Genomic DNA, 144,179 nt, shown 5'->3' with positions numbered 1-144,179 from the left:
TGCACAGTGTTGCCAGATTGGGCGGTTTTAAGTGCATTTTGGTGGGTTTTGAACATATTTTGGGCTAGAAAACGTCAGCAGTATCTGGCAACACTGCATGTGCAAGTCAGTGTTTATATAGGCTTAAATTCTGTTACTGAAAGTGTGTTATGTTTACAGTGAAGGACTGTGTGCACTTTACATTTTTTTTTACTTAATACAAGAAATTAATGGATGCCAACATTTTTGCCAAAATGGTATTTTATTTTCCATTGTTTAGGCAGCTTCAGCATCATACTGTGAGATTCTGTTCAAATTGTTTTTTTCTTCTATGAAGCCTGAGACATTTATTTTATTAGTTTATAATTATTGTTTAATTTAGTCTTCAGGAGAGACTGCCTGCACACAGTACTAGTATTAATAGTTTTTTTTTTCTTACATGAAAGCTGAGGGGGCGGCACGGTGGTGTAGTGGTTAGCGCTGTGGCCTCACAGCAAGAAGGTCCGGGTTCGAGCCCCGTGGCCAGCAAGGGCCTTTCTGTGTGGAGTTTGCATGTTCTCCGCGTGGGTTTCCTCCGGGTGCTCCGGTTTCCCCCACAGTCCAAAGACATGCAGGTTAGGTTAACTGGTGACTCTAAATTGACTGTAGGTGTGAATGGTTGTCTGTGTCTATGTGTCAGCCCTGTGATGACCTGGCGACTTGTCCAGGGTGTACCCCGCCTTTCGCCCGTAGTCAGCTGGGATAGGCTCCAGCTTGCCTGCGACCCTGTAGAACAGGATAAAGTGGCTAGAGATAATGAGATGAGATGACATGAAAGCTGTGGCATTTATATTATATTTTAAGATAACTTCATGTTGTGCTGTGAGGTTCTCTGCACTTTAACTTTTGAACCAACAGGTGCATTTGGATAAGTAAAGCCTATTTTTCTGCATTTTTGTAGTCCTGGTAATCTTTTATATTGGTAAAGTTGTTTATAGGACCATTTCTAAGTGTCTTTGTTTTTTTAATCAATAGTTTTTCAGTAATAACTTAATATTTAACATATCACTCAATTTTAATCACAAAAAGAGAAAATCGCAACAATTTCTCGCAACTTTCACTTCCTCCCGCAATGTAATCGCAACAAAAACCTAAAAAACACCGCAACTTTCATCGCAATTTTTTAGAAACCCCCCCGCAACATCAGACATTTTAGCCCGCAACAATCACAAAAAAGGCCCGCGGAATCCTGAGGGGACTGACTTTAACCAGAGCTGTCTCTGTGCTATGTTGAGGGCTAAATCCTGATTGAGACATTTCATGGATGTTATTCCTATGTAAATATGAGCATAACTGCTGTGCCATAACTTTTTCTAGGCTCTTGGAGATAAAGGGGAGGTTTGATATTGACCGATAATTGGACAACTGACAGGGATCAAGGTCAGGTTTTTTAATCAGGTGTTTGATAACTACTTCACCTGTTGCACTATTATCACTTCTTTTGTGGTGCCCACCTTGGACGGCACTGTCCAACACAGAAGTGCTGATTAGACTGAGCTATTAATGAGCATGATCCAAGGCTTTCATTTCAAATATCAAATGATTTAAGAAGTATAAAGCCTTTCTCTTTCAAAAATAGACTCGACTTCTGACACCAACTTTCTCTTAGCTGACCTGCACCAGTGGTGGAAGAAGTATTCAGATCCATTACTCAAGTAAAAGTACTAATACCACATGAGGAAAATCCTCCATTACAAGTAAAAGTCCTGCATTCAAAACTTTAAGTAAAAGTATTTAAGTATGATCAACAAATCTTTTACTTAGAAATGTACTTTTTGAAAATTATACAAAAAAGAGGTGTATAACGAAGAAAATACATGACCAGAAAAAGAGATTGTATAACCAAAAACATCACATATGCACAGAGATCTATATAAAAAAAAACAACAACCCAATAACTCTCCAACCTTTTTTCTGGAAGAAAAGGAGTGAGAGAGAAAGAGAGACATTGAGAGTGAGAGACAGCAAAATATATAGGAACAGAGAGACAGAGAGAGAAGATGAAGGACACAGAGATAGACAGGTATGAAGAGACAGAGAGAGCGAGAGAGAGAGAGTGACAGACAGAAAGAGATACAGAGAGAGAGAGAGTGTGAGAGAGAGATCTGTAACAGCACAGTCATGTTATTAATGTAAATTAATGACATGTATGGGGAAGGTAAGCATCTGTCAACCTGAACACACACACACACACACACACCAGTGCCCAGGAGAGACGCTATAAGGTAAAGAACATTATGCTAATGTGTGATTATATAACAGAGCTGCAGGTGATGAACTCAGTGACACGTCACACAGCAGCAGCTGTAAAAACATCTGTTTTAAATAAAATTCATGACTTATTTAAAATAAATAAACTTTTTATTTTCAAGAAATTAAATGTAATGTTATTATATGTATGAATGTTGTACAAATCTCATTTCCAGAAAAGTTGGGATATTTTCCAAAATGCAATTAAAAAAAAACTAGAAAAGCACTCGGAGAGCGCAGACCTCCGCCAAGAATCCTTTAAAAAATTCCGGGATCCAGACGGTGATCCGGATCATCGCCAAAATTTAATGGATTGTTACTTGTGGCCAGTCACACCTCGGGAAAAAAATTCAGAGCAATCCGTTCATAACTTTTTCCGTAATGTTGCTAACAGACAAACCAACCAACCAACCAACAAACCAACACTACCGAAAACATAACCTCCTTGGCGGAGGTAAAAATCTGTGATTTGTTAATTCACGTGTGCCTTTATTTAACTAACAAAAGTACAAAGAAAAGATTTTCAATAGCTTTACTGACCAACTTAATTGTATTTTGTAAATATAAACAAAGTTAGAATTTGATGCAAGACAGTCAAAAAAAGTGGCAAAATACAACCAAGACTGAAAAGTTTATCGGATATTCAATGAACACCATTTTGGAAGATTCCACAATCAGCAGGTTAACCCTCATCCTACCATGCTATTTTACACCTTAATCTTACCATGTGGGGTCCGTTTGGACCCCAATACTTTTCTTTAAAATTAAAGCTTATAAAGACAAAATCACCAGATAAGTTTTGTTCAGAACACCTTGTATTAATAACAGCAATACACTAAAGGGCCCAAGGCATAAAGAACACACTTAACCTTCATCCTACCAGCCAATTTTACATACACAAACTACCAGGCGGGGTCCGTATGGACCCCAGGAGGGAATACCTTGAAATCAATGCAGTAAGAACCAATTCAATGCAGCAAACAGACATAACTTTATTGAAGAACAAAATCCACTATGGCTGAATATCAATGATGTATTATAAATGCAATAAAATTGCAATAATGTTGCAATAACTAGCATACATGTAGCAAATTATAGCGCCACAAAAAAAAAATTGGCATTATATACATGATTTTTGCAGCTCATGCAGCTATAAAACATTCTGGATTACAACTTAGGTCTTTTCTTACAGAATTTAAAACAAAAAAGTAATTGTAAAATAATTTAGGGCTTTTGTTTTGCAGCCTGTGCTTATTGCAGCAGTGGGGTCCACACGGACCCCAAGAAGGAATGCCTTGGTAGTTTCATTATGGAACATAAAAGAAATAAAAGAAGTTAACTTTCAGTGTGCTATTCAATTATAAAATGAAAGACAGATAAACTTTACTCTGGGGTCCGGTTGGACCCCAGTAACAAATTAATTATACCTTCACAATGCAAAAAGTTGATCTTCCGGTGCTTTAGTGTTTTAATTAAGACATAAATTCCGACAAATTCATAAAACGGTGAGGCAGTATGTCACATATTTTTAAAATGGCAAACAAACATATAGGTGCGGGGTCCAGATGGACCCCACTTGGTAGGATGAAGGTTAATTGGGAACATGATTGGGTATAAAAGCAGCAGCACCAAAGGCTCAGTCTGTGTAAGTAAAGATGGGCGTGGCTCACTGCTTTGTGCCAAAATTCATGAGATAATTATTCGTCAATTCAAAAAGAACATTTCTCAACGCAAGATTTTCGGTTTTTCAAAATCTACAGAACATAATATTGTGAAAAGATTCAGGGAATTCAGAGGCATCTCAGTGCGTAAAGGGCGGGGTCAGAGACCACTGGTGAATGTGTGACCTTCGAGCCCTCAGGCGGCACTGCCTGAGAAACCATCATGTTAATGTGACAAATATAGCCACATGGGCTCAGGAGGACTTCAGAAAACTGTTGTCATTTAACAGTCCGCCGCTGCATCTAGAAATGCAACCTGAAACTGTGTTACACAAGGAGGAAGCAACTCATCAATTCTACACAGAAACACTGCTGATTTCTCTGGGTCTGAACTCATCTCAGATAGACTGAAAGACAGTGGAAACGTGTGCTGTGGTCAGATGAGTCACATTTCAGCTCATTTTCAGGAAAACCAGATGCCAAGTTCTCAGTGCCAAATGCAAACACAACCATCCAGTTTATTATCAGAGAAAGGTGCAAAAACCAGCATCTGTGATGGTGTGGGGGAGGATCAGTGCCCATGGCATGGGGGAGTTACATGTGTGTGAAGGTACCATTGACATATTGAGATTTTAGAGAGACATATTCATCAAGGTGATGTCTCTTCCCAGGAAGTCCATGTTTATTTCAGCAGGACAATGCTAGGCCTCATTCTGCACGGGCTACAACTGCGTGGCTTCGTAGATACAGAGTGCGTGTGCTTGACTGACCTGCTGCCAGCCCAGATCTGTCTCCTATGGAGAATGTATGGCGCATCATGAAGAGGAGAATCAGACAACGGCGACCACAGACTGTTGAGCAGCTGAAGTTTTATATCAAGCAAGAACGGAGAAAAATTCCAATTGCAAAACTGCAACAATTAGCATCCTCAGATCCCATACATTTAAAAGTGTTATTAAAGGAAAGAAGATGTAATACAATGGTAATAATATTTCGATTGCGTTCATTATGTCTTATATTAAATATAGTTAGTTTTTTTTTTCCTTTTTTATCAGACATCTAGGTTTTAGGTTTGTTTACCTGACATGTTTCGACGTACGACTGTCGTCTTCCTCAGAGTGTCACCGGATGTGATTGGTGACGCATCTTTTATCAGCTGATGTTTCCGAAGGCGTGGCCTTCCTGTCTGGATTGACAGGTCGGTCACGCCTTCTACTGTCAGTTCGTCCCCTGCAAGATGGCACTCCAGGTATGGGAGAGCATGTATGCTCCCTCATCCCGGTTGATGGTCCTCGGGCTTCGCTTACGGATCTCCATGGCCTCCCTGATCCAGCGCTGATGTTTATCATCTTCTGTGTAAAAGAACGGATACGGTGCACAACGGACAAACTAAATAATATCAACAGTGAACTACACAGGGAGATGGAAACTTTCAAATGCCGGTTTCCCCAAAACAAGGAAATGGAAATAGCAATACACGGACACTTGGCAGACATACACGAGCAGGAATTCACCAAGACAAAAACCCGACAAATCCGAAAACTGGACAAACTCATCGCACAGAAAAAGAAGGCAGAACCGGAGCACGCACACATCAACGACAAATGGATTCATAACATATCAAGGTACAAACTCTCACAAGCAGAACGCAGTATACTAGCAAAAGGACTCAACTACGCTGTCACACCGAACAACATACCACACGACGAATTCATTCTGGCAACTGAATTAGCATGTGAGAAAATACAGGATCAGGGACAAAAAGCAGCACTAAGAAACGCAATAGCTGGTATATTGAAAACGGCCAAACCACCACCCAGTAACATCACCAAACAGGAAGCCAAAGCCATGAGAACATTAGCAAAAAAAAAAAAAAAGATATCACAATCCTCCCAGCAGATAAAGGTAGAACAACAGTTATTATGGACACTGATGAATATGAATGGAAAATGATTGAATTACTCAGTGACAACGCATTTGAAATATTAAAAAAGGACCCAACAGAAGACAAGAAAAAGAAACTTAAAGCACTACTCAAACCACTACTCGATGAAAATAAAATAGATAAGCAGGCATACAATCATTTAGTACCCACAGCCAACGTCATCCCCAGGATTTACGGCACACCAAAGATACACAAACCAGGAACACCATTACGCCCCATAGTAGATAGCATTGGTTCAGTCACATACAACTTATCAAAAGCACTCACCGGAATAATTAAACCATTACTAGGACTCACAGACCAACACTGCAAAAACTCAAAACAACTGGCAGAAGAACTAAAAGACATCAAAATGCAGCAAGACGAAGTTTTCATATCACACGACGTCATATCTCTTTTCACCAGAACACCCACGGAAGCCACCATACAGATAGTACAAGACAAATTAAAAACAGACAGGATGCTCAAGAAACACACAAACCTCACTGTGCAAGACATCACTCAGCTCCTTCAATTCATCGCCACATCCACATACTTTCAGTTCAGGAATACAATTTACAGACAGAAGGAAGGTTTCGCCATGGGAGACCCACTATCAGCCATCATGTGCGGCTTTTTCATGGAAGATCTGGAGCAGAAAGCACTCACTACAATACCAGCGGAATACAGGCCAACACTCTGGAAACGTTACGTGGATGACATACTGGAAAAAGTAAAGAGGGGACACACTCAACAACTCACCGACCATCTCAACACCATAGACAATACCGGCAATATAAAATTCACACATGAAGAAGAAACGGAGCAGTCAATAGCATTTTTGGATTTAAAAATACATCACACAGAAGATGGGGACATCAAAATAAAAGTACACAGAAAACCCACACACACCGACCAATATTTAAACTGGACTTCCGAACACCCCATAATGCACAAAATATCAGTAGTTAGAACATTACATGAACGCACAGCAATAATTACAGATCCACAGGACAAAGAACAGGAGGAACAACATCTACAACACGCACTGAAGGCATGTCAATATCCACAATGGGCAATATCCAAAGGGGCGGAACAGGTCAAAAACAGTAAAACACAGAAAAAAGAGAAAAAACAAACCAACAAACAAGAACACAGGGGAGTAGTGACATTACCATACATCAGAGGAATAACGGAACGCATTCAAAGAGTAATGAGGAAACACAACATTAACACACCTGTCAAACCACACACAACACTCCGTCAGATCCTGGTTCATCCCAAAGACAGAATACATCCGGACAACAGATGCAACACCATATATGAGATTCCATGCCAATTATGCAATAAAACTTACATCGGGGAGACAGGAAGGAGTTTCAACACAAGAAAAAATGAACATAAGAAAGAGTGCGAAAAGGAGACAGCTACAAGACAAACCCGAACAATAAAAGAAAAGGCACAACAGGAAAATTATAAGTCAGCCATAACGGATCACTGCAAAAGGGAAAATCATATTATGGACTGGGGGAATGCCAGAGTCATCCGCACAGAAGATAACAAACATCAGCGCTGGATCAGGGAGGCCATGGAGATCCGTAAGCGAAGCCCGAGGACCATCAACCGGGATGAGGAAGCATACATGCTCTCCCATACCTGGAGTGCCATCTTGCAGGGGACGAACTGACAGTAGAAGGCGTGACCGACCTGTCAATCCAGACAGGAAGGCCACGCCTTCGGAAACATCAGCTGATAAAAGATGCGTCACCAATAACATCCGGTGACACTCTGAGGAAGACGACAGTCGTACGTCGAAACATGTCAGGTAAACAAACCTAAAACCTAGATGTCTGATAAAAAAGGAAAAAAAAAACCAATGGTAATAATGCTGCTGTCCCAACTTTTTTTGAGTCTGTTGCATCAAATTCTAACTTTGTTTATATTTACAAAATACAATTAAGTTGGTCAGTAAAACTTTTGAAAATCTTTACTTTGTACTTTTGTCAGTTAAATAAAGGTTCAGGTGAATTAACAAATCACATATTTTTGTTTTCATTGCATTTTGGAAAATATCCCAACTTTTCTGAAAATGGGATTAGTAGATGTATTTAATTCTTAATGATTTCTTAAATGACAAATAACGTGTTGTTAGTAGAAACTAAAGTAGCAACATTTTATGTTGTTTTTCTGTTTTTTTTTTGCTGTTGTTAATTTATTCATTTTTATCCAGACTCTAATGCGATACTGTTACTCAGTAATCATTGATGATCTTTGTTTTTTCTTTTGCAGCAGCTAAAGTGGAAGTGAACACAGTGTCTGAGAACGTGGAGGAACAGAATAAGAAAGAGAAAGAAGGAAAGAAGTCGAAGGAGGGCAAAGGAGAGGAGAAGAAAGGCGAAACAGAGGAGAAGGGTGGAAAACCCAAAAAATCTGCAAAGAACTGATTGTGCTAAACATTTTTCTACTGCAATGTTTCATTTAATTACTTTTTTTTTTTTACAAAAACTTTACTTTAAAGATGTGTTTTTGTATTTTATTGTAAATTTGTAAATATATGTATATATAAAAATTAAAAATACTTTCTGAAAGCTTGTTGATTAAACACTTGATGTTCTGCTAATACAGGAGCACAGACCCTCAACACTAACCTGGTGGCCTAGACTGTGTCTGAGTCCCGAACACTACCTGGAAGGCTGTTCCATAACTGTGGGGCTTTGTAAGAATAGGCTCCACCCCCTGATGTAGCCTTCACTATAGGTACCAGCAGATAGCCTGCACCTTTTGATCTAAGTATGCGTGGCGGGTCATAGAGGAGCAGAAGTTCACTCAGGTACTGTGGTGCGAGACCATTCAGTGCTTTAAAGGTCAATAGTAGTATTTTATAATCAATACAAAATTTGATTGGGAGCCAATGCAGTGTGGATAAGACAGGCGTGATGTGGTCATATTTTCTAGTTCTAGTAAGGACTCTTGCTGCTGCATTTTGAACTAACTGGAGCTTGTAACATCCAGACAGTAAGGCATTACAATAAACCAACCTGGAGGGAACGAAAGCATGGACTAGTTTTTCTGCATCATGTAGTGACATTAAATTTCTTATCTTAGCAATATTTCTGAGATGAAAGAAAGCTATCCAGGTGATGTTATAAATGTGAGTTTCGAATGAAAGACTGGGGTCAATAATCACTCCGAGGTTTTTTACTGCTGCACGTGAAGAAACAGAAAGGCCATCCAGAGTTACTGTGGAATCAGAAAACCTATTTCTAGCTGCATGTGGTCCGAGTACAAGCACTTCAGTCTTGTCAGAGTTCAGCAGAAGGAAGTTAATAAGCATCCAGTGTCTAATGTCCTTCACACATTCCTCAATTCTATTAAGCTGGTGTCTCTCATCAGGTTTTGCAGAAACATACAACTGTGTGTCATCAGCATAACAGTGGAAACTAATACCATGTTTACGAATAATATCACCCAGAGGGAACATATATAAAGAAAAAAGTAGTGGGCCTAAGACAGAACCTTGTGGAACACCAAACTTTACCTCAGTATGTCTAGAAAAATCACTACTTACATCAACAAACTGATAGCAATCAGTTAAGTAAGACTTGAGCCATGAGAGGGCTGCTCCCTTAACTCCAATAACTTTTTCTCATCTATCAAGGAGAATGGAATGATCAGTGGTGTCAAAACCTGCACTAAGGTCAAGGAACACACTGAGTGGAGGGAGACAGCCCTAATCAGAGGCCAAAAGAAGGTTGTTTACTACTTTAACCAGTGCCGTCTCTGTGCTATGATGAGGTCTAAATCCTGATTGATACATTTCATTCCTATGTAGATATGAGTATAAATCCTGTGCCATAACTTTTTCTAGGATCTTGGAGATAAAGGGAAGGTTTAATATTGGCCCATAATTGGACAGCTTACAGGGATCGAGGCCAGGATTTTAAATCATGGGTTTGTTAATTGAGCATAACGTAGTTCTGGCAAGCCATGAAGTCAAGCTAAGCCTTCAATCCCAGCTACATCAGCTGACTGCAGCTGATTTCAAGCCAGCCCACATCAGCTATCAGCTCAGCTGATTCTTGTCTATGCATTCTATTAGCATATCTCTCATAGGGTGCTTTATTTAAGCTGCTTTAAACTGCCTATATTTGCTGCTTCCTCTGCAAGCCATTTTGCAAGACAGCACCATTTCCATTCACCAGAGCTCTTGTTTCACAAGTAGCAGACTTCTGCTCCCAGGATTAATGAATGGTGTGTGCCCAGGCTCCTGGATATCTTGTTAAAAAATAGCATTGCAGCTCTAATTGGAGCTTCCCTTGAGGAACTGTTTGCATTGTCGTGGGGGCATCCACATTGAGCCCCCAGTTGCAGATCTTTTCAGTTCCTCTGCTCCTAGGGAAGTCGCCGAAAATGAAAACACTGTGTGGAAGTGCGGGCAGTCCCAGTTCTGGCTGCACCACCACCCAAGAGATCATGACTCTTAGCCCCAGCAGCTGCACCTGTGGACCCAAATAACTTTCTTCTCAGCCTTGTCCAGCATTCAGCATCACTTGCCACCATTAACTCCAGAATCCAAGCCCTGGAGTCTGGTTCGGCTCCCTCTGCAAGTTTGCATTTCCCGGCAGCAACAGGTCTGTTTACATCCCTCCATGCTCCCAACTGAGCCACAGGGCCAGCTCCTGCATCACAGAATGATGATGTCACCACCCAACTACTCAATCTGATGACTCACATTAACCCTATAGGTATAGCTCCCCGTAAATATTTTGGGGGGAGAGAGAGAGAGAGAAAGAGAGAGGGAGGAGAAAAAAGCCTAATAATTGATTTATCTGCTCCTCATAATGACAAAGCTCAAAGCATCAATAGTCTCATTTAAATCATGCCTCTACACCCTTTGCATTAGCATTTATTTGGCTAAATGGAGAGATGGGATGTATTTCTCAGTTAGGCTCACCTTCACTTGTCCAAACAGTGTTTGACACCTTGTCAGAGGCTCTTTGCTGGAACCCTCTTTAACCTTCATCCTACTAAGTGGGGTCCATCTGGACCCTGCACCTATATGTTTGTTTGCCATTTTAAAAATATGTGACATACTGCCTCACCGTTTTATGAATTTGTCGGAATTTATGTCTTAATTAAAACACTAAAGCACCGGAAGATCAGCTTTTTGCACTGTGAAGGTATAATTAATTTGTTACTGGGGTCCAACCGGACCCCAGAGTAAAGTTTATCTGTCTTTCATTTTATAATTGAATAGCACACTGAAAGTTAACTTCTTTTATTTCTTTTATGTTCCATAATGAAACTACCAAGGCATTCCTTCTTGGGGTCCGTGTGGACCCCACTGCTGCAATAAGCACAGGCTGCAAAACAAAAGCCCTAAATTATTTTACAATTACTTTTTTGTTTTAAATTCTGTAAGAAAAGACCTAAGTTGTAATCCAGAATGTTTTACAGCTGCATGAGCTGCAAAAATCATGTATATAATGCCATTTTTTTTGTGGCGCTATAATTTGCTACATGTATGCTAGTTATTGCAATATTATTGCAATGTTATTGCATTTATAATACATCATTGATATTCAGCCATAGTGGATTTTGTTCTTCAATAAAGTTATGTCTGTTTGCTGCATTGAATTGGTTCTTACTGCATTGATTTCAAGGTATTTCCTCCTGGGGTCCATACGGACCCCGCCTGGTAGTTTGTGTATGTAAAATTGGCTGGTAGGATGAAGGTTAAGTGTGTTCTTTATGCCTTTGGCCCTTTAGTGTATTGCTGTTATTAATACAAGGTGTTCTGAACAAAACTTATCTGGTGATTTTGTCTTTATAAGCTTTAATTTTAAAGAAAAGTATTGGGGTCCAAACGGACCCCACATGGTAAGATTAAGGTGTAAAATAGCATGGTAGGATGAGGGTTAAAGGAGATACGCAAAACCTTTATTTTTAAATACATTTCTGAGTGGATAATATTTCCATCCTTGACTCTTGTATGCTGCATAAGTGGAAATAAAAATATATATATTTTTGAGAGTTAAAATCAACTGCAGTTTTCATTGGAGCTGCCTCGCTGAGCCAGCCAGCCCTGAGTGCGTGACGTCACAGCAGGAACCGGTTTTAAAGGCCCGGTCCCACTGCACTTACGGATGCAAAGAGGATGTAAAACGTAAAAAAATCTTTGCCATCCGTTGGAAAACGCTATGCATCCGTTGTGTACTCATTGCATACGTGCTTCATACGCTCTATCCATCGAGCATCCGTCCACTGTGATTTCATCCGCGCAAAAAGTTTTGAGCTGCACAAAACTTTTAGAACGGATGAACTTTCCGCCGTGTACGATGTAAATCCGCGACATATACGAGCAACAAACGTTCTATGTCCGTTATCATCCGTTAAACGTCTGCTGTATCCTCTCTGCATCCTCTGGGCATCCTCGCAACTCACATCCGCTGCAGCTGAAAACGGAAGGAGGGAGGAAAGATAAGGTACATGAAACGTCTATTCATCGTTAGTAGCACGGAAATAGAAAGGATATAAGCGTATGCATCTCGTATATAAAGTATTCAAAACGGACAAAGCGTTTATATCTGGGATGTATCTCGTATATTGAGGATGTCTGGAGTATGTCTAGAGTATGTAGAAGGACAACTAGCGGACAATCGGTCTGCATCCGATATACATCCGCGCAACATCCCCTTTGTTTCCGTTAGGCGTACGTGATGCATCCCCTTAATCCGCTATGCATCCGCTCTTTCTGCTATGCGTCCGCTTCTCAGTTATCACCGGTAACCCCTTCGGAGCTGTCATCCACTTCCATCCGCTAGGCTTCCTATGAACATGCGTTTAACATCCCCGCTATATACTACCCACGTCTGTTCTTTTCCGTTCCGTTTTCGCAAATTTTCGCCAATTTTGTCCATTTCTGGAGCGGATGAAAACGGATAGAGCCACCCCCGAAATTTTGCTCGTCCGCTGTGTCCTTTTTGCATACGTTTTGTGTCCATCGGCCAGTGGGACCGGGCCTTAAGGCCGAGGCCTTTTACAGCTAAGTCAGATCAATAAAAATTTATGGTGAAAGTAAGAAATAGCGTTACCGACTTGCTCAACTAAGACTGATTTGACTTCATTGACTGTGGGTTGACTCTCATTAAAATAGGATGGGTGTTATAACTTATGCAACATACATGTACATGCATGCATAATCAGATGAACTGAGACAATCACATTCTGAAGCAAATTAAATAATCTTATACCGCTAACTTAAACACACAATACAAGTTACATGGATTAATCTAAATGCAGGTAAACAACATGTTTTGCTGTTTTTGTTGTTTTGTATCCAAATGAGAGTCAGAGTTTACCCGTCTGTGTTCTTGCTTCTTGAAGACTGACCTTGTGGCTGATTGTTTTGAAACAATCTGACTTTCAGTTGTTCGTTCAGTTCTCTGTTCATTCGCTTCTCCCATGTAAGGGTTAGATATCGCTGCTGAGGCGAGCATATCCAGTGGAGAAATCAGACGGCTGGTTCACTCATTCTCCATTTTCTCCATACTGAGTACTCTGCCATTACTGCTCAGCTCAGGCAATTACTAAAACCCGGGACGGGACGTCACCGGTTTTAGCAACAACCGCAGGGAGGTCACTGCCTGAGTGATAATGTCACATCCCATTCCATCCTGGGTTTTAGCAACAATCCTTGGCTCATGCTCTGGGAGAACTGGTGCAACTGAACTTACTTTCCTTTTCTTGTAGTTTTCTTTTTCTTTAATTGTTGGTACTGCACCCTCTTTCAATACGGGCTTGTAGTCAACATTCCTCAACAGATCAATGGTCTCGTACGAGTCCTCAGTAAAATGTGCAGAGCAGAGGAGAAGCCACTTCATAGGTGCCCAATGTGCCCGTGAACTTCTCACAAAAGTCATCCAAATCTTTGCAGTTTGAACATTCTTGGGCCATGAATGCAACATAAATCCACCTTCTGTTGTGTTGCTGCACCCGCCAGCAACACATCTACGTGGCATGGCGATAAATTAGCTCAAAATGGAAGCTCGAAGTTGCAGTCAGCTCTGTGTTTTAGTATAGCGGAAATGGCGATGAGACCGATAGTTTTCCCACTGTGATGTCACAGATGTCAAGGTCATTCACTTAGACCACTACCTATATGAATCATTTTAATCATAAAAATTACTATATTAGATTTATTGTTAACGCTTTAACCTATTCCTGTGCCATTCGTGAGGCCTCAAGGCATTTATAAACAAAAAGTGAGGCCATGGTTCTGCATATCTCCTTTAACAACTGTAAATTGCTCTTTGTGCTTCACCTTTTAGACAAATTTTGTTAGTGGACTACGCAATTCAAAGCCAGACTGATGTATCTCAGTGCTCAAACATACAAAATTGGGTATTCCTGTATCTGAAGAGAAAACATCAGGCCATCTCCAGACTATAGAATTTCTAGGCATCACTTTAGACAGCAACCTGACGCAAGCTTCACTGCCTCTCAGAAAAATTTAATTGCATCAGAGAGAGGTCATGAGAAATGCAGGAGGCAATAACAATTTCAAAAAGGGATTGCTTCTGTGTTTGGGCATCTTAATTACACAATGCATGTTACTCTCCAGGAACACTCCTTTATATCCAGGCTTCTTGACCTCTCTAAATCTGCAGAGAACTCCATGATAGGGTGAGCTTGGATACAGGCTATGGTGCAAGGACAACAATCTCCGTCTGAACGTGGAGAAGACGAAGGAGATTGTTGTGGACTTCAGGAGAGAACACACCCAGCATGCTCCACTATCTATCGACGGTGCTGCAGTGGAGAGGGTGAGCAGCACCAAGTTTCTGGGTGTGCACATCTCTGAAGGCCTGTCCTGGAGCAACAACACCGCATCACTGGCCAAAAAAGCCCAACAGCGTCTGTACTTCCTCCGCAAACTGAGGAGAGCAAGAGCCCCGGCCCCCATCATGCACACATTCTACAGAGGCACCATCGAGAACATCCTGACTAGCTGCATCACCGTGTGGTACGGCGCCTGCACCGTGTCCTGCTGCAAGACTCTGCAGCGCATCGTGAGAGCAGCTGAGAGGATCATTGGTGTCTCTCTCCCTTCTCTAATGGATATTTATAACTCCCGCCTCACCCGCAAAGCCATCAGGATTGCAGGTGACCCCACCCACCCATCTCACAGCCTCTTCAGTCTGCTGCCGTCGGGGAGGAGACTGCGGAGTCTCCGGGCCAAAACCAGCAGGCTCAAGGACAGTTTCTTTCATCAGGCGGTCAGGAGGCTCAACTCCCTCCCTGTTCTGCCCCTCCTCCCCCCTCTGCCCCCTGCCACAGATTCTGCCCACACACACCCCTGCCCCCGCTTCAGCATCTGACATGTCATCCTCACAGTTCCCCCCCAAACACACACACACCACACACACACACACACACACACACACACACACACACACACACACACACACACACACATCTCATCATTCATTAACGCACTGAACTCAGGGACCGCACATCTCACTTTACCTCGCTCATTTGCACTATTCCGCACTACCTCACCTTAACAGCTGCCAGTTTGTTTATACTGCTTATTTCATGTTTACCTGCTGTACCTCAAGTGCCCTTGACTGTTTGTTTATTTGCACCAATTTACGTGTGTGTGTGCGTGTGTGTATATATATGTATGTATATATGAGTGTTTAGTCTATGTCTAGTTCTTATCTAGAGTGTTTATACTGTTTATATTGTTTGTCTGGGTGTTTAGTCTTTGTCTAGTTCTTATCTAGAGTGATTATACTGTTTATATTGTTTGTTTGTTTTTTTCAATTATTGTTTTTATTTATTGCATTGCCTGTTTGCACCGTGGGTCAGAGAGGACTGATATTTCATCTGTGCTGTATGTCGAGCATGTATAGCATATTTGACAATAAAGTTGACTTCACTTGACTTGACTTCTGTTGGGTAAATGGAATGGTATGGATTTGATCAACTGGTCACTTCACACAATGGACACAATCTTCTCGATGAGAAGTCTGGGTTCGGGGGAACCTGCCTGTCCTGCCGGAATGTTTGCAGCCAGTTACACCATGGATGCCTGGGAGAAGTGGCGTTTGGTGTGCTTGGCGATTCTTTCTGTGGAGGACATTGAGGATATTTACCTATTCGGAACCATGATCACAGGATTTTTGCTGATTGGACTTGGCATTGCCCTGGTGTATCGAGGAAATCAGATAATGGTGGCAGCTGTTCAAAGCCCCACAAAGCTGCCCGACATGATTGAGGCGGTGGGCAGAGCTGTCGGCACTCAGACTGTGGCTGTTCAGAACTTGAGTTGCAACATTGATAACATCATGGAGAAGTTGATGGCTTTGCAAAGAGAAATGGATCATTTTGGTGGCCAGAATGGACAAGCGGGTTAAGCGAAAAAGGACACGTCTACCCATCTTAAGTCTAAACAAATTAGGAATTCAAGAGGAAAGCCAGTCTGGCTAAAATTAAGTATAAAGACAGCGTGGAGAAGAAATTTACATCAGGAAATGTGAAAAAGGCATGGCAGGGATTAAATATCATGATGAGCAGAGCATCCAAACCTGCAGTGGTTGCCTGTTCAGATCCCGCCTCCCTCGCCGAACAGCTAAACTGCTTCTTCACCCGTTTCAACAACAACGGTACACCAGTAACTTGGACTCCTGAAACCCTCAGCTCCCCCCTCCAAGCTTCCACCATTGATGAGCAGCTGGTAATCTCCATCCTGCATAGAGTAAACCCTGATAAAGCCGCTGGCCCTGACAGGCTTAGAGGCAGGGTGCTCAAGGAATGCTCAACCCAGCTAGGTGGGGTGTTAACTAGGCTGTTCCAGCACCTCTTGGACACTAGCAGCGTCCCCGACCAGTGGAAGGAATCCACCATCATTCCAATTCCAAAGAAGACATGATCAAAGGATCTGAAGGACTACAGGCCAGTGGCCCTGACATCGATCCTGTGCAAGTGTATGGAAAGAGCAGTGTGCACATTATTGTTAGGTGAGCTGTCAGACAAACTGGATCAAAGCAAAGCAAAATGAGGCACTGAGGATGCAAGCCTCATGCTTCTCGACACAGTCACCAAACAACTGGACTCTACACACCCATACACACGGATTTTATTTATGGACTTCTCATCTGCTTTTTACACTTAACACCAGCACTCTGCTGCACTGCCTCTCTGATCTCCTGGTCGACCCTGCACTTATTTTATGGATAAAGGACTTTTTAAAAGACAGACCACAGCATGTGTTTTTAAATGGTTTTAAATCTAACACAATGGTTTTAAAGACAGGGCTGCCCCAGGGCTGTGTTCTGTCTCCCATTCTCTTCTCTGTCTATACCAACAGCGTCTCCTGTAGCAGAGAAGGAATGTGACTCTTAAAGTATGCGGATGACATGGCCTTGGTAGTCCATCTGACTGACTCCCAGGCAATGCAACATTATCAGCAGGAAGTTCACGCCCTGGTCCAAACCTTTGCTGAAAGCTCATTAGAGCTGAATATCTCAAAGACAAAGGAACTGTGCTGTGGGTCCAGGGGCAAAAACACAGAGCACTTGTTCCAACCGCTCAGCATCCACGGTCAGGTGGTGGAGCAGGTACAGACTTTTAAGTATCTTGGGACAGAGATCGACACCTGCCTGTCCTTTGCACAACATGCTGACTCTGTCTACAAAAAGGCACAACAGCGTCTCTACCTGCTCAGGAAATTGAAGACTTTTAATGTCAGCGAAGACATTTTAACACTTGTTTATAGATCACTCATTGAATCCACTCTCATCTACAATATTTCAACCTGGTTCAATTTCCTCACTACTACCACCAAAACAAAACTCTCCCGCATAATAAATCAGGCCAGTAAAATAACGAGAACAGCCCAACTACCTCTGACTGAACTGTACAGGTGCTCAGTGACGAGGAAAGCCACCATCATCACTGAAGACCCCTCCCACCCCCTGCACCACTCCTTCATGTTGCTGCCATCTGGCAGACGATACAGAATCCACTGGCCCGGAAAAACATCTATAAGAAATCATTCATCCCCTTTGCAATAACTGTTCTAAACAGCACAAAATAGGTTGCACTATTTGTTGTTGTGTGTGAATGTGTTTGTGTTTTTAATTTCTGTTGAAGCCGTGTCTAAGACAAATTTCTGGTTTTTTTACTGAAGAACAGACAATAAAGTTTCTAATCTAATCTAAAAATCTAAAATCACCTTACCATATTTTATTTTGGTTTAACTTGCTTCTTACTTAATAGTTCAGCAAGCTCCTTCTGCTGGCTCTTCCATGAAAGTACATACAACCCCGATTCCAAAAAAGTTGGGACAAAGTACAAATTGTAAATAAAAACGGAATGCAATACTTTACAAATCTCAAAAACTGATATTGTATTCACAATAGAACATAGACAACATATCAAATGTCGAAAGTGAGACATTTTGAAATTTCATGCCAAATATTGGCTCATTTGAAATTTCATGACAGCAACACATCTCAAAAAAAGTTGGGACAGGGGCAATAAGAGGCTGGAAAAGTTAAAGTGACAAAAAAGGAGCAGCTGGAGGACCAAATTGCAACTCATTAGGTCAATTGGCAATAGGTCATTAACATGACTGGGTATAAAAAGAGCATCTTGGAGTGGCAGCGGCTCTCAGAAGTAAAGATGGGAAGAGGATCACCAATCCCCCTAATTCTGCGCCGACAAATAGTGGAGCAATATCAGAAAGGAGTTCAACAGTGTAAAATTGCAAAGAGTTTGAACATATCATCATCTACAGTGCATAATATCATCAAAAGATTCAGAGAATCTGGAAGAATCTCTGTGCATAAGGGTCAAGGCCGGAAAACCATACTGGGTGCCCATGATCTTCGGGCCCTTAGACGGCACTGCATCACATACAGGCATGCTTCTGTATTGGAAATCACAAAATGGGCTCAGGAATATTTCCAGAGAACATTATCTGTGAACACAATTCACCGTGCCATCCACCGTTGCCAGCTAAAACTCTATAGTTCAAAGAAGAAGTCATATCTAAACATGATCCAGAAGCGCAGACGTCTTCTCTGGGCCAAGGCTCATTTAAAATGGACTGTGGCAAAGTGGAAAACTGTTCTGTGGTCAGACGAATCAAAATTTGAAGTTCTTTATGGAAATCAGGGACGCCGTGTCATTCAGACTAAAGAGGAGAAGGACGACCCAAGTTGTTATCAGCGCTCAGTTCAGAAGCCTGCATCTCTGATGGTATGGGGTTTCATTAGTGCGTGTGGCATGGGCAGCTTACACATCTGGAAAGACACCATCAATGCTGAAAGGTATATCCAGGTTCTAGAGCAACATGTGCTCCCATCCAGACGATGTCTCTTTCAGGGAAGACCTTGCATTTTCCAACATGACAATGCCAAACCACATACTGCATCGATTACAGCATCATGGCTGAGTAGAAGAAGGGTCCGGGTACTGAACTGACCAGCCTGCAGTCCAGATCTTTCACCTATAGAAAACATTTGGCGCATCATAAAACGCAAGATACGACAAAAAAGACCTAAGACAGTTGAGCAACTAGAATCCTACAGTAGACAAGAATGGGTTAACATTCCTATCCCTAAACTTGAGCAACTTGTCTCCTCAGTCCCCAGACGTTTACAGACTGTTGTAAAGAGAAAAGGAGATGTCTCACAGTGGGAAACATGGCCTTGTCCCAACTTTTTTGAGATGTGTTGTTGTCATGAAATTTAAAATCACCTAATTTTTCTCTTTAAATGATACATTTTCTCAGTTTAAACATTTGATATGTCATCTATGTTCTATTCTGAATAAAATATGGAATTTTGAAATTTCCACATCATTGCATTCCGTTTTTATTTACAATTTGTACTTTGTCCCAACTTTTTTGGAATCAGGGTTGTAGAAGGCCAGGGAGGTCTGCCTGGTGTGGTAGTTTTGCTTCTGCTCTCCCTGCTTTAACCTTTCCATGTAGGCACATGGTAGAGCAAGGAGGTGTGCTCTCCCTTCCCCAAGGCTTTCCATGTATGCACGCGGAAGTGTAGGCAGGTCCCAGAATGGAGCCACCCACCAAATACAACTAGTTGCAAATATTGCAAATGTAAATAAATTTTCTTTGACTAAAATGGTCCTGACTGAACTGCTAGTTTAAAGGATTTGGGTATTTAGCCAGTACTAAAGGAAAAACTGATTATTTTTAGAAGTGGTTAATACACTTACCTGAAACTCATGCAGGACTCCATCAGACTACCTTATGTCACAAAAGAGAGGGATGCAGCTCTTCAGGTGACTGTCTTGGGAAAAGGTTCAGGTTGGAAGGTGAGGCTAATAAGGTGTTGAATTGCAATCATAGGTCACAAACACAGGTATACTGCATGTGTTACAAAGCTTGGAAAAGCAGGACAGAGGGCAGCATGTCCCTGGGTCTACAAATGTTATTGATTCGCTAGCTAGTTAGGCTAGCTTTTTTTTTTACACTTCAGAAGTAATTTTTTTCAAATATAGCTAAATTAAGAAGCTAGCATAATCGAACAGACATTATCTCATCTCATCTCATCTCATCTCATCATCTCTAGCCACTTTATCCTGTTCTACAGGGTCGCAGGCAAGCTGGAGCCTATCCCAGCTGACTACGGGCGAAAGGCGGGGTTCACCCTGGACAAGTCGCCAGGTCATCACAGGGCCGACACATAGACACAGACAACCATTCACACTCACATTCACACCTACGCTCAATTTAGAGTCACCAGTTAACCTAACCTGCATGTCTTTGGACTGTGGGGGAAACCGGAGCACCCGGAGGAAACCCACGCGGACACGGGGAGAACATGCAAACTCCGCACAGAAAGGCCCTCGCCAGCCACGGGGCTCGAACCCAGAACCTTCTTGCTATGAGGTGACAGCGCTAACCACTACACCACTACGCCACCCTAAAGATGAAATACAGTGTCAAAATTGACCCTTTTTCTTAAATTACATATAAATAAATCGATAAATCACATTGTTTCTATTTTACACATGCATCTTTTTTTTTAATTATTGTGTGAATTTTTTTGTTGAACAGCAATCAGAGATCGGACTATTTAAAAATATTTTTATACAGTCATTTCTTGAATTAATAATAAAATAACATCTTTTGCCTGGTCAATATAAAAGTCCTCAGCTAGCTAACATGCTAATTTAGCTACTTAATAAATTAGATTAGTATTTAGAAGAGGTGTTTCTTTAAATTTAAAGAATATTAATGTCTGTAAAAAGTAGTTAACACGGTGAGCCAGTCTTTAGGATTACAGTTAGTAATCTCACTAGTAACAATCTCACTAAACACCTTGTGATATGGTGTTAAAATTAAGGTTTTTTTTTTAATTAGAAGAAGCCTGAAGAAGAAGAAGAAGAAGAAGAAGAAGAAGAAGAAGCCTTTATTTGGTCACAAGCACAGTGAAATTCCTCCTCTGCATTTAACCCATCTGAAGCAGTGAACACACACGAAAGTGAGCAGTGAGCGCACACACACTAAGAGCAGTGGACAGCTATGCTACAACAAATCACGTTGTCTACATCTGTACATTTATTTCTACTTCACAATATAATCACCACTAACATCATCGAGTTCCTCCATAAAACCAGGTTCATAGTGTTTACATTTACAGAAACAAATCAATACTGCAGACGTCACGCTGCAATCATACAGACGGCTGGAACACACATTATTACACAACAAGAAAGGAGAGAAGGAAGGAAGATAGATAGATAGATAGATAGATAGATAGATAGATAGATAGATAGATAGATAGATAGATAGATAGATAGATAGATAGAAGAAAATTAAATGGAATTAAAGAGAAAGAAACAAGTTAAGACATTAAAAAGAAAGAAAAGACAAAGAAAACCATAACAAAAAATAAATTAAAAAAGAAAGAAAGAAGTCAAAGATTAAGGTGCAAATATTAGGGAAAGGAAGAACGAAAGAAAGAAAAGAGAAAGAAAGAAGAAAAGACAAAAAGAAAAAAATAACACAGTATATACTTAAGACAATTAGCATGTACGGTACCATGTAGGCCAGATCTTACATGCTAGCCACTGATTAGCTGGTTTGCTAGCTGATTAGCATTTAGCAGCTCATTGTGATGATTCTAATAAACACTCTTGTTTTAAAGCACTAGAGTTTGGGACTGAAGTGAATCAGCAGTGGACAAACAGCTCAAAGGACGAAACGCTGGAGTTTACGAGGAGGGAATTAAATAAAACCGAGAGAAATAAAGAGAAACATCACAGCGATTTTACACTCAACTCTATTCACCTGAACATCAACACATCCTCAGTATCATCCGATTTATCAACAGTTTATTCAGTTATATTTATTTAAATTGTTTAGTTATAGCTCTCAAGCTTTAATTTGTAGAAAGAGGCAAATTTATCTGCAAACAGACAATTTCAAGCTTGTAATTATTTTAAAAAGTCCAGAAATAATATATCTATACTAGCCCAAACACTACAATAAACTATATTTTAAACGAGATAAATTTAACATTGAACTTATATATTTATTTCCAGACCTTTCAAAAAATAATTACAAGCTTTAAATTTAAGCATCAAAATTTTTCCTTTTAAAATTTTCTCATATTTACTTTAAGCTTTTATTTTTAGAATGAAGCAAAAATTATTTGACAATTCATCCCAATTTCTAACTGTAAATGAGTAAAATATTTTCAGAAATAGGTTTAAAATTCTTGGTTATTTTATATTATCATTTAAAATATTAGATAAATTTGAGACAAATATATATATGTTTTGCATTGTCATGACGATGAACAGAATTATGCGATCACTTCTTCAGCTTTGTACAGATTTAATTTATGTACACAACCTCCACCTGAAACATATCACTGATTATCGGCACAATCACAATCATTAATGCCCCACAGATTAAAAAAAAAAAAAAAAAGCCAAATAAACAAAAAACACATTTTAAACATTTAATTCCTTCATTATTTTGTGCAACTTAATTTTTTTTTATACTGGTCAATAAAATAATTCTAGCTCACAGTGAGATCACACACACTCATACATAATGTATATAAACATTACACGTATGGAAACACATAAGGTGCTAATACTTTATAAGGTGATGATATTTTCAGGATTACTTTAACTGTCATACAAACAATTTAACTTCAGTAAAAATATCGGGAGGGAACGAGGAGATATAAAACACAAAAATTACAAAAAAAAACACTCAGAAGAATGTTTTACATTTTAAAATAGTTACAGGAAAAATAATTGTGAAAAACGACATTTTTACAGTTAAAAAGAATACCATGAGACATTTGATGTTTTTTTTTTTTTGTAAAATAAAGCACAAGAAAATAGGAATGCTTTCAAACTTGCTAATTTCTGATAAGATTTCGGTGTAAAAATAAAAACTCACATTTTAACTTTTTAAAGCAACATTGCTAATAATTTAATGAATTAAAATGCAATAAAATTCTTTCAAAAATTATATTAAATTTTCTGAAATTCAAATAAGATTATTTAGCAGCTAAATCTATATAAAAGTCTTCTGGGTACAGCGTTAGCTAACACGCTCAGTTAGCTATTTAGCAACTGAAATATTTAGGTGGCGTTTCTTTAAACTGGTACAAATTTTGATACACGTACTTTGTGAACATGAGCAGATAGCTACAGTTGTGCTCATAAGTTTACATACCCTGGCAGAATCTATGATTCTTTGACCATTTTTCAGAGAATATGAATGATAACACAAAAACATCTTTTCCACTCATGCTTAGTGGTTGGGTGAAACCATTTATTGTCAAACGACTGTGTTTTCTCTTTTTAAATCATAATGACAACCGAAACTACCCAAATGACCCTGATCAAAAGTTCACGTACCCTGGTGATTTTGGCCTGATAACATGCGCAGAAGTTGACACAAATGGGTTTGAATGGCTACTAAAGGTACCGTAACATCCTCACCTGTGATCTGTTTGCTTGTAATCAGTGTGTGCGTATAAAAGCTGAGTGAGTGTCTGGGATCCAGACAGACTCTTGCATCTTTCATCCAACCACTGATGTTTCTGGATTCTGAGTCATGGGGAAAGCAAAAGAATTGTCAACGGATCTACGGGAAAAGGTAGCTGAACCATATAAAACAGGAAAGGGATACAAAAAGATATCCACGGAATGATGATGCCAGTCAGCAGTGTTCAAACTGTGATTAACAAATGGAAAATCAGGGGCTCTGTTAAAACCAAACCACGGTCAGGTAGACCAACAAAAATTTACACCAAACAGCACAGAGACAAGCCTCAAAACTTCTGGAACAAGGTAATTTGGAGTGATGAGACCAAAATTGAACTTTTTGGCCACAACTATAAACGTTACATTTGGAGAGGTGTCAACAAGGCCTATGATGAAAGGAACACCATTCCTACTGTAAAGCACGGAGGTGGATCGCTGATGTTTTGGGGATGTGTGAGCTACAAAGGCACAGGAAACTTGGTCAGAGTTGAAGGAAAGATGAATGCAGCACGTTATCAGCAAACACTGGAGGCAAATTTGCACTCATCAGCCCGGAAGCTGCGCATGGGACGTGCTTGGACGTTCCAACATGACAACGATCCAAAACACAAGGCCAAGTCGACCTGTCATTGGCTACAGCAGAACAAAGTGAAGGTTCTGGAGTGGCCATCTCAGTCTCCTGACCTCAATATCATTGAGCCACTCTGGGGAGATCTCAAGCGCGCAGTTCATGCAAGACAGCCCAGGAATTTACAGGAACTGGAGGCTTTTTGCCAAGAAGAATGGGCAGCTTTACCATCTGAGAAAATAAAGAGCCTCATCCACAACTACCACAAAAGACTTCAGGCTGTCATTGATGTTAGGGGGGCAATACACGGTATTAAGAACTGGGGTATGTAAACTTTTGATCAGGGTCGTTTGGATGTTTTTTGTTGTCATTATGATTTAAAAATAGAAAACACAGTTGTTTATCAATAAATGGCTTCACCCAACCACTAACCATGAGTGGGGAAAAAAGTTTTTGTGTTATCATTCATATTCTCTGAAAAAAGGCCAAGAAAGCAAAAATTTTGCCAGGGTATGTAAACTTATGAGCACAACTGTAGCTTGCCAGCTGAGGATTATGTTTAACTTTGGTTTTTATAAAAGTCAGCTAGCAATGTTGCTTTAATAAGTCATTAAATAAGATCCCTTCATAGTTACCATCATGTTACACAATGACAGTTAGCACAACGGTTGCTCTTTTCACTCACAATACGAACATTTTTCTCTTTTTGTTTTTTTTTGTAAACATTTTGACCAACACAAATACAAACGTTACGATTTTACACACCAAGTGGATTTATGCTTTTTACACTTTTACAATGCTTTAAAAAGATCAAATAAATATAACTCATTTGATTTGAGATGAAGGTTTATCTGTGAAAGGGAATAAAATCATTTTTAAGTTACAAGGAAACACTGGACATTTAATCTAATCCATTTTCTAAAATAAAAAGAGAAAATTTCCAATTAGTTCTTTGCTAATTCAACTGGTTAAGTGCTAACTATTGCTCGTGGAACAGAGGGTTTGCTACGTTAGCTAGCTATATGACAAAAAAAAAATCTGTTAATGAATTCAAATTAGCATCAGTTTTTTTGGTCACTCGGCTACTAACGTGCTAGCTAGAGTTAAGTTAGTCAAGCTAGTAAGAATAGCTGCATCTCCCTTTTTTCCTGTAAGTTTATTTCCTAAACTGTTTGAATGTAAAGAGTGAATGTGCGGAATGTTAATTAACCTTCATCCTACCAAGTGGGGTCCATCTGGACCCCGCACCTATATGTTTGTTTGCCATTTTAAAAATATGTGACATACTGCCTCACCGTTTTATGAATTTGTCGGAATTTATGTCTTAATTAAAACACTAAAGCACCGGAAGATCAGCTTTTTGCATTGTGAAGGTATAATTAATTTGTTACTGGGGTCCAACCGGACCCCAGAGTAAAGTTTATCTGTCTTTCATTTTATAATTGAATAGCACACTGAAAGTTAACTTCTTTTATGTTCCATAATGAAACTACCAAGGCATTCCTTCTTGGGGTCCATGTGGACCCCACTGCTGCAATAAGCACAGGCTGCAAAACAAAAGCCCTAAATTATTTTACAATTACTTTTTTGTTTTAAATTCTGTAAGAAAAGACCTAAGTTGTAATCCAGAATGTTTTACAGCTGCATGAGCTGCAAAAATCATGTATATAATGCCAATTTTTTTTGTGGTGCTATAATTTGCTACATGTATGCTAGTTATTGCAATATTATTGCATTTATAATACATCATTGATATTCAGCCATAGTGGATTTTGTTCTTCAATAAAGTTATGTCTGTTTGCTGCATTGAATTGGTTCTTACTGCATTGATTTCAAGGTATTCCCTCCTGGGGTCCATACGGACCCCGCCTGGTAGTTTGTGTATGTAAAATTGGCTGGTAGGATGAAGGTTAAGTGTGTTCTTTATGCCTTGGGCCCTTTAGTGTATTGCTGTTATTAATACAAGATGTTCTGAACAAAACTTATCTGGTGATTTTGTCTTTATAAGCTTTAATTTTAAAGAAAAGTATTGGGGTCCAAACGGACCCCACATGGTAAGATTAAGGTGTAAAATAGCATGGTAGGATGAGGGTTAAAAAAAAATCCTTGAGAGGAAGTGAGGTCATGGCAGGGACTTATGTCCATTTTACCTCCAGACAGATTAGCAAAAATCTTCAAACTACAGAGGAAATTAGCAAGCCAGTGTTTCAATGCTAATGCAACAACAACAACGTAGCTATAAGTAGGCGACGGACACACGCAGGCTATGAAACACCGAAATGGAGGATTCCATGAATGAGTTGGACTTTCTGAAACACTGTCAGCCTGAAAAGAGCACATGTTCTTTAAAACATTTTGTACGTTTTTTTTCTTAAGAGATTTTTTTTCCTTAAAAAAATAAACAAAGTTTGTTGTGTTGTAAGTACAAGTTACGACTTCCACGTGAAACATCAAACTCCTGCAAGAAACCCGACAACAATCAACATGAACCTGAATAAACCTGAATTTTTTTCTGTTACTTCAAAAATTACAAAAGATCATAATTTCCTTAAAAAGCTTCAGCTGCAACGACAAAAAAAGAAGTTTCCTGTAAAATACTAAAGTCACACGAGAAGTTCAATAATGAAGACGTAAAAAACAAACACCTGATTTTTTTTCTAAAAAAAAAAAGCACCACGTCATCACATATTTCACTTTACAGAATATATTTATACAATATGTTACACGTTAAATATGATCTTCATCTGAAAGGAATGGAATAAATTGTCTTCTGAATTCTGCTGGAGGTCCAGAGATCCTAAGCCTTTTAAATGCTAGGCTGTTAGCTTATTTAGCAACATGCTAACCGAGAAACTCCTCCAAGAGCAGATCCTGAGGTTCTTTGTAACATCCAGCAAGTCACATGACTGTTTCCCGCTCTTCCTCGATCAACGGGGTGGGTTTTTCATCTGTTGCTATCTTGGATGGCTCGTCCTCCTGCATGTGGAGTTCGTGAGCAGATGACGGGATGGACTGGTCCGACACCGAGCCGTTCTTCACATAGCCCGGAAGGTTACGGTGCCCGTTTGTGCTAGCGTTAGCATTAGCAGGCGTGAGCCGCATGCCAGCGTCACGCTGCCGTGACGTAACGTTGGTCACGCTGGTGTGGGAAACCATTGGCCCGTAGCTGTACGTGCTACTACCGCTGCGTGCTTTACGCTTAAAGTCCAACGCCAGCGTCCTCCGGCTCCATGACTTCTTAATCTCTGCCTGGACCTGGACACGACATAACACCCGAGTTAGCGAGTTAGCATTCACGTTACAGTTTAAAAAACATTACGAATAATTCATTCCAACTCTAACTGATTTATTTATTTTTATCTATAAAAATTGTAGCTGTTTGTGTTTGTGCAGAATCTGATTTGGGGTTTAGCTTCCATCATACGTCGACAGTTTACTCGCTAACTTAAATAGTCAGCGATTTAATGAAGATTATGCTGGCTAACACACCTAGCGAGCTAACTCACCAGGATTAAACAAAGCTAAACAAAGCTTGTGTGGCCTCTTATTGAACAGAACGCAACCATATTGAATTTCTTTAATTAATTAATTAATTAATTAATTAATTAATTAATTAATTAATTTTTTTGTGTGTTTTCAGAGTATTATAATCATATATTTTAGTTATGAATGTTTAAATCTATATATTTTTAAATTAACACAATGCAAATATCACGTCACATAAATTTTTGTATAAATGTCAACCAAAATAAATAAATAAATAGGTACACTACCGTTCAAAAGTTTGGGGTCACTTTGAAATGTCCTTATTTTTGAAACAAAAGCACTGTTCTTTTCAATGAAGATCACTTTAAACTAATCAGAAATCCACTCTATACATTGCTAATGTGGTGAATGACTATTCTAGCTGCAAATGTCTGGTTTTGGGTGCAATATCTCCATAGGTGTATAGAGGCCCATTTCCAGCAACTCTCACTCCAGTGTTCTAATGGTACAATGTGTTTGCTCATTGCCTCAGAAGGCTAATGGATGATTAGAAAACCCTTGTACAATCATGTTAGCACAGCTGAAAACAGTTGAGCTCTTTAGAGAAGCTATAAAACTGACCTTCCTTTGAGCAGATTGAGGCTACATCCACACAACAACGGCAACGAGATTTAAAAAAAAAAAAATATCGCGTCCACATGGGCAACGGATCAGTAAAATTTCAGGTCCATATGGCAACGCAACGCTTGCTGAAAACGATGCAATACACATGCCACACCTCTAGGGGCGCTGTAAGACGGTCCCATCGGAGACACCAGAATAATAGAAGTAAGGACGCATGCACATAAACTATTATGCGCGAGACTTCATATTAGCCACAGTCAGAAAAATCTGTTCGTAAAATTACGTTATAATGACCAAATACAATGAAAAGTATTTTTCCAGTCTCACCTGTGAAAGGTAATCCCATGTGATCTCGTTTGGATGGCAAACCTGTTGGTACAGTTAAACGCAGCACATGAATGAGGCATCTTTATTCTCCGCTTTGCCCCATCCAATATGGCGGCAAGGATGACGTATGATTCTACGCGGAAGGCGGCGTCTTTAATGGTCCGGAATAAATTGAATGCTCCACATTGATGGATTAATTTGTTCTTCTGCACCCTTTTTGAGGAATGTATTGTAGGACTTAAACCAACATCTGAAGATCTTTCGATTACCTTCATTATGTCATATATTAAATATAGTTAGTTTTTTTTTTCTTTTTTATCAGACATCTAGTTTTTAGGTTTGTTTACCTGACATGTTTCGACGTACGACTGTCGTCTTCCTCAGAGTGTCACCGGATGTTATTGGTGACGCATCTTTTATCAGCTGATGTTTCCGAAGGCGTGGCCTTCCTGTCTGGATTGACAGGTCGGTCACGCCTTCTACTGTCTGTTCATCCCCTGCAAGATGGCACTCCAGGTATGGGAGAGCATGTATGCTCCCTCATCTCGGTTGATGGTCCTCGGGCTTCGCTTACGGATCTCTATGGCCTCCCTGATCCAGCGCTGATGTTTGTTATCTTCTGTGCGGATGACTCTGGCATTCCCCCAGTCCATAATATGATTTTCCCTTTTACAGTGATCTGTTATGGCTGACTTATAATTTTCCTGTTGTGCCTTTTCTTTTATTGTTCGGGTTTGTCTTGTAGCTGTCTCCTTTTCGCACTCTTTCTTATGTTCATTTTTTCTTGTGTTGAAACTCCTTCCTGTCTCCCCGATGTAAGTTTTATTGCATAATTGACATGGAATCTCATATATGGTGTTGCATCTGTTGTCCGGATGTATTCTGTCTTTGGGATGAACCAGGATCTGACGGAGTGTTGTGTGTGGTTTGACAGGTGTGTTAATGTTGTGTTTCCTCATTGCTCTTTGAATGCGTTCCGTTATTCCTCTGATGTATGGTAATGTCACTACTCCCCTGTGTTCTTGTTTGTTGGTTTGTTTTTTCTCTTTCTTCTGTGTTTTGTTGTTCTTAACCTGTTCCACCCCTTTGGATATTGCCCATTGTGGATATTGACATGCCTTCAGTGCGTGTTGTATGTGTTGTTCATCCTGTTCTTTGTCCTGTGGATCTGTAATTATTGCTGTGCGTTCATGTAATGTTCTGACTACTGATATTTTGTGCATTATGGGGTGTTCGGAAGTCCAGTTTAAATATTGGTCGGTGTGTGTGGGTTTCCTGTGTACTTTTATTTTGATGTCCCCATCTTCTGTGTGATGTATTTTTAAGTCCAAAAATGCTATTGACTGCTCCGTTTCCTCTTCATGTGTGGATTTTATATTGCCGGTATTGTCCATGGTGTTGAGATGGTCGGTGAGTTGTTGAGTGTGTCCCCTCTTCACTTTTTCTAGTATGTCATCCACGTAATGTTTCCAGAGTGTTGGCCTGTATTCTGCTGGTATTGTAGTGAGTGCTTTCTGCTCCAGATCTTCCATGAAAAAGCCGCACATGATGGCTGATAGTGGGTCTCCCATGGCAAAACCTTCCTTTTGTCTGTAAATTGTGTTCCTGAACTGAAAGTGTGTGGATGTGGCGATGAATTGAAGGAGCTGAGTGATGTCTTGTACAGTGAGGTTTGTGCGTTTCTTGAGCGTCCTGTCTGTTTTTAATTTGTCTTGTACTACCTGTATGGTGGCTTCCGTGGGTGTTCTGGTGAACAGAGATATGACGTCGTGTGATATGAAAACTTCGTCTTGCTGCATTTTGATGTTTTTTAGTTCTTCTGCCAGTTGTTTTGAGTTTTTGCAGTGTTGGTCTGTGAGTCCTAGTAATGGTTTAATTATTTCGCTGAGTGCTTTTGATAAGTTGTATGTGACTGAACCAATGCTATCTACTATGGGGCGTAATGGTGTTCCTGGTTTGTGTATCTTTGGTGTTCCGTAAATCCTGGGGATGACATTGGCTGTGGGTACTAAATGATTGTATGCCTGCTTATCTATTTTATTTTCATCGAGTAGTGGTTTGAGTAGTGCTTTAAGTTTCTTTTTCTTGTCTTCTGTTGGGTCTTTTCTTAATATCTCAAAGGCATTGTCACTGAGTAATTCAATCATTTTCTGTTCATATTCATCAGTGTCCATAATAACTGTTGTCCTGCCTTTATCTGCTGGGAGGATTGTGATGTCTTTATTTTTTGCTAATGTTTTCATAGCTTTGACTTCCTGTTTTGTGATGTTGCTGGGTGGTGGTTTGGCCGTTTTCAATATATAACAGACCACTGCAAAAGGGAAAATCATATTATGGACTGGGGGAATGCCAGAGTCATCCGCACAGAAGATAACAAACATCAGCGCTGGATCAGGGAGGCCATGGAGATCCGTAAGTGAAGCCCGAGGACCATCAACCGGGATGAGGGAGCATACATGCTCTCCCATACCTGGAGTGCCATCTTGCAGGGGACGAACAGACAGTAGAAGGCGTGACCGACCTGTCAATCCAGACAGGAAGGCCACGCCTTCGGAAACATCAGCTGATAAAAGATGCGTCACCAATAACATCCGGTGACACTCTGAGGAAGACGACAGTCGTACGTCGAAACATGTCAGGTAAACAAACCTAAAACTAGATGTCTGATAAAAAAAGAAAAAAAAAACTAACAACATCTGAAGAGGTGAGATCGCTCCTTTTTTTCCCTATTTTTGCTGGCGGGATTGACTCTGCCCTAAGGGCTATTCTCTCTCTCTCTCTCTCTCTCTCTCTCTCTCTCTCTCTCACTTTGCACCATTACACAATAAATATTCACAGTGAAAATATTTTGTAAGCGGGTTTCATGAACCAAGTTATAGGATTTGTTGACAACTCGCATCGAGTTCGTTACACTTCTAGCCGGAGTGAAGCACATGTGGTTGTGACGTCATCGTAAACAAATCCGTTCTACTCATCCAGACGACTTCGCAACGGCGCCGTTGCCAGATCTTTCCACTCTGGAACCCGTTCTCAAAAGATTTCATTTTGGGGCACCCAAAACGCCGGTGCCGTGTGGACGCAAGGCCGAAACGATACACCTGAATCCGTTGCCGTGTGGACAGGGCCTGAGTTTCTGGAGCATCACATTTGTGGGGTCGATTAAATGCTCAAAATGGCCAGAAAAATGTCTTCACTATATTTTCTATTCATTTTACAACTTATGGTGGTAAATAAAAGTGTGACTTTTCATGGAAAACACAAAATTGTCTGGGTGACCCCAAACTTTTGAACGGTAGTGTAAATTAATGACTAAATAATTAAACAATTCGTCAGATTAGACATGTAGACACTTTGATGCTCTGAAAATAAGTTAGAAAAAAGCCTGATGGTGTTTTAATGCGTTAATGTTGAACTGTGAGGCGAAGTGATGAAGGGTGTGATGATAAACACAGTGATGGAGGTGATCTTACCTCTCCGTTACAGAAGCAGTAAATAATCGCAACAAAGAAACCCTGCAATGAGAAAAACACTCAGTGATGAATTCCTGACGAGGGCACTGTGAGCTTTACACGCGTTTACACGCGTTTACACGCCACTGTACTGTGAACAGTTACGTTCTTACGCATCCTGATTTCTTCAAAAGGGGGTGGGGCTTAACTTACACTTTACATCAAAGAATAGTCGAAGGTGTCACATTGTACGATGATATGGATTTATTGTCTTTAATAAATCCTCCCTCTTCTTTGAAGGACAATGAGAACTTTGTTAACAAAATATAAAATAAAATTTTTATGGGCGGTTACATTAAAAAATGAATAAGAAAGGAGGGAAAACAAAAGTAAATATTACACATATGCACATAATATAGTATCGCGTTTATCACTGTATATCATCAATATATAAAGTTTATATCGACTATTAAAGCCATTCCTAAAGAAAGGAAGAAATAAAAAAAATCAATAAATTTTTTTTTAAATACTTTACATAGATCAAAATCAATAAAACAGGAATGAACAACAGTAGCTATAAAGAAGGAAAGAAATGTAAAGAGAAAATTAAAAAAAAAATATTTAAATACTGTTAATTGTACTGCAGTATTGTTTTTAACTTGCTCCACCCCTTTTAGAGGACAAGACGTTGTTTATTATTATACAATTTAAAGTTATGGACAATTAAAGCCAGTTCTAATACAAAGAGAGAGAGAGAGAGAAATAAATGAATAAAATAATACGATGTCAATAAAAGAAAATTCATTGGTGAAACAGGAACACATGAAAATGAGAAATAATTTAAACAGTGAATTAAATAAACATTTAATGGGGAGGAAAATAAAAAAGAACAAAACAGAAAGAAAAAAATACATATAAAAAAATAAGAAAAGGTGAAAAAGATTTAAAAAATACAATAAAGATAAAAATATATATAGTCTGTAACTGAAGCAGGACGTGATCACATGATTAGCAAGATTCTGTTTCAACGCTAAACAACGACAAATGGCTACGTGCAAGTTTGTCATGATGAAGCTCAAAAATTTCAGCAAACTCGGTACCTGGAAGGAGTTAATGAGCATCTCGCAGTGCATCTGAATCTGCCAGGGCACTCCAGACACTTCTGTGTATGGCATGGCCATGAACACGATGTAGTGAACGCCGAACAGCGGCATCAACACCAGCGTCGACTTCAACAGCTTCCTGCACACAAGCAATCACAATAACAAAAACAATAATAATAATAATAATAATAATAATAATAATAATCATCATCATCCTCATAGCATGGCCACAAGAAAAAGAAAATTAAATGAATAAATTTAAAATAAGCAAAAAATAAACAAACAAATAAATAAATAAACAAATTTTGTTAATTTCAAAGTCACTTGTTCAGTAATTAAATATTTAACATCAAACGTCATGCTAAATTTGCTAAAAATTAATAATATTTAATAGAATAAATGTGCAAAAAACAAGAATTTGCATAAAATTAAAATTTAAAAAAATTAATTATACCAGTGTCGTTTATGTAAATTAACTAATTAATATTCCTAACAAACTAAAATTAAATTTAAATGAACTAAATTAGCTTTGAAACTTCAGACAAAAAGTAAAACCTTCAGTAATTAGCCATTCAATACTTGTTATACAGAGTAACAGAAGCCCCCAAACCAAAAAAGTAATAAATAAATAAATACATTTATTTATTTATTTATTCATTAATATGTTAATGTAACTGAATGTTATTATCTAATATTTTTAAAAGCTGTTGGTCCAATTAATTAAAAAAAACAAAAAACCATGAACGCGCAAGTGAAACAAATAGCAAAAATAGATGAGTGACTGATAAAAAATGAATTAAAAATGGTAAAAAGATATAAGCACCAAAACTAACTTGTACCTTGCAATGTTCATACAATCCCCCCTCCCCCCCAGTAAAAAAAAGAAAAAGTTGGGATGGTGTGGGAAATACAAATAAAAAAGAAAGCTGCGATTTGTAAGTTTACTTTGACTTGTATTTCAGTGCAGACAGAATGAACCTGAGATATTTCATGTTTTGTTGGTCAACTTCATTTTATTTGTTAATATCCATCCATTCCTGCATTTCAGACCTGCAATACATTCCAAAAAAGTTGGGACGGGGAAATTTAGGGCGAGTAACGAGGTAAAACAATTAAATAATGAGGTGATTTGAAGCAGGTGATGTCAACAGGTGACTGTAATCATGATTTGGGACAAAATCAGTCTCCAGGAAAGGCCGAGTGTTTGAGGAGTAAAGACAGGCTGAGGATCTCCAGTTTATCAACAAATGCGTGAGAAAATTATTGAAATGTTTAAAAACAATGTTCCTCAAAGAAAGAGAGGAAGGGATTTGGATATTTCACCCTCTATGGTGCAGAATATCATTAAACCATTCGAGAAATCTGGAGGAATTTCGGTGTGTAAAGGGCTCAAGCCTAATCTGAACCCCCGTGATCTCCGATCCCTCACTGCATCAACAACCGTCATTCATCTACAGCTGATAGAACCACATGGGCTCAGGATTACTCTGGCAAACCTTTATTAAGCTACAATACGGAGTTACATCCACAAACACTAGTTAAAACTTTACTGTGCAAAAAGGAAGCCTTATGTTAACTGTATCCAGAAGCACCGTCGACTTCTCTGGGCTCGGAGGCGTCTGGGATGGACCATCACACAGAGGGAATGGGTATTGTGGTCAGACGAATCAGTATTCCAGGGCTTTTTTGGAAGAAATGGACACCATGAGCTCTGAACCAAAGAGGAAAAGAACCATGCAGACTGTTACCAGGAACAAGGCCAAAAACCAGGGTCTGTCATGGTATGGGGTTGGGTCGGTGCCCTTCGCAAAGGTAACTTACACTTCTGTAATGGAGCATTAACTTTTTTGAAATGTGTTGCAAGAATCAGAATTGAAATGTGTTTATTTTGGCAAAACAACAAAATTTACAAGCTAAAACAACAAATAATGTGCTGTTGCATTGTTTTGAGTGCAATACAGGTCAAACATTATTTACACATCACTGTTTTCACTTTTAATTTCAATTTCAACTTCAACACACCGTCCCAACTTTTTCAGATTTGGGGTTGTATAAGAAAAAAAAAGTTAATTTAGCAAAGTAAACTGATTAAATAGAACTCCATCATGTTCTAAGCGTTTTATTTATTTTGTATTTTAATTACTTTATGAATATTTGAGTTTAAAAACATCAACGAATCAGTTATGCTGTTTGAAACACTAAACAAGACAAAATGCTAAAAAATAAACCCATAAATAATTAAAATGAAATATAAATTAAATAAGGAAACTGCAACAGCCAACAGTGCACAAACAAACAATAAAAAACTAATTAAATAAATAAAAAATAAAAATAAAAATATTTCTCCATTTCAACCTTTGAAAAACAATTAAGAATAAATAAATAAATAAATGAATAAATATCAGCATGTCAGTAATATGCTGCTTTACTAAATCAACACTAAATATGAAAATAAATTATATCATAAAGTAAAATAAAAAATTCATTAAAAGAAAAAGGTAAGACGTGTAATTGCTGTAACTGACTCTTGATGAGGTTATTGTTCACCTGTACTGCTGTCTGCTGTCACAGCGGCCAGCGTTACTTTCTCTCAGCTTCGTCGCCAAAACTCGGATGATGTTCAAGAAGAGCAGGAAATTAATCTGTAAAATAAAAAAAAAAAATAATCAATGTTTATACATTATCCATTTAAACGTAGTTAGTTAGAAATGCATCATGTCTGTTTGTAGTGAAACGCCAGAGTGCTACAGTAACAGTAATAAGAATCCACCCTGACTCCACCCTGACTCCAGAGTTCTGATTGGTCAGGGGGTGCTGAAGCTGAAAATCACAGGTTTATATTAATGAGTCTGTTCTAATATACAACCCCGATTCCAAAAAAGTTGGGACAAAGTACAAATTGTGAATAAAAACGGAATGCAATAATTTACAAATCTCAAAAACTGATATTGTATTCACAATAGAACATAGACAACATATCAAAAGTCGAAAGTGAGACATTTTGAAATTTCATGCCAAATATTGGCTCATTTGAAATTTCATGACAGCAACACATCTCAAAAAAGTTGGGACAGGGGCAATAAGAGGCTGGAAAAGTTAAAGGTACAAAAAAGGAACAGCTGGAGGACCAAATTGCAACTCATTAGGTCAATTGGCAATAGGTCATTAACATGACTGGGTATAAAAAGAGCATCTTGGAGTGGCAGCGGCTCTCAGAAGTAAAGATGGGAAGAGGATCACCAATCCCCCTAATTCTGTGCCGACAAATAGTGGAGCAATATCAGAAAGGAGTTCGACAGTGTAAAATTGCAAAGAGTTTGAACATATCATCATCTACAGCGCATAATATCATCAAAAGATTCAGAGAATCTGGAAGAATCTCTGTGCGTAAGGGTCAAGGCCAGAAAACCATACTGGGTCCCCGTGATCTTCGGGCCCTTAGACGGCACTGCATCACATACAGGCATGCTTCTGTATTGGAAATCACAAAATGGGCTCAGGAATATTTCCAGAGAACATTATCTGCGAACACAATTCACTGTGCCATCCGCCGTTGCCAGATAAAACTCTATAGTTCAAAGAAGAAGCCATATCTAAACATGATCCAGAAGCGCAGATGTCTTCTCTGGGCCAAGGCTCATTTAAAATGGACTGTGGCAAAGTGGAAAACTGTTCTGTGGTCAGACGAATCAAAATTTGAAGTTCTTTATGGAAATCAGGGACGCTGTGTCATTCGGACTAAAGAGGAGAAGGACGACCCAAGTTGTTATCAGCGCTCAGTTCAGAAGCCTGCATCTCTGATGGTATGGGGTTGCATTAGTGCGTGTGGCATGGGCAGCTTACACATCTGGAAAGACACCATCAATGCTGAAAGATATATCCAGGTTCTAGAGCAACATATGCTCCCATCCAGACGACGTCTCTTTCAGGGAAGACCTTGCATTTTCCAACATGACAATGCCAAACCACATACTGCATCAATTACAGCATCATGGCTGCGTAGAAGAAGGATCCGGGTACTGAACTGGCCAGCCTGCAGTCCAGATCTTTCACCCATAGAAAACATTTGGTGCATCATAAAACGCAAGATACGACAAAAAAGACCTAAGACAGTTGAGCAACTAGAATCCTACATTAGACAAGAATAGGTTAACATTCCTATCCCTAAACTTGAGCAACTTGTCTCCTCAGTCCCCAGACGTTTACAGACTGTTGTAAAGAGAAAAGGGGATGTCTCACAGTGGGAAACATGGCCTTGTCCCAACTTTTTTGAGATGTGTTGTTGTCATGAAATTTAAAATCACCTAATTTTTCTCTTTAAATGATACATTTTCTCAGTTTAAACATTTGATATGTCATCTATGTTCTATTCTGAATAAAATATGGAATTTTGAAACTTCCACATCATTGCATTCCGTTTTTATTTACAATTTGTACTTTGTCCCAACTTTTTTGGAATCGGGGTTGTATTACTGTTTCTATAGTAACAGCTTGTTCACAGGGACTCATACAACACCACATAAACTCTGTGTGTGTGTGTGTGTGTGTGTGTGTGTGTGTGTGTGTGTGTGTGTGTGTGTGTGTGTGTAAGTAAAAACTCACTGCAATGGCTGTCAGAATGGGGATCTGTACTATCCATTTCAAATTACCAGCACTCAGGTCCCAGCACCTGCGTCACACACACACACACACACACACACACACACACACACACACACACACACACACACACCATTTGTCACACAGTCTATCCATCCTCAAAACACAGGTTGTCACCTCAACACTATTGTGACTGACAGACCATACTTATTATTTCTAGCAGCAAATAGTGTGTGTGTGTGTGTGTGTGTGTGTGTGTGTTTGTCACTTACTCTGTGTCAGCGAGTGTGGCTCGAACAGTCGCCCAAACAGTGACGAACATGGCAGGAACGCCTGGAACACAGAAGAGGGACAGCGAATCAGAGTCAGTCATGAAGTGAAAGTCATTAACAGCAGACAATAATAAACAAACCATTCATTAATTCAAATTGTGTGTGTGTGTGTGTGTGTGTGTGTGAGAGAGAGAGAGAGAGAGAGAGAGAGAGAGAGAGAGAGAGCTCCACTTCAGTGTGGATAATAATAGAAAGCCAAAAAAACTTATGAACCTTTAACCCTGAATGGAAGAAAATACAGAGGGGAAAAGAAAAGATTTGAATGAGATACAAATTTAATAAAAAAAACCCTCCAGTGTGAGATCCGAGTGCATCAATGTGAGATCCGAGTGTATTAGTGTGAGATATGAGCAAATCAATGTGAGATAATAGAGTAATCAGTGAGAGATCCGAGTGTATCAGTGAGATGCGTGAGATGCGTGAGATGCGAGTGCTTCGGCGTGAGATACGAGTGCATCGGCGTGAGATACGAGTGCATCGGCGTGAGATGCGAGTGCATCGGCGTGAGATGCGAGTGCTTCGGCGTGAGATACGAGTGCTTCGGCGTGAGATACGAGTGCATCGGCGTGAGATACGAGTGCATCGGCGTGAGATACGAGTGCATCAGCGTGAGATACGAGTGCATCGGCGTGAGATACGAGTGCATCGGCGTGAGATACGTGTGCATCGGCGTGAGATACGAGTGCATCGGCGTGAGATACGAGTGCATCTGCGTGAGATACGTGTGCATCAGCGTGAGATACGAGTGCATCAGCGTGAGATACGAGTGCATCAGCGTGAGATACGAGTGCATCATCGTGAGATACGAGTGTATCGGTGTGAGATACGAGTGTATCGATGTGAGATACGAGTGTATCGATGTGAGATACGAGTGCATCGGCGTGAGATACGAGTGCATCAGCGTGAGATACGAGTGCATCAGCGTGAGATACGAGTGTATCGGCGTGAGATACGAGTGTATCGATGTGAGATACGAGTGTATCGATGTGAGATACGAGTGTATCGCATGAGATAACAGTGTATCAGTGTGAGACATGAGCATATCCGTGGTCACGACTCGTCCAAGATGTTAGATGACACCACTGCATCCACATTGTATGCGCTGTGCACACACACACACACTTCGCACAGTGTGTACAATGCAGGCACAGTGAGGCCCAAATACAAATATCCCTTAACACACACACTGTCTGGCTCATCAGAGCCTCTGAAAATATTAACATGACTCATTACACTGCCTTTGAACACACACACTCCCCCCAGAGTTATTTAATACTGTGGCCTGCGATTATTGGCCTTTCACTTCACAACGTCCAGTTTATATAAAAGAAATCAGGAATGCGAAGTAGCGGCAGTAATTACTCTCATTTTCATTTGTGAAACCTTTCTTTCTCTCCTTGTCATGTTTCAATACGAGGAGCTAATTGCTAGTGAGATCAAAGCACCATGACAAACAATAGAACACACTCACTGTTCCCAAAAGTACATGAAATATGGAAGAAAGAAATAAAGAAAGAAAATAATAAATAACTGCAAATTAAAAAATAAAGATAAATATTTTATATATTATACATATAATAAACAAATATTATAAATAAATGTTATTTAATGATATTTACATGCCATTTATATAATAAACTTGTCAGATCGCAAGCACTTACAGATGCAATTTCAGGGGAGAGTGGATGTGATACAAACTGCAGACAAAGCCAAAACGTGAGTCAGAAATCGTAGTCAGGAAACAGGCGTGGGTCGATTGATCGGTGAACAGCGTAGTGTAGGGCAGACAAGAAGACGAAGTCGAATGAGATCAGGAACAGAGGTCATACTCACTTCTTGATTTGCCCACTTTGCCTGGCCATTGGACTGAGGATGATATCCAGAGGTGAGGCTAACAGATACTCCCAGCCTGTCCATGAACCTTGACCAGAGTCATGAAATGAAGTGGGGACCCTGGTCACTGATGATGTCCTCCAGTCTCGTCTCGTCTCGTCTTTTTCCGCTTATCCGGGACCGGGTCGCGGAGGCAGCAGTCTAAGCATGGAAGCCCAAACTTCCCTTTCCCCAGACACCTCGGCCAGCTCCTCGGGAAGAACACCGAGGCGTTCCCAGGCCAGCCGAGAGACATAGTCCCTCCAGCGTGTCCTGGGTCTTCCCCGGGGCCTCCTCCCGGGGGGACATGCCTGGAACACCTCCCCAGGGAGGCGTCCAGGAGGCATCCGAAAAAGATGCCCGAGCCACCTCAGCTGGTTCCTCTCGATGTGGAGGAGCAGCGGCTCTACTCCGAGCTCCTCCCGAGTGACTGTGCTTCTCACCCTATCTCTAAGGGAGCGCCCAGCCACCCTGCGAAGGAAACTCATTTCAGCCGCTTGTATCCGCGATCTTGTTCTTTCGGTCATTACCCAAAGCACATGACCATAGGTGAGAGTCGGAACGTAGATCGACCGGTAAATTGAGAGCTTCGCCTTTTGGCTCAGCTCCTTCTTCACCATGACGGACCGGTAAAGTGACCGCATCACTGCGGAGGCCTGCCGATACCCGTTGGCTGCCTCAGGAGTCCCGGAGGTCAACATGGCCCGATAGGACTCCTTCTTCAGCTTGACGGCATCCCTTACTTCCGGTGTCCACCACCGGGTTCGGGGATTGCCGCCACGACAGGCACCGGAGACCTTGCGGCCACAGCTCCGAACAACTGTGTCCACAATGGAGGTAGAGAACATGGTCCACTCAGACTCAATGTCCCCCGCCTCCCTCAGAAGCTGGGAAAAGCTCTCCCAGAGGTGGGAGTTAAAGACCTCCCCAACAGAGTGCTCGGCCAGACGTTCCCAGCAGACCCTCACCATACGTTTGGGCCTGCCAGGTCTGTCCAGCTTCCTCCTCCGCCAGCTGATCCAACTCACCACCAGGTGGTGATCAGTTGACAGCTCAGCCCCTCTCTTCACCCGAGTGTCCAAGACATAGGGCTGGAGATCAGATGAAACGACTACAAAGTCAATCATCGACCTCCGACCTAAGGTGTCCTGGTGCCACGTGCACTTATGGACACCCCTATGCTCGAACATGGTGTTCGTTATGGACAAACCGTGACTAGCACAGAACTCCAATAACAAAACACCACTCGGGTTCAGATCGGGGAGGCCGTTCCTCCCAACCACGCCCCTCCAGGTGTCACTGTCGTCGCCCACGTGAGCCTTGAAGTCCCCCAGTAGCACAATGGAGTCCCCAGTCTGAGCACCCCTCAGTACCTCTCCCAGGGACTCCAAGAAGGCCGGACACTCTATACTGCTATTTGGCCCGTAGGCACAAACAACAGCAAGAGCCCTCTCCCCAATCCGAAGGCGCAGAGAGGCGACCCTCTTGTTCACTGGGGTAAACTCCAACACATGGTGGCTGAGCTGGGGAGCTATAAGCAAGCCCACACCAGCCTGCCGCCGCTCACCACGGGCGACTCCAGAGAAGTGGAAAGTCCAGCCCCTCTCGAGGAGCTGGGTTCCAGAGCCCAAGCTGTGCGTGGAGGTGAGCCCGACTATCTCTAGCCGGTACCTCTCAACCTCCCGCACAAGCTCAGGCTCTTTCCCCCCCAGCGAAGTGACATTCCATGTCCCAACAGCCAGCCGCTGTGTCCGGGGATCAGGTCGTCGAGGCCCCTGCCTTCGACTGCCACCCAATCCACACTGCACCAAACCCCTACTGCTACCTCTGTGGGTGGTGAACCCACAGGAGGTCGGGCCCACGTCACCTCTTCGGGCTGAGCCCGGCCGGGCCCCATGGGCAAAGGCCCGGCCACCAAGCGCTTGCATATGAGCCCCAACCCCGGGCCTGGCTCCAGGGTGGGGCCCCGGCTGCGTCGTACCGGGCGACGTCACGGTCCTGGATTTTTTCTCCATAGGGTTTTTTTGGTGAACTGCTCTTGGTCTGGCCTGTCACCTAGGACCTGTCTGCCTTGGGAAACCCTAACAGGGGCATAATGCCCCCGACAACATAGCTCCTAGGATCATTCAAGCACACAAACCCCTCCACCACAATAAGGTGGCAGTTCTAGGAGGGGATGTCCTCCAGTATCCCATAATAATCACATCGCCCTTTCTCACCAATCTCCCACAGTCTCAAGGTTACACAGTCATCTTGGTTATAATTGACAGGTTCTCCAAAACCCTCAGACTCATCCCACTTTCAGGTCTTCCTACAGCATTTGAAACTGCCAAACTACTGTTTAACCATGTTTTCCATTACTATGGGATGTCCTCCAGTATCCCATAATAATGGAAAACATGGTTAAACAGTAGTTTGGCAGTTTCGAATGCTGTAGGAAGACCTGATAGTGGGATAAGTCTGAGGGTTTTGGAGAACCTGTCAATTATAACCAAGATGACTGTGTAACCTTGAGACTGTGGGAGATTGGTGAGAAAGGGCGATGTGTGACCAGGGTCGCTGGGATACTGGGAGAGGACATAGTTTACCAGCTGGAGGAACTCTGGGGATCTTGGCTTGGGCACAGGCACAGCAAGATGAGATGTAGTGGTTAATGTCAGATATCATGTTTTCCCACCAATACTTGTGTTGAAGGAGCTGGTAGGTGCATTGACTGCTGGGATGTCCAGTGACAGGAGAAGAGTGTGCCTAGGTGATCAGTTTGCCTCTAAGTCTAGGTGGGACATGCAAAAGACCTGGAGGGCAGTTTTCTGGTGGACTTGTGGGTTGAGCTTGTCTGATTTCTTTGTCAACATCCCAGGTGACGGCTTGCAGAAAACATTCAGGTGGAAGGATTGTGGTAGGTTCTGACAGTTGAGGTGTGGAAGTGTGAATTCCGGAGAGAGTGTCTGCTTTGATGTTTCTGGAACCTGGATGATAGGAAATGGTAAACTGGAATCTGGTGAAGAACAGTGCTCATCTGGCCTGATGTGGGTTTAATCGTTTAGCTGTCCTCAGATATTCCAGATTCTTGTGGTCTGTCAGGATCATGAATGGGTGTGCTGTGCCCTTCAGCCAGTGCTTCTACTCCTCCAGGGCCAGCTTGACAGCCAAGAGTTCTTGATTCCTAATATCATAATTTCACTCAGTGGGTATGAGTTTCTTTGAGTAGAAGGCTGTAACTAGGGGTCGTTCTCCAAGGTGCTGCGATAGAACCCCTCCAACTCCCATTTCTGATGCATCTACCTCCACGACAAATGGTTTAGAAGGATCTGGGTGCTGAAGTATAAGGGCTGTGGTGAAAACTTCTTTCAGCTTGCTGAAAGCCTGATAGGCTGCTGGAATCCAGTGGAGGCAATGGGGTCCCTTCTTCAGAAGACTAGTGACAGGGGCCGCGACAGAGCTGAAGCCGCAGATGAAGTGGCGGTAGAAGTTGGCGAACCCCAGAAAGCATTGAGGCTCCTTGATGGAAGTGGGAGTTGGCCAAGATGTTACAGCAGCGACCTTGGCTTGATCCATACTCACTCCCTCAGAGCTGATGACATATCCCAGGAATGAGATCTGGCGGACATGAAACTCACATTTCTCAGCTTTAACATATAGGTGGTACTGGAGCAGGTGAAAGAGGACAGATCTGAAGTGATGGGTGCTTTCATCTGGGGAGTAGATCTGGATGTCATTGATATAGGCAATTACGAACCTCCCCAACATGTCCCTGAGCATGTCATTGATGAGGCACTGGAAGACACTGGGTGTGCAAGAAAGGCCATAAGGCATGACCAAATATTTGAAGTGACCTGCCGTGGTGCTAAAAGTGGTCTTCCACTCATCACCCTCACGTATCCTGGCCAAGTTGTAAGCGCTGTGAAGATCGAGTTTGGAGAATATTTTGGCCGATCTGAGTTGCTCTAGAGCTGATGGAACCAATGGAAATAGATAGGGATACTTTTCAGTGATCTGGTTCAGGCCTCGATAATTTATACATGGCTGGAAGCCCTGTAGAAAGGAGGTTCTTTTCCACAAAGAAAAACCCAGGTGAGGCTGTAGGGCAGACAAGAAGACGAAGTCGAATGAGATCAGGAACAGAGGTTGTTAACAGGAAGTCAGAATGATACATTGCGAGAAGTGCTTGTGACTGCTGAGCTTATACGGTATGGAGTTGGTAATTACAGGGTAACAGGCTGCAGATGAAGGGGTTAGAATCCCGGTGACAGAGGGCGCTGTGGCTCTTGGGAAGTGTAGTACGGAGCAGCCATTTTTGGAGGCTGCTCCTAACTCTGGTTTTTCAGCACTGTTATTGACAAAAATTAAGAGTAGAAAAATGGAGAAAGAAAGAAAGAAAGAAAGAAAGAAAGAAAGAAAGAAAGAAAGGTGTGTATTCTCTGTTTGTATTAGCCTTAATGCAGTGCACTATAAGCAGTGAGTTAGGTTATAAACATATAATAAAGTGAGTAATGAAATAAAGTATAAAGTTTCTGAAGAAATTAAATCTAAAAAAAAACCCTTTCAGAACACAGTTTCCACTCAAAATGTCCCTGTAATTAATCAGAAAGCAATTTCTGCTCCATCACACATTGAGAACAAGACCAGGTGAATATTTAACTGTTTGTAGCTCCGCCCCTTTACTTACCCCAGCCAATGACAGTGAAGCCCCAGAGGTACTTCCTGTCAGAAAAGAAGGTCATGAAGATGAGGCTGTGGAGATAAAGACCTTCCACCAGGATCCAGTAATAATTTGTCGCAAGGAAGTACAGGAAGAGCGTGACGGTGATCTTACAGCCGATCTTCAACAACAAAAACAACAACAACAACAATGAGGAAATTAATCAAAAATAAAAATGCATTTTATCCACAACTAAGCCAAGATTTAGTTTTTAATGACATCTGTACAATTCTCCTCTTTATTCAACAGAACTTTTAGATTTATTTTATATGTTAATTTCCTTTCACAGCTGGTCACACACACATATATATATAATTCGATAATGTAAAATGAAATTTTAAATCAAGCAAGAAAGAAAGAAAGAAAGAAAGAAAGAAAGAAAGAAAGAAAGAAAGAAGACAAAAAGTAAAATGAAATCCAAAAAGAAAGAAAGCAAAAAAAATCAAGCAAGTAAGCAAGCAAGCGAGAAAGAAAAAGAAACCTGAAAAAAAGAAGTAAAAATCAAAGGACAACAGTAAAGAAAGAAAGAAAGAAAGAAAGAAAGAAAGAAAGAAAGAAAGAAAGAAAGAAAACAAAAAAGACTGAATGCAAGAAAGAAATACAAAGAAGAAAGCAAAAATAAGCAAGTAAGAAAAAAAGTAAAAGAAAGACAAAGAAAAAGGAGAGAAAGAAAATAAAAAGGAAAATTGAAATCAAAAAGAAAGAAAGTAAAAATCAAGCAAGTAAGCAAGAAAGAAATAAAAAAGAAAACAAAAAAGACAGAACACAATAAAGAAAGAAATCTGAAAAAGAAAGCAAAAAATGAAACAGAAAGAAAAAAAAGGAAGAAACCCAAAACGAAAGTAAAAACTCAAGCAAGCAATCAGAAAAAAATTAAAGGCAAGAATAAAAGAACACAAGAAAGGACAAAAGCATGCAAATAGAAAGAAAAAAGAAAGAAAGACAGAAAACTATCACCTTATAATAGATTATAAGAAGAAACTCCAGATGTAAAGCTCAGTGATTTACTCACTCAGGGATTAGTATTAAATAAAGGTACTCACAAACTTGGTTTTCTCAGTGGGCGGAGCCTCTGTGATGGATTTCAGATCCTCAACTGTGATCCGTTGAGTTTCATCAAGGTTCGATCCCGAATACAGAACAACATCTTTAACAAAGATGCTCACCGCTCGCAACATGAATGAAACGAACAGGTGCATGTGGATAAAATTCCTCGTACAATGGAGACGCCTGGGGGAGAGAGAGAGAGAGAGAGAGAGAGAGAGATCTTCAGCTCAATAAGACCAGAGTAACTTCAATCCAATATATATGTAAGGACATGACTGCCTGTCTGTCTATCAGTCTGTCTATATGTTTATTGATCCTTGAATGAGAACGAAACACAGCTGAGCCTTGAGGCTAAATAACAAACAGAGTTTATTCAGCTATAAATCAGTGCAAATCATGGATTAACAGGAAGTGCTAAACAGGAAGTGGTGAACAGGAAGGGGATACCATCAATACGACTGGGTTTGTGCAGCATAAATGGTTCTCTGGAAACTCTACAGTGCCTAGACACAGAAGCTGTGGTGGTAAATTTAGCACACTGAGAAAACTTAAGTCAGTGAACATGCTCAAGGCTTAATTCTGGTGTTTAAAATCCCAGCAGGATTGAGACTCAGCCGCGGGACTTCCGCAGTTTCCTCTGGGCTGTCAATTTAAAAAAAAAGGCATTGAGGACTTGAAGCATCACAATCACACATGAACACATGTCAAACTGAGTGCAGCAAAAACTCTCACATCAAACTGAGAGTATGGAAGAGAGAGTGTATGGCAGGGAGAGAGTATGGCAAGGACAGTATGGAAGGGGGAGTATGGAAGGGAGAGCATATGGTAGGGAGAGAGTACGGCAAGGAGAGTATGGCAGGGAGAGTATGGAAGGGAGAGTATGGAAGGGAGAGAGTATGGAAGGGAGAGTGTGGAAGAGGGAGAGTATGGCAAGGGGAGTATGGAAGGGAGAGTGTGGCAGTGAGAGTATGGCAAGGAGAGTATGGAAGGGAGAGTATGGCAGGGAGAGAGTATGGCAGAAATTGTACAGAAGGGGGAATACAGCAGTGAGAAAGTATGGCAAGGAGAGTATGGGAGAGGGAGAGTATGGCAGAGGGAGAGTATGGCAGGGAGAGAGTACGGCAAGGAGAGCATGGAAGGGAGAGAGTATGGCAAGGGGAGTATGGAAGGGAGAGTATGGCAGTGAGAGAGTATGGCAAGGAGAGCATGGAAAGGAGAGTATGGAAGATAGAGTATGGCAGGAAGAGAGTACGGCAAGGAGATTATAAAAGGGAGAGTATGGCAGGAGAGAGTATGACAGAAATTGTACAGAAGGGGGAATAAAGCAGTGAGAGAGTATGGAAGAGGGAGAGTATGGCAGGGAGAGAGCACGGCAAGGAAAGTATGGAAGGGAGAGAGTATGGCAGGGGGAGAGTATGGCAAGGAGAGTACGGAAGGGAGAGTATGGCAGTGAGAGAGTATGGCAAGGAGAGTATGGAAGGTGGAGCATGGAAGGTAGAGTATGGAAGATAGAGTATGGCAGGAAGAGAGTACGGCAAGGAGATTATGGAAGGGAGAGTATGGCAGGGAGAGAGTACGGCAGAAATTGTACAGAAGGGGAATACAGCAGTGAGAAAGTATGGCAAGGAGCATATGGAAGAGGGAGAGTATGGCAGAGGGAGAGCATGGCAGGGAGAGAGTACGGCAAGGAGAGTATGGAAGGGAGAGAGTATGGCAAGGGGAGTACGGAAGGGAGAGTATGGCAGTGTGAGAGTATGGCAAGGAGAGTATGGAAGGGAGAGCATGGAAGATAGAGTATGGCAGGAAGAGAGTACGGCAAGGAGATTATGGAAGGGAGAGTATGGCAGGAGAGAGTATGGAAGAAATTGTACAGAAGAGGGAATAAAGCAGTGAGAGAGTATGGAAGAGGGAGAGTATGGCAGGGAGAGAGTACGGCAAGGAAAGTATGGAAGGGAGAGAGTATGGCAGGGAGAGAGTATGGCAAGGAGAGTATGGAAGGGAGAGTATGGTGGTGAGAGAGTATGGCAAGGAGAGTATGGAAGGGAGAGTATGACAGGAGAGAGTATGGCAGAAATTTTACAGAAGGGGGAATAAAGCAGTGAGAGAGTATGGAAGGGAGAGTATGGCAGGAAGAGAGTATGGCAAGGAGATTATGGAAGGGAGAGTATGGCAGGAGAGAGTATGGCAGAAATTGTACAGAAGGGGGAATAAAGCAGTGAGAGAGAATGGAAGGGAGAGTATGGAAGGGAGAGAGTATGGCAGGGAGAGAGTATGGCAAGGAGAATATGGAAGTGAGAGTATGGCAGTGAGAGAGTATGGCAAGTAGAGTATGGAAGGGAGAGTATGGAAGCTAGAGTATGGCAGGGAGAGAGTATGGCAAGGAGATTATGGAAGGGAGAGTATGGCAGTGAGAGAGTGTTGCAAGGAGAGTATGGAAGGGAGAGTATGGCGGGGAGAGAGTACGGCAAGGAGATTATGGAAGGGACAGTATGGCAGGGGGAGTATGGCAGGGAGAGAGCATGGCAGAGATTGTACAGAAGGTGCAATACAGCAATGAGAGAGTATGACAAGGAGAGTATGGAAGGGAGAGTATGGAAGAGGGAGAGTATGGCAGGGAGAGAGCATGGCAAGGAGAGTATGGAAGGGAGAGAATATGGCAGAGAGAGTATGGCAAGGACAGTACAGAAGGGAGAGTATGGAAGATAGAGTATGGCAGGGAGAGAGTACGACGAGGAGATTATGGAAGGGAGAGTATGGCAGGGGGAGTATGGCAGGGAGAGAATACGGCAGAGATTGTACAGAAGGGGGAATACAGCAGAGAGAAAGTATGGCAGGGGGAGTATAGCCAAGAGACAGTACGGCAGAGATAGTACAGCCAAAAGAGAGTACAGAAGAGAAAGTAAGGCCGAGAGAGATTACAGAATAGACAGTACAGAAGTGAGAGTATAGCAGGGGGAGTATGTCAGAGTGAGAATACACAGACTCATCTATCTCTGTTTCTCTGTGTCTATCAGCCTTTATCTGTCTGTCTCTCTCTGGTTCTCTGAGACTCTGTCTTTTTCTATCTCTCTCTCTCTGTGTCTCAGGAGTCAGATATTTGAGTTTGTCAGAGATTAAAACCAGAATTCCATAATAAATAAAAGAGAAAATCCTGACTCACCTGAAGTATCCGAGAATAACGATGGCCACCATGAGTGAGCTGAATGAGATGGAGTATCCAATGGTGTAGATGAGGTACAGTCTGTCAAACACTTCCTGTGTGTGTGAACAAAAACAGATTTAATTGTATCTATGCATCTATTTATATCTTGTATATTTAAAAAAATGCATCTGATGTAAATTTGCAACTGACAAACTTTAACTTTGTCCAGATATTATTTGGCCGATGGATTGAGAGTGGTATGGAATATTTTGTGTGTGTGTGTGTGTGTGTGTGTGTGTGGAGTAGTGAGCGTCTGTTAGCATTTAGTGTCTGAGACGAAGCCAAACAACTTCAGTCTGCGGTTCAGAAACTTTTCATTGGTGCAGATGAATTTTTCATTAAATAGCTGTGGGGAGCACACGCACGCACGCACACACACAGGGTTGGAGAAAAAGTTCCAGTAAAAGGAGATAAAGGAGGTGTGGCCCCTGTGATAGTTAGTAAAGTAGATAGTAAAGGAGGAGTGCCTTGTTTTAAATAGTAAAGGAGGTGTGGCCTTTCTGTTACTTAGTAAAGTAGGCATGACCTCTTTTAGTTAGTAAAAGAGGCGTGGCCTTTTTGTTAGAAAGTAAAGGAGGCATGGCTTTTCTTTTAGTAAGTAAAGGAGTAGTGGCCTTAGTGTTAGTTAGTAAAAGAGGTGTGGCCTTTGTGTTAGTTAGTAAAGAGGCGTGGCCTTTGTGTTAGATAGTAAGGGGGGGGTGGCTTTTGTGTTAGTAAAGGAGGTGTTCGTTTTTATGTGTTAGTTATTAAAGAAGGTGTGGCCTCTGTTAGTAAAGGAAGTATTGTCTGTGTGTGTTAGTAAAGGAGGTGTGGCCTCTGTAAAGGAGACGTGGTCTGTGTGTGTTAATAAATTAGGCATGAAGTGTGTTTATTAGCAAAGGATGCCTTTGTGTCTGTTATTTGAAGGGGCATGGCTTATGTTTTTGGAGGTGTGGCGTGAGTTTGCTGCAGAAGTAGGCATGACGTGTGATTGCTATCAAAGAGGATGTGGCTGTGTTGGTTCGTAAAAGAGGCGTGGCCTCTCTGTTTGTCAGTAAAATAGGTGTGGCCTAGCCTGGGAAATCCCATGCTGCTTTGCACAATCGTTCCGATCTGAAAAGACAGCATGGAAACTATGGTCTAAAGGCTCGCCTGAGTTAGGGAGCCAATCAGAGAGTGGGGAGGGGTGGAAAAACGGTGACGCGTACTACTCGACAAACGGAAGCTTGTAGTTTATTTGGGACTGTTTACGGATCACATTTAACATGGCGGCGAGCGATACGAACCAAACTAACCAAACCAGTTTCTCTCATATTTGTCTTGCACAAACGACAGTAATCGTTCGGTGCCATTGTTTTCCTATTTTTGTTTTGCCTTCTCTTTCTCTTTCCTTCTCTTCTTCGCCTCTTCGTCTTCTTCGTCGCTCTAACTACGTCACCGGGTACAACTGCCATGATTGGCCATGGGCTACGTATACGCCAAATGATAGACATTCGCAACGTCCAATAAACGGCCATTGAAAATCGTAAACCACACCTCCCCTACGAGAAATTCAATAGGTGGATTCCAGACCATATTTCACTTGTGATATGGTCTGGTGTTAACCAGACTAGGTGTGGCCTGTGTATCTATTAGAAAGAACCATACATACTAGAGTGTGTGTGTGTGTGTGTGTGTGGTGTGCGTTCATACCCTTTCTTGATTCTGATTGTAGTGTGTGAGGAACTTTGCACACTCGCTGTAATTTGCCCAAGTCTTGTTCTTTGCAGTGATTTCCCAACTTCCATTCACATCACACTTCCTGTAGGCATTGCCTAGATGCACACACACACACACACACACACACACACACACACACACACACACACACACACACACTTTGTGTTAGATTGGCGGCCTTCCCAGGGTGAACCCCACCTTCCACCTGAAGTCAGCTGGGCTTGGCTCCAGCTTCCCCCCAACCCTGTTGGATAAGTAGTGATCAGTAACACACTGACCATGCTGTACATGGTCATTTTCCTCACCACTGCTAATTTCATGCTGTATGTTACGTTGTAGCTTGGTGAGCAGAACCCTTGTTCACAGGACGCAGTCTATGCTGAGGGTAATGTAGCAGAACCTCTAAGTGGCTTACATTTACACTACATTTATATAATTTAGCAAATGCTCTTATTCAGAGCAACTTACAGAAATGCATTGAAATCAAAAACACATCTTCATACTAGATCATCAGATCAAGGACTAAGAGTGCTATCAGTCTAAAACCATGTTGGGGAGGTTAGCAGAGTGCTAAAAACATATGACAATGACACCATTTATAACAAATTGACCATTTACAGTAAGTGTTTGGAGAAGAAGCAGGTCTTTAGTTTTCATGTGAAGACAGATGTTTGGACAGGGTAAGTTCATTCTACCACCTGGGTGCCAGGACATATAAGAGCTTTGATGTACTAATGCATCTAAAAAAATTTGAATATCGTGAAAAAGTTTATTTATTTCATAATTTCATTCAAAAAGGTAAACTTTCGTATATTCTATATTCATTACATGTAAAGTGAAATATTTCAAGCCTTTTTTTGTTTTATTTTTCATGACTATGGCTTATAGCTCATGAAAATCAGAAATCACATCACATCACACATCACATTATCTCTAGCCGCTTTATCCTTCTACAGGGTCGCAGGCAAGCTGGAGCCTATCCCAGCTGACTACGGGCGAAAGGCGGGGTACACCCTGGACAAGTCGCCAGGTCATCACAGGGCCGACACATAGACACAGACAACCATTCACACTCACATTCACACCTACGGTCAATTTAGAGTCACCAGTTAACCTAACCTGCATGTCTTTGGATTGTGGGGGAAACCGGAGCACCCGGAGGAAACCCACACGGACACGGGGAGAACATGCAAACTCCGCACAGAAAGGCCCTCGCCGGCCCCGGGGCTCGAACCCAGGACCTTCTTGCTGTGAGGCGACAGCGCTAACCACTACACCACCGTGCCGCCAAAATCAGAAATCCGGGATCTCAAATTATTAGAATATTTCCTAGGATCAATCAAAAAAGGATTTACAATACAGAAACGTCTAATTTCTGAAAAGTTTGTTCATTTATACACTCAGTACTTGGTTGGGGCTCCTTTACTATGAATTACTGCATCAATGGGGCATGGCATGGAGACGATCAGCCTGTGGCACTGCCGAGGTGTTACTGAAACCCAGGTTGCTTTGACCACGGCCTTCAGCTCGTCTGCATTTTAGGGTCAGGTGTTTCTCATCTTCCTCTTGACAATACCCCATAGATTCTCTCTGGGGTTCAAGTCAGGCAAGTTGGCTGGCCAATCAAGCACAGTAACATCATGGTCAGCAAACCATTTGATAGATGTTTTGGCACTGTGGGCAGGTGCTAAGTCCTGCTGGAAAAGGAAATTGGCATCTCCATAAAGCTGGTCAGTAGATGGAAGCACGAAGTGCTCTAAAATCTCCTGGCAGATGCTGAGTTGACTTTGGACTTGATAAAACACAGGGGACCAACACCAGCAGATGACATGACACCCCAAATCATCACAGACTGTGGAAACTTCACACTGGACTTCAAACACCTTGGATTCTGTACCTCTCCACTCTTCCTCCAGACTCTAGGACCTTGATTTCCAAATTAAATGCAAATTTTACTTTCATCTAAAAAGAGGACTTTGGACCACTGAGCAACAGTCCAGTTCTTTCCTTAGCCCATGTAAGATGCTTCTGACATTGTCTCTGGTTCAGGAGTGGCTTGATATTAGGAATGCAACAGTTGTAGCCCCTTTCCTGAAGACGTCTGTGCATGGTGGCTCTTGATGCACTGACACCAGCCTCAGTCCACTGCTTGTGAAGCTCTGTCAAGTTCCTGAATTGACTTTTCTTGACAATCCTCTCAAGGCTACAGTCATCCCTGTTGCTTGTGCACCTTTTCCAGCCAGCCTTTTCAGTAATGACTTTCTGTGGTTTACCCTCCTTGTGGAGGGTGTCGATGATCGTCTTCTGGACAACTGTCAAATCAGCAGTTTTCCCCATGATTGTGGTTGTGTGTACTGAACTAGACCGAGAGATAGACAGTATTTACACTGTTTTAGTCAAACCTGAAATGAAACACAATAATATTTTGAGATTTTTTTTTGTGCTATTAGCCATAATTATCAAAATTAAAATAGAAAAATGCTTGAAACATTTTAATTTACATGTAATGAGTCTAGAATATATAAAATTTTCACTTTCTTAAATGACTGAGAGAAAATATTGAACTTTTTCACAATATTCTAATTGTTTGAGATGCACTAATATATCCTCCTTGTACCCTGAGAAATGGTGGGTCCAGCTGAGCAGTGCTCAAGGCTCAGAGGGAGTGCAGTGCAGTATGGGGTGTGATAAGTGCTTTCAGGTAGGTGGGAAAGGGTTCAATTTTGACAACAGCTACAGGAAGCCAGTGGAGGGATTGTAGCAATAGGATGGTGTGGCTGGACTCTGGGACATTGAAAACAAGTTGTGCAGCTGCATTCTGGATCAGTTGCAGAGGTTTGATGGTATGGAGAGGCAGACCAGCCAGGAGCAAGCTACAGTAGTCCAGTCTCAAAATGACAAGGGATTGAACAAGCACCTGGGTGACCACTGTGAACAGAAAAGGCCAGCTCCTACTGATGTTGGAAATCAAAAACCTGCATGAGGGCAGTCAGTTTAGTGATGTGAAGTGAGAAGGATAGGTGGTTTTCCATGGGTATTCCAAGGTTGCATGCAGTTACAGACAGTGAGATCTGAGAGTTAGGAGATCAAAGAGATATCACAAGATCTTGACATGTGGATACATCTCCAGGAATGAACAGCAGCTTAGTCTTGGTGGGATTTAGTCTCAGCTGATTATGTGTAATCCATGACAATATGCCTGCCAAACATGCTGGGATCTGTGCAGAAACATGAGAAAGGAAAGGTGAGGGTGAGTTGAGTGAGGATGTGTGAGGATATGTGAGCATAGAACCTCACAGAAAGAGCAGGTATAATGGATATGATCTCACTGAGAGTGGGCGTATAGGATGCAAGCTCACAGAAAGTGGGTATAGTGGATATGATCTCACTGAGCAAGTGGGTGTAGAGGATGCTGCCAGATGGAGCATTGGGTGGCAATAATAATAATAATAATAATAATAATAATAATAATAATAATAATACATTTTATTTAAAGGCGCCTTTCTAGCACCCAAGGACACTGTACAAAAATGAAAGACAAACCATAAAATACACATTAAAATTACAAAAAGAAAAAAACATTAAAACAAGTTACAATTCAAAATTAAAAATTTGACAGTGCAGTGATTAAAGTTGAAAAGCAAGTTTGAGCAGGTGTGTTTTGAGTGAGGATTTGAAATGTGGAAGGGAGTTTATATTTCTAAGTTCGGGAGGTAATGAGTTCCAAAGCTGGGGAGCAGAGCGTCTGAAAGCTCTGCTCCCCATGGTGGTGAGACGGGAGGAGGGGACAGTCAAGTGGATGGAAGAAGATCTGAGGGAACGAGAAGGAGTGGCAACGTGGAGGAGATCGGACAGATATGGGGGAGCGAGATTGTGGATGGCCTTGAAAGTTAACAGAAGAGTTTTGAATTCAATTCGAAACCTGACTGGGAGCCAGTGGAGCTGCTGCAGGATGGGCGTGATGTGGTGGATGGAGGGGGTTCTGGTGATGATGCGGGCAGCTGAATTCTGGACCAGTTGGATCTTGTGGACAGATTTGTGAGGGAGACCAGAGAGGAGGGAGTTGCAGTAATCCAGATGAGAAGTGACGAGGCTGTGGACAAGAATAGCAGTGGCATGGGGAGTAAGGGAGGGGTGGAGATGGTTGATATTGCGTAAATGGAAATACGCAGACCGGGTAATGTTATTAATGTGGGATTGGAAGGAAAGAGTGCTGTCGAGGATGACACCCAGACTCTTAACCTGTGGGGAGGGGGAAACGGAGCAATTGTCAATATAAAGAGAGAAACTGTCAATTTTGGATAGTGACGATTTGGTGCCAATGAGGAGAACCTCAGTTTTGTCACTGTTTAGTTTGAGGAAGTTGGAGGAGAACCAGGTTTTTATTTCTGCTAGGCAGTCAGTAAGGGAGGAGAGTGGGAGGTTGGAAGTGGGTTTACTGGAGAGGTAGAGCTGGGTGTCATCCACATAGCAGTGGAAACCAGTGTTGTATAGTAATGAAGTAAAAATACTTCACTACTGTACTTAAGTACATTTTGGGAGATTTTGTACTTTACTTGAGTTTTCAAATTTTTGAGAACTTTCACTTTTACTTCACTATATTTTTTAACTTAATTGCATACTTTTACTCCGATACATTTTCAAAGAGCTGTTTAGTTACTCGTTACAAAAAAAGAAAGGAAAAAAAACGTGTTTTAACCCCACTGACTGCAACGAAGTCAGGATGTGCCTGGGCTTGTTCACCACTTGCGCATGACAACCAATAGGCTACACCTGATGGCTTCACGCAATAAGCAGAAAGCTAGCTTCGCAATCAACAGCCCTGATGGAAGAGGAGACGGAGACAGCAGCTACTTCGGCTACAAATGAAGAGGAACCTGATGATGAGCACCCCTGGCCGTATTTGAACACAATGTTCTCTTACGTTGATGTGAAGGATTCGTCCTATCGAATGAAGTGCCTCTTATGCCTTCCAAAAAACGTGGAAATTCTATCTTATAGAAACTCTCCGTCCAATCTAAAGAAACACATCGAGGTAAGTTCTAGGTTTATGAAATTGTTACAGTATATTCCCATTTCAGCAACCATAGAATGAATATTCTAGACACAATTGTGAAACCTTGAGCATTCCTGTACAAACGAACTTTGTTCTTCGGTTCCACGTGGTTTTGGCATTTGTTGGCTGTAGCAGGCTACCTAGCTGTGAGCCTTTTCGGCTCAAGGAAAGGCATAGCTGTAAGTGTAAGGAAGACGAACAGGGAAAACTAGCATACAAGTTCAAAATGAAAAAAAAACATTAACACAATTGAAACGAGCTTTGTGTGTGCTTCTGCTATCTAAGTAACAAAGCAAGGGTTAGCAAAGCTTGCAATTCTGTCTTGGTGAACTGCTACACTGTCGAATTTCAGTGCTAGCTGGTGCGATGCCCATGGTGACATAACCTACAGTTTGGTTTTGAATATTTGACATTCAAATACATTTAAGCTGTGATGTAAATCACAGATTCTTCAAACAATTTTTACTGTCTTCATAATCCAGACTATACTGCAAGACAGTAAATCTGTTGGTGCTATGTTAAATGTTAAGATTTAGTTTATAAAGTGCAATAACGGTAGCAGCTCTTTTTTGTTTTATATTTTGTCTTGATGGTGTGATGTACGCCTCATTTTCAGTACTATTTTATTTTTCAAAAAAAGGTTTCAAACTATGGTCACCCTCTTCAGATGCCAGATAAGCTTCAGTTTTCTCCAAATTACTTTTTTCTTTTGATTATTATGACAGCAATCGGTCGTGTATGCACCTCCATAGTTTATAAAGTGCAATAACAGTAGCAGCTTTTTTAATGTTTTTTTTTCTTAATGGTGTGATGTATGCCTAATTTTCAGTACTTTCTCTTAGTTTAAAAAACAAAGGAAAAAAATTAGAAAAAAGTGTCAAAACTGTGGTCTCCATCTTCAGATGCCAGATAGGCAGCTTCATTTTTCTCCCAATTTATTTTTTTCTTGTTTATAATGGTTGTGTGTGCACCTCTATTTTCAGCAGTGTAATTGCTTGTCATGAACCATTGGTGACAAATTACCTTCAGTTTACCAAAATATTAAAAATATTACAAATTCAGATTGCCTTTGCTTGTTTACTTTTACGTGTACTTTTAATTACATTACTTGAGTACATTTATTTTTGCATTACTTGTCATACTTAAGTGCAAGAAATGTCAGATACTTTAAGACTTTAACTCAAGTAACATTTCAGTCAGTGACTTTGACTTTTACCAAAGTCATTTTTTGGAAGGGTACCAATACTTTTACTTGAGTGTGATTTCCCAGTACTTTATACAACACTGGTAGGGAGTCTGGGGGTTGGCTGAAGTTCTTGAGCAGTGGAAACAGTGATTTGGTGTTACCTTTTGTAGAACAGATTATACCAGAGAAATAGTTGGATTTGGCTTGAGCAATACAGTCCTTGTAATGAAGTGCATGATTGTTGTACATGTCTTCATGAACAGATAGTCCAGTTTTCTTGTAAAGTCGTTCAAGTTGTCGGCCTTTGGCTTTCATGAGCCGAAGTTCAGGTGTAAACCAGGGAGCAGAACGGGAGAAGGAGACAGACCTGGTTTTTAGTGGAGCAAGGGAATTAAGGATGGTGTGAAGGCCAGTGTTGTACTGTGAGACCAGCTCTTCCGGGGTGGTTAAATTGTGAATGTCCAAGAGGGAGTCAATACTAGAGGAGAGAGAATTCAAGTAGATATCCTTTATATTACGGAAAGAAATAAGACGAGGAAGCTTAGTAGTGGAGAGAGAGAGTTTGGTATTAAATGAGAGGAGGAAGTGGTCATTTATAGGGAGTTCATCTGCTGTACAGTCAAGGGGGGGGGGAGATACCAGAGCAACAAATTAAGTCCAAGATGTGACCTTTAGAGTGAGTGGGAACATTGGTTTGCTGCTGAAAACCGAAACTCTCAAGGCAGGATGAAAAGTCTCTGGTAAGAGTGTTGTTGATATTGTCCATGTGGATGTTGAAATCTCCCAACAGAATAATGTTTGGTGAGAGAGTGGAGAGGTGTGTCAGCAGAGCAGCAAAATCATTTAAAAAGTTATTGTTTGGTTTGGGGGGGGTAGACAATTGCAATGATGGTGTGAGTAGATCCAGACAGTTGACATACAGTAAATTCAAAGGAGCTGAAGGCAGGTAGAGACACTGGCGAGACTTTCTATTTATCACGGTAAATTATCGCGAGACCTCCTCCCCGGCCGGAGCCACGAGGTTGACAGATGTAAACAAACCCCGGAGGAGTTGATTCATTGAGTTGGGAAAAGTCATTAGGTTGTTGCCATGTCTCGGTTAAACAGAGAAAGTCAAACTTACGGTCAATGAGGAGATCCTGGATGAGAGACCCTTTGCTCATAAGGGAGCGGATGTTGAGTAGACCAAAGTTGACAGTGGTGTTGTCGCCTATGACAGCAGTGTTAGCCAACCGAGCTGGGCTGGCTAGCACACTGTGGTCAACAACTCGACCGGTGTTTTGTGGAGGGCGACGAGAGATGGACCAGATGGATTTTATTGTAGTCGAGGTGTCTTGATGAAGGCTCCAGCGGGATCCACGGTGAATGTATCTCCAGCGAGGCTGGGAGGCGATGTCCAGTGTGATGTACAAGTGTTTTTTTTTTTTTAAATTATTTATTCAGTTATTTATTTCCAGTGCAATATGTAAATACCCTGTGTTTGGATGTTAAGAGCATTTCTATATTTTATTGGGGTGATTTTCTGTTATTCTATGATTACTTGTGCATGATGGACATTTCTGATAATCATTATGTTACACCCCACTTGATTTTGCTCTTGGATAAAGTTCATGAGGGAGACATTCCAGCGAGCTGCAGGTGCCACGCGGTGCCTGGCTGATGTCAATTAAAAGTTCACGTGAACAACTTCAGGCGGAGATGTTGTGGCGACACACTCTCGGATGCGCTCGACACAGCTGGACAGCTCTCGGTGCCCTCGCTTCAGAGACTCTGGTCTATTTTGGATATTTTTCCCTCGTGTTGGATTATGCTTTTTGGACTTTTCCCTTCACGGATGCCTCGGGAAACACCACTGCTACTTCGGAGGACATTTAAAGACTGTGAACAGTTCAACGGTCGGGGCAATGGGACCTGCACTCTGGTCTATTCTGGATATTTTTTCCCTCGCGGTGGATTATGCTTTTCCGACTTTTCCCTTCACGGATGCCTCTGGAAACACCACTGCTACCTCGGAGGACATTTAAAGACTGTGAACAGTTCGATGGTCGGGGCAATAGGACCTGCTGACCGGCGCTTGCCTAACGCGAGGCATAAAGGGACTGTGAGATAACAAATTCTGTGTCCTTTATATTTTATGTTATGAATATGTCTGTATTTTGATGTGGTTTGAAAAGGGAACCTTTTGTTTTGTGACCTAGGCCTAGGGTTTTATGTGTGTAACGTGTTGGGGTTTTGTTTGAACATGTTTCACTTCTGATTAATGGTAAAACTTTTCTATAACCGAATTCGGTGTTGTTTTTTTTTTGATAACCTCTCACGTAACACCGGATGAAGGTGAAGTAAAGCCGGCGGAGGCGCAGACAGGTGGAAATGTAGCCAGAGAAGCTCCGCAGGTGAGTACTGGAGCAAACCAGTCGCGGGTTGGTGGACCAGCAACAGGAGAGGCCAGATAATCATGGACCAGATATATATTATATCGGACCACATTGTGCACAGGGACCCAGTCCCTTGGACGCCAGGGCAAGCAGAGCCAGGTGAGGCTGGATATGACAGGACAGGCAAGCTAACAAGTCGCACGCAGCACAGATCCATATGGGAGAGTCAGCTCAATTGTCAATCCGGCTATGTGGGATGAAACTCCCATATGAGAACCTTACATAGTTCATCGGTCCAAATAATATTAAAACCCTTAAAATCACTTTATAAGTGGTTAGAAGTTGCCGGTGAGCAGTGGCAGCCAGTTGCGCCAGCGTTCACTCAGCCGGAACCGAAAGTCAGTGTCTAACCCATTAGACGTTCAATGTCTTCCAGCTGGCTTGGGTTCAAACCACACTTTTTCATAGTCATCTTCAGTTGGTCTTTGTAACATTTTTTCTGGCCCCCTGCCAGGCGGCGGCCAACATGTAGCTGGCCATACAGCACCTTGCGAGGTAGGCATTCCTTCGACATCCTGATGACGTGACCGACCCAGCGAAGATGGGGCTGGGTGATGATGGCCTCCATACTGACACAGTTGGTCTTGTGGAGGATTTCAGTATAGGGCACTCAGTCACTCCAGGTTATTCCCAGGATGCATTGGAGGTATCTGATATGGAAAGCCTCAAGCATCTTGAGGTGGCGACTGTACAGGGTCCACGCCTCACAGGTGTAGAGGAGAGTTGTGATGATGACTGCCAGATAGACTGATATTTTGGTGTGGAGTTTGAGGTCTTTATTTTGGAAGACCCTTTTTCTAAGTCTGCCAAAGGAAGATGATGCATGTTTAATCCAGTTTTGTATCTCTCTGTCGATGCTGGAGTCGTCAGAGATGAAACTGCCCAGGTGTTTGAAGGATTCCGCTACTGTAAGTGGTTTGTCAGAGATAGTGAAGGTTGGTGAGTGGAGTGGAGGAGTAGAGGCCCATTGGCATATTACTTCAGTCTTGGCCACGTTTATGGAAAGCCCCATCCTGCCATACGCCTTTGCAGCAGCTGCAAGGGTGACTTGCATTGCTTCTGGCGTATGGGCCACGACTACACAGTCATTGGCATACTGTAGCTCGATGTGCTCAGATGCTGTTTTTGTGGCTGCTTGGAGCCTTTGGATGTTAAACAGATTCCCGTCAAGTCTGAAGTCCAAAGTAATTCCGCTGTCTTTCTCGATGTCCTTGTGGCGCAGTAGTGTCACACACAGGAGGAAAATGTTAAAAAGAACTGGAGCAAGGATGCACCCCTGACTTATGCCAGTGAACACCCTGAATGGCTCGGATTCCTGACCTCTGATGGTCACACGTGCCATCATGCCTTCATGAAACTGCTGGAGGATGTTAACAAACCTTTGTGGGCAGCCAAACTTCAGAAGGATTTTCCATAGGATCTCCCTGTTAACTGTGTCGAAGGCCTTTGACAGGCCAATGAAGAGGTCTCAATGTTGCTCCCTACACTTCTCCTGGAGTTGCTGTGCTGTGAATACCATGTCCACAGTACTCCTGTTTCTCCTGAATCCACACTGAGACTCAGGCAGCAGCTCCTCTGAGATGTTTTTCACCAGCCTCCGTAGCATAACTTTGGCCAGGACTTTTCCAGCAGCAGCCAGGAGTGATATGCCACGGCTGTTGCCACAGAGGGACTTGTCTCCTTTGCCTTTGTATATGGGGATGATGTTAGCATCCTTCCACTGCTGGGGGACGGTTTCAGTCTTCCATACATGTGAGATAAAGAGGAAAAGTGCATGGGTGCAGAGGTAGCCTCCCTGTCTGAAGATCTCTGCAGGGATGTTGTCAGGGCCAGGGGTCTTTTTGTTCTTTAGCGACCTTACTGCACGATGAACTTCTTCAAGGGTTGGTAGATGGTCAAGGTCTTGGATGGTGGGGCGGACAGGTAGTTCATCCAGGACTGAGGGATTTGCTGGGAAGGGCTGGTTCAGCAGAGCTTGAAAGTGCTCTGCCCACCTTTTTGAGATCAGGTTCTGGTCCTTTATGAGGGTGGTACCATTGCCAGACTTCAGGGGGGAGATGGAGCAGTTTCTTGGGCCATAGATCATTTTCACTGCATCATAAAAGTTGTGCATATCATTTCTGTTGGCATGAGATTGTATTTCATTTGCCTTTGACATCCACCACTCATTCTGCAGCGCACGCAATCTTGACTGCACCTATCTCCTGGATTCTTGCCATTTTTGCCGGAGAGCAGTTGATGTAAGATTTGTGAGGACAGCACTACATACTTTGTGCATGCCTTTCAGTATGTAAGTTATTGTGCCCGTGTTGTCACAGAACCAGTCCTGTTGCTTTCTGTCCTTGTACCCGATGGATTGTGAAGCTGCCTCATAGAGCCTAGAGCTCACAGAAGACCACTTCTCATCTATGGAGTCATCTATGCTCAGGAGACACTCAATGTCTTCCAGGTTTTCAGCCAGAGCGAGATGGAGGCTGTTCCAGATCTCAGCCTTTTCTAGCTGGATACAGTCCAGCTTCTTCGTTCTTGGCTTCTGGAGACGGACAGCAGGGCGTACTTTCAACAGGAGGCTGGTCATGATGAGCCGGTGATCTGTCCAGCACTCAGCACCTCTCATTGCATGAGTGAGTAAGACGTCTTTTATCTCAGACCGTCTCACAATGATGTAGTCCAGCAGGTGCCAATGTTTGGAGTGTGGGTGCATCCAGGATGATTTGTGTTTATTTTTGAGCTGGAAGAGTGTGTTTGTGATGGTCAGGCCATGTTCAGCACAAAGGCTTAGCAAATGCAGACCATTTGCATTGACATGACCAATACCATGCCTAACAATGACACCACTCCATACCTTGTTGTTTTTCCCCACTCTAGCATTGAAATCGCCCAGCAAAAGGATCTTGTCTTCCTTGGATATACAATGGAGAGCCTCATCTAGTGATTGATAGAAGCGGTCCTTCACATCATCCCCTGATGGTGGTGTTGGTGCATAGGCACTTAGGAGGGTAGCATAGCATTTCTTAGCCAGAGGGATCCTGAGTGACATGAGCCTTTCGCTTATGCCAATCGCTGTTTCAGTGAGTCTTGGTAAGAGGCTATTTTTTTTTTTTGCAAGTCCTACACCATGCTGGTATTGTCCTCCTGCAGGGTATCCCTTCCAGAAGAAGGTGTAGGTGTCCTCCTTCAGGGAGCCTTCATCCAGGAACCTTGTCTCACTCAGAGCAGCAATGTCAATGTTGTAGCGGTTGAGTTCCACTGCAATGAGTAGAATTCTTCACTGAGGTCTTTCGTTGTTGGCGTCAAGCAGGGTTCAAATGTTCCATGTTGCCAGTTTAAGAGGGACGGTTTTCTTGCATTTATTTTGACCACAGAGTGGAATGTCCCAATAGGTGCGGTAGCCTATCCAGGATACTCTGAGTGGGCAATGTTTAGGCCACCTTTTCTAGGCCTCTCCCCACTTGGGGTGAGCAGTGTGGCTCCGAAATAGGGCTGCTCAGTCACACAGGGGTCTGCCGAGAGCAGCTGCCACTCAGCCCAGCTGCTGGCGACCATAAATAGCCCTGTGCTGCTGGAGTGCAGGGAACTGACTAGGAGCTCCCAGTGCATTCAAACCTGCTCCCGTCACCAGACACCCTATAGCCACCAGATTTTCCATTTCAGGTTGCTGGACTCACTGAGGCAGAGGTGGATACCTGCAAAGAAACATTATTTAGAGTGCCGTTGGGGGTGTGCATGTCCCAGCAGCACTTCTTCACCATGAGAGGGTGGGACCTGATGGCGAGGGAAAGCCCAAGCTGACCAGCACTCTTCCACAGCTGAAGGAGGCTGCCGGAACTCCAGTCTTTTGGAGAACCACCTGTCGCACGCCGCCACACACATTGCTTTTCTTTCAGGGTGTGCTCCCCTCGCCTTTGTCATCTTCGATTTACCCACAAGGCAGTGGGACAGTGGCTGGCCAATACAGGGCATATCACTCCATGTGAGCCCATGCATTTGACCTCTGGGGAACACTGTAGCTCTGAGGATCCCCTACAGTTTATTACGTGGATGGGGTTGTTCGCCCTATGCCCAACCCCCAACCTGGATGACCAGGGATCATCTTAGTCTGGTCTCTACCCCTCGACCTGTCCGATATGATTGAATCTACAACATAGCTCTCAGGGTCATTGAGACACGCAAGCCCCCATACCACGACAAGGTGAAGATCCAGTGTACTGAATTTCATACACTATGTTATCCTGTTTGTGTCTGGCTATCCTGTCCTTAGGGTGGACCAGTTTCTGCTTCAGGGTGTTACTGGGTCTGAAATGTACCGGAATGTTGTGTTTGTAGAAGATCCTCCTGAGTTTCTCAGATAGACCAGAAATGTAGGGAATGACAATGTTCTTGCGTTTGTTCCTATTATCTTCCTTGTCTGTTATGTCCATTTTTCTGCTCTTGAAGAAAGCTCAGTTGGGATACCTGCAGTTCTGAAGTGCTTTCTTGATGTGAATTTGCTCCTTCTCTTTTCCCTCATGCAGTGAGGAATACACGGACTTGTATATTGGGGAAACAAAACAACCACTTCACAGGCGCATGGCTCAACACAGGAGAGCCAGCTCCTCAGGCCAGGACTCTGCTGTCTATTTTCATCTTAACAACAAAGGTCACTCATTTCAGGATTGCAACGTACGCATTTTAGCCAGAGAGGATCGCTGGTATGAGCGAGGAGTTAAAGAAGCCATTTTTGTCAACCTGGAACGGCCATCACTGAACAGAGGTGGGGGTCTAAGGCACCATTTATCAGCCACCTACAATGCAGTCCTTGGCACACTTCCCAGACAACTGAATGCACACCAAAACCCAGCTGTTTTCAGTGACTCACAGGAGGACAGAGAGAACCAACAACCCACTGATCACCCCAATAACTCTCTAGGCTGTTCACACCCAGCCCCCAGTGACCCACTCCAACAGGATGACTCAACGACACCTTAGGATTGCTTTTCATCCATGAGAGGATAAATACCTGATATTCCTTATTAGTCAGACAGAACTGAAGAAGCCTTTTGGATGAGAGGTGAAACGTCTTCAAGAATCTTCAAGCAAGTCCAGTTGCTCTCTTTTACCACCCACAGTTTACTATGACCTGGATGACTGAGAATCTTCACAGACATGTTTCCATGCACTTTGGGATGAGAACCCTTCGACTGGTGCAGGAATACGAGAGGACTTCCAGAAAACTGGCAGACTACAGAAACCACCTGCGTTTCAACCTAAGATGCAGACAGTCCAACATTATCCCCACTAGCCTATGCCTGTATTCAACTGTCAAAGGACACAGAGCTGAAATAATCTTCCAGAAAGCCCAGAAGCAGCTTCTCAACGAGAGAGTGAGACAAGTACATTTCACCATCGATGCTTTCCAGAACAAGACTGAACTAATGTTTGAAGAGTTGACAGTACTTCTTCCCAGTGAAGTTTTGGAATGAGTCTGAGTTCGCTGAGAAGGCACAGATTTCACAACATACCAAAGACAAGGAACGATAGATGCTCAAATTTCAAACATTGCTGTCTAAAACCACCTCCTCCAGCAAGACAGAAGTGCTGACTTGGAGGAAGAAATCTGACCAGGCTACACAACCAGACATAGAAGAGAAATGAGTGAAGAAGTTATCCAACAGAGTATTCACCCAGCCAGAGAAATATGTTTTATCCAAGGGGCTAAACTTTGCAGTTTCACCAGAGCAGATACCAGTGGTAGACCTCATCACAGCCACAGAGTCAGCCATCAGAAACAACAATCTGACCAACACAGAGGCAGAACAACTTAGACTGAAGGTATCAGCTGCTCTTGCCAGTGCAAAAGCACCCCCCGCCAACCTCATCATCCAAAAAAGGAGGGCTCTTACATTGCTTCATAGTGACCGGAACATCACCATCCTTCCTGCCGACAAAGGGAGATGCACAGTGCTGCTAAACACAGCGGACTACCACGCAAAGATGACCAGTCTCCTCAGTGACACAACCACCTATGAAACCTTGAGGCGGGACCCCACCATTTGCTACAAAAAGAAAGTCGTTAGCTGCCTGCAACAACTAGAAAAGGACCAAGCCATCAACCGATCTATGTACTACAGATTGTACCCTGGGGAAGCCGTTCCTCTCATATACGGACTCCTCAAGATTCACAAGGACCTGAGCTCCACTCAGACCTATCATCAGCAGTATAAACTCTGTCACCTATAGCATTGCCAAACACCTAGCCACCATCCTGGCTCCTGTTGTTGGAAACATGCCACATCATGTCAAAAACTCCCAAGATTTTGCTACTAAAGTTGCAGACCTCAAACTAGACTCAGATGAAACCATGATTTCCTATGATGTCACTTCTCTATTCACCTGCATTCCCACCACAGAAGCAGTTGAATCTGTTAGAAAATGACTTTTTCAAGACAGCACCTTACTGGATAGAATGAACCTCACTACGGACCAGATTTGCACACTGCTTGACCTCTGCCTGACCACCACCTATTTCCAGTTCAATGAAAGTTTCTACAGACAGAAGCATGGATGTGCCATGGGTTCACCGGTGTCCCCTATTGTGGCCAATCTATAGATGGAGGAAGTGGAACATAAAGCTTTGACCACTTTTTCAGAAGTTGCTCCCAGCCGTTGGTTCAGATATGTGGATGACACCTGGGTTAAAATCAAAACCCATGAGGTGGAAGCCTTCTCTAAGCACATCAATGCAGTAGATATCAACATCAATTTCACTCAGGAGGACATCAGTGGGAATAATCTAGCCTTCTTGGATTGTGATGTACACATTAGAAAAGACAGAAGCCTTAGCATTGAAGTTTACCAGAAACCCACACACACAGACCAGTACCTACTCTTTGACTCACACCACCCACTGGAACACAAATTGGGGGTCATTAGGACCTTGCAACACAGGGCTCAGAACATTCCTACAATGGTAGAGGGAAAAGAGAAGGAGCAGAATCACATCAAGAAAGCACTTCAGAACTGCAGGTATCCCAACTGGACTTTCTTCAAGAGCAGAAAAAGGAACATAATGGACAAGGAAGATGATAGGAACAAATGCAAGAACATTGTCATTCCCTACATTTCTGGTCTATCTGAGAAACTCAGGAGGATCTTCTACAAACACAACATTCCGGTACATTTCAGACCCAGTAACACCCTGAAGCAGAAACTGGTCCACCCTAAGGACAGAATAGCCAGACACAAACAGGACAATGTTGTGTATACAATTCAGTGCAGTGAGGAATGCACGGATTCGTATATTGGGGAAACAAAACAACCGCTTCACAGGTGCATGGCTCAACACAGGAGAGCCAGTTCCTCAGGCCAGGACTCTGCTGTCTATCTTCATCTTAACAACAAAGGTCACTCATTTCAGGATTGCAACGCATGCATTTTAGCCAGAGAGGATAGTTGGTATGAGCGAGGAGTTAAAAAAGCCATTTTTGTCAACCTGGAACGGCCATCACTGAACAGAGGTGGGGGTCTAACGCTACGTTCACACTGCAAGGCTTAATGCTCAATTCCAATTTTTTTGTGAAATCCGATTTTTTTGTGAGGTCGTTCACATTAACAAATATATGCGACTTGTATGTGATCCTCAGTATGAACGAAAAGCGACCTAAAAGTGTTCTGCATGCGCATTGCAGGATACGATGACGTCACACGCAGTGAGCATGGCCAGTGTTTACGGAAGTAAAACCGCCCGGTTGCGGTATGACCCATCCAATCTAGCTTGAATAGCTGTATCCCCCCAAATGGAAATCAGCTCCCTAACCTCTGCATTCTTCCATTGAGAAGATTCAGAACCTTCACAGCCCGAAGCGTCCCTCGCATTGATGTCATGCGCAGGGGCGCATATACGTTTTTTGAACTGGGGGGGACAAAAAACTGGGGGAGACAAAGCTGCCAGCAAACCAACCCCAACCCCGATATGCCTGTCAAACTTGTTGTTAGTAACCATAGCAACCAAGCTCGAGCTCGCAACCTGTGCAGTCTGCACAGCTCAACCAACCGAATATCAGTCTTTGTTTTGTTTTATGTGAATTGTTGCAACTATGTATACACTGCTGTGCACCTCAATAAACCGAATGGTAATTAGTCTTTTGATTTTTCCGTGAGGTTTGCCTTATGCAAAGAAAGACAGCATAGACGGTTTTTCCTCCCTATAAGTGGGGGGGACCGAGCGAGGTGAATTTAAATCTGGGTGGGACGAGTCCCACTCTCTATCTGCGCCCGTGATTATGCGCCATGTTGTTGTAACTTTTTTTGAGAGACCCGCCGCCTACTTCAGCGCAGAATAGTGATGTTTGTGGCTTGTTGATGACGTGTAAGTCGGATGAATGTGACCTGGCGGTTCAGACTGAAGTCGCATATGAAAAGAGCAGATAGGAATCGGAATTAGGACCACATATCCAAATGGCCTGGGTTGGATTTGAAAAAATCGGATCTGTGTCGTTCATATTGTCAATAAAAGATCGGATACAGGTCACATATGGGCGAAAAGATCGGATTTGAGTCACTTCAGCCTGCAGTGTGAACGTAGCCTAAGACACCATTTATCAGCCACCTACAATGCAGTCCTTGGCACACTTCCCAGACAACTGAATGCACACCAAAACCCAGCTGTTTTCAGTGACTCACAGGAGGATAAAGAGAACCAACAACCACTGATCACCCCAACGACTCTCTAGGCTGTTCACACCCAGCCCCCAGTGACCCACACCAACAGGATGACTCAACGTTACCTTAGGATTGCTTTTCATCCATGAGAGGATAAATACCTGATACTCCCTATTAGTCAGACAGAACTGAAGAAGCCTTTCGGATGAGAGGTGAAATGTCTTCAAGAATCTCCAAGCATGTCCAGTTGCTCTCTTTTACCACCCACAGTCCAACTACTAGCACTTCCAGAGATACCACAATCCAACCCAAGGCTGACAGCAGCTGCAGCAACCACAGTCTCCGATGGCACACTGTACCCAACTAGGAACTGCTGTACTGACATGAAGTGCTTGGAAAATCTAACAGCCATACTACAGCGCTACTTCATATTCTCCAGCGATACTCATGAATACATGCCATATTTTGCATTTCTTTTCACTTTAACTGTTCTCTTACTTCATTGAGTGTTCTGCGTAAGAATTCCTATGGACATGTTATGTGCAAATAGCAAATAATATGTACTTATTGACTGAATGGGAGGGCCAGATGAGAAAATATTTGGTTCGAGGTCATGCCGTATGGTCTGAGCACAGCGAGTGCAGTGATATTTTCTCAATTTTTATTTGATCGACAACAAACTATTTATATACTGAATCACCTTTGCACAGGTTTGAAATATCAGCTTGAATTCTATAAAATACAACTGACTTTATTGTTCTCTCAAAATGAAAATGATTTTAAGATAACATCATTCGTAAAAATCAGTTCAAACTAAGGTCAGCTCATGGAGACAAGCCTATTAATTCTATACAAAAGAACTTTGATTTGAAAACAAAATAGAGTCGAATCAGCAGTCTCAACAAAATGTGTTTTTTTTTTTTTCGAAATAATGGATGTGACACAAGCACCTGGAAGAACAAGACTTTGTATATTTATTACACCAATGTTTGCTCTGGTAAACAAAACCGCGGAAGTGAGGGAAACGGGTCCGGGGCTACATATGATATTTTCCGGACCAGATTCAAAAATGTGACGCCTCACCAAATCCAGGGACACGTGTTGGCCGAAACGAATCCGAGATAATCGCAAAAGAAGCATTTTTTTTTTTAAATTTGTGATTTTCGTTTTTTTCCATCATGTGCAAGTTGAGATCTTGAAGAATGCAATCAGTATTTCAGATAATAGATTGTTTTGTTGGAAAAGCATACATTTTTTTGTTGCAAATTGTCTCGTTTTTGTCAGGACTGTAGCCTGCTGGGGGGTGTGGGTAAATTACCATATGAGCCATTCACATGATGATTTAAGTCTTTTGGGTTTTTTTTTTTCGCGAATCAGCTGTATGATATGAGCTGAGCTCGTGGCTACTTAAGCTGCATACAGGCGTGTAATTTCACTATGGAATGAGGAAGCTAAACAGAGCGCAGAGGAACTGAAACACCGCGAAGCAAACAGACACACGGTTTTTACATCGGAGATGACCATTTCTAGCAAAAAAAACGCAACCAGAAGGAAGCTAGGATTACATTCCATCGGAGGCATTGGTGCGTGCAAGGCGCCGTTTCTCTTTCTGATGGGGTGAGTTTATTAATCTAAGGCTGTGTGCTTATTTTTGCATGTAACGGAGAGTGTTGTGGTTTGGTTAAGCCTAGGTCACAACCGGACGTACGATTTTTTGGCCGTGTGATTTTTGGCGTTTCCCAAATCGCTGCGTTTTTTTTTTGTTCATGGAGAAAGACGTGCGTTGGCCGCAAGTTTGTCTTGCAACCTGAAAAAAACGTAAGCGCCTGTAGAGTTTGTTTGACATGACAAAGAACCTCTGCGGCCGGTCTGCGGCTCGAAAATCAGCACATCACACGCGCGCTCTCGTGCGTTTCACGCGCCCTCCATGCGTTTCTTGCGTTTTTTGCATGTAGACCGGCTGTAGGAGCGCGTACTGTACGGCCGGTTGTGACCGAGGCTTTACATGAAACTAGTGTTGTGTTAATTGTGTCATCATCGTGCTATCTTTCTTTCTTACGGTGTGAGTAATTTTTCAACCACAAAACGTTAAAGTATACTTTAGGACTTATTTTTGTACTTCATAATTGTTTTGGGCATACTTTGCATGGAAGGAAAATTGACGTGGTGATCTTTGTTTACATGAAAGTAGCATCGTGCTAGCTAGTAGGGGGTAGGGCTTTCCTTAATGTCATGCAAATGAGCACCATTATGTGCCCGCCCTGCACCCAGAGTAGCTGAGATGGAAAACTTTGAGGGCGATTTTCTCCCTTTTCTGTTTTAAGAAGTATACACTTTCAAAAGGCCACACATTCTTCAAATATTGTCAGATCTCCACATGGAAGGCATCATTGGCAAGCTTAGAAACTGTACTTTCTGCATCTGTCAATAACTCAAAATGCCCCCGGGCCGACATGTGTCCCTGGATTCTGGATTTGGGCCCAAATCTGTATCTGCCCATGCACATGAATTTTCCCAATGGTTTTATTAAGAGTGCGTGTGCGGGTCCTTACGGGTCATAGGGTAAATGCATTGTCTTAGCTTGCCCATCATCTGATCCATCACCTGATCCATCACTGCTACTGCCCTCAGTTCTACCACTAGGAGCTGGAGTGGAAGTGGAGCTGAGGGCAGCAGCAGTGATGGAAGGTCACGCTTCATTTCTGTTCATATAGATTTATTCAGTTCATTTTTCCTTGCACTCTTTTGTCCTTTAGTTTTTCTTTTTCAGGTTCTTTCTTTTTCAAGTTTCATTCTTTCCCTTTTTTAAACTTTAATTTCTCTCTTTTAAAGTTCTTTCTTTCTTTCTTTCTTTCTTTCTTTCTTTCTTTCTTTCTTTCTTTCTTTCTTTCTTTCTTTCTGTGTGTGTCACATCAGTCACCTTTGTGGTTGAAGTCGTAGACGTACTCAGGACAGGAAGCAGACACCGTTTGTCCTGGAGCTCCTTCAGGCCAACACACAAAGCCATCCCACTCGGGGACACAGTTACCATCTGAAACACACACACCCACACACACACACACACACACACACACACAGAATGCAATGAAGCTCTCAGTTCTGATCTGTTCTACATAATAAATACTTTACAGTATTAGATCACAGTGTGATTTGAGACAAGGTTTTTCCCAGGCCTACACACACACACACACACACACACACACACACACAAATACACCAGCGCAGTGTAATTATCGGACCGCATGGCAGAGATGTGGACCGCCTCCCTGCTTCCCCTTCAAACCGTCCACATCATGAGCAGAAAGGGTTCTGATGGATCTGCACTTTTTAAATGTGTGTGTGTGTGTGTGTGTGTGTGTGTGTGTTATAATAATGAGCGTGATCTGCTTCTGTTCCCACAGATGCTTGGCTTCTGCATGTGTGTTTTCGGCTTTTCAATGTAGCATTTATTAAAACCAGCTGCCACTAAATAAGTAGTTAGAGAAGAAAAGACGAATGACAGCTATCAGGTCAATCTCTCTCTCTCTCTCTCTCTCTCTCTCTCTCTCTCTCTCACACACACACACACACACACATCTGTCTTACTATCCTTGCAAGTGATTTACATCAATATTAAGGTGATTCTAAACTCTAACCTCAATCTAACTATTACTCTAACTTCAGTAATAAAAAGGAAAACTTTTAGTTTCTTAAAATAAAATCTGAAGCTTCTGTAAAAAAAAAAAAAGATCTGTTTTTCTCCTGAGGACCAGCCAGAGAATTAAAAAAGAAAGAAAGAAAACAAAGCAGACAGTGTGAGTAAACCATTACCTCACCCCCTTCACGTGATGTAAATTAACTACGTGATGTAAATTACCCCACCCACCATAGCACACAGTGTTAATTAACCATTACCCCACCCCATCACATGGTAGAGGTCCGCGCAGGTCGGATTTTTCAGTCCCGCTCCCGCCCGCGCCCGCATTGTGCAGTCCCACTCCCGCTCGCGCCCGCAAAGAATTATGATTTTCAGTCCCGCTCCCGCCCGCGCCCGCAAAGAATTATGATTTTCAGTCCCGCTCCCGCCCGCGCCTGCCATATTTTGTCCCGCTCCCGCCCGCAAATCCCGCATGATGCAGACGTTTGCATTATTTCTCAGGAAAGTTCTTGTCTTGACACAGCGTGATGGTGCCCCGCCCCCTACTTTGAGTGGATTTGAGCATAAATATCTACAGCTCACGTTTGTTATTGTTTACCTTGTTTCTGAATTCAGCATATAGTATCTCTAATAATAATAATAATTAGTGCTGTCAAACAATTAAAATATTTAATCGCACATTTTTGTCACATGAGAAACCATCGTAATTCTCTGATCAGCATAAAAAAGTGAATGGGCTTGCTTTGTACCAATGTTGTTTTTTTTATTGCAAAGCAGAGCCAGTAAAAGAAGTGAATTGATTTACTGCTTGAGTTAGTCTACAACTTTAATCAGAGAGACAGTTACACAGTGACGGTAGGCTTGACTCAATGCTATCCCAGAAATCCTTCCTGTAATATGCAAATTTGGCAGCCTCTGATTGGACAGCCAAATTTGCATATTACAGGAAGGATTTCTGGGATAGCATTGAGTCAAGCCTACCGTCACTGTGTAACCTGTCTCTCTGGTTAAAGCTGTAGACTAACGCAACAAGGAAATCAATTCACTCATGGTTCTCTTGCTAGCTGGGTGTGAACGGCGAGTCATTAGAGTGATCAAAGACTTTCCCCTTAGGATGATCAATGGCAAGTTTAAGATGCCATTTCTCACTCAATCTGGCAATCTGACTTTCTCTGCAAATTTAGGCATCTTAAAATGTTTTTATTAATGCCAAATAAAATATCCAGCACAAATTATATATGATAGACATAAATTAATAATTTATAAATTTTATTTCAAGTACGTTTTTAGTTAGCGGGACTGCAGCTTATCACCGCTCCCACCCGCACCGCATATGTGCACTCCCGCTCCCGCGCGCATATGTGCACTTCCGGTCCCACCCGCGCCCGCAATGAGCTTTCAAAATTTGTCCCGTGCCACACTGCTTTGCGGCGGGTCCCGCGAGTCCTGTGGGACTCCCGCGGGAGTGCAGGGCTCTATCACATGGTGTTAATTAACCATTACCCCACCCCATCACATGGTGTTAATTAACCATTACCCCACCCCATCACACGGCGTTAATAAACCATTACCCCACCCCATCACACGGTGTTAATAAACCATTACCCCACCCCATCACACGGTGTTAATAAACCATTACCCCACCCCATCACACGGTGCAAATTAACCATTACCCCACCCCATCACACGGTGTTAATAAACCATTACCCCACCCCATCACACGGTGTTAATTAACCATTATCCCACCCCATCACACGGTGCAAATTAACCATTACCCCACCCCATCACACGGTGTTAATAAACCATTACCCCACCCCATCACACGGTGTTAATAAACCATCACCCCACCCCATCACACGGGGTAAATTAACCATTACCCCACCCCATCACACGGGGTAAATTAACCATTACCCCACCCCATCACACGGTGTAAATTAACCATGACCCCACCCCATCACACAGTGTTAATAAACCATTACCCCAGCCCATCACACAGTGTTAATAAACCATTACCTCACCCCATCACATGGTGTCAATTAACCATTACCCCACCCCATCACACAGTGTTAATAAACCATTACCCCACCCCATCACACAGTGTTGATAAACCATTATCCCACCCCATCACACGGTGTAAATTAACCATTACCCCACCCCATCACACGGTGTAAATAAACCATTACCCCACCCCATCACACAGTGTTGATAAACCATTACCCCACCCCATCACACAGTGTTAATAAACCATTACCCCAGCCCATCACACGGTGTAAATTAACCATTACTCCACCCCATCACATGGTGTAAATTAACCATTACTCCACCCCATCACACGGTGTTAATAAACCAATACCCCACCCCATCACACGGTGCAAATTAACCATTACCCCACCCCATCACACGGTGTAAATTAACCATTACCCCACCCCATCACACGGTGTAAATTAATCATTACCCCACCCCATCACACGGTGTAAATTAATCATTACCCCACCCCATCACATGGTGTAAATTAATCATTACCCCACCCCATCACACAGTGTAAATTAACCATTACCCCACCCCATCACACGGTGTAAATTAACCATTACCCCACCCCATCACACGGTGTAAATTAACCATTACCCCACCCCATCACACGGTGTTAATTAACCATTACCCCACCCCATCACACGGTGTTAATAAACCATTACCCCACCCCATCATACGGTGTTAATAAACCATCACCCCACCCCATCACACGGTGCAAATTAACTATTACCCCACCCAATCAAATGGTGTAAATTAACCATTACCCCACCCCATCACATGGTGTAAATTAACCATTACTCCACCCCATCACACAGTGTAAATTAACCATTACTCCACCGCATCACACGGTGTAACACATTACCCCACCCCCATTACACGGTGTAAATTAACCATTACCCCACCCCATCACATGGTGTAAATTAACCATTACCTCATCCCATCAAATGGTGTAAATTAACCAGTACCTCACCACAGCAGATGGTCTTAATTAACCATTATCCCCCACCACCACACCACACAAAGTAAATTAATAATTATTCTACCCCACCCAGTGTGAATTAACCAATACCACACCCACCACAGCACATGTTGTTAATTAACCATTACCCCACCCACATCAGACAGTGTCAATTAACCAATACCCCACCCCATCACAGTGTTAATTACCCACTACCCCAACACACCACATGGTTTTAATTAACCATTACCCAACGAACCACACTGTGTTAATTAACCATTACTCCACCCACCACACCACAGTGCTAATTAACCATTTCCCCACCCACCACACCCCATGGTGTTAATTAACCATTACCAAACCCACCACAATGCATGGTGTTAATTACCAATTACTCCACCCATGATCACATGCTATTAATTCACCATTACCTCACCCATCACCACATGCTGTTAATTAAATATTACCCCACCCACCACCGCTTGGCTCCATCTCACAGTGTTAAGTTTAGCTCCAGCCCTACAGGAGCCAGTGTACACCATGCTTCCCCTCCAAACCGCCAGCGCCTGAGGTATTTCCCCCAGCCAGTGTGCGGTTCTCAATGATGTCACCCTTGCTGTGTTTAAATATTTGTATTTCCCCCGACTCACTGTGTAAAGCCACAATGCTCCGATATCCCTGAAGGTCAAACAAGGACATTGAATAAAACCTTGAATATTTGTCTTACTTTTTACAAAACACACTTCCTGTTCCTCAGCTTTCATACTGCCATGGTTCCACAGGAGGACAGCACACAATACACTGACCATTCATACTGTTACACTGTTCCTAAGCAACCAGGAACCGACCAACCATTCATATATCATCATCTTATTAGGCTTTTTTTTTTTTTTTTTTCAGCCTCTTGCTTTTGTGCTATATCTTATGACATTTAACACCAAAAAACAAACAAACAAAAACCCCATGATATTTCCTTCTTCAGTCCATATTTTCTATCCCCGATTGTTGCTTTTTTCTTTCTGTGCCACTTGGGGTGATGGTTCAAAATGCATAAAAACAGAGATGGAACACACACACACAACACAGGCCGAGTGTTTGAGCAGTTATTCTTGAATTATTTTGACATAGAATCAACTAAAGTTTGCTCATCCATCTCAATGAGGACCTTGTTCTGTGCATGTGTGTGTGTGTGTGTGTGTGTGTGTGTCCGTGGTGGAGACTCAGGACTCAGTGAGGCGCAGGAACAACAAACAGGAGGTTGGAGGTTTGAGGTTAGGACAAGAATAGCCAAACCCAATTCAGCTAGCCGCTTGCTAAATCTCAAACCACGCTGGGCAAACAATCCAATATGGCACGACTAATAATAACTGCTTTCCCCTCCGAATGAAGGGTGGGCTGAGGTCTGAGGATTAAAACACACACACACACACACAGAGGGCGTGTCCCTTAGAACTCACGAAGGCTGAACAATCAGACATGTGCTGATCCTCAGTTCTCTAAACTCATACTGTTGAAAACCTCAATGTTTTCAATCTGGATTCTTCTCTTGTGTGTGTGTGTGTGTGTGTGTGTGCGCGCGCAACTTTCAACACTTGTGAAAACACTATTTTTGTCACTGTCTCATTAAAAACTGATTAGGAGGAAAAAATAAAACTTTGTTGGTAACTATTTGTTACCAACCTAATGATGGCACAACAAAGCTAACATTGCTGCAAACAGACAAATACTGAAACAAAGTTTAATATTTTAGATTTTAAAAATGTGGTGAAGGAAGTGATGCTGGAGCTGACAGAGTGGTGGAAAGATTAAAAAGATTTAAAGAAAGAAAGAAAGAAAGAAAGAAAGAAAGAAAGAAAGGAGATAAAAAAGGGAAAAAGAAACAAATTAAGAAGTAATAAAAAGCTAAAATAAAGGAGTTGTTTCGCTGTTAAGTGTATAAAGCACATGCTTCACTCCAACATGCTACACTAATACATGTGTTACCCGTGGTTTTTTTTTTTTCCGTTTCCGGTTGAGAGTACGTCGTGCGCGTCTGGCTTCCGCTTCTCACCGGAGCTTTTTTGTTTTATTTTATTTCTTTTTCTATTTTTTTTCTGTGTGTTTGTGTGGTTTGATGTTTGTTTGAGTGTTTTGTCCGCCGGTTGTGGTGTAGCTCCGGACCCAGTTTTGGGTGTCGGTTCCCTCCAGGCCTTGGTTTGCTGTGGGCGATGCCTGCGCTCCCAGCTGTGGACTGCAGTTGCTCATTTAACATCATGGTTGTCCAGCGCTCTGTGCTTTGACGCTTGGTGTGATGTTCCGAGTGATGTTGCTCGGTGGCGTCGCGGCGGCTCTGCAGACGGTTTGGGACACACCAGCGCTCTGTGTGGCGGAGCTTCTCTGCTCGCATTGTGGATTCATGGCGTGGTGTTTGAGCGATGTTGCTGGCAGCGGTGCTGGAGATGTGGGACTTGTTTTCTTGCGCCTTTTGGTGGGACTGTGGCTGCTACACCACGGGAATTACATCCTGACCCTACTTGGTGGACTTTTTATTTATTTATTTTTTATTATTATATATATATATTTTTTTCTTTCTTTGTCTGTTATTGTAAAGCGTCCTTGGGTTTCTTGAAAGGCGCTATCTAAATTTAACTTATTATTATTATTATTATTATTATTATTATTAATACCGTACATGCTTCAGTCTTACAAGATTCACTCCAACACATGATTCACTTCAACACACGCTTCACTTCACTCTTGATCACCAAGATGGCGCTGCGGATGGTTGCCTCAGTGTGTTGGTGCGCATTATTTTGTCTTATTTTGTTTGTAAACTCAGTTCACTGCTGCAGTACTCTGTGCTCTTTGACCAGAGAAGAGCTCATAAACATCAGGGGAACAACTCCAGTGGATTTATTACCAACTTTTCTCGTGTCATCCGTGGAATTATTGGACATTCTTGTCAAAGGTGCTCTCACCTTTGCTCACTCAGTGAAACGCCAGAGGAGAGGGAAAGGCACTGGTGCGCTGGTGAGTCTCCGCCAGCATGGACTTGTGCTGCGATATTTCTCTCCAACATGCACTCTTGTGCAATAAAGTGGACGAACTCCAGCTGCTTGTGGGGAGAAACAAAGTCTTTTCTTCATCTTCCATTTTATGCTTCATGGAGGCGTGACTATGCAGATTCATACCGGACTCTGTGCTGCAGCTGGCCTGCTTCTAACTTTTCAGAGCAGTCAGTGACACAGATCTCTCAGGCAAAATGAAGGGGGTGGAATCTGTTTTTATGCTAACAGTGGCTGGTGCAGTGATGTGTCTGTGATTCTGCAGCACAGTTCTCCCAACCTGGAATTGTAAACCCTTCTACTCCCCCCGTGAGTTTGCTTCATTCATCCTGGTCAATGTTTACATTCCACTGCAAGTCAATGTGCAGGACATACAACACATGCTGGCCAACCAGATACTGGGTATGGAGCAGACCAACCCAGACTTCCTAGTTATTGTCCTCTGCAACTTTAACAAATGTAACCTCAGTCAAGAACTACCCAAATACAAACAGTTGCCCAAACATTGAGGTGAATATTTTGGATCACTGCTATACTACAGTCAACAATGCCTATCACGCCATCCCCCATGTTACACTGGGCCACTCTGACCATGTTATGGTCCACCTGATTCCTGGATACAGGCAGAAATTAAAGCTGTGTAAACATGTAGTGAAGACATCAAAAAAAGTGGAGCAATGAGGCTGCGGAGAACTTTCAGGCGTGCTTGGACTGTACAAACTGGGATGTGTTCAGGACTGTCACCAACAACCTGTATAAGTACACAGAGGCTGTGACATTCTACATCAGCTTCTGTGAGGACTGCTGCCTTCCATCACAAACTAGGGTGAGTTACAATTATGACAAACTTTAATTCACAGGTAAGCTCAGACAACTAAGGGTGCAAAAGGAAGAAGCATTCAGGAGTGGGGACAGGAACAGGTTTGAAGAGTCTAGGAACAGGTTTAGCAAGGCAGTGAGAGAAGCTAAATGATTGTACTCTGAGAAACTCTAACACCAGTTACATTACATTAATGGCATTTAGCAACACTATTATCCAAAGCGATATACAACATACCCAGAGAAGTCTGGGGAGCAGTTGGGGGTAAGGTGCCTTGCTCAAGGGCACTTCAGCCATTCCTGCTGGTCCAGGGAATCAAACCAGCAACCTTTTGGTCCCAAAGCTGCTTCTCTAAGCAGGAATGAACCATTAGGCCATGCTCTCCTAAAGGCCAATTTATGCTGACAACCCAGTCCTCGCAGATGGCGTCGCAGACAGTGTCTGCATAGCCCCCCCCACCTTCGCAGACACTCTGCGCGCACCTCCCAAAAATTGTGACCACCGCAGAAGCCTTGCAGGCAGCGTCGCAGACAAGAGGGCTCTGATTGGTCCACTCTACATCCGCTGTACACGCACTTCCGCTTCCCAACTTTCCCGGTTTGTTTTGTTTTCATGACCTCCATTTTTAAAAACACGAGCGAAGATGGAGCAGCATGAAGAGCGGTTGATCGAGGAAGTGAGGAAGTACGTACATCTATACGACTCCAGTTCTAGTCATTATAAGTAACCGGAGGATAAACACTCCACTAACCACACCCACCAACTACTCCTAGCGATTTCGTGACTTCGCGCCCCCTTGCGTTGTGGTGGTGAATAACATTACGCACGCCTATTACTCCCCGCTCAACGATAAATTACAACTGTCTGCGAAAAGCTATCCGCGAAAGCCTTGTGGCAAGAGCATGCAGAGGCCCTAACTCTCAGCCAACAACTGCCTGTTTGGGAAGGGCTCAGACAGATCACAAATTACAAACCTGCAGCCCCCACTCTATTAATGACTTGCACTTGGCCAACCAACTAAATGAATTCTGCTGTTGCTTTGAAAGAAAACAGGTCTGTCCTGATATCATCCCTCATGACTCCACACACCAGCTCTTGCCCACCACCCCCACCTCAACTGCTGCTGGGGCCTTTTTACAACTTCATACCTTGCCCCAGCCTCAACTGGAGAGAGACATTAACAAGCTCATGAAGAAGCTGAACCCCCTCAAAGCAGCAGGTCCCAACTCTGTCTCTCCATTTACCCTGAAGCTCCATGCTGATCAACTACAGTGGTGCTTGAAAGTTTGTGAACCCTTTAGAATTTTCTATATTTAAATGTGACCTAAAACATCATCAAATTTTCACACAAGTCCTAAAAGTAGACAAAGAGAACCCAGTTAAACAAATGAGACAAAAATATTATACTTGGTCATTTATTTATTGAGGAAAACGATCCAATATTACATATCTATGAGTGGCAAAAGTATGTGAACCTTTGCTTTCAGTATCTGGTGTGACCCCCTTGTGCAGTAATAACTGCAACTAAACGTTTGCGGTAACTGTTGATCAGTCCTGCACACCAGCTTGGAGGAATTTTAGCCCGTTCCTCCGTACAGAACAGCTTCAACTCTGGGATGTTGGTGGGTTTCCTCACATGAACTGCTCGCTTCAGGTCCTTCCACAACATTTTGATTGGATTACGGTCAGGACTTTGACTTGGCCATTCCAAAACATTAACTTTATTCTTCTTTAACCATTCTTTGGTAGAATGACTTGTGTGCTTAGGGTTGTTGTCTTGCTGCATGATCCACCTTCTCTTGAGATTCAGTTCATGGACAGATGTACTGACATTTTCCTTTAGAATTCGCTGGTATAATTCAGAATTCATTGTTCCATCAATGATGGCAAGCAGTCATGGGCCAGATGCAGCAAAACAGGCCCAAACCATGAGACTACCACCACCATGTTTCACAGATGGGATAAGGTTCTTATGCTGGAATGCAATGTTTTCCTTTCTCCAAACATAATGCTTCTCATCTCATCTCTCATCTCATTATCTCTAGCCGCTTTATCCTGTTCTACAGGGTCGCAAGCAAGCTGGAGCCTATCCCAGCTGACTACGGGCGAAAGGCGGGGTGCACCCTGGACAAGTCGCCAGGTCATCACAGGGCTGACACATAGACACAGACAACCATTCACACTCACATTCACACCTACAGTCAATTTAGAGTCGCCAGTTAACCTAACCTGCATGTCTTTGGACTGTGGGGGAAACCGGAGCACCCGGAGGAAACCCACGCGGACACGGGGAGAACATGCAAACTCCACACAGAAAGGCCCTCGCCGGCCACGGGGCTCGAATCCGGACCTTCTGCTGTGAGGCGACAGCGCTAACCACTACACCACCATGCCGCCCCATAATGCTTCTCATTTAAACCAAAAAGTTTTATTTTGGTCTCATCCATCCGCAAAACATTTTACAATAGTCTTCTGGTTTGTCCACGTGATCTTTAGCAAACTGCAGATGAGCAACAATGTTCTTTTTGGAGAGCAGTGGCTTTCTTCTTGCAACCCTGCCATGCACACCATTGTTGTTCAGTGTTCTTCTGATGATGGACTCATGAACATTAGTCAATGTGAGAAAGGCCTTCAGTTGCTTAGAAGTTACCCTGGGGTCCTTTGTGACCTCATTGACTATTACACGCCTTGCTCTTGGAGGGATCTTTGCTGGTCGACCACTCGGGGAGGGTAACAATGGTCTTGAATTTCCTCCATTTGTACACAATCTGTCTGACTGTAGATTGGTGGAGTCTAAATTCCTTAGAGATAGTTTTGTAACCTTTTCCAGCCTGATGAGCATCAACAACGCTTTTTCTGAGGTCCTCAGAAATCTCCTTTGTTCGTGCCATGATACACTTCCACAAACATATGTTGTGAAGATCAGACTTTGATAGATCCCTGTTCTTTAAATAAAACAGGGTGCTCACTCACACCTGATTGTCATCCCATCGATTGAAAACACCTGACTCTAATTTCACCTTCAAATTAACTGCTAATCTGATTTGTTTAACTGGGTTCTCTTTATCTACTTTTAGGACTTGTGTGAAAATCTGATGATGTTTTAGGTCATATTTATGTAGAAATAGAGAAAATTCTAAAGGGTTCACAAACTTTCAAGTACCACTGTATCTCCAGTGCCCACAGATGTCTTCAGCACCTCACTGGAGACATGCCATGTGCCAGTCTTCTGTGGTGATGAAATCTCTTGAGCGCCTTGTGCTTTCCCATTTAAAAGCCATCACTGACCCACTCCTGAACCCACTTGCAGTTCACTTAGAGAGCCAACAGATCTGCAGATGATGCTGTCAACATGGATCTCCACCAGCATCTGGACTCCCCAGGAACCTATACTAGGATACTGTTTGTGGACTTCAGTTCCGCCTTCAACACCATCATCCCAGCTCTTCTGCAGGACAAGTCCTCCCAGCTAATTGTGCCTGACTCCACCTTCAGGTGGATTACTGACTTCTTGACTGACAGGAAGCAGCATGTGAAGCTGGATAAACATGTCTCTGACTCCTGAACCATCAGCACCGGATCCCCCCAAGGCTGCGTCCTCTCTCCTCTCCTCTTCTCCCTGTACACCAGCAGCTGCACCTCCAGGTCATCAGTCTGTCAAGCTCCTGAAGTTTTCAGACAACACCACCCTCACTGGACTCCTTTCTGATGAGGATGAGTCTGGCTACAGGTGTGAGATTGACCATCTGGTGACCTAGTACAGGCAAAACAATTTGGAGCTCAATGCTCTAAAGACAATGGAGATGACTATAGACTTCAGGAAGAGCTCTGCCACACCCTCCCCCATCACCCTGTTTGACTCTCCAGTAACCTCAGTGGAGTATTTCCACTTCCTGGGCACTACCACCACTCAGAACCTCAAGTGGGAGATGAATATCTGCTCTCTCACTCAGAAAGCACAGCAGAGGATGTACTTCCTGCAGCAGTTGAAGTAGTTCAATCTGCCAAAGACAATGATGGTGCACTTTTACACTGCCATCACTGAGTCCATCCTCACCTCCTTCATCACCGTCTGGTAGGCTGCTGCCCCTGCCAGAGACAAGGGCAGACTGCAGCCCATCATTCGCTTTGCTGAGAGGATGATCGGCTGCAACCTTCTGTCTCTTCATGACCTGTACAAGTCCAGGACCCTGAGGAGAGGAGAAAGGATTGTGGCTGATCCCTCCCACCACGGACACAAACTTTTTGAGACACTCCCCTTTGGTAGGAGTTTGTGGTCCATTAGAAGCAAAATCTCATGCCATAAGGTCAGCTTTTTCCCCACTGTAGTTGGCCTCATCAAGAAGGTCAGAAACCCTCACTGACTCTAAAATCTCATGCTCAATGTGTAACATTAATGCACTTCCTCTCTCGACTGCTATTTGCATATTCCATGGTCAAATCATGCCATCTTCACTCTGTGATCTTTTATTGCATATTCTGATTCACACTGTGCAGCTTGGTTATCTAAATAACCCATTGCACATATTTTCTTCTTCTTGCATATTTCATATCATGACTCATCTTCATCCTGTGTCCTGTTATTGCATGTTCCAGGACATACTGTACAGCTTGGACCTTGAAATTATCCATCCACATACTCTTTAAACATGTCTATTTTTCCAATTGTATATTTTAGTTTTCTACCTATTTTTATTCTACTTATACTGCTTCTTCTCTCACTTGCTAAATTATTTTATCTTAACTGTTCATGCACTGGCGCCACAGTGGTGTAAGTGGTTAGCACCATCGCCTCACAGCAAGAAGGTTCTGGGTTTGAGCCCAGTGGCTGACGGGGGCCTTTCTGTGTGGAGTGTGCATGTTATCCCCATGTCTGTGTGGGTTTCCTCTGGGTGCTCTGGTTTCCCCCACAGTCCAAAGCAGGTTAGGCTAATTGGTGACTCTAAATTGACCGTGAGTGTGAATGGTTGTTTGTCTCTATGTGTCAGCCCTGCAGTGATCTGGGGACTTGTCCAGGGCATACCCTGCCTCTTGCCCATAGTCATCTGGGATAGACTCCAGCTTGCCTGTGACCCGGCACAGGCTAAGTGGTTATGGATAATGGATGGATGGATGTTCATGCACCAACTATCAAAGCAAATTCCTTGTATTTGAGAATGTATTTGGCAATAAACTTGATTCTGATTCTCTAACACACACTTTAGTCTTACAAGATTCACTCCAACACACACTTCATTAGATTACATTAGAGGCATTTAGCAGATGCTCTTATCCAGAGCGACATACAACATACCCAGAGCAGCCTGGGGAGCAATTTGGGGTTAGGTGCCTTGCTAATTGCTTGGGAATTGAACTGGTGATCTTTTGTTCCCAAAGCTGCTTTGCTAACCATTCGGCCATGGCTTCCCCCAGTTGTACAAGATTCACTGCAACAAATGATTCACTCCAACACATGATTCAGTCTTACAAGATTCACTTCAACACACATTTCAGTCTTACAAGATTCATTCCAACACATGATTCACTCCAACACACATTTCAGTCTTACAAGATTCATTCCAACACATGATTCACTCCAACACACATATCAGTCTTACAAGATTCACTTCAACAAACAATTCAGTCTTACAAGATTCACTCCAACAAATGATTCACTCCAACACATGCTTCACTCCAATACATGATTCAGTCTTACAAGATTCACTCTAACACACCTATCAGTCTTACAAGATTCACTCCAACAAATGATTCACTCCAACACATGCTACACTCCAACATATGTTTCAGTCTTACAAGATTCACTCCAGCAAATGATTCAGTCCAACATATGATTCAGTCTTACAAGATTCACTCCAACAATCAATTCACTCCAACATGTTTCACTCCAACACGTTTCAGTCTTACAAGAGTCACTCCAACAAATGATTCCCTCCAACACATGCTTCATTCCAATACATGATTCAGTCTTACAAGATTCACTCCAACACACCTATCAGTCTTACAAGATTCACTCCAACAAACGATTCACTCCAACACATGCTTCACTCCAATACATGATTCAGTCTTACAAGATTCACTCCAACACACCTATCAGTCTTACAAGATTCACTCCAACAAATGATTCACTCCAACACATGCTTCACTCCAACATATGTTTCAGTCTTACAAGAGTCACTCCAGCAAATGATTCAGTCCAACATATGATTCAGTCTTACAAGATTCACTCCAACAATCAATTCACTCCAACACGTTTCACTCCAACACATGTTTCAGTCTTACAAGAGTCACTCCAACAAATGATTCCCTCCAACACATGCTTCACTCTTACATGCTTCAGTCTTACAAGATTCACTCCAAAACACACTTCACTCGAACACACTTCAGCACGCAAATGAATGGCGTAAGTGAGAGAAATGGGATGGAGCCGCTGTGTTTCAGTGGGAAAGTTTCACACATTAATATTAAACACTTTATTTCCCAGCCTAAAATTTGACTGAAATTCTCAACAAAAACCTGAGTGTAAGTGAACGAGAAGCACTTCAACCTCAGCAGCACTACGAGTAATAGAAATAATACTGTCACAGTAATAGCAGCAACACTAACGCTCTATCGGGTCTGAGCAAATTAGCAGCTGAAGTCAGCGACCTTTTCGTTTTAAGTCAAGAGCATTGCTAATGCACTCTGATGGCAAAAACATGTCCAACCCTCTGAAACGGGTCACAATGTTGCCACAACTAACAGCAGGATCACAGGTCACACTGCGCCAGGGAACACACACACACAGAACCCTACAACTCCGAGCATTTCATGTCTTTCTCAGCATTAATAATTCAGTTCATTGCACTGCAGTTCCATCCCAGCTAGTAGAACGCGTCTGCTTCTAAGACACTGTGTAATGTGTCAGTTTAATCAATCTGTATGTTCTTATAACAAGAAATTGTCTTTGTAACATCTATAAATATTCCTACAAAACTACTGGAATATCATATAGTTCCTATAGTGCTAGAAGGAATGTCATGTGATCAATGTACTAAGAACTAAGTACCTTCAAAAAATATTCCTGAGCAATATGGGATGAACATGAACAGTAACATGGTGTGTGTGAACGAGGAATCATTTACAAATGCCAGCGAATCACTTGAGTACTGTGTTTATATAAAGCGAACTGTTTGAGGAGTCATTTACAAAATGTACACTACCGTTCAAAAGTTTGGGATCACTTTGAAATGTCCTTATTTTTGAAAGAAAAGCACTGTTCTTTTCAATGAAGATCACTTTAAACTAATCAGAAATCCACTCTATACATTGCTAATGTGGTAAATGACTATTCTAGCTGCAAATGTCTGGTTTTTGGTGCAATATCTCCATAGGTGTATAGAGGCCCATTTCCAGCAACTCTCACTCCAGTGTTCTAATGGTACAATGTGTTTGCTCATTGCCTCAGAAGGCTAATGGATGATTAGAAAACCCTTGTACAATCATGTTAGCACAGCTGAAAACAGTTTAGCTCTTTAGAGAAGCTATAAAACTGACCTTCCTTTGAGCAGATTGAGGCTACATCCACACGACAACGGCAACGAGATGTTATTTTAAAAAATATCGCGTCCACATAGGCAACGATCAGTAAAATATCAGGTCCATATGGCAACGCAACGCTTGCTGAAAACGATGCAATACACATGCCACACCTCTAGGGGCGCTGTAAGACGGTCCCTTCGGAGACACCAGAACAATAGAAGAAGTAAGGACGCATGCGCATAAACTATTATGCGTGAGACTTCATATTAGCCACAAAGTCAGAAAAATCTGTTCGTAAAATTACATTATAATGACCAAATACAATGAAAAGTATTTTTCCAGTCTCACCTGTGAAAGGTAATCCCATGTGATCTCGTTTGTACGGTAAACCTGTTGGTACAGTTAAACACAGCACATGAATGAGGCATCTTTATTCTCCGCTTTGACCCATCCAATATGGCGGCGAGGATGACGTATGATTCTACGCGGAAGGCGGCGTCTTTAATGGTCCGGAATAAATTGAATGCTACACGTTGATGGATTAATTTGTTCTTCTACGCCCTTTTTGAGGAATGTATTGTAGGACTTAAACCAACATCTGAAGAGGTGAGATCGCTCCTTTTTTTCCCTATTTTTGCTGGCGGGATTGACTCTGCCATAAGAGCTATTCTCTCTCTCTCTCTCTCTCTCTCTCTCTCTCTCACTTTGCACCATTACACAATAAATATTCACAGTGAAAATATTTTGTAAGCGCGTTTCATGAACCAAGTTATAGGATTTGTTGACAACTCGCATCGAGTTCGTTACACTTCTACCCAGCGTGAAGCACTCACAGTCATCACAGTGGTTGTGACGTCATCGTAAACAAATCCGTTCTACTCATCCAGACGACTTCGCAACGGCAATGTTGCCAGATCTTTCCACTCTGGAACCCGTTCTCAAAAGATTGCGTTTTGGGGCACCCAAAACGCCGGTGCCGTGTGGACGCCAGGCCGAAACGATAAACAATTGTATCGGATTCACCTGAATCCGTTGCTGTGTGGACAGGGCCAGAGTTTCTGGAGCATCACATTTCTGGGGTCGAATAAATGCTCAAAATGGCCAGAAAAATGTCTCGACTATATTTTCTATTCATTTTACAACTTATGGTGGTAAATAAAAGTGTGACTTTTCATGCAAAACACAAAATTGTCTGGGTGACCCCAAACTTTTGAACGGTAGTGTAAGTGAATCAACAGAGAAGTTGATTCCAAATGTAAATGAATCCCTTGAAAGGTTCTTTAGAAATGTTAGTGAATCAGTCAAGGAGTTGTTCAAAAATATATCTCCAGCATTAAAAATATGTTCGTTGCCATGGTTACATTACAATGACAGAGCATTGATTTGGAAATAGCATTCACCTCTACCAGCCAATCAGAAGCGTGCATTCTGCTGATGTTTTACAGTTAATTGTGATGACACAAATCTGGTGGACCAAAATGGTAACTTTGGATAGTATTTAAAAATGTAAGCAAATTGCTCAAGGTGGGACTTACAACGGTAAATGAATTGATAATTTATTTAAAAAAAAATGTAAGGGAATCACATAAACAGTTGTTCTAAGATGTAAGTGGATTACTCAAGAGGCTGTCTACAGATTGCTGTGATACTTTGAGACGCTGTTTAAAAGAGGTAAATAAATCACTTGAGGACTCATTAAAAAATTGTAAGTGAATTACTTGAGGAGTCGTTCATAAAATGTCAATGAATTTCACTGTCACCGTAGGAATCATTAGATAATGTATACTGCCTGGTTTATCCTGACGCTGGTGCATAGTTACTAAAATGTAGTGCACAAGGGACTGAGCAGGGAGCCCTTCAGGATACAGCCGCATGTCTGAAACGCCTTTAGTGATTCTATCAATTTTAATTTCTCACCAGCTGTTATGTGTCTGGACTTGATGAAGCTCTCACATTTGTTCCTGGCATTGATGATGAGGTACATCTGTTCTTCCTTTGTCAGCACATCGTCAGCCTCCACCTGAGGAAACCAACATACATCAGGAGCAAATAAACATTCATCACGAGTGCGAGGATGTAAAACTGTCTGACTGCATAACAGACAATATGTACAGAGCTCATGGGATGTGAGGCATGTCGTGATCATGAGCTCATTTGCATATTGCATATTGATAGGGTCACTGAATGTGATAAAACACTTAGGAGTTTGTAAAATGCCTCATCTGCACATCATACAGCTGCATGAATACATTGCAAATTTACATCTTGGTATTGTACACAAACTATTAAATTACAAATATATAGGATTGCCAGACAGGTCATTTGCATAATCCTGATCAATAACCACAACAAAACATCTGGGGATTAGTCACAGGGATGATTTGCTTATGGGTAGTATCTCATTGGGCTGTGACAGCTTGCGACAAATTGCGAACGTCATTCGCAAGAGAGTTTCAAAAGTGTCTTGAAACATTCGCGGGGCTTCTCAATTTCCTCGCACGAGTCGCAAAGTGTTGCTCCTCCGTCGCTGAAATTTTGAACATGTTCAAAAAATTTGTGCGACAAAATTTCTCTCAAAATAGCCACAAATGCGTCGCTGGTGTCGCAAAGCCGTCACGAACCCTTCTCAAGTCAGTTTCCGTGAGACAGAAAGTGAAAGCCAGTATCTCACTGGGCTGCGACAGCCTGCGACTAGTTGGAGACACAACAATTGCGGTAAAATATGCGAATATCAATTCACTGTGATTGCAAGTGAAAATTGTCGCTAATATGCATATTTTATCGCAATTGTTGTGTCTCCAACTAGTTGCAGGCTGTCGCAGCCCAGTGAGATACTGGCTTATGACAAAACAAAATTAAAAAAAAACTGTACAAGGGGCTCAAATCCTCTCACCTATTCAGGCCCATGCGTGTTTATAAAATTTTTTAAATCCCAGTCTGTAGAAGGTTTCTTTTCTTTTGAGGTGAATTTAATGAAAAGACCCTTAAAGGATCACATGATCAATTCTGAATCATTTTAAACTCAAAGCAAGTAAAAAAAGGGAAACATAAAAAAAACATTCAAACAGATTTTTTTCCCCTCGCTGATAAGTCTCGTTATAGTTCTGATTAGTGTTCCTGTGATCAAAAATTCAGATTACAGAAATTACCAACACTGTAACACACTAAATAATAATAATAATAATAATAATAATAATAATAATAATAATAATAATAGCAATTTATTTCAAAGCATATCAGTCTCAATGCTCTAACAATAAAAATAATGATATGAGCAAATAATAACTCATAACAAGTAATAAATATATTAAATAAATTAATATATGTATTATAATTAAATTAATAAATTAAATAAATAATACATTAATTAAATAAAAATAAAAAAATAAAAAATTATTAAATATATGTTTAATGAATTAATAGATAATACAATTGCATAATTAATAACATGTTGTTACACTAACATAGTAGCAACACTATAATGCTATAACACTGAGAACGCTAACACCAATATTGTAATTCTGTAACAACCCTGAAACAACACTAACACTGTTAGAACATTGTAATACTGTAACACTAACACTGAAACAATGCTGTAATTTTGTAACAACCCTGTAACAACACCTAACCCAAACAACACCAAGTCAAGTCAAGTCAACTTTATTGTCAAATATGCTACATGCTCAACATACAGCACAGATGAAATTTCAGTCCTCTTTGACCCACGGTGCGAACAGGCAATGCAATAAATAAAAATAGAATAACTGAAATAAACAATATAAACAGTATAAACACTCTAGATAAGAAATAGACATAGACTAAAAACTCACAGGTATATGAATGAATGAACCCTTTATTGCGAAACTGACCATCAACCTGTCCTTACATACACACGATCAATGGCGTAGATTCATATAGGGATGGTAGAGACATATCACAATCAATATTTGGGGAATACAAAATAGTCCCTACCAATATTTACCATTTTATTTTAATATAGCCAAAATCTACATTTATTAATGTAATATTTCAATATACTACGCAGTGATAGCATTAATTTAAACGTTTTGTTTATGAGAGGTTACGAGATGTATTCGGAGCTATGACGACCCATGCCGCTATTTCATTGGCTGCAACAGAGCGATGGTCATCAGTGGTGCCAGTCAGGCAGCCTCACGCCAAAGCAGAGGTCCATGTGCTGTGGTGCTGAAAGCGGCAACGCATCTGGCTCGGAATGGCCCGAAACTGTATACATTTGTCATTCTGAATTTGACCACTGTTCTACTTTATAAGCTTAAGAGACAACAATGCCATTGCCACCAAAAAAGAAACGGGACATTAGAAGTTATTTCACCACCGCGACAGTAAGTATAGTGCGCCCAGAAGTTTGATATTTAGCTGTGTCACGCAACACAATTATTGCAGCGTTCAGTGAAGGCTTAGCTAAGTGTTCTATTTCCTCCTCCCCTCCCGTGTCTTTTTGGAGTGCTAGTTTTAACTGTCTGTAGTAGCCAACAGAATAAAGCCCTGGCAGATACATGCAATAAACAAGGGAAGTCATGGAAAGTCATGGAAAGATGCTGATAGCTCCCGTTTTAATTAGTTAGTTAGTGCTAGTGTAGCCTGGTGGCTATAAAGCTTGCCAATTGTTGTCGCTAATTAATGAAAACTCTGTGCATGAAATTAGACAACAGAAGACAGATGCAAGCCTTGTGCAGGTTAAGAATCTGTGCTTTTGTCACTATAGTTTTCTTTTTGTCCAGTTTGAACTCAGTCATAGCATAATTTCTTTTCACCTTAGCTAAATACATCATGGCAACATGTAGGCTATATTCTAGTCCTCATGTTTGTTAAAAATGGGTTCATGAATCTTTTTCTTTACCGTTACTGCGTGATGCGCTTCAGTGGGTCCATGAACTTGGAACACTGAGCAACCACTGAATATGAGTGTGGTTGTGTACACGTGATGTATGATCAAGTTATGGGTGGATGGGGGGGGGAGTAAGTTGTAATGTCCCTACCAAAGCTTAGACCAAACCTACGCCCTTGCACACAATTGACAGAGGGGGAGCAGACAGGACAGGAAGACAGGGATGAAAAGAAAAAATACAGAGTAACATAAGGAGAGGGGAGGAGAAAAAAGCAACCCCCACACTATGCTCCTATGAGGAGTACAGTGTGGGAACATTAAAAAAAAAACACCTCATCACATAAGCACAAAATAACACAAGTACACTTTACAACATGAAAACTCGGGACTTGGGGGGGAGGGGGAGGGGGCGATCAGGGGTGGGGGTAAAGGGGGGAGGGGGGAGGAGAGGAGGTAGAGGTAACCCAGCACAAGCAAGCAGCCGTCCACTCCTGCAGCCATGATGGTGCTGGTCACGCACCCGCTTGTCACACTGGGGGTAAAAGCGGTGACCACGGGAAGTGGGGGAAGGAATACGAGAGCGTCTCACAGCAGTGACCTTCAGGGGGAGATGTTGTCCCAGCAACGGCCTTGGCCGAGGCCAGTGCTGTCTGAGGGAGCCAAAAGCAGGTAAGATTGGGATTGTTTTGTCTTGGGGCGAACAGACGCATTCTTTTACACGACCACTCTGTCTGTCCATTCTGTCCATTCTGGTCTCCGAATCAATCCATTTCCTTTGCAAAGCCAAAAGCTTCTCCATGATGTCATCCATGTTGCGCTTCAAGTTTTGAATAGCCACAGTCTGAGTGCCGACAGCTCTGCCCACCGCTTCAATCATGTTGGGAAGCTTTATGGGGCTTTGAACAGCTGTCTCCATTGTCTGATTTCCTCGATAAACCAGGGCAATGCCTAATCCAATCAGCAAAAGTCCTGTAATCATGGTTCCGAATAGGTAGATGTCTTCAATGTCCTCCACAGAAAAACGTTCTGGCAGGACAGGTGGGTTCCCCTGAACCCAGGCTTCTCATCGAGAAACTGTGTCAATTTCGTTAGGAGACCAGTTTATCAATTCCATTATTTTTTAGTTTAGAGAGCAATGCGGAGAGAGTCTCTCAAAAAATATAGACAGACGAGACGAGACTTGGCGAGGTTAACTTGCCTATTTGTAATCAACCATTTATCTACATTCATACAACCTTTCCAATATAAACGGACAAAAGCATATAAAATACACTTTGGCTCCCACTATATATATATATATATATATATATATATATATATATATATATATATACACACACACACACACATACACACACACACACACACACACACACACACACACACACACACATATATACATACACACACACACACACACACACACACACACATATATATATACACACACACACACACACACACACACACACACACACATACATACACACACATACATACACCAACACTTTAACAACATTGTAATACTGCAACGCTAACACTGAAACAATGCTGTTATTCTGTAACAACCCTGTAACAACACTAACACTAACAACCCTGTAACTGATGGGTGGTCTGTTGGATCCGACGATGATGTCTATGTGCAGGTGTGGACTCGCAGATGGCTCTGGAGTCCAATGCGGGATCTGCATGTACATCCGCAGTGAGGGCAGGAAAACTGTTCTGAATCACTGGGTGCCTCAGCTGCCACCCTTCTCCTAGCATGCACCACGGTGATGTTGTCTCACCGGTTGTCTTCAAAGTTTTCCTGGGCAAGGCGCATCAGGGCATGTCAGTTGGATCGATCCTGCACACACTCCTCCAGCTGCTTTGGGGCTATGCCAGCATAAGCGATGTTAGCCTTGACACAGTCTTTGAAGTGTTTCACTGGCCTTCCTCATTTCCTTTTGCCTTGGCAAAGTTTGCCATAGAGGAGCTGTTTTGGGATCCAGTGGTCATCCATGCGAATGATGTGCCCTGTCCATCTCAGTTGCACTTTCAGGATCATGGCCTTGATGCTGGTTATTTCAGCATGGTCCAAGACCTCGAGATTTGTAATCTTGTCCTGCCACTTGATGCCCAGAATTGAACGCAGGCTACACATGTGAAAGCACTCAAGTAGTCGAATGTGCCGACTGTACAGGGTCCAGGTCTCACAACCATAAATGAAGCTGGTGAGCACAACTGTCTTGTACACCTTGAGCTTGGTGGACTGCTGGATGTTGTGTTGATTCAACACACGAACTCACAGCCTGCCCAGGGCCTGGCTGGCTTTGGAGATCCTGGCATTGATCTCTCTGTAGTGGGAGCAGTCACTGGAGATGCTGCTGCCAAGGTATTTAAACTCCTCCACAGTCTTCTACAGTTCCATCAATAACAATGGAGGGCTGGTGTCCTGCAGCAAGAGGACTGGGTTGGAACAGCACCTCTGTCTTGCCCAGGCTGATGGTGAGCCCGAAAAGACAGGATGCCTCTGCAAACTTGTTGATGATGTGCTGTAAGGCAGATTCTCTGTGGGCCAAGTGGGCACAGTCATCAGCAAAGAGTGCCTCCTATCATCTTTTCGACTGTTTTTGTCTTGCCATTCAGGTGGCGCAAGTCAAAGAGAGACCCATCCATTCTGTATTTCAGGTACACCTCAAGATCTCTGACAGCGTGGCTGAGGACGCAAACAAAGAAGAGATTGAACAGCATGGGAGCTAAAACACAGCCTTGCTTCACACCATTTGATATTCAAAGGCATCTGATGCCTCGCTGCCAGAGAGTACCAGCCCAGTCATGCTGTCGTGGAATAGGCGGATCAGGGTTGTGAACCTCCTGGGGCAGCGCAGCTTCTTTAAAATTGTCCACAAGGCCTCTCTGTTGACAGTGTCAAAAGCCTTGGTCAAGTCAATGAACACTACAAACAAATTCATATTCTGTTCTCTGCACTTTTCTTGGACTTGGCGGACTGCAAAGTTCATGTCAATAGTGCTTTGACAGGGCCGGAATCCACACTGTGCCTCGGGCAGGATCTCCTCAGAAACAGTAGTGATCACGCGGTTAAGAAAGATGCATGCCAGTATCTTGCCAGTGATGGACAGCAGAGATATGCCTTGATAGTTGCCACAGTCTGACTTGCTGCCCTTGTTTTTGTAAAGGGAGATAATCGTGGCATCCTGAAACTCCTGAGGCATATCATCTTCCTCCCAGATGCTGCAGAGAATGCTGTGGAAGGTGTCAAGAGCCACTGGTCCCACAGCCTTATAAATCTCTGCAGGGATCCCATCCTTGCCTGGAACTTTTCCAGAGCTGGTCTGGCTGATGGGTTTCTTGACCTCATCTAGGCTGGGAGGGGTGTTGAGACTATTGTTGGTCTCTGAGGGATCTGGTCTAGGGCCTGGGGGCTGACAGGGGAGGGTCTGTTGAGGAGAGTGCTGAAGTGTTCATTCTGCCTCTCATTAATGGTGCTCTTCTCCTTCAGCAGCATGCCATCGGTGGACAGGAGGGGGGTGATGCAGGGTCAGGATGATCCATACATGGCTTTAATGGCACTGAAGAATATCTTAGAGTTCTTTGTGTCAGTATACATCTGGACCTCATCTGCCTTCCTCTGCCACCACTCATCCTGCATGCGGTGGAGAGCAGCCTGGGCACGGCTCTGGAGGTGCTTGAAGCGGTCACTCTTGGGGTTGGAAGACAAGTCATTCTGCCATGCTGTCAACGCTTTCCGCTTGTCGTCCAGGAGCTGGGCGATGGTAACATCATTTTCATCAAACCAATCCTGGTGGACTCTCTTCTTTGGATTGAGTATTGACTGAGCTACCGCCTTCACTACCCTGCTGAACTGGTCCCACTGCTGAGTTGGGGTTCCAGTGAGGGGTCTGTGGGAGGTCAACTTGTCATCCAGGCAGCTCATGAAGTTACCTCAACATACTGGGTACTGAAGTTTGATAGTGTTGAATGATGGTCTGACATGCTTTGGCTTTTTGTGGTGGGTAGGGGCGATGTGCAGCTTGATGACCGACCTAAGAAGTCGGTGGTCGGTCCAGCATTCAGCTCCTCGCATGGCCCTGGTGACCCTGAAGTCTCTGGTGTCGCGTCTGCAGCAGATTGCAAAGTCAATGAGGTGCCACTGTTTTGATTGTGGATGCATCCAAGTTGATTTATACTTGTCTGCTTGTCTGAACAGGGTGCTGGTGATCGTCAAGTCATTTTCTGCACAGAGATTCAAGAGCAGTAGGCCATTAGAGTTCATTTTGCCTGTGCCATGTGGCCCCAGCATGCCTTTCCAGTTAGCGCACTCTGTGCCGACTCTGGAATTGAAGTCTCCCAGCAGGATGAGCTTGTCTCTGGGGGTTGTGGCCTTTACAAGGTTGTTGAGGTCCTTGTAGAAGGTTTCTTTTGCCTCATTGCTGCTGGTCAAAGTAGTGGCATAGGCTCTGATGACTGTGACATGATGGGAGGCATTGAGTGGGAAGCAGAGCTTCATCAGGCACTCATTGATAGAGTTGGGGAGGTCAGGGAGCTGCTTGAGAAGCATGGACTTGATGGCCAGGCCTACCCCATGTATTCTCTCCTCATCTTGGGATTTGCCTTTCCAGAAAAAGGGATAGCCACCCTTCCGTTCAGTGACAGATCCTTCTTCAGCCAGCCTGGTCTTGCTGATGGCAGTGATATCAATGTTGTACCATGCCAATTCACTCGCTATGAGGGCTGCTCTTCTCTCAGGTCTTGCTGATGTTTCCCTGTCCATTAGGGTTCAGATGTTCCATGCTCCAAAAATCATTTGTTTGTTCTTCTTTGTATTTTGACTGCTTGAGGAGTAACACTACCAGCCACGGTAAGCTGACCGTGGGTAGAGGGATGAGCAATTTTTGAGACACCTTTTCTAGTCTCCTCCCTCATGTGAGGGTGAGCAGTGCTGTCCTAAATAGGGCTGCTCAGTCGCCTGGGAGAATACCAAACTCCTAGGTCATCCCAGGGTCAGAGAGAGAGCGACTCTTGTCACCAGGCTGCCTACGTGCAGGGTTGGAACTACAACTCTCAGTGGTTACCTCCACCTGTTGCTTCGCCCCTTCCCCGTCGCCGCAGGACTTCAAAGAAAGCAGAAGAGTTTTGGGCAGAGTCGGGGGATTGCACACAGAAACCTGTGCGGGAAGTTGTTTAAAGTGGGAAAATCATTGCACTGGGGCGATCCCACTCTCTCAGGCTTGGAAGTTGGGTTCCAGTGGTATGAAGAATCATCATGACCGGGGACTCCTTCGGCTGCACTGGATGACCATGACGTCTTCCGCGTCTTGCCAGGCTCTGGGTGCTCCACAATGCCTTGCTGTCGCTGCCTTTGTGATCGCTGAGTCACTCTACCCTGTAACTACACCTAACCCATACAACACTAACACTGTAACAATACTGTAATGCTGTCACACTAACACTGTAACAACCCTGTAACTACACCTAACCCTAAAAACACCAATACTGCAGCACTGACACTGAACCAATGCTGTTATGCTGTAACAACCCTGTAAGAACACTAACACTAACACTGTAACAACCCTGTAACTACACCTAACCCTAACAGCACCAACAGCACTAACACTGTAACAACATTGTAATGCTGCAACGCTAACACTGAAACAACGCTGTTATGCTGTAACAACCCTGTAACAACACTAACAATGTAACAACCCTGTAACTACACCTAACTCTAACAGCACCAACACTGTAACATTGTAATGCTGTAAAACTAACAACCCTGTAACCCTAAAAACACCTACACTAACACTGTAACAACATTGTAATACTGTAGCACTAACACTGAAACAGTGCTATTATGCTGTAACAACATTAACACTAACAACACGAACACTATAACACTGTAATGCCGTAACACAAACACTATAATGCTGTAATAAATAGCCCTATAACACTAACACTGTAATAACAGTGAAACAATGTTGTAGTGCTGTAACAACCCTGAAACACTAACACCACTGTAATACTGTAACAATACCATAAATCTCTGAGACACTAACACACTGTAAATACTGTAACATTAATGCTGTTACACTAATGTTGTAACAGCACTAATGTGATTAATTTTCTTTTCTTTTTAAACTTACTTTGAGTTGAAAGTTGGATTAAATGATACAGAATTGATCATGTGATCATTTCAGGGTCTTATCATTCCCAAGAAACCCCCTCTGCTGTTAAACATGAACACCGTAACAGCACTAATGCAGCAACAATGAAACAACACTATGATGTCATAACAATGTAATATCAGTGCACCAATGCCATAACACCATCACATGACAGCATGAAGAACGCCACGCAGATGAAGTAATGCCGTAACACTGACACTCTACTCAACAACACCAGATCGACATGAACACTGAAACAACACTAACACCAATTCCATAACACAGGTCTGATCTGTTTAATAATCACAGCACGAGCCGCACTGAGGACTGGGGCTCATGTTTCGATGCAGAACAATAATCAAATAAGAAGTAAACACTGTTACAGAAAGAATCATGCCCTGAAATCTGATCGAGGATCAATAAAGTGGAAGCCTGTGGTTTCAGATAACCAGCGTGAGATCATCACTGAGACTCGTATCCGCAACAACCATCAGAAAAAGACGTTAAAAGGCATTTTGATGCTAAAAGCCAAAGATTATGTTATTCACATGAATTACAGTAATGTATGTCATTTCAGCGCTCATATTATACAGCACTCTGCACTAACTCACATCTTTACTGCCGTTTATTGTTTACACTCTAATTCCACATGAACAAGTTGAAGGAAACAGTTTAATCCTCGGCCTGTTTGGGGGGAAAAGAACAGAAATGGCTTATTTTTAAAAAGATTCAATGAAGCATTGTTATTTTTTTTCTATTAATGAACTTATTTATTTACATATTGTGCCTGTGTTTATTCAAGTCCTTGTCCTATTAATGTAATATGTCCTGTAATAAATGTGCTGTATTTATTTATTCATTCTTATTTTTATATTTAAGTAAATAAAAGTATTTGCGGTTTTTTTAATATACTTATTTATACATTTATTAATTCTGGGGGATGTTTTTTGGTCTTTAATTTATGTGTTTATGATAAGTAATTTTTTAAATGTATCTTAGATTTTTATGAACTTTACATTTCTTTCATTTGCTCCAAATGTATGTTTTATGCTTTATTTTGCATAAATTATTTTTGATAATTAGGCATAACAACAATAATGGGCAGATCAGAAGCTTTTCTTCTGGAATAATTAAATAAAATAAACAACTGGCCCCGAGTGATCACGGCTCATGAGGATTATAATTAATCTGCAGCCTGGCAAATAAATAAATAAATGAATAAATAAATAAATAAATAAATAAATAAGTGGCAATTATGGTTCAGAGCAGCTCTGAGAAATACCAGATTAAATATTTGTGTGTGTGTGTGTGTGTGTGTGTGTGTGTTTATAGCTGAAGTTGAACTGTGTCTGGTCCTCAGAAACCACATAGTGTTCATGTGCAGTATTAAAGGCATCAGTATTCTCTGGTCCTGTCAGTGTGGTGTGGCGCTCTGAGCTCTAAAAGGCAACACACACACACACACACACACACACACACGACTACAGGACATTTACGGCAGCGAGCAGCAAACAACCACAAACGGAACGCCACCGAGCCAAGAGTAAACACAGCACAGATAGAAACCTGTTCAGGCTCAGCGAATATAGAATATTCCACAATCGCGTCCAAACACACTGACGGGACTGACGTCCACGTCCACATCCACGGGGAAAACACACACACACACACACACACACACACACACGTCTATACTGGATATATTACACACAATGCCTCAGTGCTAACCTGTGTGTACAGCATGACACTGGATTAACACAACACTGAAAGAAAGGAAAGAAAGAAAAAACCTAAGAAACTGAAAAAGAAAAAAGAAAGCTAGAAACTGGAAAGAACCCTCAAAAGAAACAAAAAAAAAATGATGAAAGAAAGAAGGAAACTTCAGAAAAAAAGTTTGAAATAAACTAGCAAATAATACCCCCCCCCAAAAAAAACCCAGACAGAAACAGAAAAATAATAAAAGAGACAAAGAAATGTAGAAGAGAAGGAAACAAAGAAAGGAAAATGACCAAAACAAAAAGAAAGAAACAGATAAAAATACATCAAAACAGTAACAAAACAAGGAAATGAAAGAATGAAAACAAAAAGAAGAGATAAGAAAAAGAAAAAGTTAATTAATTTCAAAAAAAGAATAATAAATTGCTAAAAAATAATATGAGAACACAGAAAAGAGTGAAAAAGAAAAATAATAAAGTAATTAAAACAATCAATAGATAAATAAAAAGAACAAAAAACAGAAAGAAAGAAAACAAGAAATAAGACTCGAAAGAACGTGAGAAAAACGGCAAGAAAATGGAAAGTTTAATTTAAAAAACAAAAGGAAAAATAGAAACAGTAAAAAAAAGAAAAACGAAAAGTAAACAAACAAAAATGAAAGAAGAAAAAATAAAAGGAATCAAACAAAAGACAGAAATAAAGTGTGTGTGTGTGTGTGGTCTGAGTGGATTGTGTCCCAGCAGCAATTTTATGACTACACAGTTAAACTGAAGTGCAAAGCACCATGGGAACTGGCACAGCAAGGGATGCGTCCCAAAACACACTCCACTGCACTACACACTACGGAATAGTTACTAGCGTTACACCGAGAACTCACAGCCAACTAGCATAACACCAAGAGCTCGTAGCTGTCTAGCATTAAACCAAGAGCTCATAACCATCTAGCGTTACATCAAGAGCTCACAGCCATCTAGCGTTACACCAAGAGCTCACAGCCATCTAGAATTACACCAAGAGCTCACAGCCATCTAGAATTACACCAAGAGCTCACAGCCATCTAGCGTTACACCAAGAGCTCACAGCCATCTAGAATTACACCAAGAGCTCACAGCCATCTAGCGTTACACCAAGAGCTCACAGCCATCTAGCGTTACACCAAGAGCTCACAGCCATCTAGCGTTACACCAAGAGCTCACAGCCATCTAGAGTTACACCAAGAGCTCACAGCCATCTAGCGTTACACCAAGAGCTCACAGCCATCTAGCGTTACACCAAGAGCTCACAGCCATCTAGAGTTACACCAAGAGCTCACAGCCATCTAGCGTTACACCAAGAGCTCACAGCCATCTAGAATTACACCAAGAGCTCACAGCCATCTAGCGTTACACCAAGAGCTCACAGCCATCTAGCGTTACACCAAGAGCTCACAGCCATCTAGCGTTACACCAAGAGCTCACAGCCATCTAGAGTTACACCAAGAGCTCACAGCCATCTAGCGTTACACCAAGAGCTCACAGCCATCTAGCGTTACACCAAGAGCTCACAGCCATCTAGCGTTACACCAAGAGCTCACAGCCATCTAGAGTTACACCAAGAGCTCACAGCCATCTAGCGTTACACCAAGAGCTCACAGCCATCTAGAATTACACCAAGAGCTCACAGCCATCTAGCGTTACACCAAGAGCTCACAGCCGTCCAGTGTTACACCAAGAGCTCATAGCCATCTAGTGTTACACCAACAGCTCATAGCCGTCTAGTGTTACACCAAGAGCTCACAGCCGTCTAGTGTTACACCAAGAGCTCACAGCCATCTAGTGTTACACCAAGAGCTCATAGCCGTCTAGTGTTACACCAAGAGCTCACAGCCGTCTAGTGTTACACCAAGAGCTCACAGCCGTCCAGTGTTACACCAAGAGCTCATAGCCGTCCAGTGTTACACCAAGAGCTCACAGCCGTCTAGTGTTATACCAAGAGCTCATAGCCGTCTAGTGTTACACCAAGAGCTCACAGCCGTCTAGTGTTACACCAAGAGCTCACAGCCGTCCAGTGTTACACCAAGAGCTCACAGCCGTCTAGTGTTACACCAAGAGCTCACAGCCATCTAGTGTTACACCAAGAGCTCATAGCCGTCTAGTGTTACACCAAGAGCTCACAGCCGTCTAGTGTTACACCAAGAGCTCACAGCCGTCCAGTGTTACACCAAGAGCTCATAGCCGTCCAGTGTTACACCAAGAGCTCACAGCCGTCTAGTGTTATACCAAGAGCTCATAGCCGTCTAGTGTTACACCAAGAGCTCACAGCCGTCCAGTGTTACACCAAGAGCTCATAGCCGTCTAGTGTTACACCAAGAGCTCACAGCCGTCTAGTGTTATACCAAGAGCTCATAGCCGTCCAGTGTTACACCAAGAGCTCACAGCCATCTAGTGTTACACCAAGAGCTCGCAGCCGCCTATCGTTACAGCGAGAGCATGCAGCCGTTGATCATTAAACAGAGACCATGCAGCCATTGCTCATTATACTGAGAGCTCTTAGCAGTCTAGTGTTACACGGAGAGCTCGCAGCTGTGTAGCTTTACACCGAGAGCTCATAGCTGTCTAGCGTTACACCGAGAGCTCATACCTGTCTAGCGTTACACCGAGAGCTCGTTCCTGTCTAGCGTTACACCGAGAGCTCATTCCTGTCTAAAGTTACACCGAAAGCTCGCTCCTGTCTAGCGTTACACCGAGAGCTCGTTCCTGTCTAGCGTTACACCGAGAGCTCGTTCCTGTCTAGCGTTACACCGAGAGCTCGTTCCTGTCTAGCGTTACACCGAGAGCTCGTTCCTGTCTAGCGTTACACCGAGAGCTCGCTCCTGTCTAGCGTTACACCGAGAGCTCGTTCCTGTCTAGCGTTACACCGAGAGCTCGTTCCTGTCTAAAGTTACACCGAAAGCTCGCTCCTGTCTAGCGTTACACCGAGAGCTCGTTCCTGTCTAGCGTTACACCGAGAGCTCGTTCCTGTCTAGCGTTACACCGAGAGCTCGTTCCTGTCTAGCGTTACACCGAGAGCTCGCTCCTGTCTAGCGTTACACCGAGAGCTCGCACCTGTCTAGCGTTACACCGAGAGCTCGCTCCTGTCTAGCGTTACACCGAGAGCTCGCACCTGTCTAGCGTTACACCGAGAGCTCGCTCCTGTCTAGCGTTACACCGAGAGCTCGCACCTGTCTAGCGTTACACTGAGAGCTCGCTCCTGCCTAGCGTTACACCGAGAGCTCGCACCTGTCTAGCGTTACACCGAGAGCTCGCACCTGTCTAGCGTTACACTGAGAGCTCGCTCCTGTCTAGCGTTACACCGAGAGCTCGTTCCTGTCTAGCGTTACACCGAGAGCTCGTTCCTGTCTAGCGTTACACCGAGAGCTCGTTCCTGTCTAGCGTTACACCGAGAGCTCGCTCCTGTCTAGCGTTACACCGAGAGCTCGTACCTGTCTAGCATTACACCGAGAGCTCGTTCCTGTCTAGCGTTACACCGAGAGCTCGTTCCTGTCTAGCGTTACACCGAGAGCTCGTACCTGTCTAGCGTTACACAGAGAGCTCGTTCCTGTCTCGCGTTACACCGAGAGCTCGTTCCTGTCTAGCGTTACACTGAGAGCTCGCTCCTGTCTAGCGTTACACCGAGAGCTCGTTCCTGTCTAGCGTTACACCGAGAGCTCGCACCTGTCTAGCGTTACACTGAGAGCTCGCTCCTGTCTAGCGTTACACCGAGAGCTCGCTCCTGTCTAGCGTTACACCGAGAGCTCGTTCCTGTCTAGCGTTACACCGAGAGCTCATACCTGTCTAGCGTTACACTGAGAGCTCGTTCCTGTCTAGCGTTACACTGAGAGCTCGTTCCTGTCTAGCGTTACACTGAGAGCTCATAGCTGTCTTGTGTTACACCGAGAGCTTGTTCCTGTCTAGCGTTACACCGAGAGCTCGTTCCTGTCTAGCGTTACACTGAGAGCTCGTTCCTGTCTAGCGTTACACTGAGAGCTCGTTCCTGTCTAGCGTTACACTGAGAGCTCGTTCCTGTCTAGCGTTACACTGAGAGCTCGTTCCTGTCTAGCGTTACACCGAGAGCTCGTTCCTGTCTAGTGTTACACTGAGAGCTCATAGCTGTCTTGTGTTACACCGAGAGCTCGTAGCTGACTAGCATTATTTTGATTTTGTAGCTAGTTAATTTGATAATTAGCAAATATCATGGTATAACATAAAATATTAAATCAAATTAAAGGTGGATATAAAGTGTTATGATTTTTCTCTGTGACGAGTCCTTTTGAGAAGACATTTTTAAAATTCTTTTTTACAAGCAACAAAAATAAATATGCCCCTCAGAGCCCGTGTCATGATGTCATCATTATAGAAACCAGTCATGTAAACACACACACACACACACACACACACACACACACACACACACTCCCCTTCCCATGTCTTAAACAAAGCCCATCCTACACATTATAATGTTTAAATGTTTTTTCTTTTCTCCCGTGTGTGTGAATGATATTTACTTCAAAAAAGAAGGAAGAAGAAAGGAGCTAAAAATAAACAACAGTGAAACTGTTTGGGAAAATGAAAGACCAGAAAACACAGAGAAATTTCCAGTGATTGAGTATAGTGTTGTTGTGCTGTGTGTGTGTGTGTGTGTGTGTGTGTGTTCTATTTTGAGTTTGGTTTATGTCACGCAGCATCAAGGCTCTTTCAAAGTTTTTGTGTCAATACGTGTCGACATAAGATTATATTCCAGCTCTCAGTAGTGACAATGGGGGGAAAAAAGTCAGTGATGTCTTTTATTATGAAGTTATGTACTGGGATGCTAAGGAAGTTGTTTTGTGTACAATGCTTACCTGGTAGCTAAGTGTTTCATTCACTTAAAGAAACAAACGCTGCTGATGGACTTCCTATTCCTTATTGCAACAGTCTAAGCGAGGTTAATTAGCATTCTAGTTACTTAACAAACTGTGGAGAATGCTAATTGGTAATTAGCAAGCTGAAGGGCGTAAATTTCTCTCATCTCATTATCTCTAGCCACTTTATCCTGTTCTACAGGGTCGCAGGCGAGCTGGAGCCTATCCCAGCTGACTACGGGCGAAAGGCAGGGTACACCCTGGACAAGTCGCCAGGTCATCACAGGGCTGACACATAGACACAGACAACCATTCACACTCACATTCACACCTACGCTCAATTTAGAGTCACCAGTTAACCTAACTGCATGTCTTTGGACTGTGGGGGAAACCGGAGCACCCAGAGGAAACCCACGTGGACACGGGGAGAACATGCAAACTCCGCACAGAAAGGCCCTCGCCGGCCATGGGGCTCGAACCCGGACCTTCTTGCTGTGAGGCGACAGTGCTAACCACTACACCACCGTGCCGCCCCTCTCAAAAAATTTTATTTAAAAAAAAAAATCACATTCCAATAAGACTTTAATTATATTTTTATTAAATTACATATTAGTATTTTCATATTAATTAAGATAAAAAACATTAAAATTACATTAAAAATATAAAAAAAAATTAATTGTCAAAATGTACACCGCTAATAAAGTAATAAAATAAAGAGCTTTATATTAAAGGCTCTGACTGTAAAGTTGAATTCTGGACAAAATGTTCTATTTTTATTGCTGTTAGAGTTTCGAGATGTTTCACAACAATATCACGTGACCACTGTGGGGCGTGTTTGACCTACTTTTAATCTAAACAAATGGGCAAACATGGCGGACTCGGCTCTCCTGTCAGCTGGGCGGCACGGTGGTGTAGTGGTTAGCACGGTCGCCTCACAGCAAGAAGGTCCGGGTTCGAGCCCTGTGGCTGGCGAGGGCCTTTCTGTGTGGAGTTTACATGTTCTCCCTGTGTCTGCATGGGTTTCTTCCGGGTGCTCCGGTTTCCCCCACAGTCCAAAGACATGCAGGTTAGGTTAATATGGGATGGCCTTGGGCTGAGGTGCCCTTGAGTGACGCACCGAACTCCCAGCTGCTCCCCGGACGCTGTTAGCATGGCTGCCCACTGCTCTGGGTGTGTGTGTGTTCACTGCTTCAGATGGGTTAAATGCAGAGAGGAAATTTCACAAGTGTGTGATGAATAAAGTTATGCTTTCTTTCTTTTCTTTTTCTTTCTAAAAGCCAGCGGAAAAGGAAAGGAAAGGAAAGCCTGCCTAATGAGTGCAACTGTAAGATAGAGCAAGGCTAGATGACGTCCTTTTTCTGGACAGATAATGAAATCATTCTAGCTAGCGCTTAGCTATCTTAGCCTTAGAATGCATGAGCTCGACTCCACGGTAGCGAGTATGGAGTTACACACCTAATGTTTTGATCTTACAGAGAAAGAAACGAGAACACAAAAGCAGTACCAGAGGTTGGTTACATGGGTTTACAATAGGGTGACCAGATTTCCCGAGTCTGAAATCGTGACACTTTTGCGTGCGACCATGCTCGTGCTTGCACACCTTTTTTTTTACGTAAACGTGACACTCAGAGAGGTGCTCTTATCATTGTGTTGAAGCTCACATTTATCAACATCTCACATGAAATAAAACAAACAGGCATTTTGTTATCTAGTAGCATAGTGGTATACAGATCAGTTAAATTATGGTCAGACAACAGATTTTGTAATGGCTGAGAATAGGCCAGGCTATGTCCATAGGCCAAATTTACACTGATTTATTCCACCTGTTTGTGAGAACACCAAGAAGAATGCATATGCACATGTAGGCTATATCTCTAAAATTGTATGCACTATAGCATGAACTTAAAAAGTAGATATGTGACCTCAACATAGCCTAGGTCAGAATCAACCTTACTAACCATTCCCCACAACTGAATGAATAAAGCAAGAAGATGTGGACAAAAGTGAACACTTGAATGGAAGGTGCAACAAGCTGTTCAACACAGCAATATGGCCAAACTGTCAGAATGGTGTGTTAAACAGAAACAAAAAAGAGACAAGTGATTTGAGAATATATACTACGGAAGCCGCGAGAGGGCCCTTCATATAATCCTTTTTTTATTCACCTTGTTATCCCGAGATAACGACATAATTAATTCAGGATCTCGAGAAAACAACACAACTAATTCAGGATCTCGAGAAAACAAAACAATTATTTCATGATCTCGAGTAAACAGCTGAGAAATGGTTCATTCAGGTGCGCCAAGAGACTTGTGATATGCTGACTTTGGGGCTATTTCTCATTCTGTATAGACGCAACTTTGGTCATTAGAATGTCTGGAATAATCGATCACCTAATAAGGCAATATTTTGATCAGGGGTTGACACAGGGAGAGATTGCATTAAGTCTTTTAATAAGGGATCATTTCAAAATTAGTCCACGGCACCTCCGCAGAAGACTGGCCTGGCTTCGTCTTGTAGGTACATTCAGTCCGTCTCTTTAAGAAACTACATTTCCCATCAGCCAACTTCCGCGTTGACCTACGTCACGTGTGGGTGGGATCATCTACGTCACATCCTCCAGGAAGGCATAAACCACCTGGAAACTCCTAGCGCCTCCTCTTTTGGCGCCGTGATTTCAACACGGACACAGGGAGGACTCGCTCGCTCCGCGAGCAAACCCAAAAAAAGTCTTTTCTTTCTTGCAAGAATCAGAGTTTCGCGCTTTTCTTTGTTTACCTTTGGCCACGGTAGACTCTAAGATCGCGCGATTTTAAACTCAGCTTGAGTTTACAACCGGTTTTTCATTTGTTCCTTATAAGTATGTACTACTGCAGTCCAGGCAGTTATTTTAAAGTTAAGAAGCGACTGGATCCTTTTTAACTCAAAAGCTGTGCACATTGTTTGATCAGAGACTTTCTTTTCATGACGAGCGACCACACGTCGGACCGAGAAGTTCTCTGCGCCTCACGGAAGCGACTCACGTGCTCCACAACGGCAAAACTCCAAAAGTCTCGGAACATCTATTCATAATCTTGCTAGAGGCAAGAAACTGAGTAAGACTTGGCATTTGGGCAAAACCTAGTCTTAGGAATTAGCTTTTATTGAAGTAGTGTGAATTTAAACTCGAACGGTTTAATTGTTTACACTGTTCGACACGCAGCATGTTGAATTGTTGATTGTTCTGTTTTGTTTTAATCTCTCAATTGTTTAATAGATAGGCTGTGCATGCTTCTCTTTATTCTGTACTAACATACTTAATTTCCTTATACATCTTGACCGCATCAAGATTTCAGTGGATTCAGTATTGTTATGAGCTAGTGGGTTAACTACCGGCTAGTCCTTTGTTACTTAGAAACACGTGGTCACAGGCCTCAACAGGCCTCACAAACACCTTAGCTAAACACACAGCTAATTCTTTTGTTCCATTAGCCTCCAGGGCTAATTGTATTGTCTCAAGGGATCACAAGGCCTCCACCACGTGGAGTTAGCTACACAGAGCTAATCTTTTGTCTCCAACACGTGGCGGTCCTCCCCCCCACTCACATACACACCTTTTGTTTTAACTCCACGAGGTAGGGTCCTTGGGCCTTAACTAGCCACACGGCTAATTCTTTTGTCCACTTAGCAACACAAAGCTAATCTAGGCCTCACCACGTGCTCAAACACACTTCAGTTAGCATCCCACGCTAGCTTCTTTCTTTTGCTAGGCCATAGGCCTAGCCACGTGGTCAACTCCTCCCCCACAAACACACGTGGAGTTAGCTACCAGAGCTAATCCTTTTGTTCTACTTGGATAACATTCCTTTGTCTTAGCTAGCAACCAAGCTAGGCCTCACCAGGCCTGATACACACAAACGCATCTTAATTAGCACACAAAGCTAATCTTTTGTTTTCACCATAACACACCCACACACACACACACACACACACACACTCATCAAGTATATCTCACTGTTTGTATATATTTCAACTGCCATTATTCATTTTATCTTTGGTATAATAAATTCATTTATTATTGAAACTGTGTGTTTATTTGTGTTCCAATATCTCTGAAGTCCCCAATCTCCAAAGAATTCAAAAAGGTGCATATGATTTATGTAATATGGGAAGTGATCATAATAATTTGGAATATACCATAATTTAGCTGTTTGGTAATTTATTATTAAGCACCAAAATTAATGGTATTAATTAACGAGACTGATTAATGAGACTGATTCCATGAGTGATTTAATGATATGAGACTGAAATTCACTGAAAACGATTCAAATGAGACTGATTCAATTTTAACTATTAACCTTCAGATTTAATGAGATTGATCACTCAATTACCCAAATGCACCTACATTCTCTACCGATGGAGATACAGTGATCCAGCTGAGATCATGAAATAATTGCTTTGTTTTCTCGAGATCTCGGAATAACGGTTTTGTTTTCTCGAGATCTCGAATTAGTTGTGTTGTTTTCTCGAGATCCTGAATTAATTATGTCGTTATCTTGGGATAACAAGGTGAATAAAAAAAGATTATATGAAGGGCCTCTCGCGGCTTCCGTAAATATACACTCAAACAAAACAGCAGTAAAGGAGGAGAGGGGCGACAGCCCGAGGAAAGCCCCCACAGGAGCGCACAGCATTTGCAGCATAGGCTGCCCAACTCAGTACAAGAACAAAACACTTACAGTGTGTGCAGTCGGCTTCATGCGCATTGTTCTGCACCTCTCGGAGGAAGGGGTAGGTGCTCTGTAAATCTTTGGAAAAGGTACATTTTCTTTTCGGCATAATTGCTGCAGCATTACTGCTGCTAGCTGCTAGACAAAGAACATTCGCGCCAGTTAATGTTTATTTTATTGTTGCATGGCAACACGTTCTGTTGTCTGGAATAATGTGGCTAAATAAACACCCATGCCACAGGGCCAGGGGGCAGTAACCAGGAAAGTTTGCGATTCCTGTCAATTCATCAAAATAGTAAATGCAGACATTTCTCCGCTAATGATTCCCACGCTGCTCAGTCGCAAACGTCGCGAGTGGCGAAAACCGGGACATATCCATGTCCCGACAGACTTTTGCCGGGACTCGGGACACACAACCCCAAATCGGGACTGTCCCGGTAAAACCGGGACGTCTGGTCACCCTAATTTACAAACATCATGCCTAAGGACTGCAGTTGAAAATTAGCCTGCTGGCTAATACTGGCACATTTACAGTTTTGTTGATTAATGTGCACTGTCCTTTTAAATAAATAAATGAAATGAAATGAAAAATGAAAAGATATAAATATTCATCTTTTGTTTCACGGATCTGTTTGCAAACGTCAACCAGAAATTACCGTACAGCCCTACGACTCAAAACTTTCTGAGGTCGATGCAGAGTCACGATGTTTGCTGTGTGTCGCCATCTTGCTGTGACCCAGTGCCATAGTTCTGCTAATTAGTTAAAGCTCCGTACTGTTTACCTCAAGAGAGAGAAAAACGGCTCCAAAACGGAGAAAAGCAACCCTTAGGACATCAAAATGATCACATCTCGTCCACATGATATTGCTCTTGCGAGACAGAGAACAATGCCATGAACAATAAAAAATTTGAAAATTTCAAACGACTTTGCAGTCAGCACCTTTAAAGCCCTCATGTTGTGAAAGACAGAAAGCAAGGATGAGATATTTTTCCTCTACACTTGCTATTTCAGTACACGGATAATAAATAACAGCTCTGATATTTACACGTTTCACTGTAACCGGAGAGTTTTACAGAAATTCGAGTGTGTGTTTCATTTTATATTGATCATTTCTTCAGGTTCCTGTCCTGGTGCTGCTGCTCATTACAGTTACAGTGTTTTGACTGCGAGAGTCTCTTCCATTTTCAGTGAAAAAAAAAAAAAGAGTGAGTTTTGACATGAGCGGTGGAGCCAAGTAGGATCCTGGAAGCTCCTCACTCTTTTTTTTTTCTCTCCTCCTCGACTGTGCAATTTGCATTTGATGACAAAAAACCACAAACCACAAGACTGCTTGTCCCTTGGAAACGTTCGCCAAACCACATTCTGACTTAAAGCTCCATTCAGAGCCATAATTACAGCTTTTCCTCAGCCAAATCGGCTCGTATGGAAACATGTCATGTTGCCGCACTGCTTCTTTCCCTCTAATTGACAAAAATGAACCGTTTTGATCTGTTATATAAGGGCTTTTAATATGCAGTATATGTTTTTCTTTCCTTGTTTTTTTTTGCATTTATTTGGAGAAATGCCTTCAGCTAACTCCAGGTTAAAAACCAAATAAAAAAAAAAAAAATGAGGATGAACGACCTGAAACTAGCATGCTAACTTAAACAGTGACTCAGTGAGAAATGAATAAAGATGTGCAGTCGCTAACCATAACTAGCATGCTAGTCGTAGTGTGAGCGTGTAATTATATCGCCAGAAATACACCCTGTCTGTGGCTTGTCCTCATCTCCTGCAGTATTTCAGAGCTATTTCAGATGTGCTAATGTTTACCATGTGCAGTTAACTTTTAAATTGACGGATATGGCACTGAACATGTGACCTTTCGGAGAGAATGCAAAACAGTGTTCTAAGCGCACACACACACGTTAATATTTGTGCATTTAAATTTATTAGGTTACATGATTCATTCAGATTCATTCACTGATTCAACAAACAGCTACACTTAAAGGCCAAGTTACACTTCTGTGTTGAATCTACAGTGGTGCTTGAAAGTTTGTGAACCCTTTAGAATTTTCTATAATTCTGCATAAATATGACCGAAAACAACATCAGATTTTCACACAAGTCCTAAAAGTAGATCAAGAGAACCCAGTTAAACAAATGAAACAAAAATATTATACTTGGTCATTTATTTATTGAGGAAAATGATCCAATATTACATATCTGTGAGTGGCAAAAGTATGTGAACCTTTGCTTTCAGTATCTGGTGTGACCCCCTTGTGCAGCAATAACTGCAACTAAACGTTTGCGGTAACTGTTGATCAGTCCTGCACACCGGCTTGGAGGAATTTTAGCCCGTTCCTCCGTACAGAACAGCTTCAACTCTGGGATGTTGGTGGGTTTCCTCACATGAACTGCTCGCTTCAGGTCCTTCCACAACATTTCCATTGGATTAAGGTCAGGACTTTGACTTGGCCATTCCAAAACATTAACTTTATTCTTCTTTAACCATTCTTTGGTAGAACGACTTGTGTGCTTAGGGTCGTTGTCTTGCTGCATGACCCACCTTCTCTTGAGATTCAGTTCATGGACAGATGTCCTGACATTTTCCTTTAGAATTCACTGGTATAATTCAGAATTCATTGTTCCATCAATGATGGCAAGCCGTCCTGGCCCAGATGCAGCAAAACAGGCCCAAACCATGATACTACCACCACCATGTTTCACAGATGGGATAAGGTTCTTATGCTGGAATGCAGTCTTTTCCTTTCTCCAAACATAAGGCTTTTCATTTATACCAAAACGTTCTATTTTGGTCTCATCCATCTACAAAACATTTTTCCAATAGCCTTCTGCCTTGTCCACGTGATCTTTAGCAAACTGCAGACAAGCAACAATGTTCTTTTTGGAGAGCAGTGGCTTTCTCCTTGCAACCCTGCCATGCACACTATTGTTGTTCAGTGTTCTCCTGATGGTGGTCTCATGAGCATTAACATTAGCCAATGTGAGAAAGGCCTTCAGTTGCTTAGAAGTTACCCTGGGGTCCTTTGTGACCTCACCGACTATTACACGCCTTGCTCTTGAAGTGATCTTTGTTGGTCGACCACTCCTGGGGAGGGTAACAATGGTCTTGAATTTCCTCCATTTGTACACAATCTGTCTGACTGTGGATTGTTGGAGTCCAAACTCTTTAGAGATGGTTTTGTAACCTTTTTCAGCCTGATGAGCATCAACAACACTTTTTCTGAGGTCCTCAGAAATCTCCTTTGTTCATGCCATGATATACTTCCACAAATATGTTGTGAAGATCAGATTTTGATAGATCCCTGTTCTTTAAATAAAACAGGGTGCCCACTCACACCTGATTGTCATCCCATTGATTGAAAACACCTGACTCTAATTTCACCTTCAAAGTAACTGCTAATCCTAGAGGTTCACATACTTTTGCCACTCACAGATATGTAATATTGGATCATTTTCCTCAATAAATAAATGACCAAGTATAATATTTTTGTCTCATTTGTTTAACTGGGTTCTCTTTATCTACTCTTTGGACTTGTGTGAAAATCTGATGATGTTGTAGGTCATATTTATGCAGAAAAATAGAAAATTCTAAAGGGTTCACAAACTTTCAAGCACCACTGTACGCCGTAGGGTACAGCATAGACATGTACTACACAACGCCACAAAAATCTAACTACGCATTACCATACATGTCAACCTATACGGAATGTCTGTATTTTATAAGGATTTGATTCAATAAACGTAGTATACAGGCGTATAAATAAAGTTATATGGATTCTTTACAAAAACTTCAATATTTATTTAGAGCTATAATCAATTCCCACGATGATAAAAGAACGCATAACATTTACAAACGTACTGTACACCACAGACAGCCAGTAAAGAGTCTTATGAAATCGCGCGTTATATTGTGGTAGCGAGACTTCGTTCCGCTTTTGATCATGCGCACACCGCATTGCGAGAATCCCGCCAACCGTGAAGTCATACACATATGACACATACACATAGATGCCGTTTTCTGCGTAGAAACATACGTCATCCTCGCCGCCATATTGGATGTGGCAAAGTGGAGATTCTTCAACCGTCTCTGGTATAGCGTCTAGACAGTAGCCGAGAATAAAGATGCCTCATTCGTGTGCTGCGTTTAACTGTACCAACAGGTTTACCGTCCAAACGAGATCACATGGGATTACCTTTCACAGGTGAGACTGGAAAAATATTGTATTTGGTCATTATAACGTAATTTTACGAACAGATTTTCCTGACTTTGTGGCTAATATGAAGTCTCGTGCATAATAGCTGCTCAGTGAAACCTGTCTCCAAACAACGAAGTATTTCCTTCGTAACTACGCTGATAACACTTTGTGTTTTTGTCAAACATTGGAGCTTTGTATTCATTCTGAAGGTTTATTGTTATTAATATTGAATAACTGGGATATATCATTGTTAATTATCATTCAAATTTTCAGAAAATTATTTTAATTTGCATCTTATACGGATTTTATAAGGGAAATACGGATTTTGGAGGTTGGTTATACAGGTTTGATTGACCAAAGGTTGACATGTATGCATTACAACAATGAAGAACACAGCAACAACAACAACAACAACTGTGATTGGTGCACTTGGTAGCGTCGCATTTCCGATTGTTCCTTCTCAGAAAATCAGAAATATACTATCACAATATTGTGTGAAAATAAATATATAAAGTGTGAGGTTCTGCGGTGGCTGTAGTTCATTATAACAGCAGTTTAATCCTGCAGGATCTTACACTTTTCTATCTTTTTCTTCTCCCAATAAACACGCAGTGTGAGCAGTGAAAACCAGAAATCAGTAAAAATAATGAAGCATCCATCAGTGAGCGATCGACAGAACTGTGAAATTAAACACAAGATACACTGAAGTGCTCCGAGCCATTCGTCCTGCTGAACACAGACGAGTTCAAACACTTCAGAAAAGCTTTCAGTGAGGTTTATAATAAAATTACGTGAGGTTTCTTTTCTCCAGTAAATTTGATTTTAAAAAAGCAACATTTTGTCCGGGGCGGCACGGTGGTGTAGTGGTTAGCGCTGTCGCCTCACAGCAAGAAGGTCCTGGGTTCGAGCCCCGTGCCCGGCGAGGGCCTTTCTGTGCAGAGTTTGCATGTTCTCCCCCTGTCCGCGTGGGTTTCCTCCGGGTGCTCCGGTTTCCCCCACAGTCCAAAGACATGCAGGTTAGGTTAACTGGTGACTCTAAATTGAGCGTAGGTGTGAATGTGAGTGTGAATGGTTGTCTGTGTCTATGTGTCAGCCCTGTGATGACCTGGCGACTTGTCCAGGGTGTACCCCGCCTTTCGCCCGTAGTCAGCTGGGATAGGCTCCAGCTCGCCTGCGACCCTGTAGAACAGGATAAAGCGGCTAGAGATAATGAGATGAGATGAGATTCCTGTAGTGAAACACAGAACTCGCATTGCTTTCTCTGCTCTTCTTCTACGTCCAAAATCAGTCAATTCTTGTGTGTTTCAGGCAACAGCACCTCCTAGAGGAGACATGCACTTTAAATGCAAGTAGAAATAATTCACCCTGCCATTCCTACAGCGTAGATTCCACACAGAAGTATAAATCATGCCTAACTAATTGACTCGAGTGATTCACTGAATGACAAGATTGAATCACAGAACAAAAGTTTCACTGACTCAAAACACTAACTGATGGAAAGGAGCGGTTCCAACGCTTAAAGAACTCATGCACTGACTCACTGAACACTGACTCACTGAACAAGAGAGGCGCAAATCACCATCATGACCAAAAAGATTCACTGATTCAAAACACTGACTCACTGAAGGAGAGGGGACTGAATCACAGAGCAAAAGTTTCACTGACTAACTGATGGACAGGAGCGATTCCAACGCTTAAAGAACTCATGTACTGATTCAAACACTGACTCACTGAATGAGAAGGGACTGAATCACAATCATGACCCAAAAGATTCACTGATTCAAAACACTGATTCACTGAATGACAGTGGAACCAATCACAGTCATGACCCAAATGATTCACTGATTCAAACATTGACTCACTGAACAAGATGGTCATGACCAAAAAGATTCACTGATTTGAAACACTGATTCACTGAAGGAGAGGGGAGTCAATCACAGAGCAAAAGTTTCACTGACTAACTGATGGACAGGAGTGATTCCAACGCTTAAAGAACTCATGTACTGATTCAAACACTGACTCACTGAATGAGAAGGGAGTGAATCACAATCATGACCCAAAAGATTCACTGATTCAAAACAATGATTCACTGAATGACAGTGGAACCAATCACAGTCATGACCCAAACGATTCACTGATTCAAACATTGACTCACTGAACAAGATGGCCATGACCAAAAAGATTCACTGATTCAAAACACTGATTCACTGAAGGAGAGGGGAGTGAATCACAGAGCAAAAGTTTCACTGACTAACTGATGGACAGGAGCGATTCCAACGCTTAAAGAACTCATGTACTGATTCAAACACTGACTCACTGAATGAGAAGGGAGTGAATCACAGTCATGACCCAAAAGATTCACTGATTCAAAACAATGATTCACTGAATGACAGTGGAACCAATCACAGTCATGACCCAAATGATTCACTGATTCAAACATTTACTCACTGAACAAGATGGTCATGACCAAAAAGATTCACTGATTCGAAACACTGATTCACTGAAGGAGAGGGGAGTGAATCACAGAGCAAAAGTTTCACTGACTAACTGATGGACAGGAGCGATTCCAACGCTTAAAGAACTCATGTACTGATTCAAACACTGACTCACTGAATGAGAAGGGAGTGAATCACAATCATGACCCAAAAGATTCACTGATTCAAAACACTGATTCACTGAATGACAGTGGAACCAATCACAGTCATGACCCAAATGATTCACTGATTCAAACATTGACTCACTGAACAAGATGGTCATGACCAAAAAGATTCACTGATTCAAAACACTGATTCACTGAAGGAGAGGGGAGTCAATCACAGAGCAAAAGTTTCACTGGCTAACTGATGGACAGGAGCAATTCCAATGCTTAAAGAACTCATGTACTGATTCAAACACTGACTCACTGAATGAGAAGGGACTGAATCACAATCATGACCCAAAAGGTTCACTGATTCAAAACACTGATTCACTGAATGACAGTGGAACCAATCACAGTCATGACCCAAACGATTCACTGATTCAAACATTGACTCACTGAACAAGATGGTCATGACCAAAAAGATTCACTGATTCAAAACACTGATTCACTGAAGGAGAGGGGAGTCAATCACAGAGCAAAAGTTTCACTGACTAACTGATGGACAGGAGCGATTCCAACGCTTAAAGAACTCATGTACTGATTCAAACACTGACTCACTGAATGAGAAGGGAGTGAATCACAATCATGACCCAAAAGATTCACTGATTCAAAACAATGATTCAATGAATGACAGTGGAACCAATCACAGTCATGACCCAAATGATTCACTGATTCAAACATTTACTCACTGAACAAGATGGTCATGGCCAAAAAGATTCACTGATTCGAAACACTGATTCACTGAAGGAGAGGGGAGTGAATCACAGAGCAAAAGTTTCACTGACTAACTGATGGACAGGAGCGATTCCAACGCTTAAAGAACTCATGTACTGATTCAAACACTGACTCACTGAATGAGAAGGGACTGAATCACAATCATGACCCAAAAGATTCACTGATTCAAAACACTGATTCACTGAATGACAGTGGAACCAATCACAGTCATGACCCAAATGATTCACTGATTCAAACATTTACTCACTGAACAAGATGGTCATGACCAAAAAGATTCACTGATTCGAAACACTGATTCACTGAAGGAAAGGGGAGTCAATCACACAGCAAAAGTTTCACTGACTAACTTATGGACAGGAGCGATTCCAACGCTTAAATAACTCATGTACTGATTCAAACACTGACTCACTGAATGAGAAGGGAGTGAATCACAATCATGACCCAAAAGATTCACTGATTCAAAACAATGATTCACTGAATGACAGTGGAACCAATCACAGTCATGACCCAAATGATTCACTGATTCAAACATTGACTCACTGAACAAGATGGTCATGACCAAAAAGATTCACTGATTCGAAACACTGATTCACTGAAGGAGAGGGGAGCCAGTCACGGTCATGACCAAAAAGATTCACTGATTCAAACACTAACCCACTGAACATATTAATAACTAGTTCACGTCACTGACTGATTCATCCATTGCAACCTCAGTAACAAGTCCACCTAAGTGATTTATTCAGAAAAAACTATATGAAGTGGAACCAAACCGTTCAGAGACTGTTCCTGTTGCTTGGGACTGTTGTTTGAGTGACATTCACCTTTCAAGAAGGGCAGAAGTCAGGGCGATCTGACAGTTCTGATGCACAGTGTGCCCAGAAGGTGTTACTTGCTAGCCCTAGTTAGCATAATTCATAAAATGCACTCATAGTGTCCACCATTGTAAGCTTTATAGATTATATACACCAGGTTATTATACATTCAGTAAAAATATGAACTTAGAAACAACTTGTGTGAGACTGATTAATTAATCAAAGGCATGCTCAATACCATTCTATATAACATACGTTAATACACACACGTGTGTGTGTGTGTTTCAGATCATGCTAGCGCTGCTAATCCCTGTATGCTGTGCTGTTTGTGTGTCTCAGATATATTTATGGCATTTATATAAAAATCCAAGATTACAGAGACATCGTCCTTCCATGCAGGGAATTTAATATTAAATGAAGTCCTGCTTTAAACCCTTTTAATGATATTAGTGCTCATCCGCTTATGCAACCGTTTCGGTTTTTAAAAACATTTTAATGGAGCCTGAAAAAAAAATTTAATCTGACTGTGTTGTAACAGATTAAAAATAGAAATCATGTGACATTAAGTTAGCATAAATATAACTAGCGACATATTTAGTTACTAGCCGTCTGACTAGCATCATTGATTAGATAGCCATTCTCTAAGCTTCAGCAGAGGTTTATTATGGTGTAGTGATCTTACTTTTATATTTTAAATGTGAAAAAATTTGGTCGTTAGTGTATTATCTAAACTGCAACTAATAAACCCAACGTTAGACTAGCTAGCTATCAAACTGTTAGCAATGTGGTTGATTTTGTCCGTTTAGGTATAATGTGCTGATTTATTTATACCAAAGATCCTACAGGGTTGCAGGCAAGCTGGAACCTATCCCAGCTGACTATGGGCGAAAGGCAGAGTACATCCTGGACAAGTTGCCAGATCATAGACAACCATTCACACCTACGGTCAATTTAGAGCCACCTGCATGTCTTTGGACTGTGGGGGAAACCCACGCAGACACAGGGAGAACATGCAAACTCCACACAGAAAGGCCCTCGTCGGCCACGGGGCTCGAACCCAGAACCTTCTTGCTGTGAGGCGACAGCGCTAACCACTACACCACCGTGCCGCCCCTTAGCATCTCTGTGTCCTCTGTCAGGATTATGCTGAATGTGTAAATCTATGTAGTGCTCTAATCTCGTTATACAACCCCGATTCCAAAAAAGTTGGGACAAAGTACAAATTGTAAATAAAAACGGAATGCAATGATGTGGAAGTTTCAAAATTGCATATTTTATTCAGAATAGAACATAGATGACATATCAAATGTTTAAACTGAGAAAATGTATCATTTAAAGAGAAAAATTAGGTGATTTTAAATTTCATGACAACAACACATCTCAAAAAAGTTGGGACAAGGCCATGTTTCCCACTGTGAGACATCCCCTTTTCTCTTTACAACAGTCTGTAAACGTCTGGGGACTGAGGAGACAAGTTGCTCAAGTTTAGGGATAGGAATGTTAACCTATTCTTGTCTAATGTAGGATTCTAGTTGCTCAACTGTCTTAGGTCTTTTTTGTCGTATCTTGCGTTTTATGATGCACCAAATGTTTTCTATGGGTGAAAGATCTGGACTGCAGGCTGGCCAGTTCAGTACCCGGATCCTTCTTCTACGCAGCCATGATGCTGTAATTGATGCAGTATGTGGTTTGGCATTGTCATGTTGGAAAATGCAAGGTCTTCCCTGAAAGAGACGTCGTCTGGATGGGAGCATATGTTGCTCTAGAACCTGGATATATCTTTCAGCATTGATGGTGTCTTTCCAGATGTGTAAGCTGCCCATGCCACACGCACTAATGCAACCCCATACCATCAGAGATGCAGGCTTCTGAACTGAGCGCTGATAACAACTTGGGTCGTCCTTCTCCTCTTTAGTCCGAATGACACAGCGTCCCTGATTTCCATAAAGAACTTCAAATTTTGATTCGTCTGACCACAGAACAGTTTTCCACTTTGCCACAGTCCATTTTAAATGAGCCTTGGCCCAGAGAAGACATCTGCGCTTCTGGATCATGTTTAGATATGGCTTCTTCTTTGAACTATAGAGTTTTATCTGGCAACGGCGGATGGCACAGTGAATTGTGTTCGCAGATAATGTTCTCTGGAAATATTCCTGAGCCCATTTTGTGATTTCCAATACAGAAGCATGCCTGTATGTGATGCAGTGCCGTCTAAGGGCCCGAAGATCACGGGGACCCAGTATGGTTTTCTGGCCTTGACCCTTACGCACAGAGATTCTTCCAGATTCTCTGAATCTTTTGATGATATTATGCGCTGTAGATGATGATATGTTCAAACTCTTTGCAATTTTACACTGTCGAACTCCTTTCTGATATTGCTCCACTATTTGTCGGCACAGAATTAGGGGGATTGGTGATCCTCTTCCCATCTTTACTTCTGAGAGCCGCTGCCACTCCAAGATGCTCTTTTTATACCCAGTCATGTTAATGACCTATTGCCAATTGACCTAATGAGTTGCAATTTGGTCCTCCAGCTGTTCCTTTTTTGTACCTTTAACTTTTCCAGGCTCTTATTGCCCCTGTCCCAACTTTTTTGAGATGTGTTGCTGTTATGAAATTTCAAAATGTCTCACTTTCGACATTTGATATGTTGTCTATGTTCTATTGTGAATACAATATCAGTTTTTGAGATTTGTAAATTATTGCATTCCGTTTTTATGTACAATTTGTACTTTGTCCCAACTTTTTTGGAATCGGGGTTGTAGTTTCATACGCTAATTCATCTCATATGCTAACTATAGTTAATAAACTGGTCACAAAAATAGGGCATGACTGCCACTTGTTAGCATGAATAGTAGCTACTAAGTGTTTCTAGGGGTAAGCATTAGTATTTAAGCATTAATGAATCACTGTCTCACACACACACACATACAATTTCACAGTAACACTCTGTGCTGGATTTAACTCAGTAGGAACACGCAGATGTCTCTGACATGGCATTAATGAACAATAATGATGAGGTTGAGGACCGAGTTAGACATGAACAATGACATGTTCACAGTGCGGCTGAAGCTTGATTTTTGTCTAACAGCTGCCCTGTTCTGTGTATCCTCTGCCCTGCACTCATCTCGCACCTTTGTGTTTGTGCACTGTATATAATCCTGTTATGGTATGTGTTGCAACATGAGCCTGGAGAAATGACATTTTGCGCCAATGTTTATCAGTAGGGTATGGTATAGCTTGTAATCACATTGCATTGTTATCAAGTAAGAGGAATGACAATAAAAATCCACTTGACTTGACTTTATTATAGCTTCTGCAACATAAGTGAGAATAGGAACTAACTTGCTTCACAGAATTAACAAAGAACAATGCATCACTGATTAATAAATAAAACGTGTGTGTTATGGTATGAGAGGAATACAACAGTTGGGGACATGTTGTTCCAGGAAAATAGTCAACTTTATGGTTGTGACAGTAATTCCACTTTGTGTAGGCCTGCATCACACCAGTCGTTGATTACTTGCCTGTGTTGCTGTGTGTGATTCCTTACATTTCAAGAAAAAAAAAATGCTGTCTGGTCTTTCTCCAGTTTTCATCTGTCCATCATCTGTCAACTAATGGGGAAGCCATGGCCTAGTGGTCAGAGAAGCAGGTTTGGGCCCAAATGGTTGCTGGTTTGATTCCCTGGACGAGTGCCGTGAGCAAGGAACCTAACCCCAGGCTACTCTGGGTATGTTGTACAGTACTGTGCAAATATAAATGTGCAATATAATATGAAAAAAGTCCAGCAGGAGAGGTATTGCACATCTTTTTATTTTTATTTGTATATGTAAATACTTAATTTATCTAGAAGTTTTCTCAAAATGCTTAATTTAATGCTTAATTCCTGAGGGAACTCTCCAAAAGGGATCAATAAAGTTCTAATCTAATCTAATCTAATCTAATCTAATCTAATCTAATCTAATCTAATCTAATCTAATCTAATCTAATCGTTTTAGGCACACTATTTTTTTCATACAAACTTTCTTATAGATTTCTACTTTATGACTTCTACATTGGGGTGGCACGGTGGTGTAGTGGTTAGCACTGTCGCCTCACAGCAAGAAGGTCCGGGTTCGAGCCCCGTGGCCGGCGAGGGCCTTTCTGTGTGGAGTTTGCATGTTCTCCCCGTGTCCGCGTGGGTTTCCTCCGGGTGCTCCGGTTTCCCCCACAGTCCAAAGACATGCAGGTTAGGTTAACTGGTGACTCTAAATTGAGCGTAGGTGTGAATGTGAGTGTGAATGGTTGTCTGTGTCTATGTGTCAGCCCTGTGATGACCTGGCGACTTGTCCAGGGTGAACCCTGCCTTTCGCCCGTAGTCAGCTGGGATAGGCTCCAGCTCGCCTGCGACCCTGTAGAACAGGATAAAGCGGCTACAGATAATGAGGTGAGATCAGATGAGATAATGAAGGCTACTGGATTTTGGGGCAAAATTAAGAAGTGAGTGTGACAGTCAAGGTATCCAGAAAAACCATGGCTGGTTCTGTAAGATGCTCAGTAAAACCTACAGCTCATTTCCTTATAAAACTGCACTCATTGTACTGTACCTGAGACTACTATAACCATGTTTCCAAAAAAGTTGGGACGCTGTGTAAACTGTAAATTAAAACAGAATGTGATAATTTGCAAATCATAGAAACCCTGTATCTCATTGAAAATAGTACAAAGGCAACATATCAAATGTCGAAACTGAGAAATTTTATTGCTTTTTTTTTAAATATACACTCGCTTTGAATTTGATGTCAGCAACACATTTCAGAACAGTTGGGACAGGGGCGTGTTTACCACTGTGTTGCATCACCTCAACATTTATCAACACTCTAAATGTTTGGGAAGTGAGGAGGCCAATTGCTGTAGTTTTAAAAGAGAAATGTTGTCCCATTCTTGCCTGATATACAGTTTCAGTTGCTCAACAGTTTGGGGTCTCCTTTGTTGTATTTTGCGCTTCATAATGCACCAAAAGTTTTAAATGGGAGACAGGTCTGGACTGCAGGCAGGCCAGTTTAGCACCCAGACTTTTTTACTACAGAGCCATGCAGTTTTAATCTGTGCAGAAAGCGGTTTGGTGTTGTCTTGCTGAAAGAAGGAAGACCTTCCCTGAAAAAGATTTTGTCTGGATGGCAGCATGTTGCTCTGAAATGTGTTTATATCATTCAGCATTAATGATGCCTTCCCAGATGTACAAGCTCCCCATGTCATGTGCACTAACGCCCCCTCATACCATCACAGATGCTGCTTTTGAGCTGTGCACTGATAACAAGCCGGATGGTCCCTCTCCTCTTTAGCCTGGAGGACGTGGTGTCCATGATTTCTAAAAAGAATTTCGATTCGTCAGACCTCGGGACAGTTTTCCACTTCGTCTCAGTCCATCGTAAAAGAGCTCGGGGCCAGAGAAGATGGCGGTGTTTCTGGATATTGTTTATATCTGGTTTTAACTTGCATTTGTGGATGCAGTAATGAAGTGTTTTCACAGACGATGGTTTCCTGAAGTGTTCCTGAGCCCATACAGTGAGTTCCACTACAGACATGTGTCTGTTTTTAATGCAGTGTCTCCTGAGGGCCTGAAGATCACAGGCATCCAATCTCAGTTTTCAGCCTTGTCTCTTGCATACAGAGATTTCTCCAGATTCTCTGAATCTTTTAATGATGTTATGGACCATAGATGATGTGATCCACAAATTGTGTGCAGTTTTACACTGAGGAACGTTATTCTTAAATTGTTGCATTGTTTGTCTTTCACAGAGTGGTGAACCCCGACCCATCTTTACTTCTGAGAGACTCCGCCTCTCTGGGAGGGTCTTTTTATACCCAATCATCTTACTGACCTGTTGCCAATTAACCTAATTAGTTTTTTTTAGCATGACAACTTTTTCAGTCTTTTTTTGCCCCGTCCCAACTTTTGTGAAACGTGTTGCTGACATCAAATTCAAAATGAGCCTATATTTTTCAAAAAACACTAAATTTCTCAGTTTCAAGATCTGATATGTTGTCTTTGTACTATTTTCAATGAAATATAGGGTTTCCATGATTTGCAAATCTTCACATTGTGTTTTTATTTGTTTTACACAAGTATCCCAACATTTCTTTATATGTATGTAAAGCATTTCTTTACATGTGCCTAAGATTTTTGCACAGTACTGTACCGTACGTCGCTCTGGATAAGAGCATCTGCTAAATGCCAGTAATTTAATGTCCAGTTTGGGTCAGTCTGTGCCTCAGAGTCCTGTTAGCTGACAAGAATGGAACCCAATGTGGTTTTCTGGAGTGCATTCTGAGATGCTTTTCTGCTTACCATGTTTGTAAACAGTGATTTAGATGTGCTGCTCAATGGTGCAGTACTGAAGAAATCTGATCACTTCACCTACCTTGGCAGCACAATATCAATACCAGACCAATACCAGCTCATCTGATCTTGAGGTGGAAAGGAGAATTCAGGCAGCTACCAAGGCCTTTGCAGCCTTGCAGAAGAAACTCTGGAGCTGCTGGGACATTGGGTGATCAACTAAGATAAAAATTTACAAGGCTGTTGTACTACCAGCCCTGCTGTATGCAACAGAATGCATGACCCTGTATCGACACCACATCAAGAAGCTGACAAGAGTACAACTCCGGCACTTCCGCCAAATCCTGGGCATTAAATGGCAGGATAGGGTACCTGACATTGAGGTGCTAAGGAGAGCGTCAGTGTTGAGGCACTGCTTTCCAACTTCGCTGGATTGGCCACATCTGCAGGATGGGGGACTCAAGACTGCCTAAAGAAGTACTGTACCGTGAACTTAGCTGAGGTCGGCATACACAGCTCCGATATCAGGATGTGATCAAACGTCACATGAAGAACGCGGGAATGAGCATCCCCATGTGGGAAGGAGATGCGGCTGACTGCATAAAGTGGTGACGCCTTGTGAGACAATCAATCAATGTCATCGAGCTGAAAAGACTGAAAGAGTATGAGAGAGCACACGAAAGACACTTGACGACGGATCAAACAAGTTTCGTTTGCCCACACTGCGCCCGCCGCTGCCGCTCTCAAGCGGGCCTTGTGGCTCAAATGTGGGCCTGCCAAAACTAACCTGACAGCACAGTCAACACCGTATCGACGGGCAGCCGAAGAAACAGTGATTAGTTAAGTTAGTTGTAAATGGTGATTATTTAAGTTGCCTTCCTGTCAGCTTGAAGATATCTGCTTATTCTTCTCTGTTCCCTCTCCTCAACAAGGCATGAATACTTTTGGTTTTTTGCACCATCCTGTGTAAACTTGAGAGACTGTTGCGCATGAAGTTCCCAGGACAGAAATCCTGAAATACTCAAACTGGCACACGGATAAGGTCACTGAGATTTTTTTCCACCAATTCTGGTATTTGATATGAACATTAACTGAAGCTGCATGATTTTGTGCACTGTGCTGTTGCCGTGTGATTGGCTAATTGGATAACTATATAAATGAGACAGACGCTGGTCAGTAATAATAACAGCGACACTAACGTGTTTAAAGCAGCATGTGAATACCAGTAAGAGTGAAGATTTTTTTTTTTATTTGTCAGCAGTTATGAAAGACCCGTTTGTGAAAGATTAAGTTTTTATTGTTCATAATATAGAAACTGCGTGACTCCAGGGGAAGATATAGGGAAGAGGAAAGTCCAACTATTACAGATTACAGGACCCAACATCCTTTGACGTTGAGGAGTTTTGGGGAAGAATGTCCTCAAAAAAGAACAAAGTAAGACATTTTTTGCACACAACATGACTTGCTCATTATTAAGATAAAAGGAAAACGTTTAAGTAATAGAGGCCCTTGGTTCCTTTTTGAAAGGCGACTGGCTTGAACCAATTTGGGAGGTTATCAAAGATAACAACCTTGGTTTTGGTGCTTCCTCATTCAAATGCTGATGCCGAGAGGGTATTTTCAATGGTCAGTCTGAACAAAGCCTCAACCCGAAACAGCGTGTCTCTGGACGGGACATTGGCCTCTATCATGACCCTGAAAATGGCTGGACTTGAGCCGAACTGTTTTAAGTGGGAGCCAACAACACAAATGATGAAGGACTCCAAAAAGGCAACAAACACTTACAATAAACAACACCAGTCATAATCTCTCTCTCTCTCTCTCTCTCTCTCTCTCTCTCTCACACACATACACTTATTCAATACACGGAAATTGAATAAAGACTTTGTATTTGGTTGAATTGTCAGTGCCGTGTGTTATCCTTTCTTCTGCAAGTCTGAGCAGTTATTAATAACAACAACAGTAATAATATTATTATTAAAGGTCCCATGGCATGAAAATTTCACTTTCTGAGGTTTTTTAATGTTAAAATGAGTTCCTCTGACCTTCTTAAGTCACCCCAGTGGCTAGAAATTTCATAATGTGTAAACCAAACTATGCCCAACATTTGAGAATGGCGCGTCAAAATGGCGCGTTGATAAACTCTTCCCTTGCCTACGTCAGCAAGGGAGATGATCCCCACGCCCCCCCCTCTGGATTCCCACCCACTGTATGGATTGCCTGCCCAGCTCAAAAGTTGCCACCAAACATGGAAGTTGCGCTGTGCATGGATGTGACAACACAGAAAAGAGTCTGTTTTTACTGCCGACGGGAGAGCCCCTGAAGACGCAGTGGCTTAATTTTATTTACTCCAATAATACGCCGTCGAGTCTACCTAAGACGGTGTATGTTTGTCGGAAGCATTTTCCTGAGGAATGTTTCCACAACTTGGGACAGTACAGGGCAGGTTTTGCACATCAACTGTCACTGAAGCCTGGGTCCGTACCAAGCATCCCTGCCGCATCAGCCACAAACACCGAACAAGTAAGTGTATAACTGTTAAGTCGTTTTGCCGTGTTTTAAAATCGGTGCCACGTTAGCCTTGCAATGGCTACATTAGCTGTGCAGCTAACCGCTTCCTGCAGTTAGCCAGGTACTCTGCGCTACAAAACCAAAAAGCATGCAGCATGCTCTGTTATAATAGCCAATCAAAACAGTTTTTACAAAGACACCCACATTCTTTTTTTAAGTCACTCGTTCATTTTATTTGTTTGTTTGTTCAGTAAAAACCCAAACATTTGTTGAATTTATTTTATTTCCTCACGTCACACCTTAATGACGTCAGCGCGCGGTATTTTTCCCTTCGCGGTTTGTTCCTTCTCTCTCGCCATAGTAAGACACCCACATCCGCTTGTTCTGACCCACTGGAGGTAGCGTCACAGTGCTGTTAGCCAATCAGAGGTAACATGTTTACATGTCATGAATATTAATGATAAGACCCGCCCCCACCCTCTACCCTTCACCGCCTCCTGCTTCTCATTAGCAAAACGACGCACTGGGAAAAGCGCTGAAATGGGGCTTTCTCCCAGGAGGCTATATCTACGTGGCGAGGGTTCATTTCAAGAAAGCCTGTGAATATAACATCCGGAAACCTCCACGAGCCCGTTTAAAGCATCAACAAACCACCATGCCATGGGACCTTTAATGAAAGACCCCCATTCCTGCGACCCGTCCAACCGGCCCATCCAACGGGGGGGGGGATGTCATTCTTGCCTGCATTCAAAACTTGAGAGCCGTGTCTTTGTCTATCTATCTGTCTGTATATCTGTATATCAGTGTTTGGCACAGCGGCACAGACACTACCTGTCTGTCTATCTGACTTATCTCTGCGTCAGTCTATAATGTGAAACTAACATACTAAAACACACACTGTTCAACACACTAACACTGTCTCACACACTGGAATATTTCTCAGTAACCTGGCCATTGGGGTTAGGCTTACTCATGAGTACCAAGAGTGTAGTGTGAAGAGCTTTCCAGTGTATAAACAAGGGTTTAATATTGTGTGTTTCCCTCTGAGAAAAGATCAGGTTATTATCTGTTTCACAGATAATTTGCACCACCATAATGTCTAATAAAACGTTAATTTCAGTTTAAATAACCTGAGACACAAATGTTACACAAGTTCTCTGCTTATTATCGAGTCCTAAAGTGGTAATAAGGTGAGTGCTCTTCTTAAATAGAGGTAATGAAACGTTCATAATTCCCTCGGTCACTTACAGGAATTAACGGGGTTTTTTTTTTAAACACTAATGACTGGAAATTTCTCTGGAGGCAGTAGGGTCAGACAGAGAGTCAATACTCTACTTTTTTTTTTTGAAGCAAAATGAAACCTCGAAAAACACACCCACACCCACACCCACTGCCCTCCAATTGGCTGATTGTACAAAGTCACACAAAAGTAAAAAGAAAAAACAACCCTTATCATGAACTTCCTACTCACACATCCCACTGAAGATATTTAAGTATTAACAGCTACACTGACTGTGAATAAATGCGCATTATGTCCAGCATACAGTGGTGCTTGAAAGTTTGTGAACCCTTTAGAATTTTCTATATTTCTGCATAAATATGACCTAAAACATCCTCAGATTTTCACACAAGTCCTAAAAGTAGATAAAGAGAACTCAGTTAAACAAATGAGACAAAAACATTACACTTGGTCGTTTATTTATTGAGGAAAATTATCCAATATTACATATCTGTGAGTGGCAAAAGTATGTGAACCTCTAGGATTAGCAGTTAATTTGAAGGTGAAATTAGAGTCAGGTGTTTTCAATCAGTGGGATGACAATCAGGTGTGAGTGGGCACCCTGTTTTATTTAAAGAACAGGGATCTATCAAAGTCTGATCTTCACAACACATGTCTGTGGAAGTGTATCATGGCACGAACAAAGGAGATTTCTGAGAACCTCAGAAAAAGCATTGTTGATGCTCATCAGGCTGGAAAAGGTTACAAAACCATCTCTAAAGAGTTCAGACTCCACCAATCCATAGTCAGACAGATTGTGTACAAATGGAGGAAATTCAAGACCATTGTTACCCTCCCCAGGAGTGGTCTACCAACAAAGATCCCTCCAAGAGCAAGGTGTGTAATACTCAGCGAGGTCACAAAGGACCCCAGGGCAACTTCTAAGCAACTGAAGGCCTCTCTCACATTGGCTAATGTTAATGTTCATGAGTCCACCATCAGGAGAACACTGAACAACAATGGTGTGCATGGCAGGGTTGCAAGGAGAAAGCCACTGCTCTCCAAAAAGAACATTGCTGCTTGTCTGTAGTTTGCTAAAGATCACGTGGACAAGCCAGAAGGCTATTGAAAAAATGTTTTGTGGACGGATGAGACCAAAATAGAACTTTTTGTTTTAAATGAGAAGCATTATGTTTGGAGAAAGGAAAACACTGCATTCCAGCATAAGAACCTTATCCCATCTATGAAACATGGTGGTGGTAGTATCATGGTTTGGGCCTGTTTTGCTGCATCTGGGCCAGGACGGCTTGCCATCATTGATGGAACAATGAATTCTGAATTATACCAGTGAATTCTAAAGGAAAATGTCAGGACATCTGTCCATGAACTGAATCTCAAGAGAAGGTGGGTCATGCAGCAAGACAACGACCCTAAGCACACAAGTCGTTCTACCAAAGAATGGTTAAAGAAGAATAAAGTTAATGTTTTGGAATGGCCAAGTCAAAGTCCTGACCTTAATCCAATGGAAATGTTGTGGAAGGACCTGAAGCGAGCAGTTCATGTGAGGAAACCCACCAACATCCCAGAGTTGAAGCTGTTCTGTACGGAGGAACGGGCTAAAATTCCTCCAAGCCGGTGTGCAGGACTGATCAACAGTTACCGCAAACGTTTAGTTGCAGTTATTGCTGCACAAGGGGGTCACACCAGATACTGAAAGCAAAAGTTCACATACTTTTGCCACTCACAGATATGTAATATTGGATCATTTTCCTCAATAAATAAATGACCAAGTATAATATTTTTGTCTCATTTGTTTAACTGGGTTCCTTTTATCTACTTTTAGGACTTGTGTGAAAATCTGATGATGTTTTAGGTCATATTTTTGCAGAAATATAGAAAATTCTAAAGGGTTCACAAACTTTTAAGCACCGCTGTACATAATTCCCAACACCACCAAGCTTCCACTGATGGGTCCTTGAGCAAAGCCCTTGATTGATTGGGTTGGGTTTCCCAATAATGTTACACTTTAGGGCTAAAGAACAAGTTTGAAAACGCTTTTAAGCAACGAACGTTGTCTCGGTACATGGCTTTCCTGAACACACTCATAACAGCAACTTTGCCAAAAGCTTCTTTGCAACACACGTCTTTATGAAAGGCATTAGTAGTTGCTAAATCCAGTTGATGAGGTCACATGGCATTCATTTTTAATCAGAAACCAGTGAAATATAAAAGTGCTTAAAATATCGTATCGTCATTAAAGCATATACGCAGAGCCATGGTTTCACTTTTGTTTATAAATGCCTTAAGACCTCAAGAATGGCACAGGAATAGTTTTAAGCACTAACAATAAATCTAATATAGTAATTTTTATGATTAAAGTGATTTATATAGGTAGTGGTCTGAGTGAATGACCTTGATGTTCATAACGTCACAGCAAGAAGTCTATCGGTCTCATCATCATTTCCGCTATACTAAAACACAGAGCTGACTGCAACTCCGATCCTCCATTTTGAGCTAATGTATTGCCATGCCACGTAGATGTGTTGCTGGCCGGTGCAGCAACACGACAGAAATTGGATTTACGTTGCATTCACGGCCCAAGAATGTTCAAGCTGAACGATTTGGACATGTTTTGCGAGAAGTTCACGGGCACATTGGGCGCCTACGAAGTGGTCTCTCCTCTGCTCTGCACATTTTACTGAAGACTTGTACGAGACCTCTGATCTGTTGAGGAGCATTGGCGATAAGCCCGTATTGAAAGAGGGTGCAGTACCAACAATTAAAGAAAAAGAAATCTACAAGAAAAGGAAAGTATCTATTTTATTTTTATTTTTTTAAAAGTGAGTTCAGTTGCACCAGTCCTACTGGAGCGTGAGCCGAGGATTGTTGCTAAAACCCGGTACAGAATGGGACATGACATATCGCTCAGGCAGTGACCTCCCCGCGGTTGTTGCTAAAACCAGTGACATCCCATTCCGTCCCGGGTTTTAATAATTGCCTGAGCCGAGCAGTAATGGCGGAGTACACAGTATGGAGAGAATGAACGGACCAGCCATCTTATTTCTAAATTGGATATCGCTGCCATCTCGCCCTTACGTGGAAGAAGTGAATGAACGGAGAACTGAACGAACAACTGAAAGTCAGATTGTTTCAAAACTATCGGCCACAAGATCGGCCTTCAAAAAGCGAGAACGCAGACGGGTAAGCTCCGACTCTCATTTGGATAAAAAAAACAACAGAAACAACACATTGTTTACCTGAATTTAGATTAATCCATGTAACTTGTATTGTGTGTTTAAGTTAGCAGTATAAGATTATTTAATTTGCTTCAGAATGTGATTGTCTCAGTTCATCTGATTATTTAATGAGTCTTTTACGTTTTATCAGTGAAAATGCATGTATGTACATGTATGTTGCATAAGTTATAACACCCATCCTGTTTTAATGAGAGTCAACCCACAATCAGTGAAGTCAAATCAGTCTTAGTTGAGCGAGTCGGTAACGCTATTTCTTACTTTCACCATAAATTTTTATTTATATGACTTTGGTCTATAGCTGTAAAAGGCCTCGGCCTTAAAACCGGTTCCCGCTGTGACGTCACACACTCAGGGCTGGCTGGCTCAGCGGGGCAGCTCCAATCACAACTTTGCAGTCGATTTTAACTCTCAAAAATATATTTTTTTATTCCCATTTATGCAGCATACAAGAGTCAAGGATGGAGATACTATCCACTCAAATTTATTTAAAAATAAAGGTTCTGCGTATCTGCTTTAAGGCATTACATATATAATGCGGGAATTAATAATTGAAACTAGGAAATGAACAAATGAAACAAACAGGGCCTGAAGGTTAGAGAAGTAGCCTTAGGCCCAAAGGGTTGCCGGTTTGATTCCTGGGACTGGCAGGAAGAATGTGAGGAGAGTTGAGTGAATGGACTGCACTTATCCGTCCTGTTGCATCATGGCTGAAGTGCCCTTGAAAAAGGCACCTAACCCCTAACCGCTCCCCGGGCACTGTAGCGTAGCTGCCCACTGCTCTGGGTATGTGTGTGTGCATGTGTGTTTTCACTGTTTCAGATGGGTTAAATGCAGAGGAAGAATTTCACTGCATATGAGTGTACATGTGACAAATAAAGGCTACTTCATTATGAGCAAATAATAAATTAAATAATTAAGTAAAATGGTTTCCCTGTGCCTGGTTATTTCACAGTTACCTAATCAAGAGTTTAATGTCCCTTATAAATTGGCATGCAGCTGAGTGGTATTTGGTGTATGAAGGAGATTCAGTATCTATACCATCACCTGCCTCCCCCTCCCCAGACCTCAGTGCCCCCAACCCCCTCATGGCCCTGCTGCGTACTCATCCCCTGGACCCTCTCGGCTGACTGCTTCCCAGGTTGCAGGCAGCCAGAGTACAGCTGACTGAGAGTGTCAGTGCAGCCGGGAGCTGCTCAACACTGAGGAGCCGCCGCTCCAGTTGCTCCAAGACCTGCATGACCAAAGGGAGTGGCAATATCAGGAGCGGATGGGCCTTAAATGGGTAAAACCAGTGCTTAATTTGTGAAGTGGGAGGTCCCGGGCCAGAACGCAGGAGGTGGGTGGGTCCGGCGACTCAAAAAAAAAAAAAAAAAAGGCGGGGGCATTTTTTTCTTTAAACTGGGCATCGGTCCAGATAGCCCCACTTGCCTCACCGCCATCACCAGTCTCATCTTCCCGATCCTCATCCTCATTCCCTCTGACGGTTGCAGTTGGTGCGCTGACGCTTCTAGCTTCACCGCCATCATCATTCTTCTCGTTTTCTTTTTGATCGTTCCCGCGGACTGGTACACTTGCAGCAGGTGCTGGTGCAGTGTCACTGTGTCCAACGTCGTCCATTTTAGGTCGTTTAGGATCCGGCTGTCCTGGGACTTTGAAAAATTTTAGTAAGCTTTCTTGTTTTTTTGCCATTTTTTCCACAGCGCAAGCTAACGGCTACAAAAAACCCGGTGTTCTATGGAGCGGAAGTATACACCCCATGTCTCCCCCCTTCCCCTTTTGCATAGATTTTGTGGATGTCATAGGAGAGAAATCAACAACAGATATCAAAATCAAAACCGAACACTAAACAAATTTTTATTTACTTATTTATTTAATTTATTGTTTGATTTTTTTCCCTTTGTGATGGTCACGGAGGTTAGACCCCGAAGCCGCCGCCAGGCGCCGCTAAAACCGCCATTTAGAATTTGAGCCGCCGCCAGCCAATAATTTTGTAAGCCAATTTGAGCCGCTATCTAATAAAATTTGGCTGAGCCACTAAGAATTGTGTACATCAAATAATGGGTTTATCCACATCATGAGCTACAAGAAAAGTGACACAAACATGATCAACTGTACACACTAGTAGTAACACAATAGAGACGTATAGGCATACACTGTAGAGATTTAGAACTGATATCACAGCACAGAGAGCCACCACAAGCTTGCCGTTGTGACTACCTGTCTGGCTTCCCGCCCCTCACACCGTTACCACGATACACTGGGGAACCCGGGAACCCACCCAGAGCATCAATCGACTCCGATATCGACGAGATGGCTGCATTCTTTGCCGCTGCTGAGGGAAAGTGTAAAGGTATTTTTTTGTTTGTTTGTTTGCACGTCCAGGTTTTTCCGGGATTGTCCCGGTTTTTTTGTGGAAAATGGAAAATGTCCAGGAAAATGGAATAACCTTCCCGGGACACGTTTTGTCCTGGTTTTTTACTTCCTCACATTATCCCCCATTGAAATAAACACAAATCATTAATGTTTCTCGCAGCCACTTAACATATTAATAGTTTTCACGTAAGCGGGCATATTGTAGGCAGCTGCTTGTGTGGCCTCACCGAATGTTTGCGCACGCAGCCAGTCGCCGTTGCTAGGTGATCGTGGTCAAAACAACGGCGGCCGCGCGAAATCAAAGCTACTGGAATACCGTAATACCAAACAATAGGTGAGAGTTCCCTTGGTCGGTGCGCGAGTAGGCTGGCTGTCTACTTCCTATGTTCTGATTCTGATAAAGGCTGGTTCTAAAGCCTGGGCCAGTTTCATCAATAAATGAATCATTAAATAAATCATTAAATATATCAAAAAAGAATGCCTGAACACTGGCGTGAGAAATGAATAAATCAGTTGTCCCAATAACATAGCACCTCTCTCTTGTGATTAAAACAAAGGATTAGGGCTATTTGGTATGATACGGTAGTCTAACTTTTAAAGTTCAGTTCTCCAGAGAAAAGGCTAAAACAACAACGAAGCAGACTGAGAGAAATTATATTGACTATATTTGTATTATTTTGATTTGGAAACGGAATGGGAGGAGAGACAGACGATGAGGGAGTCGGACAGAATGAAGTAGAAGATCCGGTACCTGTCAAAAAGAAAAAAATATATTGTTAAAAAAAATATTGGCGTCCAAATAAGATCATTCCTATATGAACTTATTTTTTGTAATAATATTTGTGGTAGTGCCCATTTAAGGGTTAAGAAGACAAAATGAATTTTAACTAAACGCCTAACTGCACCAGTTGAACTGTTTTATTTTTAAACGTGAACATTCACATAAGGCATAAGGCATTGTAGATGTGCGTGTCCGCAGCCCTCAACCCCCGCGCTCGGACGTGCGCGCAAGCGCGGCCGCCGACCGATGTGTCCCGGTTTTTTACAACTCAGATGTGGCAACCCTATTCACATACTTCGAGATTGATTAAAAAAAAAAAGTACTCCACCACTCTACTTTCATCATAGTAAGATAGCTGCCAGTCCTTCACTGGTCATTGCTAGTGAGAGTAGATAGCTAGATGCCTTCCTCGAACAATCCAGATTAGCTTATTATTAGCATTGAACTACAATCTTGCTAGATTTATATTTACAATGAAGTAAGAGACCAGGGGACCTGTGGTAATTTGCTATTTATTCCCCCCATTTGTTTGATCCGTTCGCCCGGATATATGCCACACAGTGACGTCCAGTATCAGCCATTTGTAGCCATAAACATTTTGGTGGCTGCAGCAGCCATTAAGGTTTTGGCTGAGTCAGCTAGCCAGCCAATAATTTCATCAGCCAGCCATTATCCTGAAAACAAACAGCTTCGGGGTCTAACGGAGGTGATCTGATCCATTTAAATAGCTGCCGGAACACCGAATGAAATGAAAATAGCTGCCGGATCCGACGACGGAGGTTCCGGATCTTGTTCCGTCATGTTCCGGCTCAAATTAAGCCCTGGGTAAAACTAGGCCTACTGGCCAGACAAGTGGAGTTTCAGAGTGGATTCGCTGGAGAGCTGTCATGATTATTTCATTTGTTCTCCAGAATGTCCAGTTGGCAATGTTTCTCCCTTATATATACACACACACACACACACAATATTACAAGTGCAGCAATTTGTCTCATTTATGACACTAAATTAGATAATTACTTGCCTACTAATGGAGTTAAATTTGATTAAAATGTAGCAATATCAATGTGACATTACGATATTTAATTTAATACATGTAATTCCATAACATATTGAAATATAGTCATAATGTTTTGCGTACATTTATTTAATACTTAACTCGATGTACTTGCAATGTAAAAAAAGAAGAAATGAATACGGGCCTCATATTCAACAACAATTTCCACCCACTGATTGTAAGAGTCCCTTGGACATACATGCATTCTGTGTATTCGGCTGCAAGCGAGATCTTAAAGATGTTCTTTGCTGTGAAAGAGTGATCCAGGTCCATCGCAACTTAAAGGAGATACACAGAACCTTTATTTTTAAATACATTTCTGAGTGGATAGTATCTCCATCCTTGACTCTTGTATGCTGCATAAATGGTTAATATATATATATATATATATATATATATATATATATATATATATATATATATATATATATATTTTTTTTTTTTTTTTTTTTGAGAGGTAAAATCGACCACAAAGTTAGCATTCGAGCTTACAACCACGAATTTAAAAGTTTTTTTATTGAGATTTTATGTGATAGACCAACACAGAGTAGTACATAATTGTTTAGTGAAATGAAAATGATAAATGGTCTTCAAAATTTTAAACAAATAAAAATCTGAAAAATGTGGTGTGCATTAGTATTCAGCCCCCTGTACTCTGATACCTCTAAATACAATCCAGTGCAATCAATTGCCTTCAGAAGTCGTCTAATTAGTTAATAGAGTCCTACTGTGTGTAATTTACTCTCAGCATAAATACACTTGTTCTGTGAAGGCCTCAGTGGTTTGTTAGAGAACACTGAAGAACAAACAGCACCATGAAGACCAAAGAACTCACCAGACAGGTCAGGGATAAAGTTCTGGAGAAGTTTAAAGCAGGGTTAGGTTATAAAAAAATATCCCAAGCTCTGAACATCTCAAGAAGCACTGTTCAATCCATCATTCAAAAATGGAAAAAGTATGGCACAACTGCAAACCTACCAAGACATGGCCATCCACCTAAACTGACAGAGCGAGCAAGGAGAGCACTGGTCAGAGAAGCAGCCAAGAGGCCCATGATCACTCTGGAGGAGCTGCAGAAATCCACAGCTCAGGTGGGAGAATCTGTGCACAGGACAACTATAAGTCGTACACTCCACAAATCTGGCCTTTTTGGAAGAGTGGCAAGAAGAAAGCCATTGTTGAAAGACAGGCATAAGAAGCCATGTAGGGGACACAGCAAACATGTGGAAGAAGGTGCTTTGGTCAGATGAGACCAAAGTTGAACTTTTTGGCCTAAATGCAAAGCGCTATGTGTGGCGGAAAACTAACACTGCTCATCACCGTGCACACACCATCCCCACTGTGAAACATGGTGGTGGCAGCATCATGCTATGGGGATGCTTTTCTTCAGCAGGGACAGGGAAGCTGGTCAGAGTTGATGGGAAGATGGATGGAGCTAAATACAGGGCAATCCTGGAAGAAAACCTGTTGGAGGCTGCAAAAGACTTGAGACTGGGAAGGAGATTCACCTTCCAGCAAGACAATGACCCTAAACATACAGCCAGAGCTACAATGGAATGGTTTAGATCAAAGAATATTCATGTGTTAGAATGGTCCAGTCAAAGTCCAGACCTAAATCCCATTGAGCATCTGTGGCAAGACTTGAAAATTGCTGTTCACAGACGCTCTCCATCCAATCTGGCTGAGCTTGAGCTATTTTGCAAAGAAGAATGGGCAAAAATTTTAGTGTCTAGATGTGCAAAGCTGGTAGAGACATACCACAAAAGACTTGCAGCTGTAATTGCAGCAAAAGGTGGCTCTACAAAGTATTGACGCAGGGGGGCTGAATACTAATGCACACCACATTTTTCAGATTTTTATTTGTTTAAAATTTTGAAGACCATTTATCATTTGCGTTTCACTTCACAATTATGTGCTACTCTGTGTTGGTCTATCACATAAAATCTCAATAAAAAACTTTTAAACCACTGTACATGCATGCATTTTCACTGATAAAACATAAAAGTCTAATTAAATAATCAGGTGAACTGAGACGATCACATTCTGAAGCAAATTAGATAATCTTATACCGCTAACTTAAACACACAATACAAGTTACATGGATTAATCTAAATGTAGGTAAACAACGAGTGTTGTTTTTGTTGTTTTGTATCCAAATGAGAGTCGCAGCTTACCCATCTGTGTTCTCGTTTCTTGAAAGCCGATCTTGTGGCCGATTGTTTTGAAACAATCTGACTTTCAGTTGTTCGTTCAGTTCTTCGTTCATTCGCTTCTTCCACGTAAGGGCGAGATATTGCTGCCGAGGCGAACACATCCAGTGGAGAAATCAAACGGCTGGTTCACTCATTCTCCATTTTCTCCATACTGAGTACTCTGCCATTACTGCTTGGCTCAGGCAATTACTAAAACCCGGCATGGGACGGGACGTCACTGGTTTTAGCAACAACCATAGGGAGGTCACTGCCTGAGCAATAATATGTCACGTCATGTGCCGTTCCGTCCTGGGTTTTAGCAACAATCCTCGGCTCACACTCCGGGAGAACTGGTGCAACTGAACTTACTTTCCTTTTCTTGTAGTTTTCTTTTCCTTTAATTGTTGGTACTGCACCCTCTTTCAATCCGGGCTTATATCCAACGCTCCTCAACAGATCAGAGGTCTCGTATGAGTCTTCAGTAAAATGTGCAGAGCAGAGGAGAGACCACTTCGTAGGCGCCCAATGTGCCAGTGAATTTCTCGCAAAACACATCCAAATTTTTGCAGTTTGAACATTCTTGGGCCATGAATGCAACATAAATCCACCTTCTGTCATGTTGCTGCACCTGCCAGCAACACATCTACATGGCATGGCAATAAATTAGCTCAAAATGGAGGCTCGGAGTTGCAGTTAGTTCTGTGTTTTAGTATAGCGGAAATGGTGAAAATGGGAAATAGCGGAAATGGCTATATGAATCATTTTAATTGTAAAAATTACTATATTCGATTTATTGTTAATGCTTACAACTATTCCTATGCCATTCTTGAGGACTCAAGGCATTTATAAACATATGGCCCTTTTCCACTACCCTTTTTCAGCTCACTTCAGCTCGCTTCAGCTCACTTCAGCCCGACACGGCTCGCGTTTCGACTACCAAAAACCAGCACGACTCAGCTCGTTTCAGCCCTGCTTAGCCCCTAAAACTCGCACCGTTTTGGAGTGGGGCTGAAGCGAGCCAAACCGTGCCGACTGAGGTTGGGGGCGTGAGCAGACACTCCCCTGTGCACTGATTGGTGAGGAGGAGTGTCCTCACATGCCCACACACGCCCCGCGAGCGCGCTGGGATCTGTAAACACCGCAAACCCGGAAGAAGAATAATTATGAATTACGAGAATTTCTGAAGCCTTATGCGCCTCGCCTCATCTATACGCTCTTGCCAGTATCTGTCCGCGTTGTCGGTGACAACAAGCCACAGCACCAAGACCAGCAACACTAACGACTCCATGTCCTCCATGTTTATTGTTTACTATTCGGGTCGTGAGACTACCGCTTAAAAGATCACTGAATCAGTGACATACAGAGCATAGTGGACGAGTTCGCGGAGCGCAAGGCTCGTCGTATGCCCTTCAAATAATGCGCGCAGTAGGCTATTGATGTTTTATTATGAGCCATGTACAGTATGTCGCCTAATGTTTTTTTTTGTTTCTGAGTTACATGTTCGTTTGAAGGACTTAATGTACAAACTAACATAGTTGCACCCCGGAGTGTTGAAATTGGTAAACACAGTGCATTCAGTGAGGTTTGCACCGCCCTCCTTTTATTTCTGACTCTTCCTGTCAGCGTTGCAACCTCTGAGCGCTCATTCGTATGCCCTTCAAATAATGTGCGCAGTATAGGCTATTGATGTTTTATTATGAGCCATGTACAGTATCCTAATGTTTTTTGTTTCTGAGTTACATGTTCGTTTGAAGGACTTGATGTACTAAATAACATAGTTGCACCCGGTAGTGTTGAAATTGGTAAACACCGCAGTTGCGGACATTTTGTAGCCTAAAATGATGTTATGATAAGCTTTAATTGTTAGGGTTTTGCTGGGATTCGAACCTGGTTCGTTGGTGTGATAATCCAGCAAACCCCCACTAGGCCACCAGGGGGATGACTCAAATGCAGAGGCGTGAGGCGGAAGTAGAAAAAGAATCAAAAGGTTTATTTAAACTATATACACTATATACAGGGCAAAACAAAAGACAAAAAAAAAACCAAAGAGTATAATCCAAAAGAAAAGCAAAGTGCAAAAATACAAAAGCTAAGAAGATCAAAAAACACAGTACAAAGGAAACTGGAGATAAACATAACAGCACAAAGACTCCGTGACAAGAGGACTGAACTCAGGGGTATAAATAGACAAACTAATTAAGGACACAGGTGAAGATAATTAGGCAATTAACACAAACACAAAACACAGGAACAGTGGCGGCCTCTAGAGGCCAAAATAAACATGACATGAAAAGGAAATAACAGCGGCCTCTAGAGGCCAAAACAGTCCTAGTCCTAACAGGACCCCCCCCTCTAGGAGCGTCTCCTGACGTTCCCAGGGCGATCCGGATGGGCCGAATGGAAGTCCCGACATAGTTCTTTATCAAGGACATCCCGAGCAGGAACCCAGCAGCGCTCCTCAGGACCATAGCCCTCCCAGTCCACCAGATACTGCAACCCGCCGCGGACCCGGCGGGAGTCAAGCAGGCGATTCACAGTGAACACAGTCTGCCCCTGGAAGATGCGGGGGGGTGGGGGGTTCCTAGGGGCAGGGGCATACGTAGACGTCAGTACGGGCTGTAACAGGGAAACATGGAAAGTGGGGTTGATCCTCAGAGTCCGGGGCAACTGGAGCCGGTAGGAGACAGGGTTCACCCTGCGCACCACCTTGAAGGGGCCAATGTAGCGAGGAGCAAGCTTGCGGTTCTCCACCCGCAGTGGAAGGTCCTTAGTGGACAGCCAAACACGCTGCCCAGGGCGGAAAGCGTGTGCAGGTCTTCTATGGCGGTTGGCCTGAGTCTGGTTGGTTCTGGAGGTCTGTATGAGGGTCTTCCTGACCTTGCTCCAGGTCTTGCGACACCGTCTCACATATTGGTTGACCGAGGGCACCCCCGCGTCCTCCTCCTGGTCCGGGAACAGAGGTGGCTGGAACCCGAATTGGCACTGGAATGGCGACAGCTTGGTGGCCGATGACTGCAGGGTGTTGTGGGCGTACTCCGCCCATGGCAGCCAGGTGCTCCACGATGTCGGGTTATCCATAGCCAGGCCTCGCAGGGTGGTTTCCAGGTCCTGGTTGAGCCTCTCCGTCTGACCATTGGACTGTGGGTGAAACCCAGAGGAGAGGCTGGCAGTGGCTCCGATGACCTTGCAGAACCCGTGCCACACTCGGGAGGAGAACTGGGGCCCTCGGTCTGAGACGATGTCCTGTGGAAGACCAAAGACTCGGAAGACATGATTAAACAAAAGTTTCGCAGTTTCAAGAGCAGAGGGGAGTTTGCACAGTGGTATGAAGCGGCAGGCCTTGGAGAATCTGTCAACTAAGACCAAAATGACCGTGTTACCTTGTGACTCAGGGAGACCCGTGATAAAGTCGACTGCCACGTGGGACCAGGGACGCCGGGGAATGGTCAGAGGATGCAGGAGACCCTGGGGACGCTGTCGTGGGTTCTTGGTTCTGGTGCAAACCTCACAGGACAGGACAAATGACCTTACTTCCTTCTCCATGTTAGGCCACCAGAAGCGTCTTTTCAGGAAGTCCAGGGTCCTCCGAGCTCCCGGGTGGGCGGTGAGAGGGGAAGAGTGACCCCACTGGAGAACCTTGGCCCGGGCTTGATGTGGGACGTACAAGAGGCCTGGTGGCCCCGTCCCAGGACCGGGGTCCTGGCGTTGGGCTCGTCGGACAGCCTCCTCAATACCCCAGCGGACAGGGGCCACAATCCGGGATACAGGGATAATAGGCCCGACTTCATTCTCCCTGTTAGTGGCAGAGAACAGTCTGGACAGTGCGTCAGGTTTGGTGTTCTTGGAGCCGGGGCGGTATGAGAGGGTGAAGTCAAACCGACTGAAAAACAGGGCCCACCTAGCCTGTCGAGGGTTCAGTCTCTTGGCTTGCTGGAGGTACTCCAGGTTCTTGTGGTCAGTCCAAACCAGGAATGGATGTTGTGCTCCCTCCAGCCAGTGCCTCCACTCCTCAAGGGCCAGTTTGACCGCTAGCAGTTCTCGATCCCCCACATCGTACCGGGACTCAGCAGGACTCAGGCGGTGGGAGAAGTAAGCGCAGGGGTGCAGCTTTCCTTCCGAACGTTGAGAGAGCACCGCGCCGACACCACTGTCCGAGGCGTCCACCTCCACGATGAATGGTTGGGAGGTGTCCGGGAGAACCAGAATAGGTGCCGTGCAGAAGCGGTCCTTGAGGTCTTTGAACGCCTTTTCTGCCTGAGGAGACCAGCCATAAGATCCAACTGTCCCTTTGGTGAGGTCTGACATGGGTGCTGCCACAGAACTGAAGTTCCTGATGAACTTGCGGTAGAAGTTAGCGAATCCTAAGAACCGCTGAACCTCCTTAACGGACTTGGGAGTAGGCCAATCCCGGACGGCCAGGGTCTTGGCAGGGTCCATTTGGAGTTGGCCTGTCCGTACAATAAATCCCAGAAAGGAGACCTCGGGAACATGAAATTCGCATTTCTGGGCCTTGGCGAACAGATTGTTCTGTAGCAGCCTCTGGAGAACCTGGCGGACATGGTGGCGGTGCTCCTGCACGGTCTTGGAAAAGATAAGGATGTCGTCGAGGTAGACAAAAACGTATAGGTTAATCATGTCCCTTAAGACATCGTTGATTAGGGCCTGAAAAACAGCTGGTGCGTTGGTGAGTCCGAAGGGCATCACCTGGTATTCGTAGTGCCCAGACGGGGTGTTAAAGGCAGTCTTCCACTCGTCTCCCTGTCGGATACGGATGAGGTGGTATGCGTTCCGTAGGTCCAACTTGGTGAAGACGGTGGCGCCTTGGAGCAGGTCGAAAGCAGTGGACATCAGCGGAAGGGGATATCGGTTGCGCACAGTAATCTTGTTCAGGCCCCTGTAGTCAATACATGGTCGAAGCCCCCCATCCTTCTTGCCGACAAAGAAGAAGCCGGCACCAGCAGGTGAGGTGGAGGGTCGAATGAACCCAGAGACCAGGGCGTCTTTGAGGTATTCCTCCATAGCCTTGCGTTCTGGCTGAGAGAGGGAAAACAGTCTGCCACGAGGAGGGGTAGTCCCAGGGAGCAAGTCGATGGCACAGTCGTAGGCCCGGTGCGGAGGAAGAACGGCGGCCCTGCTCTTGCTGAATACCTCCTTGAGATCCCAGTACTCTGTGGGAACTTGAGATAACTCGGTGAGATCAGGGGGCTCGGCAGGAGACACAGGAGAGCTAGAGAGCAGACAAGAGGCATGGCATGCAGGGCCCCATTCCACAACCTGGCTTGTTACCCAGTCTATGCGAGGGTTGTGGCGAGTAAGCCAAGGAAGGCCTAGAATAACTGGGAACTCAGGTGAAGGAATCAGGTGCAGGGATATTTCTTCCTTGTGACCTTGAGACTGGAGGAAAACTGGAGAAGTAACTTGAGTGACTCTTCCATCACCTAACGCTTGGCCATCGAGGGCAGACACAGACAGAGGGACTTCAAGAGGTGCAGTCGGAATATTGATGCTTTGGGCGAAGTGAATATCCATAAAGTTCCCAGCCGCCCCTGAGTCTATCAAAGCTTGACAAGAGTGGACAGACTCACCCCAGGAGATGGAGACCGGGATGTAGATTCCTTGACCAGGGAGTCCGGGAGAGAGGGTAGGCCCCGTCACAACCCTCCCTCGGCTGGACGGGGCGGTCCTTTTCCCAAGAGTTCGGGACATGATGCTCGGAAGTGACCAGGCTTGCCACAGTAGATGCAGCACTTGTCCCTCCTTCTGCGCTCCCTCTCAGATGCGGAGAGGCGAGTACGACCCACTTGCATGGGTTCTGGACAGTCACTGAAGGAGGTAGACGGTCTCCAGGTAGAGGTAGGGAGGCTGGGGGGGCTCAAGGCTTGGTGGCGTTCTCTCATCCTGTTGTCCAGACGAATAGCATGTGAGATGAGGGTTTCGAGGTCACTTGGGCATCCAATAGAGGCCAGACCGTCCTTGATGGGGTCAGACAGACCATGGTGGAAGGCTGACACCAGGGCAGTCTCATTCCATCCACTTACTGCTGCGAGTGTTCGGAACGAGATGGCGTAATCTGCGACGCTTCCTCCTTGCCGGATGGACATGAGCTTTCGGGCTGCGTTGGTACTGATGTCTGCCTGATCGAAGACCCGAAGCATCTCTTCAGAAAACAGCTGGAAATCAAAGCACTCAGGTCCCTGTCTTTGCCAGATAGCAGTAGCCCAGGCTCGCGCCTTACCAGCTAATAAGGTTATCACAAAGGCAATCTTGCGGCGATCCGTAGTGTAGGTGGTAGGCTGAAGCTCAAAGGTGAGTTGACACTGGGTAAGGAACTCTCGGCACTCACTGTGCTTGCCGTCATACCTCTGTGGTGCAGGAAGGCTGGGTTCGCGAGGTGAAGAAGGCAGCATTGCAGGAGGCACTGGAGCAGGAGTGGGAGCTGGACCAGGAGCAGGAACTGGATCAGGAGCAGGAGATGCAGGCAGAGATGTCAGCTGTGCCAGGGTTTTCCCAATTTGCTGAAGCAGTTCCTCGTGGCGAGCGAGGGCCTCACGTTGGCTGGTGAGTGTACGTCCATGAGCGTCCATGGTCGCTCCGAAGCGTGTCAAAGCTGCCATAATTCCCTGAAGGTTGGCCGGGTAGACAGTTGAAGCAGCCTCTGCTGAGTCGGTCATGACGGAGTCTTTCTGTTAGGGTTTTGCTGGGATTCGAACCTGGTTCGTTGGTGTGATAATCCAGCAAACCCCCACTAGGCCACCAGGGGGATGACTCAAATGCAGAAGCGTGAGGCGGAAGTAGAAAAAGAATCAAAAGGTTTATTTAAACTATATACACTATATACAGGGCAAAACAAAAGACAAAAAAAAAACCAAAGAGTATAATCCAAAAGAAAAGCAAAGTGCAAAAATACAAAAGCTAAGAAGATCAAAAAACACAGTACAAAGGAAACTGGAGATAAACATAACAGCACAAAGACTCCGTGACAAGAGGACTGAACTCAGGGGTATAAATAGACAAACTAATTAAGGACACAGGTGAAGATAATTAGGCAATTAACACAAACACAAAACACAGGAACAGTGGCGGCCTCTAGAGGCCAAAATAAACATGACATGAAAAGGAAATAACAGCGGCCTCTAGAGGCCAAAACAGTCCTAGTCCTAACATTAATAAAGGGCCCGGTCATTTGCCCCGCCCCCGGCCCGGCTCTGACTTGTTCTGCCACTGTCACTGATGTCACTGTTTGCGCTGCTTAACGGCATCACATGACGTCCACCCACTTTCGCTAACTCCACCCAATGTGTCCACCCACTTCCAGCCAGCACGGTTCAGCGCGGTTGTAGTCGAAATGCAACTCCAACAGCCCCGCTCAGCTCGACTCAGCTCGACTCGGCACGGCACGGCTCAGCCGCGTTTGTAGTGGAAAAGCGGCAAAAGTGAGACCATGGTTCTTCGTATCTCCTTTGGTTGGTTTGGCTGTCGCAAGCGACAGATCCATGTTCAGCAGCAGCATCTCATCAGTCTCCTTTG

The 144,179-nt window shown here is 42.7% G+C and overlaps 1 protein-coding gene across 1 annotated transcript; it reads right to left on the bottom strand.

Annotated features, from left to right (window-relative positions):
- Nucleotides 1–27,297: 27,297 nt before the first annotated feature.
- On the bottom strand, nucleotides 27,298–95,045 carry pth1r (parathyroid hormone 1 receptor). Its single transcript, XM_060920794.1, has 16 exons — nucleotides 94,725–95,045; nucleotides 93,962–94,533; nucleotides 93,759–93,806; nucleotides 93,511–93,658; nucleotides 88,156–88,258; nucleotides 71,151–71,261; nucleotides 50,887–51,008; nucleotides 49,174–49,268; nucleotides 46,010–46,196; nucleotides 44,934–45,087; nucleotides 38,333–38,393; nucleotides 38,064–38,130; nucleotides 36,009–36,103; nucleotides 33,459–33,600; nucleotides 32,380–32,421; nucleotides 27,298–27,727 (listed from the first exon to the last, which is right to left on the bottom strand). Exons 1-16 carry the CDS (start codon nucleotides 95,043–95,045, stop codon nucleotides 27,371–27,373), a joined length of 2,625 nt encoding a protein of 874 aa, XP_060776777.1. The 3' UTR covers nucleotides 27,298–27,370.
- Between the last annotated feature and the right edge of the window lie 49,134 nt (nucleotides 95,046–144,179).

The sequence above is a fragment of the Neoarius graeffei genome, chromosome 1, assembly GCF_027579695.1.
Source record: "Neoarius graeffei isolate fNeoGra1 chromosome 1, fNeoGra1.pri, whole genome shotgun sequence".
Taxonomy (NCBI): Eukaryota; Metazoa; Chordata; class Actinopteri; order Siluriformes; family Ariidae; genus Neoarius; species Neoarius graeffei.
The sequence above is the reverse complement of the archived record's forward strand: the minus strand, read 5'-3'. Positions and strand labels throughout refer to the sequence as shown.

Excerpts from the sequence above, each read along its gene's own strand:
- pth1r (XM_060920794.1), bottom strand. The coding sequence starts at position 95,045 with ATGAGCTGCCTGGATGACAAGTTGACCTCCCACAGACCCCTCACTGGA. Across the intron at positions 45,088-46,009 it reads CCACTGAGAAAACCAAGTTT|ATCGGCTGTAAGATCACCGT; the intron begins GTGAGTACCTTT and ends TTGTTGTTGAAG. Across the intron at positions 38,131-38,332 it reads GCCACACTCGCTGACACAGA|GTGCTGGGACCTGAGTGCTG; the intron begins GTAAGTGACAAA and ends TGTGTGACGCAG.